Here is a 143,057-nt window from a genome sequence, read left to right as displayed (position 1 = left end):
GCATCACAACTAGCATTTAGAAGGGAGCCATCAGAGTCCATTGGAGTTGGGTGGCTAATAAATAGATAGATGATAGATAGATGATGATGATGATGATGATGATGATGATGATGATGATGATAGATAGATAGATAGATAGATAGATAGATAGATAGATAGATAGATAGATAGATAGATGATAGAGATAAAGATAGAGATGATAGAGGTGATGGTGACGGTGACGATGACGATGACGAAGATGAAGATGAAGATGAAGATGAAGATGATGATGATGATGATGATGATGAGAGATGAGAGATGAGAGATGAGAGATGAGAGATGAGAGATGAGAGATGAGAGATGAGAGAGCACAATCTGGGGCAGCAGAAACAGTGTTTCCTCCACCCCACCCCACCCCACCCCACCTGAGGTCCTCTCCTCATTCACAGCTTGAGCCAATATTCCAAGCAAAGTCTGAGCCACCTCTCCTGCCTTCCCTCCCAGCCCATCTCTTGAATGCGGCAGACCTAAGACAGGCAGGACAAAGGGTTCTCTAGGAAAGGGCCCCGTTTTGCAGCCATGCTCCTTTCCAGAAGCTGAAATTGCACGCAAGAAGTGCCAAAAGTAAGCCGGGTCACCACTTTGGGTCCGCTGCTCCACCCAGTCCTTCGCTCTCCTCTCCCATCGCAGCCTCTAGCAAATGCTTTCCATTTGGGGTGTGTGTGTGTGTGTGTGTGTGTGTGTGTGTGTGTTTTAAAGGCAGTCCATCTAGAGATGGAGGAGAGGCGTAATCTACTTATCTCCCTTCCCCATCACCCATAAAAGTGACAGCCTACCTAATTAGGCCTAATAAAGCTGCAACCACAGGAGCAGCGCAGGAGCGATCTAAGGAGGAGATGGCATTGACCCACAGAAGAAAACAGGTGCCGCCTTCGGGCAGCTCCAGCTCTGCTTTGCCCCCCCACCCACATGAGAGCAAGTGGGCTCATACCGTATTCAAATGCAAGTAACATGTTTTTCTCTCCAGTTCTTAGATCAAGAACAAGAAAGAAGAAAGGGAAACACCCTCCCTCACCTAATCAAGAAAAAAAAGGGGGCACTGGCAATTTTTTTCCCAGCTCCACATTCAAAGCCAAGAGTCCTCTCAGCATCACACTCCGTATTCTATTTTATAATATCACTTAAAGCTATTTCTTTGAATCTCAAGCCGCTCTTTGTTAAGATGGAAAATCAAAAATTCTTCAGAAGGAAACACTCGGGTTCCCACACGCCCTCACGCGCAGCGAGCCCCGCGCACACACGCTCCCCCTCGTTTTCCTCAAGCTGCCCGCTCCGTGGCTCCGCTGCCCCAAAGAAAGCGCCCCAGCGTGGGAGGCGGCCTGCGCGGGCCGACATCTGTAGACGTTAGAAGCCGCTTAAGTAATTATTAGTGCTGAGTGCGTGACACCCTCTGTTGTCAACAACCAACATTAAACTAAGCCGAAAAGGGGCTGTGGAAATCCACAGGACGGTGAGCAGAATTCACGTACGGTACTGCACATTGAAACCATCCCATCCTTTATTATTATTATTATTATTATTATTATTATTATTATTAATATTAATATTAATATTATTATTGCATTAAGTAAGGAATATACGTTATATCAAACATCCCTACTGCACAAAGCCAGGATGGATTTTAGAACTGCAGAGTTGACAAAGATTTCCTATCATGTGGACGCCTATTTGTACTGACCACCCGTGCAGTTCCGGATGCCACAAGGAACAGGTGGCCGATGTTTTAAGGAAGATCTTCCTGCTCCTTGTTCCTTGGCATGCCCCTCAAATTGTAAAAGGACTTCTATCTTTTTGCTCGTAATGCCCTTTGCATCCTCTCAGAAGGAATCCCTGCAGACAGGCCCTTCACGTATTTTCATTTTATCAGGAGGAAGGTAGACAAGGGTGCTTCCAGAAGACATCTAAGGAAGATTGCCTTTGGTTACAACTGGACTGATGTTTTCATGGAACTGCATTTCCAGTAGATCAGAGTTGCAGATTCTAACCAAAACACAAGCATTATTGTGACCAGAGGAGCCATTACTTAAGGTGACTCCCTTCATAGTTACTCCTTTTTAGAAGAGAAAACTGCAGTGCTGTGTGTGTCTGTGTGCATTGTGATCTGGCCACACACTGGCCATCTGCAGAAGGGGTTCCCTTTGGGGCACAGCCTCCGAAGTAACCCTTGCGTCTGCTCTTACTTGGGTTTCGCTTCTGAGGCTCGGCTTGCCATTATGGAAGAAGACAAGGCCAGCGGAACTGGGATTACAACCGCCACCATTCCTTTGGCCATGCTGGCTTGGAATGCTGGGAGTTGTAGTTCCAAGACATCTGGAAGATGCTAAGCTGGGGAGGACTGATGCAGGAAGCCATGAGACGAACAAATGTGATCTAGTCCACCTGCCCAGACATAGGAAACCCACATCTCCTGAGGGAGCTCTTGGGTTGATCAAGAACATTGTTGCCACCTCTGACTTGCAGCAGAAGCCCAGTGTTTCAGAGATATGTCCTTCCCACCCCTCCCTCGAGATGCTTCCTCACCCAGCACGGGTGTCCTTCAACAATGGCATCACCTTCACTCAATAACTAAAGAATTAGGTCTGGGAGTATGCGTTTTGCCCATAGATGGGGGGCATATTCCTCCATGGTTCTCTTTAAGGTGAGCCCAAGATACTTCAAGGGTCTTGCAGAGTGAAGGGGCTGGATTGGGAGTGGGGACAGCCGGCTTGGAGTCCCCTCTTAACCACGGAAGCCTAGAGAGCAATTGTAGGCAATCCAATTCTCTCAACCTAACCTCACAGGGTTGTTGTTGTGGGGAAAAGTCAAATAAGAAGATAATAATAGCTTTACCACCCAGATTTAGACAATGTGAGGTGTCTTGCAGCCAGAGGAAACCAAAGATTTACTTTACTGCATGTTACTCTTCAAGCATGCAAAGATGTGTTACCCTTTTTGGAAAAGGACCACGAATGGGATGAATAATATGCTGGAGGATGCCTGCCAAAGAACAGGTAGAAGACAAATTAAAAAAGGCCAAGCCAGACAAAAACTTTGGTTAACTTAAATTCAACTTAACTTAAGTTCCAGAAACACGGTCAAGAAGAATACCCCCCCCCCCATTTTTAACAATCTTCTTTCCACATTCAAGATCAGGAGACCAGTTTTGGAAAGCGATTCTCAGTGGGGCCTCCAGACCCACATCCCTGTTGCATTCGGTCAGGGTTAGGGTTAACCCTCACTCTAACCCATAACTTTCAAAATTCATAACACATTTCCCCAGCAGGCAGGTTGGCACGGAGGCGCTGGGACCGCCCCCCTTGGCAAGCTAGATGAAAGGAGGAGGGGGAACTAAATATTGATAAAATCCATCTATGGATGACCTTGGAAATCCATCCATCATTCCTGTCCTGCTGCAGGCGTTGGGGAGAGAGGCCGCGTGCGCCAGAGAGGAGCCCCTGGGCTGGTTCCCTGTGAGTAAACAGAATTTGCTAGCCTTAGCAATTTCTGAGGAGCGTTTGCAGTCATTAAGTTATCTCTTGGTTATTTATTTCTTCGGCTTGTTATTAGCTGCGCGGAGAATATTATTCTAATTATGTCAGTCCAATCAGCAGTATTGCCTGGCTGGCTTCATTTGCATTAGCTTTGTCTTTCACACTGTGATACTAATCCAGTGAGACATCAAACATTTAAATCGACCCGCGATGCCGAGGTCAAGCTGATTTGCCCTTCCACTCTATTAGCACTTGAGTGTAATTGTGTTTGTCACTCGCCCTGTGACTAATAGTATTGGGGTGGCTATCAGAGCACAAGTGAGCAATGCCTTCATATATTATTTTGTTCCATAATACCAATATGTGTTTATTGAGGGGTTGGGCCAGCCAAGCGGGATGTCTGCTTCCTTTAATGCCGGGGCCACCAAAGAGAGGGGCTTGCTCCCCGGAGCCCCCTCCCTCCTGCCAAGGGATCCTGGAGAAAATGGGAAAAATGGAAACGTCGTTTCCGGTCCTGCAGAACGGAGCAAGAGCCTGGCTCGACTTTGCAGAAGCGGGCAAGGATCTCCCCTGGCAAGATGGCATAACGAAGGGGGGGGGAGGGCACGACTTACGTGTTTGCGAGTTTTAAGGGGCACTGGCGGATTGGGAGGTATGCAGGGAATTCAGACAGACTGAGCCTGCCAACCATGGATGGTGCCCACCAGGGCAGCTGCAGTTTTGCTTGCCAACCTGGGGGTGCAGAACTGGGCCTAGGCTAGAGGAGGAAAGGTCAAGCAGGCCAGAATGCCCGCTGGGCATTGCCAGACACTTGAGGGAGAAGACCGAGAGCAGGCCAGACTGGATTGCAGCAGAAGGCGAGATGGAATAGCAAGGAGGCTTCGTCAGCTAAGCTGGTGCTAAAGTCTCTTTTGATTCTACTCCTCCATCCGAAGCCACTTGGAAGAAGCAGGATACCCAAAGGACCCCATGGAGAACATCATGACATCTCACCATGCAGTCAGGAAGTCTGCAAAGAAGGACCACAGAGTTTCACCGGACATTTCCAGCCCTGAACGAGCTCTCCCCACATTCTGTGCTTGTGAGTTTTCCCCACTTCTCCATCGCAAGTGTCGAAAGCAGGGTTCCTCAACCTTGGCAACTTTAAGATTCGTGGACTTCAAGCAGTCTCTGCATGAAATGCCTGCTGTGACTCTTCTCTTCCAGCACAAAGACATAAGCCAGCAATGGTGGCCTCGCCTCTGCCACGGGGCTTTGCCCAAACCCCGTGAACCTTGGGCCTCCTTCGCCAGCCTGCTGACAAACACAAAGGAGACTCTTTCGCGGCAGCTGATGGTGGCTAATTTATCACGGGGAGCTGCGGCTGACCTCCTGAAGTCCCTTGACACCTTCACACCTGCTCCAGCGAATTGTCAAGGCCAAGTGTAAGTGACCATCCACCGGGCCAGACTATGGCTTGTGCTGGTCGATCAGGGCTTCTCCAGACAGATTGTGCCTTGAGATCAGCCCCCCTCATTTTGGAAGGACCTGTTCAAAACCTGCAGTGGCGTCCAAGAGGAGAAAAGCTTTGTATCTCCATCTTTGGTGTTCTCCTCTTCGTGTTCAGGCAAGGACATCTTCTCCACTAGAGCAGGAAGGAGAGGGAACCAGCGCCCTTGGACCGCTCTGGGTGGTGGGTGGTCCTGGTCAGTGCAGAATGCAGCCTCTGTCCTTGGTAAGCTGATGGAAGAGCTACACCAGTGTTCCTCAACCTTGGCAGCTTTATGACGGGTGGACTTCAACTCCCAGAATTCCCTAGCCAGCCTTGCTGGCTGGGGAATTCTGGGAGTTGAAGTCCACCCGTCTTAAAGTTGCCAAGATTGAGGAACCCTGAGCTACACAATTAGCCTGATTACATGATTAACCTCATTAACCTCATTATATGTTTGTGGATTTGGTTATTGGAGTATTTTAGTCCAGACTGCCTGTTGATTTGATATCTTTGCTGTTTTTAATGTCTTTTTTAGTTTTGGGCGCTGCCCAGAATCCACCAGAGTTGGGTGGCCGATACATCTAAATAAACGAATGCATAATAACCACCTGGAAAGCAATCTTCCTTGTTTTCCCAAACTCTAACTTTACATTCCAACAGGTCAAATTTTGGCTTGGTCCAGGTCTCAGCCCCGTGGCACCTCAGCATCCTACAGGAAGCAACGAGGGACATTCAACCAGATCCTTTACACACCTCCCTTGATGGATTAAGCTTCTAGTCCTTAATGCCTGGTACAAACTGAGTCAGCGGAGAGAAAAGTGGGCCAAGCCACGTGTCAGATTCAGCCTATCCAGGCCCTCTGCACATGCCGCCGTAAGGGGGCATTTGAGCTGTTCCCTTGGTGGGCATAAATCCGCTCTTAGGATGGGCACGATAAACAGAGCTGCCCATAGAAGTAAAGCTGGGGTGCCAATTCAGGAGGAAAAGGGGGGGACGTTCCTAGCCCCTCCTTAAAAACCGAGAAGAGAGACAGACGTGTCTCTGACACCTGTCAGTCTCCCCATCATCTCCAGAGCAGCAGCGACTCAGAAGCCAGTATCAAAGGGGGGTGTTTTCTTCTGCAGAAGCTCACGGTGGTTACAGCTCCTTTAACAATATTTATAATGAAGGAAGAACGTGGGAGATGTCAGGGAAGATTATGCAGTGAGCTTCCTCTTGCTCGCGCTCCCCTTAGGCAGGCAGACGAGGTACCTGATTCCCAATTCCCAAACAGAAAGGCTTTAAAGCTAGCGCTGGCTAATACCGTTTGCATATCCCTAAGAACAGCACACAGTCAAGAAGAAAAGGCACGGAAAGATTAAACAAAAGCCGTTCGGCTTGGATGGGGAACGATAAAATTTTCAGGGGCTGAGAACTTCGTGGGTTTTTGCTTGGCTCCTCATGCTCTCTTCTGACACCTGCGCATTTACATTTCAGGGCACCCAGAAGAAGCGTCTGTCCACTTTGATCTCTTGACTTCTGCATCAAAGGATGTTAAACATCCAGGTGCGTTCACTAGATTTGGGGAGGGGGAGAGAGAGGCTTGGCAGGTCAGGAATAAAAGCCTTCGTTCCCAACTTGGCACGTGTCCGGGGACAAAAGAGAGGAGGAAAAGCAGCAGAAGAGGAAGTTGATTTTCCAAGGTACCAGCTGGGCAGCCCCCCACCCACAGATGGCCAGACTCGAACAAGAGGGTGCTGGTTTCAATACAGATGCCAACAGTCAGGCTGGACTCTCAGTCCTGAACTCACAGACTACAGGACTCTGAGAAAAACGTCTTCCCCAGATCAGGCCTGGATTTAGAATATCGTTGGCACTTTTCTTTGATATGTGCAGGATAAGACTTAGTTTTCCCCAAAACATCAAAGATGGTGGGGGAGGTAGGACTGGGAGACACGCAGAGAAAGGCACCAGGTCACCCAGGGAGGTTCTGGGGCTGAGGGGGGTCCGGGGTCATATTCAGACATGGGGGGGAAGCTGCAGAGGCTCTCTTTGGAGGTGTTAGCAAGAAGGAGGCTGTGTAGCAACTGAACATGGTAAGAAATCTGCCAACACGGAGAACAAACTCGTGACGGGCTGGGAATGCATCAGAAACAAGGCACATTTTGATTAATGAGATTTTCAGCAGCGGTGGGTGCATGGTTGGCGGACTGGAAGAACATGTTGGAGACCGATCATCCTGGACAAGCTCTAGGTGTGTGGTCACTAAGAGCTGACACCAGCTTGATGGCGCACAGTCAAAATATCACATTAAATGAAATGCAGAAGCCGCAAAATCTGAGTTTTTCGCCAGTCGCTGAATGCCCCGTGGCTCACGTGCTGCACGAAGTGCTGAACAGAGGAGGAGTGTTTTAATCTTCTCCATGAGGCCTTTAATTTAAATGGGAATAAAGCATTGATGCCATTTGTCCTCCTTAAAATAAACATCTTTTGCCATCTTATTACAGATGTGCGCCTGTCCATTTGAGAACATCTGCAGGAAATACATCTGTTCCATAGCTATTAAATCTCAATAAACACACTTAAAGTAATCAATGGGAGTGGAATAGGCAATTACTGTCTTATTAATTCTAAACAGACTGCCTCATACCTTAATAGCTCCACGCTGGCATTTGCCTCCCAAATTACAGACTTGGATTAAAGGAAAAGCAGCTAAACTGACCTGAACCTAGATAAGAAGCAAAACCTGAGGCCTCTCCATGACTTTTTAAATTCACTATGTTTCTGCAATACTTTGCTTCCCTCTTGCAACTCAGGGTGACCCACGTCAGAGAAATGGACTCAGGACAACTGGTCTTTCTCCAGGAGCTGTCCAGGGTCCTGCACTTGTTACCCTGCTCTAGAGACTCTTCTGAGGGTTTTTCTTTTTTAAAAGCTTTTTTATCCTACCTTTATAAATAACTCAAGGTGGCGGACCTACCTAATACTCCTTCCTCCTCCTATTTTCCCCACAACAACAACCCTGTGAGGTGAGTTGGGCTCCTTATAGTCCTGTGTTTGGGGATTCTGAGAATTGAAGTCCACACATCTTAAAGTTGCCAAGGTTGAAAAACACTGTTCTAGACCGCAATCTTGATGTATAACCAACTCCACTTCATACTGTCTTCTCCTCTTTCTGTTTTCTTTTGCTTTCCATATTTAAATCGTACCACTTTTATAATGTACTTAATTAGAACCTTTATCACAGACTGTAAGAGTGATTGGTATACTAAAAAGTAAGCAAGAAGTGATATTAGAAACGAGTGAGTTCTCAAATATCTGGAAGCTATACTTTAATCTGCGTTCTAGGGTATATGGCCATGAGTGCCAGAGAATTCCCACTACTTTTAACCTAATATCCCAAAGTTTGGGGGGTTTTTTTTCTCTCCTAATCAGATTTGCCTTAGTTTAGGAAATTTCCTAACTCATCAGATTTCTTTTCCATGGAGTATTCATAGCACAATGGTGTCCTTCTATGGTATCTTCAAAATATTTGGGGTTAGAACTTCTATTACCCCCAGATATTGCCCTAATTTTCTCAACATAGCAAATGGAGGCCCCAGAACAACTCACTAAGGCAGCCACCGTTCTTAGCCAAGCCGCAACATCCTTTTTTAATCTTACAACCCTTTCACGTGACTCTGCCTATTTTCAAACATCCATTTTACATAAATGCTTTTGGTTTTCTTCACATCAGCAGAGGCACATCTCCTGTTCCTTCTCCGACTCCTGGTCCTCGTCCAACCTTTTTCTGAACTTCGAAAACACAGCAAGCAAGACCCACAAGGACTAGGACCTTTGAAGAAGTGGAATTCTTTCAAATTAAGGGCTGGGTCCGGCTCCTGCACTCTGACCTTCGGCATCCTCACAGCAGACCCCTTCGAGACTGATGCGATCTGATACGCCAATCCATCCAGACCCCCATCCTTAGGCGTTCAGTGGGGCTTACTCTCACGTTGTGTTGACTCAAAACCTGGCCATTAATCTGAAGCAAGCGTGCAGATTTGCCCTGCCTGTCATGTGGATGCAAACAGCTATTGTTCTGCCGAGACATTTTCCAAAATAATTGCATGGGGTATTTATTTGAACTGTTTTGCCTTCTCCATCCCTCCCCGCCCCGCCTCCCCATCGCTCCCCTCCTACAGGTCCCCCATTTCTTGCTTGATACCTTGGTCCTTTTGTACTCTGCATTCCTTCGCCAAGAGCACAGCCAACTTTCCCCCTCTTTGCATTTCACCCCTTTATATTGTCAAGCAGGCACAAACAGAAGAGGGAAGATGACAAATCCCCCCCTCCATCCCACCCCCCTTTTGAGAGAGCTTCAGGCCACAGTTTCAGCTCCTCCACCTTCTCATCTCCATTTGCATATCAAGGCAGACGGAGCAGCTCTTACACCAGAAAGAGAGGAGCAAAGAACACAGCAAGCAGCGTGTGTGTGTGTGTGTGTGTGTGTGTCTCACACTCAGGAATCCTTCTTTCTAAGGTGTGTGGCGGGTAGGGGGGCACCGCCGGCAGGGCTTGGGAAAGATTGCGCTTCCATCGGTGGCTTCCAAGCCCCCTTCCTGGACAAAATAAAAATCAACAGCAAAGACAACTTGCAGAGTCTTAGGAATACGAGGGCAATCAAGAAATAATGGGACCTGGGTTCTCCAGGTCCTCACCAGTTCTCCAGTGCTGGGGAGGGCATGGAAGTGGACTGGGCCTCACCTTAATAAGTAGGCTTTGAAGCCCCCCAGACACCCTTGCAGACATCCCACCTGCCTCTCTGTTATCTTCTCCTTTCATTTCAGGCAAGCCGACGGGCACCAGAGAACCCCAGTGGCAGAGTCAGCCCAAGCACTGTCCTTGAAGGCAGAGAACTACGTTTTAGGACAAATATGTTCTATTTATTCACTTTGGTCTCCTGCATTTCTCTGGGGGGAGTTCCTGTACTGGCCATGGCTGGTGTCGACCGTATGTGCATTCCTCTGGCGGTGCGCAGAAGGCCGTTCCCTCCACAGTGAGCCAGCTCTTCCCAGGGGCTTTGAGCAGGCTCAGCTCCCTTTGAGGACATCTGCTTTGAGGAGCCCAAGAATCACAGAGAATGGCCTTATTTTGGAGAGAATTCTGCAAGCTGGGCAACTCTCGGCTATGGGCACACACACACCTGTCCCGGCCCACCGAGACCCAACGTCTGCCTCTTCTCCATCTGCAGAACGTCTCCACGGCGTCATACGAAATACTTGCACCAATTTTATAGCACGCCTTTCTCCCTCCAAAATACCCTGGACATAATTATTTGGTCCAGAAAGGCCAGAGGAGTATCTTTCAGAGACCCTTGCCTAGACCTGCCAGGTTCTCTGGGGGACAAAATGGGAGATGTCTGTGGGGTAGCAGGAGATCCAGATACTTCAGGTCCAACGTCTCTTCGGTTTTGCTCTTAAACAAGGGGGGCCGGTTTTATTACAGCTCAAAGCCGGTGCAGATCCGTTTGAACCAAAGCAAAGTTAGATCCATCTCTGAAGCCACCAACTTCCTCTATTTGTTGATAGCAGGATTGAGGCGAATGCCAGATGGTAGCGCTCGACAAATGCCACTCTCACCCGTGTGCCTCGAAGGGACAGTCACAGAAGAGATCGCGCTTGGGGGCAATTTGGCACCACAACAAGTAACCACAATAAATAAATAATTTTTTTCCTGCTCAAGGGGGGGGGGAGAACCCTGAAATTTTGCAATGAGCAGCAAGAGCCGTATCTCCCACTTCCGTTTTCAAAAAAGAACAGTTCCTCCCCGCTCTTTCTGCTTTGTACCGCGATATTCGGAGAGACAGCCACAAATAGGAGGCATCCCAGACTCCAGAACTGGGGAAGGTGCGCCCAACAGGCAGGTGACCAGAGTCCCTGCAGGCCTTCCAGCCCATCTGCAAAGCAGCATCTGTCTCGCTTCCTGCCCCCTCCTCACTGTGGCCACCAGCAAGAAGCAGCAAGGGGTGTAATTAGCCTCCCCGAAACACAGTCAAACCCCCCGAACGATTTTGCAGAGCAGAAGCCTGCTCTTCAAAGAGCAGCTTGGCAGGCACGCCACCCCGATGTACGTATCTGGATGCGCAAGCCCGGATAAAGGGACGTTGTCACGAACCCCCTGGCCCTGGTTAAAAGCCCACTCCTGCCATCCGAACTAACTCGGGTGGGTGCCAGTGGGACGAAAGAGGCCGAGAGTCCGTGCCAGGTGCCCAGGGGAATGCCCCACCTGCGCGGTCTTGCCTGCAGAATGATCCTTGAAGAAGAAATAGAAGGAGTGGGCGGAAAGAAGAGGAACCCACCTCGGGGGGCCCTGAGCATCTCTTTGAAGGGGATAGGCCAACGCAGGGGAGCCTACAGGAGGGGGACCCTGGAAGACGGTCCCAGAGGAAGAATGGGTTGTCCCCCCAACATTGGAACGCGGGGCCATTCAGCCAAAGGGGCGGGAGACAACTTCACAGAGCCACCATGCCAAAGGGAGAGTTGCAGGAGGCCACATTTTGCACGCGAGGACGTGGCGTTGCGCAAGGGAGAAGAGAAAGGCACGTCGCCTGGGCTCTGACGCTCTCCGAAAAGAAAAAACTCTGGGATATTGCTGAATGGTCCTTTTCTCTCTCTCTCTCTCTCTCTCTCTATATATATATATATATATATGAACAGCTAAGATACTGCACAGAACCCTCAAACTCCCAGGCCTCTGGTAGAGGACCCGAGATTGAGGAAGACACAGGCCATCCATAGGGGCGAGAGGGGAATTTTTAAATTAATTAATTAATTAATTATTTTTCCCTTTTTTCCTACTTTCTGGTATTTTAATTCTTGTTCAATTTGCTCCATTCATCTACTTTTCTCCTTTCATTAACCTGTGTGTGTGTGTAGTATATGTACTAACAAGACAATGGAGATTTTAATATTAAGTAGTTAGCTTAAGACTGAAGCCTTTATTATGTAGCAAATACTTCGATGAGAGTCGCAGCTGTTTTTCTTTTTTCAAGGTTATGCCCAACTTTGAAAGCCAAATAATTTTAATGCTTGTAATACTGATATCCAAAATCGTAATTCATATTGGTAGAGTCTCTTTTCTATTTCTCCTCTTTATTTTCAATAAGTTACCTAAATAATAGAATGTCAATCATCTTTAATTATATGACATAAATATCACTGCATTGGAATAAAACAGTGTAACAAGATTTCTAACAACACAATAAAAAGGGGGGAAATTGTTGAATGGTCCTGAATTCTGGGGGAGTTCATTCCTTCGTCCAGGATTTATTTATCTGCTTGTTTGTTTGTCAAATGTATTGCACCCCTAAAGAGACTGCCCACATCCTGGTGTACAACAGGAAACAATAGAGGAAAAGAATCACGTGTGTCCCAAAGAGAAAAGCACACAGGCAAACCTCACACCAGAGCCCCACCACCCACCCTAACCCGCAGCTTGGAGAGAAAGTCAAGGGTTTAAAAATGCAGGGGATCCAAGCTTTGCAACCCTGCAGGCTGTGTTTAAATTATGTTGTAGAAAGTAATTCTCCCGCAGCAAATATTTGGAGTGGAGGCAGAAATCTCTGGTATGGCAAAATTAGAGGAGCAACTGGCCAAAACTGAGCTCCTGGACGGATCTTCTGGAAAGCTGCTTTCCCACCCGGTGCATAAAAACTGGAATCCAGATGCAGAAAAAGGCCCGCGCTGCAATGGATCTGCTCCTCTAAGCGCTCCCTCCACGAAGGTTTTGGGTTCTCTGGATCGCCCAAGATTACTTCAGCCAAGCCTATTCCTTGTAAACAAAAATGGAAAATACCTGCAAATCTTTCAACGTCCCAGTTAATGAGTTCTTGGTTGGGTCTCCCCTCCCGCCCAGGATTCACCCCACGGAGGGTCTGCATTCTGGACCGAGGATGCCCGAAATGCAGCTCACGAGCAGCATGAAATCACCCTTAACCACTTGTCAGCTTCTTTCAGATATTGAAATGTTTAAACATAATAAACAGAGGCAGAAAATTGACTTGTTTTATCCGTGCCTGACTTAAGAACAACTGGATTACCAGCAGATTTGAGGTAATTAATTATAATCTTCTAGGGGAAAATATGGCCTAACAGGCTCATTAAAAGAAATGTGGCGTTTGGCTCCCCACCCCATGGCTTAAGTCCTGATGGTGATAAACTCCAAAAAAGAATGTTTGATGAGGGATTGTAAAAACTTTATCATGAATAGTTTCCACTTCAGTTTAGGGAAGATATCAGAGGAGCTTCCATGTCTCTTGTTCAACCTGGCGCCCCAGATGTGCCGCACTGCAACCCCCGTCATTCCCCCCCCAATCAATCCACACTGGGGATAATCCAACACACTCAGAAAATATTGGGTTGGGCAAAGTTGCTCTATAGATTGCAGGGGTGTTCAGTGGGGGGGGGGTGTCAAAAACACCAAGATGACGTCTGTGGCCACATGATCAAAGCCACATCAACATGTATGTGCAATGCCTGTAAAATAGGGGTGGAGCTTCAACACACGTAACAGGTCACGGCTTCAATCGCTTTGACTTTCTTAGCCCCCTCCCGCAGATCCCCCTGATAAACAGGCTACTTTGTCATTCTGCACCAAGATGCTGGTCCTCTTGGTTTCCTAGGCAAGCTACAATTCTCCCAGTGGCAAAGAGGGTTGGGACAGCTGGTTTGGTTCCTGCACACCACCCCCACATCCATCAGTTAGGGGGTCACGAGAGGCCCCTCACCGCAGATACGCAAATGTCCCGGAGCCGGACCATCAAGGGCCCTGCCTCCCACAGCAAGAGGATGAGCAACAAACTCAAGAAAGCCCCCTTGACCCCAAGCTCGTAGTAGAACAAGCTATGACCAAAGTTCAGTTCCTGGAGATGTGAACATCTCTTTCCGTTCCATCCTAAAGTTGAGCTGAACACCTGTCCTTCGCGGTGCTCAGCTGTGGGGTCCAGTCCTGACCTCAAGAGCCACAGAAAAACCAAGCTTGCTTCTTGGGTCTTTCTCCCTCCAGTGTCTCTCCTGGCAGTGGACCAGGGTCTTTGGTACTCCTTTCCAAGGACCTTCACCCACAACCATCCACAGCACCAACCTTTTAGGGCTGAGTGCTTCTGCAGCTGGGTGTTGCCTTTTTAATTGCTATAAACAGTTTAAGGAAGGTGGGTTATGAATATTTTGAACAGAAAAATGTTGCAGATCCAGTAGAAGGCTTAGACAGGTAAAATATTGACCACTGTCCTCTTGAAACTTGCTTGAAACCAGGAGCTGCCCGAGAGATTCCCACCCATCAGCTGCAGGACGACCCATTTCTAGCTCCCAATTCTGTTTCTAATTCAGTGTCCCAGCACCAGGCCCCCCGATCCGATTCGCTTCCCACCGCATCGCAGACACGTCGGTGGCTGAACTTCACGGGAGCCTCGTCCAAACCTCGCCTGGAGTCTCATTAATACCGTTCGCCTGCAAAGCGACTCATGAACAAGCTCCAAAATACCCCGATCCTCTAACCTAAATAGCTTCAAGAACCATGCAAAGTTTCTTATTTGGCGTAGAAACGGGAGGGTCGCCACCCCTTCAGGAAAGAAACGGAGCTCCGGGCTCTGAACGGAAGCGCGATTTAAGGTGGATCCGTCTTCCCTAGAGAAGCTGGCAGAGAAGAGCTTGATTAAATTAACTGTCGTGGAGTAATGAATCTCATCTGGTTAGCTAATGAAAAGATTCGCTCAGAATTTCATCCTCGTGCTTAAAAAAAAGAAAAAGATAATACCGAATAACAGTGTTAAATACACAGGGAGGAACTGTACATGATTTAGCAATGGGGGGGGGGGGAGTGGCGGAGAATAAAGTGATTTACTTTGCAGGATAATTGCCCCTACCTCAAACAAGGTGAAATATTTTTAATTCTTGACCTTCACATCCAGTTGTTATCCATTTCCTTCCTCTGTGCAAAAGGTTCCTCTGCCTTGGCAAGGGGGTGCCATGAGCGGGCACTCATTTTGCTAGGCACCACTAGACTCCTCTGCTGGGCTCCCTTCCAGGGTGTCCACAAGGTGAGTGGGGGGTCAAAAAAGTCAAGATGGAGCCAGAATGGAACTCCCACCCTTTTTACCTGCTTATAGAGGAGGGACAGGGGTTCAACCCCTATCCTAATTCCTTTACGCCACCCTCATCCTGCACCCCCTGCCCCCTTCCTTGCTGTTTGGGTGTCGTCTGCTTTTCTCTGCAGGAAAACCAGATGTTTTCTGGGTGTGCGTGGAGCCTTCTGAACAGCAGCGTCCCTGGCCAACATCTGGCTCCTTTCAAGGTGGAAAGGGTGTGTATAATTCTAATTTGAAAACGCCAGACATTAATATGCTGATTTTTCCTGGTGTTTGCCTTCCCCGTTTGGAGAAATTACGACTACAAATATCTTGTACGTAGCACCTCTAAACTACCAGCTTGAGCAAACAACACTGGAGTTGAGACAACCTCACACTGCTGATTAAAGCCACTTCAGAGGCAGCCGTGATTAGCGGGTTTGGCTGGCAGCCATCCTTCGCCTCCTTCTTTTGGGAAACACATCAACAAAGCATTTGGCGAAGAGCTCTCCCCCCAAGCCGGAGGCCCACCCACATGATGAGAACTGAGGAGGACAGATGGCCCCCTGCGGAACAGCCTGGCCCTTTGCTGAGCGAGGTTCGCGAGAAGCAGCTACGCGTTGGCTCCCGGACGCGTTTCCCCGGGCTTTCAGAGGCCCTGCTCAAACTGGCTCCAGAAAAGAAGCATGCAGGTTTGGAGAGGTGGGGGCCGCCTCCATGATGGATAGTTGGCAATGCCAAGCCTTGGTGCTATGAGATGAGCGCTCCCACCCACCCCCTCCTCAGCTGGTGGAGGTACATGGAGAGAAGACGGAAGTCAGTGGAGATACGAGGGGTTAGCCCACCTTTAGCTGCCTGAAAGATGTCTGCCCCATGCCACAGATCTGGGCTCCATCACCAGTTGAGCACCTGCATCAGAAAACAGCCTGGTTTGTCCATCCCATGATAGAGACCTACTTTTGAATCTGAGTCACCCCTGCAAAGGGTTCCTAATTCCGGTTCCTCCCGCACTGGGGTGGAGACCAGAAGACATGCAGTCCTCACCATCATAGATGCTACAGGTCCACACCTCTGGACCATCTCTTTGGGAATGGCTTCTTCCACTGCTCACTTGTATGTACCCACTTGTATAGGGTACATGCAAGAAAGAGGGTAAGGTGGCCAAAAGAGTTTTGGAAACCTGCAAACTTCAACCCTTTTGTCTCAGAGGCCCCCTCCATCAGAGCTGGCATTGCCCATCCTCAGCTAAAGCTCTGCCAGATTATTTCTCAACCCTCTTGCTTGAGTCACACACCAGGCAGAAGCCCTTTCTCCCCTGACCTTTTCAGCAGAAAGGGCGCTCCGTCGTAAGGCTCGCTCGTCCGTTTCCAACAGCAGGTCCATCTGATTTGCAAACCATCCTGTTCATAAACCTGACGGAGGCCTCTGCTTGAAAGGCGTGAGAGAGAGAAAGAGGGTGGCTGGAGAAGCAGACCGACGCCCCATTTCTCTGGCAATCGCCCCCATCACGGGCAAGATGCAGGAATGTCTAGCGATCCTTGTTCAGTCTGCTCTTTACAAACCAGTCAGCTTAAGAAACCCCAAGTCTTCTTTTCCCCCCTTTCGGGACCCACAGTACTGTATATAAGTGGCCACGTTAGGCAGAGGAGATCTGGAAGAAATGCAGAGAAAGAGAGAGGAAGCCTTCGCACGTAACACCAGTCAAACGGCTGGACGGGAACGATGGGTGCCTCAGAAGCTGCTGTTTTGTGGACAACCCGAGGGACGTCTCCGCCTGCACCCAGCATCATCGGCACACCACTTCCGCGTTATTAAGCGTGGCAAGAAATGAAGAGCGCCAGCAAAGAAGCAGGAATTCTAGCACTTATGAATTCTTCTAGTGAGTCATTGTTTCCCCCTTGGGAGGCGTTCTTAGAAATCTCTGGGAATGCTGAAACAGCCCCAGGGCCCTTCCATTCGCCCATTCCCTTGGACGAAAGGGGGTGCAGAGGTCCCCCCCCCCCAGCTTTCCATGGTGAGTTCCTTAGTGGCCGTCAGATTAGCTGGTGGTGTTCACTGGAAGCATTTAATCGGGCATCTTCATATGCTCGAGACGGCCTCCCAAACAAATTATAGTCATTGTTAAACCAGCCAACCAGGGGCTGCCACAGGGCATGGTCCAAAAGGTCAAGATGCCAATTGCCATCTCACACCCATTGTGGGAGCCATCTCGACTTCCTGGAGCGCATCCAGTGGACAGCCCTGGACCAACCAGCCAGCAGTGAGAATCCACTGCTAATTTTGTCTGCTCCAAAATTCTAGTTCTGCCTCTAAAATTCCTGCATTCCTGCCCTAAATCTTTCACACCTGGTTTTCTGAGAACATCTAAAAGTCATATGCATTTTTACCGCAGGTAATCTAACAGCATTCTTAGTTAACAGGTGAACTATAATGGTTCTAGTTTAATGAGACTTGATCCCACACGGTAGTTTCTAGTGAATTGGGATCACCAACATTTTGAAGCACGATATGAATACACAAATGTAAGGTTGCAGGTACCCTTTAATAGCTTCTGGATTAACTCCAATGAGACGCGGCGCTTCAGCTCAGCAGAGCATCTCTACATCTGATTACTTTACGGTTTAAGGTCTCCTTCCTTTCTCGGCATCAACAGAAATTCAGATTTCCCCCGTGATAAATTAGGAACCATAAGTTGCATCAGAATGAGCTGCCTTCCCCCAGATATCCTCAGCGGCAAAAAATGAAAAGAGAAGAAAAACATGTTACTGTATTCATCAAAAAAGTAACTTATAGGGCAATGTATGCTTGTCAAGGACTAGTCAACTCATCATTGCAAGCGGCTGCTATTATTCACCATAATGGACTCAACGTGAGTTCTATTTTGCATTGGCGTGTTGTAAAATTATATCAATTTATATGGCTTTGATAGGTTGTCCTGTGCAAATCCTCCCTCTCTTTGTTTAAACAGAGCTCCTAAACAACTTTCCTGTGAAATGTAGCCCGGATAATGTTAGCTGTAGAGTTTCACCCTGACGCAGGTATCGCCCACAAGCTTCCCGTGAGTTGCACCTCCCGTATTAACTGTTCTTCCTTCTTTGACCGAAGACATCATTTTTCTGCTGTGCCGCTGAGTCCCACAGGCAACAGAAGGAAATAAAGCTCTTAGCGTTTTAATAGTTAGGGTTTTAGCGTGCCCTATCCTTTCAGTGCAATTCTAAACACGCCTCCCTTCTAATAAATGCCGTTCCGATAAGGCTTAACCCTCAGTAAAGTTGAAAATATATCCCACTGAGAATGGCACTTGCAGAGAGATGCATTTTGAACACCACAATTCATCTTTTTCTTTGCACAGCTTTTTCATGCACACACATCTTTTTTTATCTAGCATCTAAACGTGTGCATATATGCACTTTAAATCATGCATGGCTGGCAATTCTGAAATTCCTTTAAGTGTTAAGATGACAAAAGCTTTTTTTTTTCTTTTTCTTTTTTGGGGAAAGGATCTCTCCTAGTTGGAATAGTCAGTACTAATTTGTGTAGTGATAAAATCCTATGTTTATACATTTGGAGTGGGGAGGAAAGTAAGCTATATCCACAATTCTTTTGAGCATATATAATATAAAGATTAATCAGTGAAAAGAAAGGGGAGAAAGGCCTTATGACACCACGACGGGAGACAGAAATCCAGCAAAAAGTTAGTTTCAAATCCCATTTAATTCAGAGGGCTTAAGCATAATTATAGCTGCAAATCTGCACACACAGACACAACTGGGGACAGACCCCCTTACTTGAAAGATGTTTCACTCCCAAAATAACGGTTAGGACTTTTAGGCCATATCACATCTATTAGGAATTGGTACAACTGAGCTTAATGGGCCTTACTCCTGAGTAAACATGGATAGAATTGCTTTGCGTGCCTAGAACCTGATGCACATGTCTTTGGGAGCAACTCAGCTCGACCCGTTGCCCACGGGGGACCGAAGGGCCCAGTGGCCCCATTAAACAGGTGGGGTTCAGTCCCCTCTCCTTGCTTCACGAGGCTTTGCGGGTGATTTTTGCTGGGCCCGATATTTCAAACTCAACACGTCTCAACTCCGGAGAATACAAGAGCTCTCTTGGGGATCTTGAACTGTTCAGACTGGGGGCATTTTGCCAAAGACTGCACAGAGTTTTTGCAGAGGTCAGGACCGATCCCCACGAAGTTGTGCTGGTGAGGGTGACAAAGTTTAAACTTGAAAAATATGCAGGGCTAACCTAACTCTTTGCCTGGGGGGGGGGGGGGGGGTTGGTGGAAGCTCAACCCCCCTGCCCCCGCTTTTGATCTTTTACCTGCCTGCTTCTTGCTTCCCTCCAGGGCGGTCGAGCATGAGATGCCATGAAAGAAAAGACGCCACAGCAGGAAAAAAGGCAGTTTGGGGCAGGTTTTCCCGTCCCCCCATGTCGCGACACTAAAAACGTCCAAGCCGGACATAAATAAGTTGCCGGGCCTAATTAAAGGCGTTCGCTCTCCCTATTAAAAATTTAGAAGTGCTCCCAAGTATAAACAAGCCATTTCGAAAGGGAGGACGAGGAACTCACGCGCCCACCCATAATTGGAAAATTGTTGCTTTAGCCTGGCTCCTGAATAACACGCCGGCACCATAAATTACTCTAATTTTGCTCCTTTCGGTAAAGGGCATCTTTAACCGCTGGTGATTAAGTCCCTGCAAGATTCACCTGAACACCCGAGGCAACAGAACTTCATCCTCTTCGCTTTCTGGTACCCGCGTTGCAATAATTTAGGTAAACACTTGCTTTCCTGCCAGGAATGCTGCCATCTTACCCATAGCCTTCTACACCCAGAGAAAGAGGGGGGCGCGTTCAGCGCTTCCACAAGGAAACCGAGGGCTAAAAAGATGGGATAAAGGCTGCAGCCCACCCACGGAACGCACCCTTTGCATGGGCAAGGTCTCAACTGGGAACGTCTCCCGCTTGAAACTCGGGCAAACGAGCCCCCCCAGGTGAGGCGGACTAGGCTTCCCCATCTCCAGATGTGTCCAGCTGTGGCATCCGAAACCCAGACCTAGCAGGACCCATACAGTTGGTCTAACTCAGTGTTTCTCAACCTTGGCCACTTTAAGAGGGGTGGACTTCAACTCCCAGAATTCTCCAGCCAGCATGAACATGTAATCAGGTTAATCAGGTTAATCATATAAACAGGCTAATTGTGTAGCTCAGGGTTCCTCAACCTTGGCCACTTTAAGAGGGGCGGACTTCAACTCCCAGAATTCCCCAGCCAGCATGGCTGGCTGGGGAATTCTGGGAGTTGAAGTCCGCCCCTCTTAAAGTGGCCAAGGTTGAAAAACACTGGTTTAACTCATCATTAGTTAAACTCTCTGGCAAGTGTGCAGGTCCTTGGGATTAGGGCCAGGGTCTCCCCGCAGACAGGGGCTTAAAACAGGCACCAAATACTTGCAAGAGCTGTTTGGATGTTGGTGGTGAAGGAGATGGCCCATTAATAACTCAGTCGTAAAGCAGGATGCTCCCCCTCTTGCTTGTGATGGGGGGAGCATTCCAAGGAATTTAAAGGGGGGAAACGTTAACCTGATGAGCCTTGCTCAGAGGGGGGGGGGGCCTTAAAACAAACTCTGGGCTGCCATTCTTGCTTTGCTCCTGGAAGCGTCGGGGTGCAACTGAGCTCCCTGCCAAGTTTGAGAACTCCTGCACGATCTGGAGTTCAATCAGGAAAAAAAAGTGGTATGCTACGTCCTACTCCCCCCTAGACCCAGAAAGTTTGTTTTATTCGTGGGGGGGGGGTGTCCCCCAAAGTCATTTATCATTTTAGAGGGTCAGGATAGCACAAGGGTGGCAAAGCTTGGTCACCACCAGTAAGGACACTTCGTTTTCTTTCTATTCACCAGCCTTTTCCTAGCTGCTGACAAGCGGGCTGCAAACCCCGTTTCTGCAGGCCTTGCTCCCCCGACCTGGGTGGAGGCGGAAACAAAGGTTTGTCGTTTTCTGGATGATTTTTTTTTAATTTTTCAGCGCAGGTTCATTCAAGAAAATCACGTCCCACCGAAGACGTTCGGAGCAGCGCAGCGCCCTCCGCCTTGCCTCGAGCGCCCCCTCGTGGGCAGCGGCTGGACCTGCAGGCCTTGCTGGAAACTCGCTCCGGAAAACGGCGACGTTTCTTCCTAAAATGTGTGTTTTGTGTGCGGAGGGAGGCTCGTGCCCGGGCACTAGCAGATGCGGACAGCCAGCTGTCTCCATTTACTTATCGATCAGTCGGGCGATATAGCGGCTCCTCTCAGTTTTTGATGGCTCCCTTTGCCTAAAAGTCTGGGCTCCCTAGCAGCTCCTGTGGGGTTGAAGCTGGTTCCACCCGGAGCCAGGCCAGCTGGTGGATTCAAAGATGGTTTGCTTAACCATAGTTCAGTGAGTAAGCAGCAGTGGCTGGGTATGAACCCAACACACATTATGGTTGGTGCAATATGAGAATTAGGGCTGGTGAATCCCTCAATCCCTACTTTTTTCTTTTCTTTTCTTTCTGTAGGTAGGGAATGCATTCTCTAGTCTGAATGCAGGTTTTGAGGTGGTGGGTGTTGTTATGTTGGTGGTCTTCATCGCTGGGCAGTTTGGGGCACATCAAGGTTCACCCGCCTGCTTTCACTGCTTCACGAGCTGCATCGGCCTCTGGGAGGCAGTTCAAGGTGAGGCTCTCCCCAGTGAAGCCCTCCGTGGCACATTGGCAGGACTGCCTGCCTCCCCTTGTTCTGCCTGCCCCACCAGATCCGACCGCTGGGGCCCATGTGATAGTGCCACCTGATGGAACCCAGGAAGTGGGCTTTCTCTGGGGGGGCACCTGCCCTGTGGAGCCCCATCCCGCCCAGGAGCCAGAAGGCCTCGACCCCGCTGGCCTTCCGTGCGGCCCTAAAGACCTGCCTGCTCCCCAAGCCTCGGGCCAGGGTGTTTGGCGAGCCTGATTCGTATGACTGGCACGTTGGGGAGGGGACGGGTGGCAGAGTTGAACCAGACCTCAACGCCTTTGCATTCATCATTATTATTTTATTAATGTTGGCGTGTTTCCTGGTTAGCCATCCAGAGTCAAATGCAAGAGGGACGGCCACATAATAAGCACTTTCAAGGCATGGATTAAATGATTCTGTGCCCTGAGGCTCCTCTAAGAAGGGTAACATGCATAACATTGGCTGAGCATCGATACATGAACAGTGCACGTCAAAAATTAAAGCCTGCCGCTCGGGCTCCGATCGAAGGACCCCACCCTCACCCCACCTTTAGGAACAGCTATTCCGCGCCAGGTCAAAGCACACAGCGCATACATCTGTTTACTGCACCCACCCTGCTGGAAAAACGCCCCTTCCTCCCCGCCTCTCTTGGCACACACAGACCCACAAGATTGCACCCGGGAGCTTGTGTCAGCGACTGGGCGCTGCTCTGAGGCAGAATTAAGAAAGAAGGAAGATCGTAGTCACGCTATAAACCTAGCAAGATGATCCCCTGTTGCTGCCAGAGGCAGACCCTCCCCGAAGAACTGCACAAGCACAAAAGGCGTTTCCTTTAAAGTAAAAATCTCGGGTTTCTTTATTTGTCCTTTCGAAGGACCCCATCAGAGGCAGGATCTTCCACAACGCATCGCAGCGGCTTCGCTCTCCTTGGAATGTTAGCTGCTCCAGCCTTGTGGCTTCCACGGGATCAGCTGCTTGGGCAGAAGCGAGGCAGGAAGGCGGCTGCGGAAAAGCGACCCACGCGATTGGCCTTGCGCACAGAGAAAGCAGAAGCGGCGTTAGCCGGGCGGCCGTGTCAGTGCATCTAGTTCTGCAACGAGAGAGGAAAGAGAGGCGGGGGGGCGGGGGGGGCAAGCACATCTCCAGCCAGGAAGGGTTGGTTGGGCTTTTTCCTTTAATTCTCATCGCAGGGTTCAATCTTCTCCCCCGCAGAGATTCAGGAGCGCCCTCTGATAGTCTCCCTTTGTGTCTTGCTGTAAAGGAGCCCAAAACAGAAAGGACCAGATTAAACCTCTCGACAATGCAAAGTACGATCGCGCACGAGATTTGGTTCAATCCCCCCTGCCCCCGCGGATCCCTGGATCACAGCCCAGGACACGTCTTGGGGCTTCCAAACCCCATTTGGGGGGCGGGGGGAGGAAATGCCACCATACTTGACGCGATGCAAGAGATGCCATGAACCAAATCAACTCCAGCAGCTCGTCCACCCACCTGGATAAAGTAATAGAGGGATTTTCCGTATTTCCTCTTGAATTCACTCTTAATTTTCAACATGTCAACCTCAGCTCGAGAAACCATGATTCGGATTAAGACCTTGTCACGGGTTCCTTTGCCCTGAAAATTAAAATACCTCACACTGAAACTTAATGCCTAGAAATGTCTGGGCAATCTTTAAAAGCATTTTTTTTTCCAACCAGCAAAGGAAAATCTTGAATTACTTGACATAAAGATGGGGAAAGCGCTTTGGGATCATTTGCATAAGGCAGAAGAATTAATGCAACTGCCTGAACGTCTTTCCCCTTTCTGCATCTTGATGAAAAAGGCCGGCGTGGTTTCTGGAAATTATTTTATGATAGAGCAATTCAATATCGGGGGAATAATGTTCAATTCTAACATCAGCATGGCTTAAAAGCTATGACTTCTGTCCTCACCCACTTTTAAGTGGTAAATCAATCAATTAAATTCAACAACCTCAGCAGCTACCCAAAACGTTGACATTTACACTGTACGACTGCAATTGCATCTCCAGCTGCTTTCAACCACAATGTCCCTCTACAGGGGTGTGGGCATCTATGGTCAAAAAGACACGCACTCCACACACACATCAAAATCAGGCTAGGCTTCAATTGCACCCTCTTGACTTTTTTGACCATGCCCGGTCCCCCTGCTCATGACCCAGACTGGGTCTCCAGCGCCTTACCTTCATGGAATCATACAGTCGATCAGCAAAGTACAGCTGCTTGTTCTGAATACACTGGACTGTGGAAGGAACAAGATCAAAGATGGAGGTGAAATGTGTGCAGGGGAATTAGGGAAATCGCAAGAACCTTTTGGAAACGTGCAGCCATCAGAGATAAGGTTACCCAGATTGAAGACATGGCTGAACCTCAAAACCCACATTCCAAAATTGAATCACTCAAAATTAGGGGTGCCTTAATTCTGTCTTGGCTACTGATCCCTTGGGTTCTCCTCTGTTTAAAAAAGTCCTACTGGAATTTTGTGATGCCAGTAACAAATGAGGCATGGGCCTAATCAATGCAATATATTTTAAAAAGTAAATAATCTTTCACCATCTATATTCCATTGGAAACTCATAACATACATTGATTTTGAACTTTTTTTTTTTTTTTTTGCTCAGATGCAACCATCTAGTGTTAATTAGAAATGCAACAACTTAGAGAACTTGCGTAATGCAAGAAATCCATCAAAGAACACCCCCAAATTTAACTGGAGATTATTTTCCTTCCTCTCTGACTTCATGTAGCCTAAAAAGGGTCACCAGTCTATATCTTGAAGTCAACCAAACTTGAAAGCCTGATCATCACTGTACTAATTTCTCAAAGCAAGGAAGATCCATCAAGCGCCCTGGTGTTCTGGCATCACCATTCCTGCTTTGAAAAACATCTGGGAGTTGTCTTCACAATGGTCACCTCCAGCAAACGAGTTCTCTGCTTGGAGACAGCCAGCCTGAGCTGTCCATGACCCCATTAAGAGGGCCAGTTTTTCCACCTTTCTCTGTTTCCTTACCGAGATTAATGAAGGCGTTTTCAAGATCTCCTTTCACCTCCTTCTTGATGCTCTCCAACATATCGTAAGGGCTGTAGCTCTTGTACCTTTCAAACACTACCAAGAGACAAGGGGAGAAAAGTCAAAACAATCATTTGGGTGAAGACAAAGTTCAGGAAGAACATCAGGATCTAATGGTGGGCTAGATCTATCATAACACTGCCAGGCTCAGGAAGAAGACAGTAAGTTGGACTAAGACTTCTGGTCTTCCTGCCAAGTCTCCTTCATGTTGGGGGATAATGGTAGGAAACAGCTCAACGAGTCACAGAGAATTATTCTTTCATCTTGGCTCGGTAGTGCTGCTTAGCAAACAAGTTGTTTGCTCTTAAGGACCTTCTCTGAGGTCCACTCTCAATGCGCCAGAAAGCTCTGGAAAGTGAAGCAACTCCCCAGAGCATAGGCTTCTTTCACAGTGTGACGTGCTGGCGGGCAGAGGAGTCTCCCATCATCTGTCTCCTGGTCCTTTTTAGCTGAAGATCCCAGGACCTTCTTTCCGAAGGCCGATGCTCTAGGCTGAGTTCCAGATCCCATCCCTGACCTGCTGCTCAGGGGCAGAACTGCATGTTTTGCACATGGAAAACATCGGAGAAGCAACAGCAGGATCAGCAAGCTAGGAGTGCAAGATATCCCCTGGCAATCAGAGCCAGAGCCAGTCCCTCCTATGCCCAGGGCAACCCTCCCTCTCCTACATGCCTTCCAGATGGACGGACTTCAATTCCCAGAGTTCCCCAGTCACGGGGCGTTGCTCATAAACCTGGGAGTTGATGCCCATGCATCTGGAGGGTGCCCGAGTTAGGGAAACGCTCTGCACCCATGTCCACACCGCCTGCCTTTCTCCAAAACGGCTTGCTTCGTGCCACTTTGCTTCAGTATTGGCCTGTAAACCTATCTGTGGGGCTGCTATCAGCATGGGGAACTGATATGGCTGGTCCAACCCCCTGACTCTTTCTCTCCCCCCCCACCCATTTTCTGCTCAGGCAAGAGAGGGAGAAAGCCCCGTGTGCTTAGTCCTGGGGATCAACTTGCTTTGCCCACACACCCAGCTATCCTTGGGGGGTTCCTTGTACCTTTCTGGAGATGGGGGATGCTCCGCTCGGTCATAATGTTGATCCACTTAGGAACATCCGTGCCCTTCCGCTTGACGCCGGCATCGTAAAGGTCCTGGGGAGGGCATGGAAACGTCTCGGGTCAGCTTCTGTCCGCAGCTGGAATGCTGCTTCCCAAGCTGGCACCCTCTGGGTACAGTTCCTAAAAGCTCAGCCCGCAACTTTGCTGGCAGCAGGTTGGGGAAAGTCTCCCAGCTCTTGCCCAGACAGCTGCCCGCCTGCCCCCACCCCACCCCATCCCCCCCACCCACGGCCCACCATCCAAGTCACCCTCAAAGCCTTGGGGGCATTTAAAGCAGCGGCAGGGGAGACGTTCAATGGAAGTGAGATGCCCGCTTCGCCGTGCTGTTATCACAACAAGCAGCTTTACAGTGGGGAAGGGGAAACAGTGCCGCCCACCCACCCCTGCAAATGCAGAACAAACAGCAAATGCCGGTGGGGTCGTAGAAGGGCATTATTGGGAGGAATTTCTAGCCAAAGTGACACCCTGGACCATACTCTCCTGGGAGAAACCCGCAGAAAGATATGGAGGTATTTCCAGATAGACTTTCTTTTAAAATAAATATGTATGTATGTATGTATGTATGTATGTATGTATAATCAGGTGGAAGAACTGGGATGAAATTACCCTGGGAAAGCAGAAAAGCAAGCGCAGCGATAAAGGAAAACGTGCATGGCCAGATGAAGGGATAGAAACCATGGATGCAGAAGGAAAATGGGACAATGTTATGTTTGGGGGGGTTGTTTTAATCTTGGAAGATGCCCGGAGTGTGTGAAACGGGTGGCTATAAAGAAGAGATACAGGAAGACATCGTTTCCAGCGGTGCTTCCGGTCCCAGACGGTCAGAAGTGCTTACCCGGGCATCTTGGTCAATCAGCTCGTAATCCACCACGGAGCAGTCTTCGTTTCTCCTCCCCTTTAAACAGAGAACAGAAACCCCCAAAATAAACCCCTGGCATCACAGAGAGATTATCAGTCGTGGAGTCCTAGATAGCGAAGGGCCATCGAGGGCAGCAAGTCCAACCCCTGCAGGAATCACAGTCGGATTCCGAGATCCAAATCAGACCAACGTGGAGATGGGAAGCAGAGCAATCGGGTGACCCAGACGGAACGGCTCCTGTAAATCGGAACGGCCGGCTCCTGATACCCCATTGTGGGTTGCGTGCATGGGGGTTCTCTGAGGTTGAGCCCTTTATAACGTACGGTATTCTTCTTTCTCTAGCTATGAAGTGAATGCCGGTCAAATGCAGTTACTGATTTCCTCAACCGGAGACAGCAATTCCTAAAAGTCCTGGCGCGGGACGTGACGCGCCTCCTTAATGCCAGCCTGTGAGAGAGCGGGCCTGGCATAACGTCGGAAGCGCTTGCAATCCTATTCAAATGCGCCCAGCGGCCACCATCCGCACCGGAACCAAGAATAAAGCAACAGAAAGGCCAGCTGGGAGATTCCTACCTTGGCCAGAGCGACCATCAGCTTGCGGAAATCCCCGGACGTGTCAGAGATGATGTCTTTTTCCAGTTCCGTCTTATACACTGAAAATGAAGCAGAGTGAAGCAGAAAGATGGAAAATCTACCTCTGGGTTCAGACTGACAGTCAAGCACTGAATTTTGACCACATCTGATTGCAGTCCTGAAATTCAGTGCAGATGGAAGGATAAGTTGGGGCAGTCACAGTAACAGGAGCCACTCAGGTTCCTGGCTACAGGTTGTTCTCATTTAGCGACCATGATTGGGATTGGCCACTCAGTCATTGAGCGAAATGGTCACTATGCGAAACCACGATGGTGTCTACAATCTGACTTCAGCTTTCCTTGGCTTTGCAGACCTGCCAAGGTCATAAATGCAAGGATTGGTCGCAAAGTGACTTTTTCTTCACCGTCGTAACTGCGAATGGTCGCTAAATGAGGACAACCTGTAGCTAAAGTTCTGCCTGGAGGTCCCTGAAAACTTGGTGAGGCTGAGGAAGGTTTGCGAAGGCTTTTTTCTGTGAACTCCAAAATGTGTATATAACACAACATATTCTTTCTTGCTTTCAAGCCTGCTCCAGATTTTTTGGCCAAGGACTTGATTTGAAAACCATGTTTTGTATTCCTGTAATCCTGGCGGCCTTGGTTGAGTTTTAAGACCAGCGAAGCTTGCTAAGTTCTCCACCCACGGGATGCCAGCTGCTTATTCAAGGCCTGGACATGGCACATGCAGAAGAACTGAAGCGCCACCTCGGCAATTCTTTGCAATTGCCTCTTTTTCTTTCCATATAAAATAATCGTCGCAGACCAGCTCTAACTCTCAAGCATTTTAGAACAAAACCCTCCTTATCCAAAGGAGAAAATTAGCCAACTCCCCCTCTTTTCTCACATCCATCCTGGCCAACTTACTTTCCCTGTAGACTTTGTTGATGATGGCCAGTTCCTGGTTTGTCCGCGAGCAGATGATCTCTATGAGCGTATCTTCATCGGTCCCCAGGCCCTGAAATGCAAGCGAAAAGTCAGTGTAGTCCTCTGTGGCCATCGCCGTTAGGTGGATCCCGGTCTGACTCACATAACTGGCAGAACATTTGGGAAAATCTCAGCCAGCGCCAAACAGGGCCGTCGCTTGAACTAAGCTCCGGTTCAACCCATCCGCCTCCAGGAAAAACCCCAGCCTAAGACTCAGAAAGCTGCTGCCACCATTCCTGACTCACACGATGCTAGTTTTGGGGTTTGCCACGGCACGGCTTCAATGATGTTCTGAAATCCTAGAGAGACCTAACTTACTTTAATACGCCACCCCACCATAATGTTACAACGCTTCTTGATTCCTTTTAACTCAGTTTCTTTTCTCTCTCTTTCTCTCTCTCTTTTTTATCGTGTTCTTAAATGAGAAAGAGAAGCCCGTCCCCGTCCACCAAGCCGGAGGCAAAGCGGCGATCCCCGACCCAACCTTCCTTGCAGTGCAGGCGATGGACACTAGAGGGGGGTGTTCGATAGAGAAAATGCCAGGACTAGACCCCCGCACTGCACCCACGGCTGGCGAGGGGGTCAAGTCCCCTCAGAACTGCAGATTCCCACTTGGGGGGCCTCAGCAGAAGGAAAGGAGCGGCCCCCGCTGCCTTGCTGACCTGGCTTTGGGCAGGCAGAGACCGATGCCGGTTGAGGAGGGCACTGGATGCCATTCCGATGGGGGCTCCAAGGGAGATCCCAGGGGCCCAAACTCTGTTGGCCCCTTTCTGAGCAACCAAACCCGCTTTCCTGAACCTGCCCGTGCCTGGTACTCCAGTTCCCATAACTCCCACCTACAGACCAGCATCCTTGCAGGCAGGGCAGGGAGAGTGATGTTTAGGAGGGGAGAACAGAGCTTGGTCTCGCTGTGAGAGCGAAGAGGAGGGCAAGGGTCTTGACCAGGGCTCGCCATGACGCGCGAAGGGGCCAGGGGAGAGGGGCCTCCCCCCCCAGCACCAGGTTTTCACTGACCTTCATGGCCCCCTTCAGCTCAGAAGAATCGTACTGCGCCGGCGTCTTCAGGAGGCCCAAGATGACCGCCTCCAAGTGGCCGGAGAGGGCGGATTTCAGAGCAGCGGCCAGTTCCTAACAGCAGGGAAGAAATCAACCATTCAGGACACCTTCCGGACAGCCAGACTTTTGCTCCCTCCGAGCAACTCAGTTCACACAAGCCATCAATTGTAGTTTATAAATCAGAGGGGCTAGGTTCTCACAACCAACTACGTCAAGACCCAGACTGCTTTATGATTTAGGCGTGAATGCAGCCTACGCCCACAAGACAGAATGCTCACATATCGCACTAAGCCAGGGTTAGTCATCGTTTGAATAAGCCACCATTGGCCAATTGTGGTTTATATCATGCTAGGTAACGTATAACACGCCAAGCTGGTTTATACTGACTTAGCATCAAGCAGCTGTTTTGCTAGCATCATTTCTCTACCGAAGCATGATTTTATAGATTTCTATTTGACGTATCATCTTTAATGTAGGAAGAGGATCCCAGATATAATTTACAGACGCCAAAAGAGAGCAAAAATTCACTGGCCGGCATGCCTATATTCTCAGCTAATCTGGAGTGACGCTTCCTTTTGAAAGCGAAAGTGTTTGGGAGAAAAACCTCCCGGATAAATATACGAAGGATGAAGGTTAGATTCTCTCCAAGAGTTTTTCCTCCCCCAAAACTTAGTTTTCAAATAAAAGTAGGTTTAGATTAGTTGAGCGCAGGTTTTTCCACGTCACACCTCGCGTTGTGTTGGTTTCTCACAAATGGAGCGCGCCTATAGAGTCCGTGCATTTGTCTGTTCTTTCTAAAGCCATCCAGCCAGGTGCTTTCCATTTCAAGTTATGATCGGGGATCTCAATTCCCAGAATTCCCCACCGCACCCGAGGGAATTCTGGGAACTGCAGTCCCGGCCTTCGTACCTTCTTTGTTCTCCTCTGGTAGGCGAAAGCGATATCCTGTCGCTGGTCATTGCTGCGGTTTGTCAAAAGGTTGACAATGGTCACCTCGTCCACACCTGCAGAAGGAGAAGACCGCCGGTCAGCTCACACGTCCGCCTCCCCGTCACGGCTGGATTTTCACACTAGCCCCGACTTTAGCACTCGAACGCCTCTTCCGCAGCGCCCGCCTAGGAGGATCTGATGCCCCACATGGACAACATAACCCATCCATCCTTGTGGCGCTTCGGCAGCCTCAAAATGATTCTGCCCAGCATTCCTGCTTCTCATGCACGAGCAAATGGGTCTCAACCGGTACGTATCACCTCGATGCAACATCTGCCTTGCCAAGGACGTTCTCTATTTTCTTTATATTATTTAATTGCAAAACTCTCTGAAAAGGTGCATAAGCTGATGGGTGCATGTGTGTGTGAGGAAGAGATTGGGTGTAGAGCATTGGTTTTCAACCTTGGCCACTTTAAGATGGGTGGACTTCAACTTCAACTTGAAGTCCACCCATCTTAAAGTGGCCAAGGTTGAAAAACACTGGTGCAGAGGGAGCCCACGGGGGAAAAAATCTCAATTATATAAACCACACTGAGTAGGAAAGCAATTAAAAGCAGCTACTCCAGAGCAAAATTTAGTTTCTTGCATCAGCTTTTCCTTTAGTGGCGGCTCATTTAACGTCTAACCGCAGCTGGCTTTAAAAAAACCCACTCCCTGGGATTCTTGTCAAGCTGGGAAAATAAAGGTGTGTCTCTGCACGCCTCTGGTTCCACCGGTCACGGTGAGAATGAACACAATGCTTTCAGAACTGGAAAGTCCTCAGCAAAACGCAACAGCCCCAAGGCCACCGCCGGTCTGTGCCATGGGGTGGGTCTTGGGGCAAAACCTGAAGGTAAGCCAGAGGTCAGGGGTCAGAAGTGCCACCTTAATGCCCTCCAGAGGCATCAGGTTGGATGGGACGGGAGTTGCAGGGCAGGACTCTGGAAGAAGGCACGATGGTGTCGTGCCTGTGGCCACCCCAGAGTCATCAGACCCAACCATTTTTCTTTTCTTCTGCCTATCTCTTTGCACTTCTTTTTCCTTTCCTTTTTAAATTTTCTTTAGTTTGCATCGCTCTTTTATCTTTCTGTTTGCAAACTCTAATAAAATCATTGTTTTTTAAAAAAAAGACATAACCATCAGCCTGCAGGGGAAAGGGAAAAAAAACGTTTTCCCCGTATGAACTGAAGCCTTCTTTCCCCTTCCAGTCGAGTTTCCTCAAATCAAAGGTCACCGATGCAGGGTGGGAAAAAGCCGCCGGCTCCTCTCTAGAAATAATTAAGGATCGGCTTCCAGAGGGCTGTTGAGGCTTGCTAAGAATCGCACTCCCCACGGGGCAGCCTTGCAGAGATCTCCCCATTCCCACGAGGAGAAAGGGACTCCGTTGGCATTTCCGAGTGAGACGACACGGCGGGCAGGGTGCTGACTCACAGCTGCCGAGACCTTCTGGGCAGGGCCGCGGAGAGTCCCCCACGTGGCCCTCGTCCTTCCCTCTAGGCTCCCCCCTTGCAAAGAGGGACCTTCGGATGATGCCCTGCTGGGGGGATCTGCCTCGCTTTCTCCTCTGCTCAGCGCCCCCGCTGCCCCACTAACCGCAGTGGAAGTCCTGGCACGACCGGGCCACGCCGTGCCAAGGACGAGCCACTGCTTTTGCAATCGACGGGAAGGCTCTACCCTGGGGGGAGGCGGGGATTGTGACAGCTCCGGGTCACCCTGATCTGGTGGAGCCCCTGGAATCAGGCGCTGAGACGTCCACCCTCCAGAGGAGATCTGAAAAGGGTGCGCCTTCCACACACATTTTTGACACACACGCAACCCCCCTGGGCAGGCCTTCGCCTTTGGGGGCTAAGAGCAGAAATCTGGTGGGCTTGGGGCATAAAAATTAGGTGCATTTCAAGGAGTTGGCCTCAGAGGGCCCCCCCAAGAGTCGGGCTCCTCCAGGTGCCTCTTCCCAGGTAAATGAACACCTCTAACAAGAACAGGCAAGTAACTAGTCCTCACTGCTGCTCATCTCGCTGCTTTCGTGGCCCGCTTGGAAGCAGAGGCCGTCTTCCTGGAGGCAGCTCCAGTTCCTCTCCACCGGAGCGAATTGGTCTCATTCCAGTTTCTTTCCAAGACCTCCTGCCTGCTTCTGTAGCATTAACATGAAATCAGGGAGGGCTATTTTGGGGAAGGGTGCTTTATCCTTGCCCAAAGGGTTTTGGAAACGCCGTTTTCCACTTTGTGGCGGCTGGCGTTTGGTTGCCCCACAAAATGCAAGCCGGCACGCAATCGCAATAGGCCCGGTCTCTGCCCCACACCATGCCCAAAACGCTGCCTCCCAGCGTGACGTGTAGAAACAGAAATGAGAAAGGAGGACGACTCCTTTCGGAAGCGGAAAGAGAAGCAGGGATGCAAAAACAGAGACGGGAGCGCTTTCCAAAAACATCCCCACCCAGCTCTGGAACAGGCGCTGAACGCCCTGCTCATCCGCAGAGCCGACCGGGCGATCGGGGTCCGCCAACGGCTCCCTCCCCTCCCCTCCCCTGCGGCTGCTCTGAGCAGGCCCACCTCACCCGCTTGTGGGGAAGAACTCGTGGGGGGCGCCTCCTCAGCGGGGAAGGCGGGGACGGTCCTGGAACGGTTCAAAGACCCACCGCTCGGGAGCCGGGCCCAGACTTCATCTCCCTCCAAGGAGAGCCCCGGAGAGGCGAGGCGTCTGGATTCTGCCCCACCCGTTGGTTCTGCCACGGGGCGCCCCCGTCAGTGTGTGAGGGAGCCCAAGAACCGTGGCCCCAGCTGCCACCCCCGGGCATCTGCAAGGCACCAGGCTGGAGCGCCAAAGAGAGGCCTCCGATAGCGACACGACGGATGCAGCCGCTGCTTTGCCGCAAAGGGGGAAAGAAGAATGTGGGTCCTGAGGTTCTGGGGACAGAGGAGCAAGCTTGGGTTCCAGTCTCTAGCCAGCCAGTTTATTTCCCCCTCTGAATTCCTTTTCACAAAGGTCGGAAGAGCTGCCCCACTGCAAAGCAGCAGCGAAACCCTCTCCAGGCCTAACCGATCAATCAGAGCCCCCCAACACGGTGCACCCCCTAGAAGAGACACCAGTGAGTCCACTGCCTTGGACCTTCCTTCCCTTATCTGCTCCCCAACCCGCAACCTCCTGTCAGGCTACCTGAAAACCTGTCCTAACACCTGAGGCCTCATTTGCTTTTTTCCCTCCTCCCTCCCCATCACCTTTCCTTGTGTGTCACACCCTTTCAGATGATCAGGCAGGGGCAGGGATAGTCCCATTCGTGGCATCCTGCAAGCCACCTCTGGAAAAACTTCTCGGCCACAGGGCTGTAACAGCCCACCCCCACCCCCCCGCAAGTCTCCTGCACCCAGATTCGGGGTTCTCCTCAAAACACACGACCTGCTTCCTTTTGTCTCCAAGAGCTCCGGCCAGGCTCCCCAGGAGTGGAAGGGAGCCACAAGGTGCCTCTCCCGCCATCCTGTCTCCACGTCCGGCCAGGAGAAAAAGCAGCCGTTGCGGACGTGGGAGGCCACGGCTTCTCCTCCACGCAGCCTCCTTCACACCTACCTTTGGTCTTGATGGCAGTTTCGAGGGTTAAAGCATCACGATCAGCATCAAAGTTTCCGTAGGCTTTGACGGTGGCGTAGGCGCTGGCGGGGAGGGCGTGCTGGGGGGAGAGGAAGGGCAACACTGTGAAAGGGCCTGCCAAGCAGCTCATCCCACGCGGGGGGTGGAGGGAGGGAGGGAGAGGCAGACAGAGGCCATTCACGCAGGCGCTGCCCCTCCGGGGCCACCAGGGGAAAGAAATCCTCTCGCCCGGAGTGAGTCAGCCTCCCCCAAGCTGGTGCCCTCCAGAGGGGCTGGCATCCACGCATCTGGGGGTCCCCAGCTTGGGGGAGGCTGATGCCCGGCAAGCTTTGCCCTGGAGTTCATGCCACCTTCCGCTTACGTTCTCAAAGGGCACGCAAAGCATTCCTCCCCGCAGGCCTTGGCAAAAAGCGGAGGAGTGAAGCCCAACGGAAGAGGGGGGCCAAAGATGGCTGGGAGCAAAGCAGGATGCTGGGGGCCAGGAAACAGGGGGCAGGGCCCCCCCACGAGGGCCCTCTGTAAGAGGCTGCCCTGAGGCTCCAAAAGGAAGGGGAGCAGCCCTGAACCCCACAATCAGCAGGGGGGAGATGCCGGTGGGGGCTTATCCTGTCAACAGCGGGAAAAGGAGCCTCCAGGAGCCTCCACCTCAATGAACCCCCTAATCCTGCAGGGGGCTGCAGGGTCTCCCCCTCCTTCCCAGATGCTGCATTCTAGTTCTCGACATTCCAGCCCATTAACAGAACTCGGGGCTCGTCCTGCTTCCTCGATGGGGTCTGCAATGAAAAAGGTTCTCCCCCTCGCCCAGCCCGGCTCACGCTTGCACCCCTCCAGGTGGGCTGAATTACAGCCCCCTCTTGCTCCCAGCCAGCGTGGACTGCGCTGGCTAGCCTGATGGGATCTGCAGTCCAGCTCCCCCAGACATTGCCCGGTTGGGGAAGATGTCTGTTAACGCTGCAGGCCTGGTCTTGCTTCTCTGGAAGTGCCCAAACGGGGAAGGGACTTTGTAAATTTTTCACTCTGCCAAAGGGCACCTCCCATCAGGGGAGACCTGCAAAAGGGATCTTTGATTCGTCCCACGCTCTGTCAAGCCTGCAAAGCCGGTTACACAAGGAAAGTTTTCTTTTCTTTGGAAACATACCCCGCACGGGGAAGGGGGTAAAGGCATGTTTTTAAAAACCCACCCTGCAAACGGTTCCCCTCCCACCTTCCCCCTCCCTAGGCAGGAGCTGGCTGGCTGCCACGCCAGGCTTGGCACCAGCGATTTCCCAGAAGAAGCAACTTGCTCGTGATGCCAAAACCAACAATGAGTGGAAAAGTTAAATGCACCGAAATCAAGCTGTCCGCTCTCCAAACAAAGGACATTCTTGGGCTCTTGAACACCAGGCAGTGGAAAGAGCTTGGAACGGGGGGCGGAAATAGCTCGCCAGCCCCAGGAGAGCCACCTTCGCCAGAGAAATGCAGGGCTCCTACCGGTCAGAGGACACCATTCTGGGCCGTCACAAGGCAGGGAAAGGGGGACACGCACACATACACACACCCCCGGGACAGCATGGCAGACCCTCAAGGGGCAAAGGCTGTTAATTTGCTCAAATGGGCCCTCAGTGCCCCCCTTGCTCTCTGTGGCACGCTCAGCCAAGAGGAAAGACGTTGAGAAGGTGCTCGTCTGCGAAAGAAGATTCGGGAGACTGCAAGACCACAGTCCCGCTTAAGCAAGCGAAAAAGCAGATGCCGGTGCCACTACATCTCATCCTTTGACGAAAGGTTACTTTGGAAAGGGGCTGCGCTGGGCCTGGCACACCCCTCTGCAGCCCGTGGGTGGGTGGGTCTCAGCGCCCCATACATTTTCGAGATTGGCTGTGCAAAGGCTACTTCACCAAGACCACTTGCCATCCCTTACCATCACTGTTTGTGAGATCTAACGCGGGCAGATCCTGCGATGGCCATTCCTTGTTTTTGTGCTGGAGGCGTTAATGCCGTGGTCCCAATTCCCCTAGAATCAGCCGTGTCCCCCCACCCCCAAATGATGGGATTTAAGACTGTCATCCTGAACGGTCAATAATGATCACAATCTGATTTTCACATGTTCATCTCTCCCAGAGAGTTCCAAAGAGAGTCTGGCCAAGCGTCTCGAAAAATCAAGATGGTGTTCATAATCACATCCACCATCTTGATTTTTTTGACCTCCTGCGTGTTTGGCCCCCATTGTGAACTATCATTTGCTGCCCTTTCTTCACACAAGGAGGGTTGGCTACACACCCTTCCACCCTGAACAGGATTGCCCAAACCCAGACAACTGGAACGTTGTCTCTGGGATTGAACCACGCGGAGACGCCACTCTTGGGCCCAGGAAGGTGGGCACTGAGAGGCTGCAAGAGTAAGACCTCGGCGTCTTGGGGACAACCTGCCAGTATGGCTTCCCAAATCCCACTAAGCCATAATGTGACCCAGTGTGTGAGCTCTGCCAACTGTGCTTTATAAACTATGGCTTATGGCTTGGTTAAACCAAGCAGCTATGACTTGCTTGATCGACCTTGGCTGAACCAAGGATGGTGCAGCCTTGTTTTGAGCGATCCTGTGTTTCTGAAAATGTGGAATGGTCTTACAGGGGCCCAACCTGTTCTTGGTTGTTCAAGATCCCAGCAGAAGATTATGTTACTCCCCAGCATCTAACTCCTGATCCCATCCCACGGGAGATGCCAAGGTTGACTCTGTGGTCTTCGGTGAGCAAAGGAGGTTCTGAGTAAAGAGAAGGATAGCCTTACATTGAACCAGGAGATGCAAAAGAAGACTCTCCCAGAAAGACACAGAGATAGCCAGAGCCGGCGGGGGTTGGGGGGAGACCTGGATTCTTAGAAAAAAGTGGCTGATCCAGGACAGTCAATGGCTCAAATGACATCGGGAACCCCAGAAATGCAGTACATTTGCGCATTAATCCAGTGTATAACTGGAGGGGGGGAATGTCATTACAAAGAGATATTTGCTCATCATTATAACATGCAGATAAATATTTGATTTTTTTAGAGGGGGTGGGTGAGATAGGGGAAACTAAAAGGACAATACTTACATCTCCCTCAAGGGTGAGCTTGCTTAAGATTTCGTGGACAGTCGACATCTTGCCAAGAAGCTGGAAGGAAGAACAGAAAAAGGTGGTGTCATGGAAATCCACCTCAACATCTAGAGGCATATAAAGTCTCTAAGGCAGTGTTTCTCAGCCTTGGCCACTTTAAGAGGGGTGGACTTCAACTCCCAGAATTCCCCAGCCAGCCATGCTGGCTGGGGAATTCTGGGAGTTGAAGTCCACCCCTCTTAAAGTGGCCAAGGCTGAGAAACACCGCTCTAGGGACCTCAGATTCTGTAGCACCACGATCTTCACAACATGGCCCATTTTGGTCAGTGAACATTAGTCCTCATGTCACAAGCATTTCGCTTCTCCTGGGTTTTCCAAGCCTCCCAAATAAATGCTTGGATTCCAGCTAACCCAACAGAACCAGCCCCGGATCCTAACAGGCACAGCAAGGGACATCAGCCTTTGAGAACTAGCTGTCACTGGCCCAACCGTAACCTAAAGAGCAGGTTTTAAAAAGTACCTAAACATAATGAGCATTGTTTTTTGCTTTCAAACACACACTTCAGACGCATGCTTAGGGCAAACTTTATTGCAATTCTGCAAAGGAGTTCAGCATTAGTAATTCTGTAATGAGGAGGGGGAAAGAAGGTGAGGAGGAAATGGGTGCCCTGCACAGGAGGCTCCTAGCAGAAGGGGGCTTCTTAGCTTAGGTGCAAGCAGCCCCCGAGACGTTCTGTAGGAAATGAAGCTCCAAGTACTTTGGAATTTGGAAAACTTTGGAATTTGCCACCACCAGATGTTTTGCCAGGATTTGGGATTTGCTACCCAAACGGGATTTGCTAGCATTAAAAAGACTTGGGACGAGAGGTTTGAGTTCAACTGTCAAGGCAGTAATACAATTAAGCACTGTAAAGATGGCCACAATCTAATTAAGGAAGCGATCTTTTAAAAGAAGGTTAGCCTCTTCCAAGCTGCAAAAAAAAAAAAGCCTTCAGAAAGATTGAGGAAGCGAGAGCCAGAGCACAATTAACGAGCCAGCTATTAAGGGTGAGCAAAGAACAAGATGGGGAAGCCAATGCTCGCCAACAATTTTTCAGCCCCGCCAACCCTCCTTGTTCCTCAATTCCAAAGGCTTCAAACATCCCTTAAGAGAGAGAGGGGGGGGGGAAGGAAGGAAGGAAGGAAGGAAGGAAGGAAGGAAGGAAGGAAGGAAGGAAGGAAGGAAGGAAGGAAGGAAGGAAGGAAGGAGCGAGCACTAGGACATTTTGTTTGAACATAGCAAAAGAATGCACATTCTTGAGAAATGATGTGGAAGAATCTTGAGATTAAAAAGAGAAAAAGAAAGAAATAAATCGGGGGGGGGGGAGAAAAGTAGAACTGAAATTTGCAGCACAGAACAGGGACCCCGTCCAGCAAAGCCAAGGAGGGTTTTCATTCTTCAACGCCCAGATTCAAGGCCAGGTGGATCCCAGTTCCATGGTGGGGCAGGATGCGAGCGGCCAGCACTCCCCCACCCCTGGCCAAGCTTCAGAGAAGTTTCTTCCCCTCCGCCCCCACCGTCCTATCAGAGTGTTTGCACAGAGCTGGCCTCTTTTGGGCTGGGCTGGGCTGAGTCCTCTGGAACGAGGGGCGGTTGTGCTTAGGAGGGGGGCACCAACAAGGAGGGGACCGCCAGATTCTGCAGGTCCAAGCAGAGTTCCAGCTGCCGCCACCAGATGCGGCCAAGAAACAGGATCCTTTGCAGACGTTCCCCCTCGAATCAACCCCAGGCAAGGCAAGGCCAGCTGGCGAGCTGGCCAAATCCAGCAGGGCCCGGCGGCCCCCGAAAGGGGCACACAACCGCGGCCCTGATCAAAACACACAGCCATGGAAAGGGAGGGGATCTGAAGAACCCCGGGAGGGTGCTTAGAGGTCACCCAGTCCAACCCCAGCCACCTGCAATCTGTTCAAAGCTGTGAAACAATCTTAGGGAAACCGAGACCCAGGAGTTTAGCCAAGGGACTGGCAAGCAGGTTGCTCACTTCCCCTCTGTGCACGGATAAAAGGGAAGTGTATTGAGGGCAGAAGTGGGTAAGATGTGAACTCTGGGCAGGAAGAAAGGAATGTGGGAAAGAGAGAGGTCTGATTACACGGGGCTGGAAAGTGGACATCCGCAAGTCACTTCCTAAGTGCTGTAGCTTCAAAGAATTACGTTTCTAGTCCCTAGGACGGCCAGGATAGTTTGCGAACAGCATGGTCAGGAAACAGCAGTGTGCCCATCGATTTGGGTTCCCCGCCAACGGCTCGCACATCCTTTGGTCCAGCCAAAGCAGGCAACTGAGGCAAAATGAGTGTGCACAGAACCACAGCAGGTCTTCACACAACATTCACACTTCTTACTCCAGGACTTCAGCCCCAATCCTAAGCAGGTACTGATGGTGGGCAATCCACTGGGGTCTACCGAGCCTCCTTCTGACCCCATGAGGAGCCAAGGGCCTTCTGGCGCCATCAGAGAACTGACCAGCGGGGTGTGGATACAGTGCCCTTCCTCTTGCTGTTTCTCAGCAGGCGGCTATATCCACAGGTACACTGCCTCCTACCCCGGAGGCTCCATGCCTCCTTCCTGGGTTCCTCCCCTCTCTTCTCAAATGGATCTAAACTCTGCAGCGACCCCCCACCCCCTCCTAGGACCTCACAGAAGACCGAGGGTTGCTCCTCCATCCCCGCCCATAAAACCGTGGCTGTGACTCTCCACGAGCATCGGGGCGCTCTTAATCTTAATCGACAGGACCAGCATCTGGGAAAGCAGCTGCCCGGGGCCGCGTTAGCACCCAACGCCGCCGCCCAGCGGCGCTCCAGCCGCGAGCTGACGTTGGCGAGCAGGGGCGGCATCGCAGGAGCGCCTGGCGCAGAAACGCGCCCGCCCGCACGAGCCGAGCCGAGCCGAGCGCGGCTGCCGGCCCGCCCTTGGAACGCCCAGCGGGGCGCGGAGCTGCCCCCAGACCCAGAAGGCCAATCGGGGGGAAGGCAGGCCGGGGAGGGGGCGGCGGGGATGCGTCATAGCTCGGGAATTCTGCAAGGAGGGCGAGCGATCTCTGATCGCGGGGGAAAGATCGCCGCCGCTCAGCGACGTGGCAGCCGCGCAGGTGAGCACCGCCGTGACACGGCGCCGCAGCAGCTGCTGCAGAATCTGGGCGTTTCCCGTCAGGAGAGGAGGATTCTAGACCTCATGGTGGGGGAGAGGCGCATTCGAGGCGGCTTGAAAGGGGCAGACACTCGGGCGCCCTTCTCGCGAAGGGCCCCCAAGCGTCCTTCTGAGACCCCGCTTCCCTCGGGAACGGTTTCGTTCACCTCAACAAGGGGAAAAAAAACCTCCTGCACGCCTAAAGCCACCGCCTAACATCGCGCCGGTGCAGATCTGGAATAAAGGCGCCCTTCAAATCCACGTGTCTCCTGCATTTCTGTCGCTTGGCAGCCGTTCCGGCAAATCCTACCTAACGACAGCTTAGAAATTCAAGGGGACCCGTAAGGACTTGTTCTTGCTTAGATCTTGCACTGCTGTGCCCTGGCGTTAGGACAGCAACGGGGATCAAGTCCAAGCGACTCCAGCGAGCAGGAATGAAAGACTGAGTTGTCTGGCTCAGCACAATTAGGAGCAAGATGCTGACACGGCAGATAAAGCCTGGGTCTGATCCAACCCCGAACGGATTGTGCTTTATTTCGCCCATCCAATTGCTGCAAGACTTAACTCTACAGCAGTGTTTCTCAACCTGGGCTGCTTTAAGAGAGGTGGACTTCAACTCCCAGAATTCCCCAGCCAGCATGGCTGGCTGGGGAATTCTAGGAATTGAAGTCCATGCATCTTAAAGTTCCTGAGGTTGAGAAACACCTGCTCTACAGCTTACCCACGGCCTTGATAAAGGGGCTGCACAAAACATTTGCAGGAAATACTTTGTAAAGTGTGTTCCAGGAGCAAAATACTCCTTCAAGCATCTGTAAGAAGGTGTGGGGAATTCTGGGAGTTGAAGCCCACCCCTCTTAAAGCAGCCCAGGTTGAGAAACAGCACCACAGCTTTCAAGACTAAAGGCCATCAACATCAACGCACCAAGGAGCCTTTGCAGCTGAATAAAAGATTTCCTTTTAATCCACCCCTTTGGCGGATTCACCGCCCCTGCGAAGGGCCGGGAGGCTGTTTCACACCAGAGCCTCTCCAGGGCTAAGCCAGCTTTGCCCAGACATGCAGGCTCCTGGGCTGGGAATGCCACCCCGGAGGTGTGGCTGCTCCCTGGCAGGTGAGGAAAGGGGAGGGGCCGCCAGCCCTGCACCCTCGTGAGCGCCGCCGCAGGTTCCCTGGCTAGCAAGGAAATCTAGGTGTGGCTGCAGAGGAATGAATGCGGGCAGGGCGCAGCCGAAGAGAAGCCTCTTGGCAACCAGGGAGGAAAACATCTGCAGGAAAAGGCCGCCGCCATCCACAGCTGCAATAAAAAGGACAGATCCTTCCTTTGCCTGGAAGGTGGGAGGAAGCTGAGGAAAACCTACTTTCTCTCCCCCTCCCCAAACAGAATCAGACAACATTCAAGGCCAAACGTTGTGCGGTGCTGCTGTCGATTCAGCAGAGCGCCCAACCCACCCCGGGCCTTCCTGAGCACTGAACACCCGGACGCCTCCGCATTTGCAAAAGGGATCCGTTCCTCGCAAGGGGGGTCCATCTCGGGGAGCCCTCGGCCGAATTTGGCTCCAGCCAGCCCTTCTGTGGCCCCAACTTTTCAGGGTGGGTGGAGATTCGAACCCAGATCTCCATGGCCATAATCGGATGCGCTACCCACTGTGCTCCGCTACCGCGTTTGCTTCACAGCCTGGTTGAGGCGGCATTTGCGCTCCAGGACTTCTCTTCCCTGTTCAGAGAGGCCCTCAGAGATGGAGCTGCCAACCTGTTTGCAACAAGGCTGGAGGACCTCCTGGCTGGACCGCTCGTGGCTGCAGCCCAGCCGGGCTCTTTGAAAACAATCCCATTTATTCTTAATAGCAAACAGATTTCCTGCAGCTGAGCTGAATGCGCTGTGGCAGCCAACACGGTCGATGACGGGGATGCTGGGAACTGAAGTTCTAGGAGAGCCCGAGGTCCTCCTGCCTGTCCTTAGCCGGGACAACGGAGAGGCAACCAGGACCTCTCTGAGGGAAAATGTGAGAAGATACGTTCCAACTTCTGTTCCTGGGTTTGCCTCTCTGCTGCCAGAAACCTTTTGAGGGCTTTGAACAGCAACTGGTGCCATTAGTCTGGCACGGGTTCAACCAGATTTGCAAGTCGGACTGCTAAGGCGCTAGTCCACAGTATTTTTTAGGGGCTAGGCAGCTTACGAATATTGCTGGGGGGGGTTCGACGGCGCACAACCCCCTCCTCCAGTCTTCCAAAGCTCCTTTGGAGTAAATCAAGCCAAGAGTTTGGCTAACAGGTTTCCAGCGAATGTTGACCAGGAGCTGGTAAGCCCCACCACCCGCTCACTACACTGCCTCTCTGTTCAAATAACAAGAAGAGCTTTCTCCAGCACTGCAGACTCCTAGCCGAAAAGGACAATAACCCAGTGTTTGCGTTAAAGTGGCCCGAAGACGAGGCCACCCGATTTCGGAGCCCTCTCGCAAGAGGCAGAACGACGTGGGTAAAACAGGGCAAAAGTCAAGGATGGGGCTTGCTCTCCGCCCCGCCTCCCCTGCAAGAGCCCCCTCCCCCCCATCCTCCAGACATTTGGCAAAACCCAGGGCAAGGGCAGGGTGTGGCGCCTGCTTTTCTCAACAGCTCTTACCGCATTGCTTGCTGTAACATGCGAGCTGGCAAGGCGGGCGAGAGGCAGACTCTCGCTGAGTGACGTAACAGAAACGATGTGCAGCCCAAGAGGGCCACGCCCGAGGGCTGCGCGGAGAGGAGAGGCAGGCAGGCAGGCAGGCAGGCGTCTCTGCAGCGGGCAAACACAAGCACCAGGCTGGGCAGACGGTGGCGGGGGGGGGGGATAAACAGGCCCTTAAGAAGGGGCCCCACTACCACAGCTCTGCAGCCATCCTGGCTTCTTTTTGTAAAGCTGGAGAAAAGCTTTTGTATCCTCCTTAATCCAATCCATGCACACACACACACACACACACACACAGAGATTTCCTACGCAGCCCTGTGACCTTTCTTGGCAAGTGTGCATCAGAAGCTCCAGGCCAAAGGCAAGGGAGTTCTCCTGCACAAGCCCTTCCAGAGGAGAGTGGCCGAGACTCGCACCCCGGCTCCTCCGCCCCACGAATGCCGCGCTCCAGGGCGCCAAAGGGACTTCCACAAGCCTGCTTCTTGCACAAGCCTTTTTGGCCGTTTTCACGCTCGCAGCCCTGCGCAGGCCACGGGGTTACACGGGGCTTCAGCGACCCCATCTTGCCTGGCTGAAGCGATAGGTGTAGCTGCTAAAGCTTGCCCGGGCTGGACATGGACAAAAGGAGGAGGGGGCGTCTCCCTCCTGCGGGAAGGATTCCAAGGGGGGCCCTGATCAACTCCAGCCTCCTGGCCGCCTGTTTGCAAACAAACAAGCAAAAAAAAACGGAGCCGCCCCATCCCGCTTTCTCCAAAAGGAGCTCCGGTGTTCTGCCGATCGACGGGGGACCGTTCCGAAGACAGCGCGGCCGAGGGTCTCCCAAGCACCGCCCCCCGCCCCCCGCCGGCTCCCCGGGACCCCTTCGTGGGCTGGCGAGCCTCGCGGCCCCGGCAGCCAGGGGGCGACTCGCCCGGCGCTGCCCGGGGGGCCCGCTGCGCCCGACAGCCGCTCCCCGCGGGTCCTCCGCGCGGCAGCCGGGCCGGACGGCCCTCGGAGGCGGCGCCGCGCCCGGCCCGGGACAGGCGCGACGCAGCGCCGGAGGGCCGGGGCAGCCCCCTCCCCAGGCGGCGCCCTGCCCACCTGCCAGCGCCGACGCCGGGCAGCAGCCGCGCCCGACGCCGGCCGGGGAGGGGGAGAGGGAGGGGGAGAGGGAAGGGGCTGCGGGGCGAGCCCGGGGCTCCCGGCGGGGGAGCAGGGCGCCGGCCAGCCCCGCTGCAGACCGGGGAGCGGCCCTGCCGCGCGGGACGGCACTTACCGGGCGGGGCTGCAGACTCCGAGCGCCGGCCGGCCGAGCAAGAGCGGGCGGCGCCCGGGCGGCCCTTTTGTAGCCGGGCTGCCTCCCCCAGTCCCCGCCCGCCTGACGAGGCCAAGCCCGTCCCGGCCGCCGCCTCTGACTCAGCCTCGCCGGGGCGGGAGGGGCCTGCGCGGCTGGCGCGGACCCACGGGGCGGCTGGAGCCGGCTGGGAGCCCGCTGGGCCGGGGGCCCGGAGGGGCTTGGCGGCCCGGGGGCCTCCCCGAGCCGTCGCCGGGCCGCTCTAGCGCCCGTCCGTCCTCGGGACCGACGGCCCGGCGGAGGCGCGGCCGGGAGGCGGCTGCAGGGCCGGTCCAGCTCCGCTGGCCGAGCCGGGTCACAGCTGGGCCGGCTCCATTCCTGGCCCGGGGAGGGTGGGCCCCGCCGCCGCCGATGGCGCGGGAGGGGGAGCAGTAGCGCCTTGGGGGCAGTCGCTCTGAGCCCCCGAGATCGTGTGAGAAGCGGCCGTGGGGCAGCGCAACCGGCAGGGAAGCCTCAGTCGCCCCAAACGTAAAAGGCCGTGGTGCCAAGGCCCTCTTTGCAGGCCAAGGGACCCTCGCAGGGCAAAGGGCCAGACCGCAGGAGGGGACACGAACACGCCTTTGAAGGCCCCAGCCAGCTGTTGCTGGAACAGGCCACTCAACAGGGGCCAACTCCTGGAGAAGGCCAGAAGCCCACCGCGCTCTCACATCCCTCTCCAGTCAACACCACCAGCAAACCTTGGCCATAAGTTAGGTGAGAGTAAACCTGGTTGCTGCCAATGAGAGTTGCTTGAAGGTACCTGAGGGAGACCTCATGAAAACCCAACTGGGGTTGAGTTTTCCTTCTGGTTGAGATGACTCCATCCGGGGAGTTTTCTTAACTGTAAGGTGGAAGTCATGGGCCATCCTCTGGGGATCTCCCATCCAAGGTCCAACCAGGCCCAACTCAGCTCAGCTTTTGAATCCAGACCAGGTCGGCACCCAACTGAGGTGGCAGACGGAATCGCGGCCAACCTTGCGTGGCCGGAACAAAGGCGGCCATCTCCTGCAGAACCACAGGGGCTCCACGGGCTCAAGCTGATTTGGGCTGGAAGCTGCTAGAGGAAAGCACAACATTTTTTTCATGGCCATTTCAAGAAAACGTTGCCAAGCCAATAGAGCAGTGTTTCTCAACCTCAGCAACGTTAAGATGGGTAGACTTCAACCCCCAGAACTCCCAGAGATGAGATCATAGCCAAAAAACAACAAATTGGGAAGAAAAGGATTCAGTTAGGACAGTGTTGTCCAAACTTGGCGCTGGCTGGGGAATTCTGGGAGTTGAAGTCCACTCATCTTAAAGTGGCCAAGTTTGGACAACACCGAGTTAGGATGAGCGCACCCCGGAAGCTGTCCTGCAGGTCCCGATCCGATCAGCCCTTCCAGACCAAAGTCGATGCTTTAAATTTGCAGCCTTCCAGCAGCCTCCTTTCCATTTCCCAGACCCCCAATCTCCTCAAGAGGTCCAAAGCACGACCCGCTTGATGCTTTATGGTTAAAAACATAAAGGACTTCCAATTTTCTAAGTGCTGTTCGGCTGTTAAAAGATTAGACCTTTTCAAAGAGGCCTGATACAACAAGAAAAGGGGAGGGAATGCAAACAGTGGCAATAAAATGCCTATTGTTTCTTTCCTCGTTTTGCTGTTTGTTTTTTTTTAAACCAAATTGCAAAGAGCAGGCGTGCTGGTCAGAGAGTTTTCTTTGGAATAGTGATGGAAACAAAAGGAAGCGTTTAATGTCTCTTTCCCCCAATGAAAATCCTCCTTGGAGCTGCTGATGACTTAAACCTATTTTTCCAGTAGGAGGGGTGGGGGAACTTCAACGGTTGGAGGGCTGTTTAACTGTCTTGTCTGGCGGAAGGTTCAAAGGACACCCGGTGGAAAAAGGAGGCAGGATTTAATCTTTTCAGAGATGAGGAACTCTCTTCTGGGTAGCTGGTGCTCAAGAATGTTGTTTGCGTGCGATATTCCAGCCACATGAAATGTTGGGGAGGCTCCGAGTCAAACCTAGGCAACTTCTTAATACCATTGTCTGTTTTTAAATTACAGGTAGTCCCCTGGTTAAGAACACCCGGTTTAAGGACAACCCATAGTTCAGAACAGAGCCTATTGTAGCAAAATCAAGTTAAATACACAATGATTTGAGTTAAATACACAATGGTTCGAGTTAGATACACAATACTACGTATACAGTATTATACGATAATACTGTTCTGGCTTACATACAAATTTGGCTTAAGGACAGATCTTGGGAACGGAACTTGGTCTTAAATGGGGGGCTACCTGTATCTGATATAATTTTTAAAGGGACCAGGTCTGAGCTGAGAAAGGTCCAGCTGGGCCTTCATCGCCTGCCAGACGTAACTCTGCTGAGTTGGAGAAGCCAGTTTGTTGCCAAGCGGAGGGAGCAGGACGGGAGATCTCATCCGGGGCTCTGCCTAACAAGCCCACCCTTCACATCTTTCCAGTTAAGACTCTCACATCTAGACTTGCATTCCTGCCCTGGTGCGCATCACTGGAGAATTTTGTTTGCTCTATTTAATCCTGTCCAAAGGAGCATCTAGTATCTCTGGGAGGGGGAGAAGAGGGGGGGGGAACCTCTCCTGGAATGGAAACATAGACAGTGTTACGCATCCAATGTGGTCTTAAGCATATTGACGTATTTTCATTTTCAGCATCTCCCCTCCTGCACCTCAAGAGCAGAAATTAGGAGAGATGCGTATCATCCCAGGATCCAGATGGCCCCCGGCCTGCTGCTTTTAAGAGCCTTTGGCAAGGGGGAGAGAGACCCCTCACTTCATCACACTGACCATCTTTTATCTTTATCTTTTATTGATTGGACTGTAATTTCTTTGATTGTTGCGAGCCGCCCACAGTCACTGAGAGTCGGGTAGCATGTAAGTTTAATAAATTATTATTCTTATGGTCGGTTGCACAGTCAGCCAGATGTTTAGACTGGATTTGGCATTTTTGTCCACCTATCGAGTCCTTCCCAAGGACCTGGGATAGGCAGATGTTGTCTGATGGCATTAAAGGGATCGTCGCAGGAGGGAAGCTGTTCCAGGTAAAGCTGCCTTTTGCAACTGACTGGGGGTGATTTTGTCAATACCGATGGTCTTCAAGTGGTGCTCCAGATGTTTGGGGATGTATTATTATTATTAAGCACTTTCCACTGGAGATTTTCTGCCATTCTTTATTGCACTGACCCCTGCCTAATACATTCAACAAGGAAATCTCCCCCCCCCCTGCAATGCAGGGAAGTGACATCATTTTGGCATCATTATCCGGAGTCTCACCAAAAACCAAATGGAAGCTACTTGCCCCTATGGCTTGGGAGGGGTACCCCTAAGGGAAACCCTGAAATCCGCAGGGCTTCTTAGCATCTTCTTTGTAACTTACTCCAAGTCAGTCTGTTACAAAGTAAGTGTAAAGCTCTACTGGAGGAGAAGATGTATCTCAGGCCATTTCCACGCTAGCGTCTTCCCGCCATTACCAAGGCTTTGCAAATAGGTCACAATTGATAATATTGCCATGGCAATGGCTGGATGTTATAAGGCAGTAGAAATCACCAGGGTGCAAGCGAGCTTCATGTGTCGCCTCCGCCATTAAAAGCACCGTCTGCGTGCAAAACGGCAGGCTGTGGAGCCTCCGTGCGCTTCGGCACACTCAGGCCTGTTCACCGAGACAAGCAGCCTGCTCCCCCTTTGATTCCTGAGGACCCCGAACGAGGGGCAAACAGCATCAGTGCACAAGCAACTCGCACGAAGAAACTCTTGCGAAGAATGGCTGACCACCAGAGGCGTCCCCCAGATTGGGGAAAGTATTCCAGTGAGCCCCAGGGCAGTTCAGGACAGAGGTGAACAACTGTAACGCAGCACCACGTTTCGGTTAGAACTCGAAAAAGGCTTTGCGGCGTCTGTATGTTGCATAACCCTGTTGGAAAGTTGCTGCGTATCTGGACATCTGCTGTGGTTACACAATTACTCCACTTTTGCCCTCAAAACGTGGCCCCTGGGGAGAAGGGCTACCAGAAAGGAGTTTTCCTTTCCACTCCGCTGGCGCTGCGCTAGGCCTCCGAGGTGAGGGGCACCAAACTTAAGGACCGCCGGGCCGTTTTGGTGCTCTCCGAGCTAGGCACACGCTCTGCTGTTTCTCCTGGTTTGCTCCTATTGTTATCATCATCATGTTTGGTTGTTATTTTGATTGAGGGCTTGGTACTGTTGGAAAAGTAGTAGTAAGGGGGATAGATCTGCGTTAAGAAGTTTGTCTTCCAAGAACAGATGCAACTGCCCTTGAAATAGGACAAATCAATGCTATAGCAACATTATTATCTATTTACACGCTGGCTTTGAAGAGTTTTACACATAAAATGACCCAGGCAAGCCTTATTCCTACAAAGCGCATATTATCAGAAATACTTTCAGGTCAACCAAGGAAATCATTTTAAGTCCTCATTAGACATATGGGGGCTTGTGGTAGGGCCGGCGATACGTCTTGAGAAGACCCCAGCATTCACAGGTAAAGCTGAGTTAAACCTCGCTTAAGGCACCAGGGAACTGCGGCCTTGCCCACCCAGGCAATTGAAAGGAAGTCTCCGAATCAGACCTCCGGGCTTTTGTCAACATCGGACTCCTGCCGCGCCACCTGCATTTAGAAGTTGCCTTGGTGCGCCCACAAAGGCGAAATAAATAACACTCTGCCACTGCTTGCTGCGAGTGGATGAATGAAGCATGTGTCAACAGCGAAGATGGAACAGGCGCGGCTAGAATTTTACCCAACTTCCGGAATGCTGGCCATATTCATTTCCTGACTCACTTAAAAAGGAAACTACTAAATGAAAAAAATAACACTGGGGATGGGGGGGGCGGGGGGAGACAAGGCCCGGTATTTTCTGGAAAAAAAAAGTAGGCTCCCTTAACTGATTTTTTTTTTAATTCCAGGACTTCTGGCAACTTAAACCCGTTGACCTTTTGACCACGAGACACAATGACCCGCTGAAATCAAACCATGAATGACAAACGTAAGGAAACCACGGAGTCTCCAGCCACCGAGCAAGCACACACCTGTTTATAAACGAAGTGCATCCCAGCCACCCACCCACCACCCACCCAGATCTGGGGGATTCTGCAGAACCTTAAGGATCCCCGCTTTGGCGATGGATGGACTCGATTTATATCGCCACCCATCTCACCTGAGTGACTCTGGGCAGCTTACATAATTAAAAAAAACAGCAGCAACAATTAAAAATGAAAACAAAGTAAAAGCCATTAGAACCAATTAAAACTTAATTAGAACAATAAAGCTAATTTGCTAATTTGTATTGATTGTATGATAAATTACTAACAACGCAACCAACCGGCAGGCTTGATGCCGCCAAGGGACACCCAGGCATGGCACCAAACCGCGTCTTCAGAGCCCACCGGGAAGGCCAGCAGGGTTGGGCACAATCTAACCTCGGGGCTGAGGGGCCAGAGGGTGGGTGCCACGGCAGAAAAGGCTCTCTTCCTGGGCCCTGCCAGGTGCTATTCCTTCACGGACAGGACCCTTGACATGCCTCTCCTGCCAGACCTGACCGGACGGGTGGCTGAACTGGGGAGAGGTGGTCCGTCCCTCAAATAATCTGGCCCCGTGCCGTATACGGGCTATGCTCTGGGGCTGGGGGGAGCAAGGGGAGGCAGGATCTATATAGCAAGCGTTTTCTTATCGAGGAGGTCCCATCTACGCCAAGGGCGCTGCACTGCACTGCACTGCACCTCTCAACATTTCCTCCCCAAACCCAGAAGTGGTCAAGGCATACGCTAGCAAGCAACGCTGAGACCAACTTCGGAAGCCCTTGGCAGTCAGCCGCCTTTGGTACAAGGACTGGGTGGGCAACTCCAGTCCCAGTAAAGAGAGGAAGCCGTGGCCTGGAGAAAAGCAAATGGGAGACCAAGACAGGCCTCCTCCCTAAACCCCTGCAGAGGAGATCTTTTGTTGAAGCGTAAAGAACGGCTGAGCTCTGTTTTAAACAAGGGTGGAATCTCCTTTATCCAAAGATGGTTTTCATCCTGGATCCGCTGCGCACGTGGCTAGACTTTAAGTGGCTGAACAGCCCTTCGTGGAAAACATGGCTCTAGGAATGGGGTCAGAGATACCGGAATTATGAGCGCACTCACCACATCAGGGCCTGTGATTCCTCCAGGGAGACCAGGGAGAGTCACAAGCTGTTATCAACTGACGTTGTTTGCAGCTAGGCTGGGAAGCAACCTTTCTGTGTCAAAAGGCTGAGAGAGCCACCTGGCTGGGTCCCTGCAGAAACCACGAGTGCCAGCTAATTCATGGGCACCGACCTTTTCAAGCTAAGCGCCTGCACAGCCGCCACACAGAGTTACCCAGTGGCGTGACCTGACCTAGCCGGCCAGGAACCATGTCCTCTTTCTAGACTCAGGGGAGGCCCCAAGACCCAGCCTGCAGGGGAGATCCTGATGGACAAGGAGCTTGTTTTCCTACTCGACCACCTCAGGAAGGCTGTTTTTGGGAGCAGAGAATGGCTTCGGAGGGCGTCTTTGTTTTTGCAGGCCTGCCCGTTCCAGCTTTCCCGTCCCGCTTGCCAAGGGAACAGGAGCTGGAGGTGAGAGGAACATCTGTGCCGCCCACTTCAGCTCCCAAGCTGCTCAGATGGGGTCGGATGGGAGCCACGCAGGGCCAGACCCTTCTCTTATCTGACCAGCAGCAGTCCTGCCATCCGGGATCTCGCCCTTCCCACCGGCCGGCCTGGGGAGCTTCCGCCTTCTGAGCAGGGGTCTGACCCTCTGCGACCAACACCTTCCCAGCAGGAACGCTTCCAGGCGCTACTTGCACTCGAGTCACGGCTTCACCCAATAAAAAGCAAGCATGGGAGACACCCAGATAGCTGGACAGGCAGTTTTTGGAAGGTGAAGTCCTCCACGTGCATTCTTTTCCATGCTTCGGTGGAACAGAGCCCGTGGAGCCCGTGTGGTTTCTCAGGAACCAAATATTCCCACTCCAGGGGCTGGCCGTGAAAAGAGAAAGCAGGTGATAAAGGTCTCCAGTTCCACTTCATGACACTCAACGCCCCCCACCCCCAAACTGAGTCTCCCAGACAGCAATAAATCAGATATGGAATTTTGGGAGGGTGGGTTTTTTCAACGTGATTGGAAGTGTCCTTCCTAGCTCGAAGATGAGGTCAATCCAAGGTGGCCTGGTGATGAATGCTCCCCCCACCCACTTTGCCCCACAAAGGACCAGTGGTTGGGTATCAAACTCCTTCCTGTCACAGCTAAGACCTTGCAAGCCCCAGCATGTTAGCTGGAAAGACAGCATGCCCACAATTCAGCTGAAAGGGAGGGAGCAAATTAAACGTTCCCAGAGAGCTGGATTCATGCGCAGACATGAACTGAGCCGTCTGCTGGCACCAGATTCAGCCAGCCAGGTTGCTCCTCAAGGGGCTGGTTTTGGAAGAGCATCAGAGAAAACCCATTAGCGATATTGATCCGAGCCGAAGAGTCAATAGCTTGGGCACTTCCACGATAATTTTTGATGCACTCAGCAGACTGCACCCCATCCTCCGGGGGGCAGAAGACCAGCCGGACCAGAAATTAAGCAAGAGGAGACAAGACCAGATTTTTTCTCCTTGTGGGCCATCATACTTTAAATAGCTATGTCCTTCTCATACATTTACCCCAGTAACCTTGTTGGCTGGAACGTGATGGAAATGCTACTCAAACCCATGTTCGAGGCATGCATTTAGCAAAGACTAACCCTAACACAGTAAGCAGCCTGCCTTCGTGGTGGAAAACGGGCTCTACCGAGCAAAAGATGGCAAGGACAACAGAACCAAAGGTCATTCCCCCTTAAACTGATGCAAAAAAAAAAAAAATTCTCCATTGCATGCTGCGTTTCCAACGGCCTGGCCTGGACATGGGGAGACTTCAGGCCCCCCGCTAGGCAAAGGAGCACCAGCGTCTCAGAGTCTCAAAACCAGGCCAGCCTGCAGCAGAACAAGAACCTTTGTTCCCTACCGCAGCAAAAGAGTTTGATTCAGTTCGCTCCAAGAACCCGTGATAATTAATTGAGGGAGAATCAAGCCAGGCCTTTCTGGGGCCAGCCTCCCGCCCGCCCCCCGGCCAGCTAAGCCAAAGCAGCGAGCTGGACGAAGCCTCCAGTTCTCTGAGAGACAGGAGGACAATCAGAACATGGCATTTGCGACGTCCTGGTCTTGTCTGATAAAAGAGCCGTGTCTGCGGGCTTCAGGAAGCACGGAAGCGCTCTGTGAGCGCACTGATTGACCGATCGTTCCAGCCTCACACTCGGAGAAGGAAATGAACACCCTGGAAGATTTGCAGGCCGCTCTGGGATGCAAAAGCCCAAGGCTTCCTGTTGTGGGACGAAGCCCAGCAGATGCCCTCGCGCACAGCAATGACTCGTCTCCCGTAGGAACGCTTCAGTGCCTGCACCACTGGCTGGTGCTGCAAGGCGGGGCAGGGAAGCCTCAGAAGCAGCAATGACATCACATCAGCTGCACTGCTGCAGGGCGGAATCCCACGAGGCAGAGTTCACACACTTCCCGTGCAAATGCAACACCACGAAACGGGGGAAGCAAGAGGAAGGGGAGAGGGGGCCGCTTGGCATGGAATTAGCCGATGTGCAAGATGGACTTATTTTTATTTTATTAAATGTACAGTCAGGGGAAATCACGAATGAAAGAGACGTGTTTGGGAACATCTACCGGGCCTGCAAATTGCACATTATTTTTCTGTTGAAGAAGAACAAAGTTACAGGCGTTTGTGGATTTCCTGTGATAGTTAAAAGGGAAGTCTGAAACGGGAATTTCTGAACCTTGCTTTAGATGTGGGACAGGATAGAAGTCAGCAAATCTCCCACCCAGATTCAGATCCAAACTGAAGCAAGCTGATTTCCAAATGAGAACATAGACTTAACCTTATGGTGGGTGCACACCCCAAAAGTAAAGCAGAGTTAAGTTTACCCCCCCCCACTTCCATTCTGACACAGGTCCACTGAAGTTGCTTGACAACACAGGCTAAAATCTTGCAAATCAGAAGTTAAATTCTTCTAAACCCTCAAAACTTCACAGAATCCTTTTTTTTTTTTAATACAGTATAAAAACTGCCTGATCTGCATACAAGCAACTCGCGTGACCGACTGTTATACAGACTGAAAGAGCTCTTTCAGCTACTCAGAAGATCCAACCAGCTGGACGCGTCTCACCCCTGACGAAGCAGGGGTTGGAAAAGGGAGTTGTGGCTGCGACCGTGAACACGCACCAAATTTCCCTCTGAAGCAGCTGACCGCGCTGCATCAGCAAGGGGTGAAGAAGCTGCAGCTACTTTTAAGAGGCCCGCTGCCGCACGCTTGCTCCACAGGCCCTCGGGCACTGACTGTGGAGGCAGAGGTTGAGAGGAAAAACCTTACAGACAGACCAGAGAATCCACTGTTGTCCTGAGTATCCTCTTCCCCTCTTCCCAGCGTGCAAAAGCCCGGCTTCAGAACCCCACCCGACTATTGTGCTTATGACTCATCACAGAAATATTTCCCCCGTGGGAGGTCAGATTGGATTTTGAAAGAGAACCCGACATTAAGCAATCCTGCAACCCGAACGCTCTACCTTGTCATTAAAACCAACCAACCCCAGCAGATTGCAGAAACAAAGGAGGAGACGGTGTCTGTTGTAGCAACCAGATAAAAACTGAAAGGCTCTCCAGGAACCAAGAGGGCATTACTTAGGTTCTCTGGCACACAAAATGTGGCAAGGTGAAAACCAAACTGAAAACACGCTCGCTCTTTTATAAAGAACTGCATTTAGGCAGAGGTAAGCAGAAATAAACGGTTCCTAGTAAAAAAAAAAGCTGTTCAGAATCTCACGCAGCAAAAAGGCCTGGATCTTTGAGTGCCTGAAATGCGAGAGGGAAGGTCTGATGCGTCAGCCTCCGTGTGTAACTGGGCAAAAACGCTGCCCTGCTTGGGCAGAAGCTTTTCTGTTCAGCGACATCAAGGCTGCCCTGCACCTCCCCGCCTCCCCTTGGACCAACCTCAACGTCCCCCCGTTGGTCTTGCCCGGGGCACGAGCGCTACACAATGGCGACCACGCAACCACAGACTCCAACGCTGATTTGTTTGGGCTGCAAAGCAAGCTGGAGGACAACGTGCGTATGAGCAAAGCCCAAGCGAAATTCAAATCCACATTCCACAAAAACAAATTCAGAAATGAGCCACGGGGGTATTTTAAATGCATTTTAAAAAGACAAAGACACCCACGGCCAACGTGAGTAATCTGCTTTGACCTGTGAAAAAGGCAAAAAAGAAAAAAAATTAGTGCGATTTATGCTTCTGGTGATGGCACGTGCCCGAGGAACGATGGCTGTGCCTTGGGAGACCCTTAACGAATTGGAGAACTTTAAAAACAACATTTAAGTTTAAAAGCAGCTTGTGGTTGTGGTCAAGGCTCTTTTCCTGACATGAGTGCAATCTGCAGAAAGGGGCCATTTCAAAGGGAAGGTCGAACAGAGATCTGTCCCCCCACACTGCTCCCCCCTGCCGAAAAGAGTAGAACTGCTTAAATGCAACTGTCCATTTCAAAGGAAGGCTACAGAGGGCTCGGCTTTCACCCAGGAATGTTACTGGGGACAACAGCAATGCAAAATCAGTTCGGATTCGCCGCTCTCACTCCCAAGTTGCTTCAGGGCACTTTTGACATCGGAGAAACCCGTCCAATGCACCTCTTAGGGACAGTTACAGCAAGAGCGCACTGCCCAGCCGCCTGGTCTGCTGGAGCTGCCCACCGCATTCTTCGTTTGCTGGTGAAGAAGCTTTTTTGCTGAGGCAAGACCTGCCGTTCCTCTGCAGGATTAAGTCATGTGGGCTTTGCTTGTGCGCGTCTTTTTCCAGAATTTCCAGTTTCGGCCCCGATTTGCTGCCCCGGAGCTCTTTCTCTTTGCCTTGTTCTGCGCAGCCCCACGCCTCTTTCTGAAAGGCTCAGCTGGCGGGCAGCCGCCCGTGGCTTCCATGGAAACTGGCCCTCGGTGGCTGGGTGTGCCGGGGGAAGCTCTGGCCCCACTCATCTAGGAGTCAGAAGGGGGTGGGGGGAGGAAGAGGAAGAGGAAGCAGCTTCAACATGAGCAACGGGAGGCCTCGGCCAGAACCAGCTGCAATTTAGCCACCCTGAAACCCAGGGAAAACGCTTCCTTCTTGCTGTTGAACTCCCAAACGAAAACCATCAACCCTGGAGTAAGTTAAGATTCTATGCACAGTGACCATACACCCTTTATTATAAAGAACAGCCCTTTATTTCAGAAAGCTGCCCTTTAGATTTACTTAATTGAATTAATTTCTTGGTTTTGTTCCCGAATTTTCCTTTGTAAAGCAAAGTTATAGACATCTCTTTCTCTCTCTCTCTCTCTCCCCTTCCCTCCTTGCGAACCTCTTTCAGAATTGCCCCCCCTGCCGGCTTTCAGGTTTGTCCTTTATTTTTTCCAAGAAAACAGGGTCACTGAAATTATAGGGCAGGTTGCTTGGAAGGAGCTAGGCAGGGCCGCGAGGGTTTCGGCATGGCTAGGGCTCCCTGATCTCCATTCTGCACCTCTAGAAGTGCTCCCTCTGCTCTGTTGGCAGAACTTCTGACCAACGTCCTCCAGATGGCATCTAGGATTACTCTGAAGGGAGATAAATCTAGTCTAATGCTTTGATGCAGCTGCAGAACAATAACGCTGCTAGCTTGTACACACTGACCCATTACTAAGTTCTTATCATCGCTTTAGACCGTTGCTGCTCGTGCCTGACGACTACAAAACGAGAAAAAGACTCTTCCCAAACTATCCTAAGTTTGTAAAACCCGCCAGCTGGCCTTCCACCTTAGAACCCCTCTCACCTTCGCGTCCTTGGGGTTCTCGGCCGGCTTCGGGGGGAAAGTGCAGGGGACGCGGCCTTGAGCAAAGTGATGCGGCAGAGGGATCTCGGGATCGAGCGGGACCCACGGGACAGAGAGGACCACCGGGGCAGGAGGCAGGTCGGCGTGAGCAGCGTGCAGGCTGTACGTCGCCCGAGTGGCGTTTCCACCGGAGCTCTTGTAGATGGTCACGGACGAGTCTCCCGCCGGGTGAGCCAAGAGGTAAGAGCCCTCCTGCAAGCTGACCACACGATTAGAGCCGTTACAAGCTGATGCCAAATCAGGCTGCTCCCTCTGACTCTGAAGCTGTTGGGCGCGAGCTGCGCCCTTCGCCCCTTGCAACCGACATCCGGCTTGGACGGTTTCTGCTGGGATTTCTGATCGCGGCTGCTGAACTTGCCTGGTTCAGCCCAATAAGGAGCGAATCAAACTAAGCAGAGACAGGAAGCTGGGAAGACACTGTATTCTTTCCGTGCATTTCTTGGAGGCCACAAAAGTTACTAAATCTGATTCAAGGGACATGCACGCAAGACTATCACCGGCTAAACTAGAGGCTTTAAAAGACACTCACGGTGGCTCCTAGGCAGAGCGCATGGCCCTCCTCTCCAGGCCCCACGAAGCAAGCCCATTTTGGCCAGGAGGGCAGCCAGGGTCAAAATGGGTTGCCAGGGTCTGCTGTGGCTGTGATTCTCCATTCAGACGTTTATTGGATGACTTTCGGCGCATGGCACGTATCATGGAAGGCTGCACACTGCACCAGGTGTGTCTGCTTTCACTTTAAGCCAAAGTTGGCAGAAAAGTTAATGGAGTGGAGCAGCATATGAACGTGCCCAACGATGATCCAGAATAGATTGAGATCCCCCCCCCTTACCCCAGATCCTCCTTTGGGAGTGTTCACTATGAGCTTCCCAGATTCTTGAGTTCTGGGTGCCCTTTGCTCTCCTTATTTCAAATCATGTGTTAAGCACGCAACACAAAGGAAGAGAAGGGAAACAAAGCCGCGTACATACCCAGTCACTTTCTTCAAGATGTTCTCGAGAATATTTAATGAATTGGCTGGCCTGTACGGGGAGGTGAACATTCAGAAGCAACAAAATAAATACGGGGAAGTTAATGCATTGTGAAAATTAAAGCCCTGTAATCACTGTTCAAGAAACAGACAGACACACAGGAACTTGAAGAATTTCTGAATTCCGACGGAGCTGTCTTTCTTGAGTCACCCAGAGCCAGGCTGGTGAGACATCAGGCCTGATCAGCCGTTCATCTTACATTATTTTACATCCTTTCCAGGCAGCTGCTAGTGTGCGGACAACTGTGAGACCTGGCATTCGACAGGAAGTTCGACGTCCTGAGAGTCTCAACTGTCAGTCCTATCTAGGGGCAAGGGTTTCTAAACCTCATGATTCAAAAGAGAGTTTGAGAAACGCCTGGACTGTGTCAGCTGTCATTCCAGAAAACGATCAAGGAACAACGGCTTTGGGGAGGCTTCTATGATCTGAGTATCTCTTCTGTAAAGGAAAAGGTCAGATGGTAAAAGGCCTTCCTCAAACTAATATTAGCTCAGGATGCTGGGCAGAGAATCCAAATAATAGTAGCTCATTTATGGATCAAATTTCTCTCTAAACAATCAGCCAACCAAAAACTAACAGAGAGTTGAGTACTTGTGGACTAAACAGAACCCACACATACTCAACAAACAAGGTCCACAAAGAACACAACTATATTGATTTAATTTAATTGTACTATATTGAGCCCACAATTTATACTGCATTTGCTGAAAGAAATTATTGAAATGTGGAAAGAGGAACCAGCTGTTAGGGAACCCCCGTTAGAGGAAGTGACTTACTTAAATGTGCCAAATCGTTTTCTCAAAGCCTCCCCGGTCAGGCGCTCCAGCAGAAAGAGTTGTGAAGTCAGGGCGTCGATGTGACCTAAAGGAGGGGACACCACCAGGTAGGTTCAAAATGGAAAGGAAGAAACGCCGAAGCAGGAGACACCACAGTCTGGACTAAAATGAGATGACGACACCATCAGAACTTGAAACAAAGGGGAAGTCAGATTTAATTCTGAGGCTCAGCACACCTATCATCCTAACACAGCGTTTCTCAACCTTGGCAACTTGAAGATGTGTGGACTTCAACTCCCAGAATTCCCCAGCCAGCCTTCCTGGCTGGGGAATTCTGGGAGTTGAAGTCCATACATCTTCAAGCTGCCAAGGTTGAGAAACACTGGCCTAACCTATCAGTTTGCTCTATCGCAGAAACCCAGCCATTGCGGTTTCTCCAATAAACCATGGTTTAAGATAATGCATACACCAGACCAGAAAGTTCCTCTGAACTTCAGCCGGTGCAACCAACCAAATGCCAATTTCTCAACAACAGCATGGAATTAGTCACACTGCTTGGACAGTTTATTACTGTCGCTTTTGAACTTCAGTCCCTCGGAGTGAGATTTCCATAGGAGCCACCAGGTCAGAGTGACAGAGATAGCATCGGCTACCTTGAGACAAAATGTCTATAATGGTGTGAATTACATTCATATCATCTGTCTTCTGTTTGATTCTACAGATCTGCCAAGTTCTGTAGATACAGAATCACCGTATTTTCCAGGAATCCTTCCAGAACCTTTAGTTTCCAAGATGGACCAACGTAATGAATCTTCCCACTGAATTTCCATCCTGTCACTGAACAATCTTGTGAGCTCTTCTGCCCGCGGCTTGCCTTGCTCCCCTCTGCCCCAGGGTGCTATGGCCATAGCTAAACAGTAAAGGAGCCAGAGCAGCCATGATATAGTTTAAGCTGCAGCCAATGAGTGTGACTTGAAGTGAATGTACTTTCTATTGCACTGTGCAGTCAGTTGCATAAAACAATTTGCAGAAAGGAAATCGTATTGCACTTTGCGTAGAGGTAAAAAAACAAAAACTTGAAATTCACTGACCCACTGTGAATGAACTGTTGGAATGTAACAAACTTTCTGTCCACAGTCGACATACTTCATCTTCAGTTAACGTTTCTACTCCGTAGAAGGCCTGGTATTCTAACTTTGGCAACACGTAAACTGGAAAGTGCTAGAAAACAAACGCATGAAGTTAAACAAAAGCTCTTTCTCTTCAACGTGTTTTCAGTCTGCGTATTTACTGGAAAATCAAAACATAAACTTGATCTGTTGCTAGGGCTGGCCTTCTCTGAGATTAGCTATGTAGACCGACAAGAAAGCAGTGATCTTTACAAGAATTATTGTTTATTGAGAATAGAAAATTCACGCGTCTGAGTTATACTATTAGTGACCACCGAGAAACGTTCTTCCTGAGCCAATTTCTGTTATTTTCTATTCTCCAGAAAGCAGATGACGCTGCCACGTACAGTTCATTTATGAAGCTGAAACTGGGCTGAACAGTGTGATTCTGCTGTTTCAAAAAGCGCAGCCACCAGGGGCAAAGTGCAGCGTGCCAGCGTGTGTCCCCATCACAAATCGCTTCCCAGTCATGGCTTCCTGGTTTGGCACACCTACAGTTCTGGGGTGGGGGTGAGGGGGCACAGTTACGGGTGTAGCTCTTCCAGTGAACAGGTGACTCACCAGGACTGTCTGCAGGCCTCTGCCGTGGCCAATCTCTTTTCTCCCTGCTCAAAAAGCAATGGCTCTTTTCTAGGTCTGCTTGAAGAAATGTTGGGCATGACTCTGGATGCCAAGGCGCCCTCAGACCATCAAAATACGAGCCCAACATTTCACACACGTAAAACAACTAACCAGGAGGGTCCGCAGGGTCTGGTCCCAACAGCCAGGATGGCGGCTGCCACGGTGCAGTTGCTGTCACACATAAAAGACAGACGGAACTTCAACCGCGCTGTCGCAGGTGCCATCTTGGCTGTGTGGACTGTACCCCGCAGACTCCCTGCATTTAACCTATTCTAAGCTACTCGACAAATCTTAAAGCGTTAAAAGGAGAGTCAATCCCTGCAGACAGGGCTGCAATCTGAGAGAAAGGAGAAAAAGGAAATCGGGAGAGAAGCGAACCCTTTGCTAGCTGGTTTCTCTCTCACCTCCAAATTCTTCCTGAGTAACAAAGGGGTTAACATCTCTAGAGCGGCAGACAGACATCTACGATTTCATATATTTCACCTGACCGGACAGGAGTTCTGAGGCTCAAGCTGCCCGAAACATCAAACGACACGAGGCACGAACCTCCTACATGAGCCTCCGAAAACTGCTAAAGGTTTCACGGATGAGCACGTGCAAGGTCAAAGATATAATTCTAGCAGATACTACTCACCCTGGGAACAGATTGATAAGACTACAGTGGCAAATAGTGACCAAGAACCAAAGCCATTCACCCCTATTTCTTGCAGACTCAGGAGAGACTTAAGAATTTAGCTCTGCAATGCTGCCATCTTTAGGAATCCAGAGAAAAAGGAGATGATGAATCCTAGAATACAGCCCTGCAAACTCAGTTTAAAAGAGAATCAATATTGCAAATCTGCTGCAAAGAATTCTATCTCTCCTAAATGTATGGCTTATGAACTCTCACCCTCACATTTAGTCCACTGGAAGAAACGGGGCGCGTACGGATGACCGTAAGCCTAATGACCACAGCAGGAATCAACTGTTGGATTTTAACTCGAGAACTGCCGGGTTCTCCCTGCATCTTCCATATACGTAAAATATTACTAACTGGTCTGGAAAAGCAAGGCTGTGTTTGCCAGTACTTGAGTAACTTCCCAGTGTGAATTAGAGAGAGAGGATCTAGGGCAGAACCGGATTGATTCGCAGTATCTTTATGGAAATGTTGACCACGTGTCCTAGACTCCACTTTGTAGTCATCTGAGCACTGAGCTCTTTTCAAAGCTGCCCTGTGGTGAACAGGCTGCCCTCATTTAATCTGATGAGTTTAGGGCCCTGACCCAGTTAGCCCTTCACAAGGGCTGAAGACCTGCCTGCTTCCCCAGAGTTTGGGCCAGGAAGTTAGGTGAGCTCGGTTGCTGTTGATGTGTTTCTCTATGAATGGGGAGGTTATTCTATCCCTGAGCACCAGGGATTATACGCTGTGGTTTCTGCATTTTAATCCTTGTACGCTGCCCAGAGTATGCTCTATAAATGATATAAATAAACGAAATTAATTTGTTAATTAAATCTGGAAATTAAGTAGGTGCGAATAAACTTTCTGTTCTGGGCCCATCTAGACTAAGTCCTGAGTTTAAGATCACTCTAAAGAGAAAAGTCTGAATCAGCTAGCTGCTGAACGAGCAGGCAACATGGGAACTGGCTGAAATATAAATTCAAAAAAGCATCATACACCCCCAGGGAGCCATACTCCACCCCGCAAGAGAACTTACCCTCCTGAATTTCGCCTTCTTCTGATGCGGTCTTAACTCGACTTTCTGTATGGTGGTGCGCACCAACAGCAGCATGTCCTCCAAGCTGAACAATTTGTAGACCAGGTTGCCATGCTGAGGAGGTTCATAGTCTGCCCCATCTTCAACTGCATCCCACAGCACCCCTTTCAGGAAAGACAGGGGGAGCACGGTCATACTGCCTTTTCTCCCACTTCACAGCTGCTTCACCCATTAAAGATATTTTTTCTCCCCAACGTGAAATTTCTACAGATTCCGAACAAAGAATGTTCTAAGGAACTGCGCGCACACACACCTGAAATGTTTACAGCTTTCCTCAGGGTGGTAGCCTGGCTCCCATCCAAAAACCTACCTTTCTGAGGCCCCTGGTAACAGGAGGCCCAGGTGAACTTGGAGGAGTTCCCTGTATTCATTAAAGTATTTTGTCCAGGCTCCACAGCTGAAGAAGATGCCAAGGGGGTGGAATGGGAATCCCCCTGGCTTTGGGTAGGATTCAAACTCCTTTCACTGGTTATCTGCAGCTGCCCCTGACAATTTGGAGAAGGGGGCTTTAGGAGTTCAGTTTGCATTTTCAAAATCTGCCCCACGGGATCAATTTTTTGGGACAATCGTCGACGAAGTTTGCAGGGAGCATTTGTTTCCTGGATGTCTGAAGAATCGGCTGGCTTTCCTGACAGGGCCTGGCCGGGGCTGGGCGAAGGAGGGGCAAATCCTTCTGGGCTGTGGTCAGAAGTGACCACACAAGATTCAGGCACAATGCCAGTTTCACATTCTGCGTCGATGATCAAAGGTTCTTCATCAGCGTCACTGCAGCAGGACGGGGCAGGCGATCTGTCGTCTTCAGCTGCGCCAGTTCCTCCACTGATATTATTTTTATCTGAAGAAGTGATCAAGGTATCATGTCCCAGGTTTTTTTCTTTGGCCAAAGCAACACTTCCACCATCTGAGTCAGTTTCCATCGGCTTAAAACCTTTACCTGATGAGTTTTCCTCCCTATCCCAATCTGGGAGATCACTCCCCAAGGGTGAGGTCTTCCCGCTACTAAAAGCTGTTCTCTGTTCCTTTGCTCTGCTCTTTCCTTCACCAGCACTACTGTTCACGGCCCACTCGGACTCCTTTTCCATTTTCAGATACTCCGACAAGACTGCAGACAATCCGGCTGGCTTTGCTGGAGCAATCTCAGCTTGAGAGGCAAAGCTTTCAAGTTCTGTGACGTCCGTGTCAAAGTCCAGATCTGCAGAAACGGATTCTTGCATTGGTCTGCCTTGGCACGCTTTAAGCTCTGCTCCTGGCTGGAAGAGAAAAACGAAAGTGGTGAAACAGTCTGGATTCACACATTGCATCGTTTTCACCACGACATTGAGCAAGCTACTGTGATTCACTATAATATTTATCCCTGGAATTCCATGGTGTATTCTCTGCAAAAGGCCACCAAACTGAATAGGTTAACCCTGCTTAACCGTTTTCGACACCAGCAGGCAAGCTGGAGCGGCTAAGTTGAGACGAATGGCTAACTTAGGAGAAAGGGACGTGAGGGGAGGAAGACACAGTATAAAATTCTGCACTATGGTTCATCCTGTTACATTACTAGAACCCGACGGGATCATCTAACGAAGCTGACTGATGGGTGGTTTCACCGAGACAAAGGCAGTCTGTGAAATACACTACTCCGAGGGACGGTGGCGGCTACCAACTTCAGAAGGTTTAAAATGAGTAAATCCAGGGAGAATAAAGCTGTCAGTGGTTATGCTCTTCTTTGTGGGCCTAGGAAGACCGGTTGTTTCAAGAGGAGGATTTCGCCCGGCCTGCCGAGTTCACAGAGTTGTGTGAATAGTTAGTCCAGATCCAAACTCCTGGACAAGAGAGTGTTGCTCTGACCCAACACAGCTCCTGGAAGGCTCCAACTGCCCAAGCTTCTTATCCCATGATATTTATGGGATAAGACAATTCCCTCTTTCGGTTCCTTTTAGCCCCTAAAACAAACAAACCAAGAGAACGAAAACTCACCAGCTCTTCTGATGGCTTGTCTAGTATTACAGCCCGGGCTACGACACTAGATTGCTTTGTCATGTGAACATCTGCCAGGAATTCGTGAAAAACCTGGTTCTTTTCTCTCACGGTCATCTCCTTCTTAGGGAGAGGAGGGTCAATGTAGGCCACTTTGACTGGTTTGAGACCTTTGAAGGAAAAAGCGGATTTTCATTTTTCAAGAGCAACAGATAATTATAAGCTAAACATGGAAGTACAAGAAATAAAATTTCCCACACAATAAGAACCGGATTCACTTTCCCAAACCTTTTTTACCATTATTAGTTGGGAGGGAATAAATAGACCATAAACAATAAGCAATAAATAGAGGTTGTTTTAATCACCAGGGAGAGCATTTCAATGTAAAATACATGGCAGAATAATAAGCTAGAATGAACTAACGATACTCTCCAGACACAGTTAATGTTCAAAATCAAAAAGAAATTGCGAAGCCATCTATTGTTTATTTTTCCTGCTCAGTTTCCTGTTCTTTGCTATCCCATTATCAACAAACATTTTGTACTAAAAAGAAACTACATTTGTTTGTTTTTCCAGAAAAGTACAACACTTTTCAGTTCAGCAGGACTCACTTTCCGTAAATTGGACTGATTCGCCCATAAGCCCAAGCTATTTGGCTCATCATAAAGTTCTGGTGATGTGGTTCATCCTCAGTTAGGAATGACTTGCCTAACCCAGCATTAGAATAGTGTTAAGACCAACTCTACCCTAAAATGAGAAAAAGGAAACCTACCCGCAAGAGAAACTATTTTTACCGAAACAGGAAGTTCCCACTGCTGCTTATAATCCAGACCGTGATTGTTCAAGAGAGTATAGAGGGATTCACCGGTCAGCACCACCTGAGGACAGTATTTTGCAGCCAGTTTTTCAGCATTTGGGTCAGTGCTAACATCCTTAAAAAAAATGGAAACAGTGAGATAATAAATTGTACATTACACTGAACAAAATGACATTATTACACCATTAAGGTTGAACTTTTAAAAGGTGATTCAAAGAATTAGCTAATGTCCCAGAAGTATTTTTAGCACACATGCTTAGAAGCAAAGATTATTATTTACATATCTGTGCCCTGCAGTATCTAAAGTTCCTCTGTGCCGGGCATAATCTATTGTAAGTAGTAAAACGCCAAGTTCCAAGGTCCCATATTCCTGATGAAAATCTGCCCTCCTGCTACATACAAATATTTAAGTCTTACATATACATGGGTGTGTGTGTTTGTGTGTACATAATTATAGATAAGATAATTTATATCTTAAATTATGGTGGTTATATTTGACCCTGGAACAATGCTTACATCTGTTATTTGATGCCCAAGTATCTCTTGGAATTGCCCTTAAATCAAGATCTGCAGCAACTTTTTTTTAGAGCTGAGAACATAATGAATTTTTGCATTTTTCTTCTGAACTAAAACCATGGCAAGCTCTGATATTTCTAAAGATAGGACATTTCTGAGTTTGCTGAGCTCAGTTTAAAATAAAATGTAACCAATTCTTAAATGAACCAACAGCAAATGCTGGTTTAGTCCACAGCTACAATTTCTGCCTCGTCCATAGCAGAATGTGAAGATGCTGAAATCCACTAAGTCCTTCTCCCGACCAGTTCAGAGGAAGAGAAAGAAGAGACTGACAACTCAAGCTCACGCCTGCTTACGGCTCATTCACACGGAGCCGACGCGTGTTCCTACGTGAAGCGTTTCTTTCTGCCCACTTTTTTACAGAATTGCTTCAAAAACTCACTGCATACACCCCAGTGAGAATTCTGAATGACAAGGGGAGCTATTACGGTTGAGAAGAAAATACGACAGCCATTGAGATAATCTACAGAGAACGGTTAACGCCCAAGTGGGATTAAAATGGAGCGACGCGCATGGCCTCCGATCTTCTTGCCGCGCCTGATTGCATCCTTGCCGTGTGCAGCCTGGCAGCTCGGTCCCTTGGAGTGCCACAGTCTAATTCACGCTTAGGTTGATCAGCAGGTAAAAGAATTGACGCAGGTAGTTTTGGAAAGTACCGCTTCACAAGGTGCGCTGTTCCCTTGGAAGAAAGAAAATAATTTCAAAAATGCCACGCCTTCGCTGAAACAGCTGCCAAAGGAAGAAGCCACTTAAGCCTGCTTCTTGGCCGAGCCCGGAGAGTTAGAGGGACAATTCCCAGTATCTCCAAGCAGGGCTGGAAATCCTTCTTCCTTGATAAAAGGGAGGACCAGGTCTGGGTTGCAGTCAACCACTACAGCAGGGTTCCTCAACCTTGGCAACTTTAAGACGGGTGGACTTCAACTCCCAGAATTTCCCAGCCAGCCTTGCTGGCTGGGGAATTCTGGGAGTTGAAGTCCACCCGTCTTAAAGTTGCCAAGGTTGAGGAACCCTGCACTAGAAGACAGCAAGGGGCTTGTTTCTGCTCCCATCTGGATTTCTACAGCCTGGATCAGTATTCCCCCAGAAGATAGGACATCGAGGTAGGAGCATATCCTGAGGAGCTTACCAAGGCAAGAAGACTTTTTTCAAACTTCAGGGTCAGCTCTCTGCTAAACCGTCCTCCCAGGATGCTGGTAACTTCATGCAGAGAATACCATTCAGGACACCTCTTCACGTAACCAATGCGAGCTCTCAAAAAATCCTCAGAGGGAAGAGAAAGGAAGGACCTCATATTCTTCAAACGTGCCTTGGAATACTTAATTCTCTCGAACATGAAAGAGCTTCGGCACAACATATTTCTGTTTTTTTTTAAAATTAACCTAACAATTTACCATTATTTTGAAAATAAAAGTTCGTCACACCTTTGGGAATAAAAAAAAAAAAGGACTAAGAGAGAACAGCTTTGAGGAAATCTCAGCAGGTGGCAACTCCCCAACCTTGTTGATCATGGAAAACCTGATTTAGGCCTGGGAGCTTACGTGGATGGAAGGCCACCAGGGGATCCTAGGACGGGGGACTATACTGGGAAGCTACTTTGACATTACTGCCAAGAAAGCAACAGGGACGTGTCCATGAAGTCACCGGGAGTCAAGCTTGACTTGAAGGCAACTTTGCAACTATTCACCCAAATAAATATTTGGAATATGCACCTCTTGAGAACTGAAAGAGCAGCTCGTTTCTTCTCAAGTGGCTATCAGTTTTAGAAGCAGAGGGGCTCTCTATTCCTGGATAAGGTAGCAGAGCCATCTTTTAATATTACCTTGGTATAAACTAATGCGTCTTCAGAGATGTCACTGTAATCTTTAGAACAACTTCTAGCAGCATTCTGGGCAAATTTCAAGAATTCTGCTACTTCTTTGCTCACAAATTCCTTCATTTGCTGAAACAAATGTAACAACAGTAATTTTAAAACCATCATTCTTTTAGAAGTCACTATTATCAGTTTTCTGGATCCAATAAGTTTTAAAACCATGAACAGAGCCGGATCAAAAGCAAAGTTCGTCTGAAGCCACAGACTGGTAGCCTCTTTTTCAACATCCTTTAGTGGCATGGGTGAAAATTGCCAGATCTAAGCAGCAATTGACTTTTCACCACTGAAACCACAGCTTGTCCAAAGACCCCAGACTTCAGGGGTGGAAGACACAGGCTCGAATCCCACAAGGAAAAACACGAGGAAGTTTTTTAGGTTGAGAGAAGGGTAGGAAAGGAAGGGGGAACGAGGAAGGCAGAAGGTGAATCTTCTGGGTGGCACAGCTCTCTATGACACAGCTCCCTACATTCGTAGGACTATAGTAAAGCTGGTTCCAAGCGCCAGAATTTCTACCAACCACCTCTTGCCCGCGCCTAGTCCGCGTAAACAATCTGTTCATCTCCGCAGTACACTAGAAAAATAAAGAAGCAGAGCACTTACCAGATATTGTGCGTAATTTCTTTGCCGCGACCAGGGCAAGAGGCTGGGATCAGCATTTAAATATTCAGACAAAAGAAATAAGTATCTCCTTTGCTCTTTCTCAGACAAGCTAGAAACATAAGGGTAGGGGACCCTTGGCTCCTGACAAGGCGCCACGGAAGGCTCCGCTTTAACTGTGGTCTGTTGCCCAGGCTGCTGCTTTTCTTGCCTGGAGGTTGACGCACCAGCCTTGGTCTCTGCATGCCTGAAACCAACAGAGCCATCTTCAGCTGTAGGGAAACTGTCCCAATTCCCATTCAACCAGGAGCATGCTGCACACACAGTTCTGACGCTTACTTTTTTTTTATTCTGGCCAAAACGGATAAGGAGCCTTCGGGTTTACTCCCCCAACCCCCAACATGAAAGAGAACATTTAAAACTTTACTTTGAAAGAAAAATACATGGGGTGGTGTTTTGGTTATAGATGTTAACCGTTGATTGTGATAATCCTTTTCACTCCCTTTTTTTGCCTTTGAAACCTCTCCTACGTGGTAAGAGTGAATTTGTATTCCTGTTCTCAGACAAGAACGCTGCGTTCAGTACAAATTACTTGAATGAAACAGTGCTGACCCTGTGCTCCTTTAGGAGCAGGCACAAATCATATATAAAGTCATTTTCTTTCAGCAGCCCAAACCATTTCCCATCATTCTTAAAACCCTTTTCAGCTTTGTACATAGCACATCTTAATGCATGATGGGGTGCTGCTGGGGAAAAAAAACCTTCTAAAGCCCCTGTGATTGCACAGAATTTGCTTTATGGTTCTTTGGATCCTGCACACATCCCCAGGAACCTTGAATGGTTGCACGAACCACAACCCCGTGTCCTCAAAGCACAATGGCTTGCGCTGCACTTAAGTGTGTCGGACAAGCGTGGTTAAGTCATGAGCATATTTTGGATTAACTAAACCAAGTGTTAACTGCTGATCTAGTAGAAAAGACAGACTTGAATTACCTCCCAGGAAAAGGTCTCAGCAGTATCATCTCTACCGCTCTTAATAACACGACACAGCTGTCTCTCAGAATGAGAGAACGTGTCCATCCTTGTGGCACAAACTGGCAAATTTAATTAAGCTGCTCTCCCAACAAGATGCTGACTCAGGCAGGCCCGATGCAGGAATGTCAAGTGATTTGAGCAGCTGAAATTAGCTCCGTTGGATGGAGAAGGGGAGAGGAGCCCATCAGGAGATGTTGGCAGCATGCGGCTGGCAAAGCCCGCAGCAGAAAGAAAGGCAAAGTCGCCTTCCCTGCCTCCTTTCCTCTGCATCCCCAGCTGGGTACTATTTAAAACACCCCTTTCTTCAAAGGAGAAAAGATCCTACGCGAAGGAGTCTGGTAGCACCTTTTCCGACAAATGCGTTTTGTTAAAAGGCGCGAGCTGACTTCATGAAATTTTACAGCTTTGAATCAAAGTGGTTAGTCAGAAAAGATGCTACCAGACCCCTCCTGATGTTGGGCTACCAGAGACCAACCTGACTCCTACCGCTAGAGAAGAGGAGGAACTCAATGTTTCGGGTGCCAATTCAGATCTTCTTGGCATTTCATCTGCCCTTTGATGCAGCAGCCTTTGCTCTCTGCCCTCCAAGCTTCTGCACCGAAGATGTTACCTGGCCGGGTAATGAAACGTCTGCAAGCAAACAACCAAGCTCAGAGAACCCCAAGGGCTCACAGTTCAACCCTCAGCTACACATCTTCACGTCTACTGGTTCCAAGCTTCGTCACTGCAAAGCATCAAGGAACCAATTCATGGGAAGAGCTACCTGGAACCACCTGCTCTTCAACCCCCACTCCAGGAAGAGCATATCCTTCATTTCATTCCTTGCCAGATGTCTTCCTACTCTAATTTTAATTATTGTCATTCATTTCGCACGGTTCATATTTTATTTTAGATGGTGATCCACCCTGGGATAAACTGAAAAAAGATGAAGAACAACAATGAACCAACTCTCTACTGAAGCTCAGACTGTTAGGAAAATGTGTCCGCTTTCCAAACTAGCATCAGATTGCTGGAGAAGAAGCAAACGGTTCCCACTTTTCATTTCCAAGGTAGATCTCAGCTGTAGATGCTATGATTGTTCTTCTCATGAGTTGCTCAGAAACACATCCTGCAGTAAAGGTTTGTCCCTGGCAATCTATTGGGTGCCCATCAATTTATTTAGAGGATAAAGACCTTCTGCCCTCCCTCGCTTCTAATGATTGGATTGGGGCCTCCGTCTGAAAAAGGGGAGCCTCCATCTCTCTGAGGAATTGCCGCATCTATTCAAATACACCTGCAATTAGGAAGGTTTTTCTCTACCATTCAGTCAGAACCTGCCTTCTTAAAGAGAAAGAATACAAGGAGATTCAGGTAGTCCTCGACTTATGATCACAATAGGGACCGGAAAATTCGTCGTTAAGCAGTGCGGTCGTTAAGCCAGGCGTCACATGACCGCACCCGATTTTTAGGGCACAAAGAAAGTAGCCATAGTACCACTCAATTCTCTTCCTGCTATGCTATTTTTTGAGCACTACAGTCCTATAATTTGTTTTATTATAGGTTTTTAATTGTATTTTAATGGTTGTTTTTAATAGTTTGGATTGTTTGGGTTTTTATTATTTGTGTGTGCCCCCCACCGTCACAAGTGTGAGATGGGCAGCTATATTAATTTAATAAGTAAATAACAAAATAATAAATAAATAAAATATATAGGTGGGCCCATCTTACTGTCTACCATAGCGTATTATGGTAAATGTGTTCAGAGCAAAATTTTTACTCCCCTCCCCCTCCCCAATGCACAACCCTGTTATGCTGGGAGACAGATGAAAGGCCTGGAATATTTGCCTGGAATAATCCTCACTCAACACAGATGAGAACACACATTGCTTTAAACTGTACCATGGTTTGTTTCTTTGTGGCTTAGTTTATGAGCGGTGAATTCAGCTTTTGTGGCACCTAAGCCATGATTTTTAGCTTCGTGTTATGCAACTGGGGCTCGAGACCACTGAACTATACTGCATAGTGAACAAACCACGGCTTAGCAGAAAGTGTGTCAACAAGACCTGCTTGGGAATAACTATGAATCAACTCCCACCATAATGATGGTAGAATTTAACTGTAATAATACTCTAGAGCAGTGTTTCTCAACCTTGGCGGCTTTAAGATGTGTGGACTTCAACTCCCAGAATTCCCCAGCCTTCCATGTTGAAGTCCACACATCTTAAAGCCGCCAAGGTTGAGAAACACTGCTCTAGACATATAGGACAGTATTGAAAGTACAGTGATACCTCGGGATACGAACGCCTCTGCTTGCGAATTTTTCGGGTTACGACCAGCTCTGGCCCCAAAAATTTACCTCGGTTTGCGAACTCCGCCTCGGGGTACGAGCCATTTTCCGCCCGTGCCACGTGGTCCGCGGCCATTTTCTGCCCGTGCCACGTGGTCCGCGGCCATTTTTCCGCCCGTGCCACGTGGTCAGCGGCTGTTTTTCTGGCCCTGCCGCGTGGTCCGCGGCCGTTTTCGCGCCGCGCCGGGCTGTTTTCGCGCCGCGCCGGGCCGGGCCGGGCCGTTTTCGCGCCGCGCCGGGCCGTTTTCACGCCGCGCCGCGCTGCACCCGGCCATTTTCACGCCGCACCACGCCGCGCCCGGCCGCTTTCCGTGTGGTCCGTGGACGCCAGAACGGATTAACGGTAATTACATTGAACCTTATGGGAAATTGCCTCGGGTTGCGACCAAATTCGGGCGGAGGGCGGAACGGATTAACCGGATTTACATTGAACCCTATGGGGAAATTTCCTTCGGGTTACGACCAACTCGGGATACGCCCAGAGTCACGGAACGGATTAAGTTCGTATCCCGAGGTACCACTGTAAAACATTGACAATACTCCAAGTAAAAATATATAAAATCAACCTATACTATCCTATCCTTTGCCAGGATGCAATTTCTAGTCACATTTGTTATAGGAAAGCATATACTAATACCTTTTCGATAATGACATTAGCTCGGAGAGGGTTGGAGCCAGAGAGTACTTCTCATAAAGTTCCCGTGAGAAATACACATCGTGACCATTTTGGGGTGGAATGTCCCTATGGTGTAAGAAAAAATCAACAGTCAAATCTATAACAGTATTAAAAGCAATCATCAAGGGCATGCTAAATTGAGATAGGTGAAGTTTGAACTTGAATACCGCCCCCCCCAGCTTATAAGCATATTACCTCTATCCATCAATAATTCAGAGTTTGCATTTTCAGGGGTTCCTTCCAAGGCAGTGGTTCTTCAACTGTGAGACCCCACTGCCCCTTTTCCCAGTCTTGAATAATGGCACTAACCTCCCCCGCCCCCAAAAAACCCAGACTCTGTTGTTTTACACAAGTGCCTTGGCAGCATCCGTGCCAAACTGGATCCTCGACTCAAAAACAAACGATTACAAATGGCTCTGTCACCCCCATGATGTGCCCAAATTACCCCCTTGGGTAACTACCCAGTTAATTAATTAATTACCCTTAGGGTAATCAGCCACAGTTTAAGAACCACAGTCTGAATGCACGCCAGGAGTTTAATAGAGTTTGCTAAATATTGTTATTTTAGGGCTGAGGATCATGGGCAAATAACGCACTTAAAGGTTGCCATCTTAAAATGCTTTATTTAAGAGGGGGAGTTTCCCACAGAGGACAAGAGGCGACAAATCCAGGGAAGACCCCAGGGAGGGAAGAGCACAACGCTTTGCTATTCGCCCTCCTGTCAGCCCCCAACTTTCCTTTCCCCCTTCGCTTCTTCGTGACTGATCAGACCTCCGGCTTTGTCCTCAGTTCTGGGGTACCAGAGAGTTTATTTTACGGCAAGGAACCGGCGCAGCAAGTGTGGCGTCTCTGCCTCCGTGCCGGACCCTCGCGGGGCTGCAGAAAGAGGAACGGACGAAGCGATTCTGGGCTCTAAACCTGGGGGCTGCCAGGGCAGCCTGGGCTGTTCGACTCACGGGGGTCACTGGCCAATGATCCTTGATTGATTGATTGATTGATTGATTGATATCCCATTTTTAGACTGCCCTACTCCAAAACAGACATTATATTAATATATATACACACACACACAACATATATGTGTGTGTGTGTATATATATATCATACACATATACAAAACACACTCATGTATAAATAAAACACATATGCAAATAAAAGATATATATATATATATATATATATATATATATATATACTTTTTATATATATACATTTTATATATATGTATGTATGTATGTTACTGTGTATTTAAAGAAATACACCCTCCCACATCACCCCAAAAAAGAGGGAAGAGCCAAGTCTTCAGAGCAGGACAATTAAATTATTTTAATTATAACGATAATTATAAACCACCTTACAGTATAATATAACCGACTGTTATAACTGGTCATTATAAACTAACCAGAAAGGGCTCGTGGTCTGTTTCCACCCCATCGGCGATGGGGCTGCGTGGGGGGCTGGGGAGGATGGGAACTATAGTCTCAGGCTACAGGGGAAGGCGGGGTGGGGATAATGGGAGCTGCAGTCCAGGACAGCCGGAAGCAGACTATGTCGAACTTGAATTATGCCCATTAAAAGAAAAAAAAAGTTTACTTGGGGGGTCCGCGTCCCCCTCCCCAAAAAAACGCATTAATGGGGCCGATGCAACAATTGTTTATTTTAAAAAGGCGCCCCTCCCTTCTGGCACGATCTGTTCCAGCCTCTGAGGCTCTCCAGAGCTGGGGATGGAGGAGCATTCTGTACATGCCCAGAGGCTCGCTTTCCTCCCCACCCTCTCGCACGTTCAGGGGTCCAGAGGGCACGTCCGGGCACAACCCTGTTCTGCTCCACCCCCCAGCGACCCCCGAGAACCCCCACCGGAGCCTCACTGACACGCTCACCAGCTCAGCGTCTTCCAACCGGTCGCCGCCATCGTGGCCGCCACCGCCATCTTAAGCCTGACCCGCCGCTTGCCTTGAACAGCCACGGCCGTCACCAAGCACCGCCCCGAACTCCCGGATCATCCAATCCCCGTGGCGAACCTCACCGCGAGGCACGGCCCGGGAAGCGAAGCGACCAATCAGAGGGTGGAAAGGGAGGACGCGTGAGGGGAACCCGGCGCCATCTTGCGTGAGGGCGAGAGCCCCGTCCCTTTCGCCCTTTCCGGAAGTGCAGGGCGTTTCCGTTGGAAAGCAGGGAGGCCTGGCTTTTCTTGCACTCAGAGTAATAAGTAGGGGGTTGCAGACTTAGAAGTAAATCTGAATATTTAGCACTAGCACCTTGGAAACAGCAAAAGAAATAAGGTTGCAATAACAATTCATAGCATCTTGATAGAAGTAACCTGGAGTTTCTCAACCTTGCCCCCTGGAAGATGGGTGGACTTCAACTCCCAGAATTCCCCAGCCAGCCATGCTGGCTGGGGAATTCTGGGAGTTGAAGTCCACCCATCTTCAAGTGGCCAAGGCTGAGAAACACTGACCAAGAGTCGATGCCAATAACAAAACTCACCTGACCCTGCTCCAGTCCTACACAAAAGTGGTCTCTGCCTTCATTTTGGGCTCTGCATGGTGAAGTTGTTCACATTGGGAAACTGAGTAAATAGAAGTGTGTTGCTTCATGAGATGTACCCTCTGCTGCCTCTCCAGTTCTCCCCAGGACAACCCTGTGGCTTAGATTGGGCTGAGAGCGAGGGACCAGCCCAAAGTTACCCCATGGGCCACACGGGTGAAAGTGGACCAGAACAGGGGTTCTCCAACGTTTTCAAGTCGGGGAACCCCTGATCAAGAGGCAAAGTGTTAGTGATTGACAGTGGGCTCAGTTTGAGTAGACTTTCCTCCTGCCCTTCGTTTCTTGTGAAGCCCCATCAAGTTCTCATGGTGGAAAACGGTTGGAAAAACCCTGGATTAGAACCTCACTTCGGTCTCTCCTACCATCGTCCAACCCCAGAGCCACTATGCTGTTCTGCCTGTGCATGGCATCGCTTCGACTTGGAGGAGGAACCGATGGGCTTAATTGTTCTTCTCTAGGTGCCGGTCCATCATTCAAATTGCACTAGGGATGAGCTGCTAAGCAAGGGTGTTTCAGAGAAGACCATCTCCTCATGCAGAATTGGAGAATATGCTATTACTCCATTAAGCAGGAAACAGCACCAGGACTAAACAATCCAGGAAGAAAGAATACCCCAATCAACAAACTATCAAGGAAGAAACCCCACCCCAACCAAGACTGACAAGGCTAGCGACCCGCAGACGTCACTCTTCCGTGCACTGATGATGTTACCTAGCCTGGTAAAGAAATGTCTGCAGGAAAACCACCAAGCTCAGAGAACATCAAGAACCCATCTAGATGTCTCCTAGTCATCTATGGAAGGATGGTGGTGGTGCGTACATTTGAAACCTATTGTATTTACGCAGGATGTGGTTCATATAGATTGGTCTTTCGGACACATTACGCGAAGACCCAGCTATCTGGAAAAGGCTCCAATGCGGGGAAAAGTGGAGGGAAAGAGGACGACCTGCAGCAAGCTAGAGGGACTCAGTTACAGTGGCGATGAGTGCACTGTTGGAAGACCTGAAGGACAGATCGTCATGGAGAAAAATTATCTATGTGGTTGCTAGGAGTCAAAAACGACTTGATAGGACTTAATCGATCAATCAATCAGAAGGGACTAGGAACTACAATAACTTCAGCCATGTGGCTTCCATTCCCTACGCCTGCAAGCATTCTCTTGCGCGCAGACGTGGTACGTGGGTTATTCCTGTAGGTGATGTATCTACTAGTAGCAGACAAGTTTAGAGCAGGGATAGGAAGAGATAAAACACGAATTTTGAGCAGCATCTTCTGCTCAGCGTGTGCACCCAAATGCCTGGAAGATGAGATGCGGAGATACGTAACAGTATTTCTTTCTCTACTTTACTGTGAACCTGATGGGAAGAAGGCAGGATCAGGTCAGTGATGGTCAATGATGCCGAGATGGAGGTGCTTCTCCTGAGGACATAGGCATTTGTTTTCTGGAAACTCTCCAAAGGCACTTAGCCCCAAAACTCCCAGATTTAGATGTCTGGGTTTTAAATCAGGGGCTTTGCTTGATCACCTGGGGCAATCCACGAAGGCACCCAGAACTCTTGAAGGGAAAAACGAAGACGACAACGGTTTCCATTAGAAGCTGAAGTTTTATTACAGGAGAACAGTACATAAAGCACATCTAAAATTGATGTGTTCAATGCACTTAATAAAGGTAATGTAATATTAAAGGTACAGTTCTAAGTACAATATAACAACATTCATATTAGAATGAAAATCAGAGTATTTAAAAGACAACATTAAATCTCTTATTTTTACAATTGTATTTACAAAATGAGTCAAAATACTTTATTCAGGATCAGGATAAAATTGCTGCGTCTAAGCTGTCAGGTGTAGGAGTGAATTCTAAAGAAAATCTGATTGCAGTGAAAAAATTAGGTCATAACAGGGCAAAGACCATTAGTATTGTTTTATTACAATATTATTTTTAATATTCATCTCAATGGCTTATACTTTGTTTATAACTAGAAAAATGGACTTATATATACTGTACACAGAAGACAACACATTTTTGCATGTCCAGTACAGATTTATGTCAATTTGTAGTTATTTACAGAAGACTGAGTAGGTCACTCAGTGAGGTTCGTGATGTTTATGTGCTTAATTCTCAGACCAATACATATTTATAATCAGCATTTATTATTTTTCAGACATTTAATAATATGAGAAACATTACTTGCACAAACTTGCATAATTTATAAAACAATGAAGCCCAAACAGTTAGGGATTGGTATAAAGTATGTGAAACATATATTACACAAATAAGAGATTCTCTGTTTAAAAAGTGACTTGAATCAATAAGGGAATGAGCAGTAATAATGGACTTGCATTTTTTAAGAAGATTGTATTTTTAAAAAACTTACTATCCCCAAAGCAATTGTATGTAAGCCTATTAAAATGTAGCCAGGGTGCAGATAAATTTTGATTTTTTCCCCAGAATAATGATTCATGTATTAAATCAAATACAGAAGCAGTGCAAGGAGCTGGGACTTTAATATTCACTATCCTCTATTATCAAAAAGAGTGGTAAACAAACAGCTTCTTAAATTCCTCAAAAATGTTTGCTAAAGATTTTATAATAGTACATAAAAGAGTCATAATAAATATTTCAAAGTTTAATTATTCCTCATTTTAGATATTTGATATCCATTAAGAATTTGTAAAATGAGACTGGCCCTAATTTTTTTTTTTTTTTTAAGTTGTAAATACTGTGTGGTGGCGGTCATTTTAAATGCCAAATTCTGTTCAGAATTAGATTGTGCCATTTGGGTGCATTTTTTAGTTTACACATCCCTACAGTTATCTAGACTTATAGCAAACGCAGGTTCCTAATCATGAGTGCGTACCCATGAGAGGAAGAAAAAGGAATTGATCAGCACCTTTATAACACTGGTTCATTTTTCTCTGTAGGCGTTGATTTATCAGGCAGTCATATTTACAGTGCACTCTTATGCATATCTACTCACAACTTACTCCCGGTAAGTTGAGTGGAACTTTTTCCTGAATAAATGAGGTTGCCAGTCTGCACTCGGTGCCCTATGAGAAAGCGCCAACTGATTCAGGAGGCAATAGCACCCGATCAAACTTACCTGGCCTTCGAAGCTATCAAGAGTAGGGCCTGGGTGGTATTTGGATGAGACCCCACCAGGGAGTTTCAGAGTGGTTGCCAGACTGAGAAGGTTTTTTTTAAAAAAAAAGAAACTAAAGAAGGCAGTGACAAAACATTTCCATGTGGTCAGCAAGAAATTGCCTGCACACATCCACAAGTTCTTGCCAGAAGTTGAATTTGGCTCAAGGGTCTTGAAGTCCTACTGAACTCAATAGGATTCCTACAGAGGATGTAGAAGACTTTCACGTGGTTCAAGTTTCCACAAGCCTGAGGTTCTAGTAAATGCCTGGAGCAGCTCTATTTTCTAATATTAGTGCAATATCCACATGACATCTTTTACTGCATTTACAGAGAATTCTCTAGCTCATAGAAAGGCGCAGGGCAGTTCTTCAACGTTTGGCTTAGAACCTCTGGATTTCAGTACCAGTTTGTGACGATCGTGGGCACGTTTGGACTGGCAGACCATGCTCCGCCAATGATGGTAGTATTTGGGGCTTGAGGTCACTCACTGAGAAAGCATGCCCAACCACTCAAAGTGTGTCCATGCCAATTGTCACATTGGCAGTCTCTAGGCCAATACACAAGAAGTCTTAGACATCTAGATTTTATTGGAGGACTAAGTTCATTCTGGTTAAACATGGGCTTTTTTGATATTACTGAGGGCATAACTCTTTGCTGCAACTCTTTTTCCTCATGTTCCTTGGGAACATTGATGGTAAGGATGAAACTTGATATTTGACTTGGGCAATGGACTTCTCCAAGAATCCTAGGAGTCTTCAGGAGCACCGGTGAGGGTCACACAGAGGCATTTTGTGTATAAGTCCCTTCAAATGGGGCTATATATTTCAGGGGCAGTTGAAATTCATGTGATTGCAGTGGTCATTGGGGATGTTAAAAGAAGCCACCCTGAATCCTCCTCAAAGCAAACTGGTGGACTTTTCTAGAGCAGAGGCTGCTGCAACAGAGACGGGCAGCAAAAAGAGGAGCCAGTTAAAAAATGTGGGTTGAGGAATGGCGTGCAAAAGAAAGTGCATAGCAGGAATGGTTAAAAAACATACATTAAGAAACATTCTCAGTCCAACGCCACAAAAAAGGCAGATTTTCCAGTGACTTAAAACCAAATTATCAAAGCTTGATGGAACAGGAAAATACACAAAACCCTCTAATCGTGATAAGGAACAGATTACGGGATCCCTACATCCCTCGTAGCAATTAAGCAGGGTGACCTACTAGACCAATGTTTCTCAACCTTAACAACTTCAAGATGGCTGGATTTCAACCCCCAGAATTCCCCAGCCAGCATTGAGAAACACCGTACTAGACAATGACTGTATCTGATTCCTTCTGGCAACCTTAGGAGTGATATTGGTTCACCAAGAGCTTGAATCATGACCCAGGGATTTCCTGAGACCCTGCCCCACACCTAACCAGGCTTTGGATTTCAATGGTGTAACTGGAAGTCCTACTTTGGCCCACCAGATTCTTGAATCGCACGTTCACGTGGATTTTTCTGGAGACTATTTCCAAAAGAAGATGCCTAAGGTTGCCATATAGTTCCCCTACTGATTCCAGGACTACTGAGCTTGGTGAACCTCCAGTCGAACAAACGAGTGTCGGAGTACCGTGGGCGTCCCGGAGCAGGGCAGTTACAATTAAACCCAGCTCCAAGGTCTTCTGGAGCAGCTGTTTTCAGAAGGTCAGCAAGACCACCCCAGCCCAAATGGGGGTGAATCCCTGGCATTGCAGGAACTCAGTTAGGAGGGTAAAAGGAAGAGAGAAAAAGCGTGCTGGATATCAAATATCATACCGAGGAGTTAATTTCCTCCTGATTAAATATACTAGAGACAACTTTATAGAATTATATTATATATTTGAAGAGAAAACCATGACCCCAATCTAGTACTCTGATGCAGGTACCTTGTTGGGCAGGTGTGTAAGTGTGTATCAGGTGTACACACACACACACACACATACACACACATAAATATTCCATGAAATATCCGTACAAGATCAAGTGTGGTATTGCCTAGGAATAAAATGGGGGAAGGGAGTGTTGTTCATCAAATTAATTTCTCTAGCACCACACATCCAAAGAACACAAAAGAACAGACTCTAGTTCTAAACATCTATTTCTAAAATAGAGTATATAGTAAAACAGATATTATACAGCATAATGTGGTATTTGATAAACAGATAAATATTTGCACCGCATAGGCTTTTTAAATAGTATATCTTTATCTATAGAGAATGAAAGCAAAATAGTTATAACCATACAGAAGGTGAGCAGAACAACACTGAACAGTAAGTATGACTCAGAAGCTTGAGACACAGATAATGACATAAGAAATAGAGCGAGAGAAAATGTGTACAGGCCATTACAAGTCCTTAAATTAGTAGTAAAATAAGGAGTTGGTTGATCAAGTTTAAGAAAGCAGTAAACAAGAGATTTGCATTTACATGCAGATGTCTACAATTTGTATGTCTTTAAATCTATGCACAAAAGTCATTGTTTTTATTGCTTGACATTCAGTTATGGCTAGAGTATTTTTAACCTTTATTTTGTACTTTGGAAATAAGAATATTGTTAAAGGTGCCATAAAATGGACAGCACTGAAAACAATTTGCAAATAAACCACCCTACCACTGCAATTCTTCTTACGTTTTTTTTTAAAAGCCTTGTCTGGGGTTTGTTAAATATGTTAAATATATTCCAATTGGGAAAATACATCATCGCTTGAAGCCTCCCGTTGGCTCAAACATCCATACAAAAACGCATCTCCACGAAAATGGAGCAAGCAGACAATACAAATACACGGAGAGAAGCAGCCAGCTAATGTCCTATTCATCAAAAGAGTGACCACTGGAGGTTTTCTTTTTACAAATTTTTGTTGCGTCAAAATAGAAAATTTTGGAATTAGGAAAATATATATATACAGTACCTCTGTGGTTTGTGAAATAAAATTCACGGTATTGCTTATGAATTTTCTGCATTTCAATAGGATAACAAATGATTGTAGGGTCCTGTACATTTATGCATCTTCAGTAAATGAGGCGTAAAGCATGCCGAGAGCTGCGGGGGGCGGGGGGAACGTGGATATTGTGAATTTCAAAGACAATGGGATGAACGTAAAAGGGTCACTAAATCTGTACCACAGCAATAAAATCTAAAACCAGAATATAAATAATGACTCTTCACTTGGAGATTCAAAATGCACAGGAGCTGAGGATTTCATTTTTGGATTCAGTTGACTTATTGCTCTGAAGAGTTAATATTACGCCCTGCTACCAATAAAAATCTGGTTGGTGTCTTTATTTATTTACACAAAGTAATGATAGGTTACATCTTATTTTATTTCTAGAGCTTCTCATATCTAATTTTTTTTTTTTTAATGTAGGACTAAGCTAATGCCCACGTACAACATGATATGCCTATATTCCTCTAAAAGTTTGCATTAGAGTGAATTATCACAATACAAATAAGAGTAAGATACTGCACGATGCTACCGGGACATCATTAATTAATAATCCATGAACTGGCTGATGGTATAGGACTTTGGTTGGGTTCCTAAACATGTACTTAAAAAAACAACCACCCTCAATTGAAGCAATGCAAAAGTAATGGATTTTAATGGGTCACACTGTTATTCACAAACTATGATGGTTTAAAATGTATTTGAATCAAAGGATGCTCTAACCCAACTGGGAAATTACTGGCTTTGGATGCCCAATAGCTTAATGTGGCTGCCTTGTCTTTCTGAAAATGCTATTTTTTTTTTTATCTGAAAAAGTACCAACAACGTCTAAGTGGGTAACACAGATAGCTCAACTCAGTATTTTATGCTAACTCGGCAAAGTCATAGATGTATCTAAGGCAGTGTTTCCCAACCTTGGCTGCTTTAATCGGTGTGGACTTCAACTCCCAGAATTCCCCAGCCAAATTCTGGGAGCTGAAGTCCACCCATCTGAAGGTTGCCGAGGTTGAGAAACCCTGGTCTAAGGCAATCATTTGGGAACTGGAGACGAAGTACGTGAGATGCTCTGCGTCCCGCAGCTTCATCCTCACTGAACGAGTAACCCATCACATTGCCCAGGTTTCCATGTAATTCCTCTGGCAGATTTTAGGATTCCCTCTTGAACTGACCTCTCTCCATCTCCACGGTCCCTTTGCCCTCTCTTTGATCTTCATCGATCACAAAAACCCCTTCTCATCCTTGGACCACTCTGGGTGCAACCTGTGTTCCTGGCCCTCCCAAGATCTGTGCATATATGTGAGTAAGCAAACCATTAGGAAAGCGTGCAATCTAACCCTGGAATAAGGACATGGAAGACATGGAATAATCCTCATGGTGGTTCACATGCCCATGAGGAACCCGAGCTGTGGGAAAGCTCTACCAACCCAACTTTAGGTACATTTTCCAGAATTCCTCATTTAGCTTTCTTGCATTGCCATCTCTGGAATGTCAGCCCGCTCGATTGAAAACTGGAGTATCTCTGGCCCTGAAATCTCGGGGCTTGCTAAGGAATCAATCAGAAAAGAAAAAGGTGTTTCCAGAAGGATTCTTCCAGCCCTTGCTGGCCTCAGAGGAGAACCTGAACCCAGACACAACCATAAAAATAAATGAGTGCTTCAGAGCTGCTTAATTGCTTGAGCAATTAAATTAGGTGGGGGAAAAACACAATACTAATTGATCGGATGCATGCGGTCAGATGCAGAGGAATTCAGTTATGTATCTGAGATGCGATTCCCTTTTCTTTGGCCTGTTAAATAAATTCCTAATTCATTTCCTTCAGAAGTCCTCCTGTTAAGAAACATGGAAAAAGGCAAATGATCCATGTCTTAAGAGAACTTCTCATTTCTATTTCAGCCTCCCTCCTTCAAATGTTTTGGCACACAATTGGCACTGGACTAGTGGCTACATATTTATATTAATGTTGGAATTACTCAGAGGGTTGTTACTACGTGATGCTTAAAATAATTTTGGGTTTTTTTTAATCAAATGAAAAACTTGTATCTAGCTAATGAACAGCATATTCCTCTAACTATAGTGTTTCTCAACTTCCGCAACTTTAATATGTGTGGATTTCAACTCCCAGAACTCCCCCACCAGCGTGCTGACGGGGGAATTCTGGGATTTGAAGTCCACACATTTTAAAGTTGCTGGGGTTGAAAAATACTGCTCTTATATTACTGTGGGCTTTTTTCCATAGTGTTTTTTTTTTAAAAAAAGGTTGCGATAAATCTATTTAAATAAATAATAAACACCTGTTTTTCCTTTATGTCTTATGCTGCGGAACACTGCCAGACTCAGCCGGTTGCAGCGAGTCGCAAACCTAGTAAAATAAATAAATAACAACAAAAATTAAACCAAGCCGCACCAGAGGTTGATTTTTGCATAAGGTTACACAATGAGAATAAATTTGGCACCCAAGGAAAACGTTCAGGACTGGTTCTCTCCCTGACCTGCCATTCATCCATTACAATGGATTTTCTACATTACATTTAGAAAATACAGGGTAAGTGGGCTTGGAAAATCTTGCCAGGTTCCCCCAGAGTCTCTTTCTTTGGGAAGACCACAAGATAGTACATAGAAATATTCAGGATTCTATGATTTGAAAAAAAAGACGAACAGTGGTTCTTCGAAATAAGACGTGCATTATGGGTCAGCGATAACGTAGTTCTCCAACCAATACTGTAAACCCTCTATGGTTGGCTTAGTGCGAATCTTTCACAGGGTTAAGTAGCCTAAAGTTGGGAACCTGGGCAACTGAGACCCCGCGGGGGCCAACCGGGTCTGCCCGGTTCAGTTGCGCGATGGGAGAACGCCGTCCTGACCCAGAACTCCCGGTCACCCTGGTGAAGCGTCTGAAAAGGTCCCTGAGCTTTAACCCAAACTTCTTGATTCTTGGGCGTCTGTTACCGATCGCAAGATGGATTGTCATTCACAGTTAAGTCCATCGTAAGGTGCTTACATGCCCTTCCTTCTTTCCCAATTCGCACAAAGGACGGTCGGAGCGTTTGCCGTGGACGGCAGGGCGTGGACGAGACGGGATTCGGCTTTTGGCAGTGGCGTTAGGAAGATTATCTGGCTGCCCCCTGACAACGAGACCCCCCAGCCCCCCGAAACCACGAAGAACAACAACGCAAAACCCCGTACAACAAATGTGTAATTTTCCCTGAGTAAAACCCGCAAGTGCTCTACGTTCATATTGCACTAGAGAGGAATGGAGAACATGTGCAAAAAAAGCAACACAGACCGAAGCTTACTAATACATCTTTTAAAAGAACTATTTTGCGATGTCCTCGCGCTTTATGGAATGTCGGCAACACAAGTAACTTCCTTTCAGCTACAACGGAACGCAAAACCCACCACCCGCGCCTCTGCTATGGCACATGCAGTGAAATCAAATGTTTTTTCCAAAGACAAGTAGACAAATCCCATCAACAAAAATAATACAAAGTTGGTTTGTTTTTTGTTTTTCTTTTTTAGAAAAATTACATTGCTTTCTTTCATTTTTTTTTTCACATTACAAAATCTTTTTGTTTGTTTACCTTTACACAAATCACATTTTATTGCAGGAATATTTCAAGTGCCACCAAATATTTATAGAAGGGTTAAAAAAATAGAAGTCTCTCTAAGTGGTCCAGACAAGGCTTTATATAGAATATTTTTTCCACCTTCTATTTTTGACTTACACATCTTCAACACATTTTCTTTATTCCATGGACACTTAATGGCCTAACGACAGCCACGCACACACACACCCCACGCATACAAGGGTACACACATTCAGACCTTGATATCCATAGGACAATGAAAAGCGCCATAAAAGGACAACCAAATTTAAAAGAATGTCACACATTGTGTCAGTTCATAATTTTAAACAATATAAACATGATTGAGACAGAACTGTGCCATCAAGGTTCAAGACTACACATCTTCTTTTAAGTCAGTGCAATAGGTCCACCAAAATGGGATGGGAGCCGAAAACCCAAACTAATTTTAACTGCCAGCTTTCTGGAGTTATCCTGGCACCTGCAGGTATAACATAAGCTTTGATATGTTACACCACAGAGCATGCTACACTTTATATATTTGAATTCCACCTGGAGTTTGTTATTCAACAAATAGACAAGGCTAGCCATCTTTAGATTTTAACGCTTATTCTCAGATTTTATGTTTTTTCTGATAGGGTTCCTCTCTGTTCTGACATTAAAAGTACATACTGCTGATTACATGCTGAATTTCTCAGCATCTTTCATAAGAGGATTATCAGCACTATTTTATCATTATCAGAACATAATTGGCTAATTGAAAGGAAATGATCAGAATAGTGCAAGCAATAGTATTCCCTGTGACCCTCTATGGAAGTGAAAGTTGGACTTGGAAGAAGCAGGATAAGAAGACTGACACTTTTGAACTTTGGTGTTGGAGAAGACTCCTGAGAAGACCATGGACAGCCAAGAAAACAAACCGATGGATCACTGAACAAATCAACCCAGAATTCTCACTCAAGGCTCAAATTATCCTACTTTGGACACTTTATTTGAAGACCTAACTCTGTGGAAAAGGCTCTAATGCTGGGAAAGGTGGAAGGAAAGAGAAGAAGAGGATGACCAGCAGCAAGGTAGATAGACTCAGTTACAGTGGCGATGGGAGTACTGTTGGAAGACCTGAAGGACTAGATTGAAGACAGACCACCCTGGAGAAAATCTATCTAATTGGTTGCTAAGAGTTAATAACAACTTGGTGGCACATAATCAATCAATCAATGAATCAATCAATCAATGTAAAGACCCAAATCCCTATAATGCTGGGAAAAGGGGAAGGAAGGAGAAGAAGAGGATGACCAGCAGCAAGGTGAGGCATTCAGTTACAGTGGCGATGGGGGCAGCGTTGGAAGACCTGAAGGACCAGGTTGAGGACAGATGGAGAAAATCTATCTAGGTAGTTGCTAAGAGTTGACACAGACTTGATGGCACATAATCAATCAATCAATCAACTGAAACGAAGACAATGCACCAGGACAGCACCATGGAAAATTACAAGCAACCAGAAGTTTCTATTATTATCCCTTAAACAAAAATGAGGCATAAAGAAGGTTGATTTCCAAACCAAAACTCAACTTCTTTATAGACGTGACTGGAAACGATGCAGATTCCTTGCAAATAATAGTGAACTCAATATTTAGTATGGTCTGTGTACATACATGGTCCTACAGAAGGCATGATAAAGTCAGTACGTTCTGCCTACTACCTTAAGCAATCCTTGCTCTTCTTTTGACTCAGCTTTTCCACTTTGTGCCTCTATTAAATGTCTGAGTTTACATGGCTCTTGGCCCATCAGCCAAAGAATTGAATTTTAACTAGATTAGCCTTTGAGACTGAACTTCGTCCAGATTTAAGGGAGGACTGTAACCCTTAGAAAGAATGGAACTGGCTGTTAGCACCACCTCCTCTGATAAAAACAGCAAATACTAGGGGTTGGGAAACCGCGTCCGATTTTTTTAGAATAATTTTTCTTCTCTTAATTAGCTTTACATCTGATTCTATTTGCATGTCTGGGTTGGGAGAAAGAATGACACTTGGGATCCTTCCAGAATTCCATTCGTGGGATCCTTTCCAAGCTCGGCATAGTCATAATGTTCTTTGCTCAGCCTTTCTTTAAATTAAGAAGTATATTTATTAGTTTACGAGAGGTTCCTTACTATACTCGAGAACTTGCTTGTAGAAAGGCATGGTTAAGCCCTGTGCTCTAGACACACCTATGAACCACTCAACTGTATCTTCCATACTTGGGGTATGGTGCAGTAGGCAGATCCTCGAAGATCTGGGGGGTAGCAAAAAGGGACATAGATTCAATTTTGCATTCCCTCAGTCCCTGATTGATTTGAACCCATCTCTGGACCCACGTAAGCACTTCAGTGCGCTCAAAGGTGACCATAACTGCCAAATTTCTGGCTCTTATTTGTAGATCCTTACATTGGGTTGCATCTAAAACATCTAGAACAGTGTTTCTCAATCTTGGCAGCTTTAAGATGTGTGGACTTCAGCTCCCAGAATTCCCCAGCCAGCCATGCTGGCTGGGGAATTCTGGGAGCTGGAGTCCACACATCTTAAAGTTGTCAAGGTTGAGAAACACGGATCCAGAAGAAACTCTCCGTCAGCTGGGCCCCTATTGCTTTAAAATGTTTGGATGGGTTCCTTTATGTTCACAGGCTAAGATTACATTAACCAATTAGACATACAGACAACTCATTATAGTCCATTATCAGCTCTGCTTTATGCCTGCTTGTTGACACACCGGATTCTCTCGTAACTATTTAAGCCTATATAAGCTGCAGCAAACTTTGACTTTAAAAAATAGGAGGGGGAGAGGGAGAGAGAGGGAAAAGTTTTATCCAAACATTTTTTGGGATGTGACCAAACTGGTTTCATAATTCTGAAGCGCGTTAAAAAAAAAGAGAGAGAGAAACAGGCAAAGTTGTATTTTCTGTGCCAAATAATTAGCAGGGCATTTCTCAATATTTAGGAAAATTCCAGCTGTTTACTCAGCACTAAACGAAAACTATGGAAAATAACAAGACTTGACCCCTCATGCAACTTTTATGAAGTACCATTTAAAAAGTTTAAATACCATTTAAATGGTAGTTAATACGGTTTAAAGACCATTTAAAAAGGTAAAATAGTAGCACATGGGAGAACGCATTAACCAATGAAAAAAGAAATGTTACTACCTGCTAGATATTATATATTCTTAAAAAAACCCAAAAAGCAAAATATAGCTTAGTAAGGTCTCAGTTTAACAGACCATTTGGGGGGAAGTAGTATCTTCTAGTACTTGCATATGAATTCAAGTTATCTGCATCAATGTACATCATTTGTGTAATTATACAACTGACTTGTATAATTGTACTAATTGTGTAATTATACAACTGACTTTGAACATGGATTCCTGTTATCTGCATCAATTTACATCATTTGTGTAATTATACAACTGACTTAATTCTAATATTTAATAAAGGATGAAAGTATTTTTCTCAATGGTGTTTTATCAGCCTAATAAAGTGATGTCTAGATAAAGGGACTTGCTAAAAACTTTGAGACAAGAAGAAACATCCATACGTATGCTTGATATTCAAATCATTGGGATGTTGAAGGTTGCTATATAAAATCTACTTCTAAGAAAGAATCACTTGAAGGGTTTGCTGACATTACTATTCTCCTGGAATAAACGTCTTAATCGCTTCCATTCTTGATGGCATGTTTACCATCGAAGAGGTAACTGGAATCAGAACTGAAAATGACCCTCAGAATGATTAGGGCTGCTTAGTAGTCAACGAATTAAAAATATCTAAGGTACATCGGTAAACATGATTCAAGATTCACCGCTAACGTACACTGCTTCAAGATGCAGGAAAGAGAAATAATTAGAATTAAATACTATGTAATTTGCTCCTTTAAATATGGGTGATTAAACCACTCTACCATAGAGCATTATGCAGGTCTATTTGGAAGGAAGCCCCGTTGAATTCAACGGGGCTTTCCAACGGATCAAAGTGCATAGGACTGCAGTCGTGGTCACTGGCTATAAGAACAATCCAGAAGACCAGGAATCTAACTGGAACCACACTTCCGACCGAGATAAGCTGGTATGGCCACATTTTGAGGGGAGGCCCCCCCGTGATTTTGAAGTGGTCCAAGGAGAGAATGGAATGTCAAAAGGGGAACCGGAGCCCAACTTGCAACTGCTCCCAACCCGTTTTTAGGATCAGGTGTTGCATCTGAATAGGATTGCTTGACTGGATTTCATTGGCCATTATGTAAATAATTCCTAACATTCAGCTTCTTATTCATGACTCTAGGTACGTGTGGCTAAAGTGCAGCATTTGGTAGGCATAGCATGAATTCAGACTGCTTGGATTTCAACATGGGGAGGCTCAAAACAGTCAAGAGGGTGGTTGCAACGGCGTGATCAAAGCCACCGGCTTTTTTGACCGCCTCCTATGGACGCCTCTGTTTGAAGCAGGTTGGGAAGTAAGTGTTTAACTAGCACTTCTCGGTTTACAAAGGAAGTAGCCATGGGTAAGAGCAGCTTTGCACAAGCAAACAGCAGTGTCACAATTCAGCGAAGCGTCGGGCTTCCATGCACTGAATACAGATTTAAATCCATGGAGACTACCCGTGAGAAAACATCTGTATGTACCCTACCTGTCTTGATATGTTGAATCTGTCTCTCTCCACCCCCCCCACACTCTCACACTCTCACACGCACACACTAAATGTAAACAAAAGTATTAGGACCAATATTTCCAAAACACAAGTGTCTAAATTTGGTTGTCGGAATCCATATTTACTCACCCCAGTAAATGGGCTGACTTTAAAAGATGTTACTAAAAACCAACACATTTTGTTAAGTGATTAAACGTAGCTCTTTTTTTTTTCTTTTTCCACAATCCCCACTGTCAGCAATCTGGTCTAAGCCTAGGGATTTCTTTTCCTCTTTTTTTTGCTCATCCAATGAAATCATCGTTTTCAGAACCAGAGAACAGTTTAGAAACTTGATGTCCCTCCTCCCTCCCTGCCCGTTCCACAAAACCCGCCGAAGGGGTTTCGGGACCTGGGCCAGCCTCTCCTCCTCCGAAGGAGACGTGGGAAATAGCAGCACAAACCCCCTTGCAGTGTCCTCTCCCTCCCAACTCGAATTTCTGGTGTACATGCAGCACAACACTGAACACGCCAGCATATAATTTAAAAGAAAAAGGTGCAAAATGAAAGTGCCTTATCAATTCAACAATAAAAGCTATACCAGTAACTACATTTTATATTAATTAAAACAATATATAAACAATATCGTCTCTTTTGCTATATATTGACTTCATGCCCATTTACCCTGTAATAGATTATAATGCTATTGCTATGGACTCTCATCGTGCCGTTTCGCCCCGCGGCAACCGTGGCACGGTGAAAAGACATCGTCCTTCATGAAACAATGAGCAAGTTGTGCAAAACCGATGATGCGAAGCCTCTGCAGGGCACACCAGTCGCTGGTTTCTAGCTGGAGATCCCGTTCTCGCGAACAGAACCTCGTTCGGTGAGAGTCTCGGTGGGCAGTGAGTTACAAGGACAGAGAAAGACCCTCCTCCTGCGTTAAGAGAGGCTGACGGCTGAGAAGTCCAGGCAGGAAAGAGGGTCCCCCTCGGCGGGCATCGCAACGACTGCACCAATGAGAAAAACAAGTTCAGCTCGCGCTTCGTTTTTCCCACCCTTCTGCCTGACTCCGGTTTCTGGAAGATGTGCAGTGTGCTGGCTCCCTACGTCTAAGCGGGGCCACGAAAGTGTCTCGGTTTCGTTTAATCTCTCTCTCTTTTCCTTTCGGTTTTTAACGTTCGTACCTCAGGCATTCTAGGAGTATTTAGAAGATACCTTTACCCTTCCATCTGCACCGTTGGCTCAAATTCTGAAGTGAACAACTCCTTGTACAAGGGAGGAAAGTGAAGTCGCACAATGTCTGGATATATTGCTCTAAACGCCATAAGCTTTTCTGTATGTCGTCCACACAGTGCTCTTAAGGTAGACACTTTGCATATTAGCTGTGGGGGGAGACGCGAAACAAATGCAATCGGTTAGAGTTCGTCCGTGATTTTTCAAGGGGGGCTTCGAGGTAGTAGCCATAAAAGCTTCTCAGTCTCCTTGCAAAGTGGTGGGGTGGGGTGGGGTGGGGTGAGGGCGGGAGGAGAACCTGGTGGGTTGCATCAGGGAAGGGGGGTGGTCGCACCAGGTCCCTCTGGTTTTGGTTTTATTGTTTGCTGCTGTTCTTGTTGTGAGCTGCCCAGGGTTTGGTTTTAAGACGGGCAGCTATCCAAATGTTCTAAATAACTGGCATACAAATAAAGCTGGAAGTGCTGGAAGACACAGCGTCTGCAACCTGTTCCTCTTGCATTCTCAGGGCCTGCAAGGCCACCAGGACTTAGAAAAGCCAAGGAACAAATAGAAGTGGTCCTTTCCCCATAATCAAATGTTGTCTTCCAGAAGCGTTATGGGTTATAGGTGAGTGTGGGACCCCTATGCTCATCTAGCAATAGCTACCTTATCCATGGCTATGTCTTCCATTGATAACCATGTCAAAGAAGACATCGTTTAAAGGAAGTTGGATTCCTCCCAAGAGGAGGAATTATACTTCATGCAATTTTAAGAAATATGAAGATTGCCCTCCCTAACGTTAAAATTGCTGCATAGCTGATGCTGAATTTCTAAAGAGATCAGTTCACACTCAATCAAATGCCATCCCTCAGATTGAGAAGCCTTGTACTCTAGTTCAGCATCTACAGCAACTCTAGAAGGAAGAAATACCTCATCTGTGTTTTCTAAATCATGATCTTCTTTTTCCCTTCTGCATCCCATACAAGGAGGTTTTATCAGGAGGGCCACCAGCCTCAGACCCTGCTAAAGTCTAAACCTCAACAGGAACGTTCTGACCACGACAAGTAGAAATATATTAAATCCTATTTTTTTAGATCCCAGAAAAATGTATCTTGCCACACTGTGGAATTTTATTTTATTTTATTTTTCTAAAGAATTGTGGCTAGCAATTTCTCATTCCTTGTTCATCTCTATTATTCGAGCTTATTAGAGTATTGTTGGGATTTCCTGCATCAAATTTTAAACAAGCATCATAAAATATACCATAAGAGATGGTGTTAAATCTGTTAAATGTTACACTGCTGGCCTAGCTGGTTAAATAGGCTTTAATGTGCAAAAGACCGGGGTAGATTAATTACCTTTGTTAATATCCCATCTTCTCGATGGTTTTTCTGCAGCACGTGCTGAAGCGCGAACTGAATTTTTTGCTGGAGCTTTTCTATTTTTACCTTTTCCTGAAGCCACGATCGATCTAAAAGAAAAGAAACGGGCATTTGGATGGTTCTTTTCAAACAGCAATCACAGTTTGCGGTGATTTTATTTCTTGTGTTGAAGCCTCGCGTAAACCCCACCACCACAAAGAGAGTGATCCAACTTCCGCGGTAGCGCACCCATCTCAGATGTCCCACCACCTTCGATTCCTTGGCAGAATGCAAGAGAGGTGGAGGAAGACTTGATGCTTCTCCATCCTCTTTCTTCCCAGAAATGGTCCAAATTTTCCCTGAGTTTGGGGATCAGGCAAAAGGCTTTAAGGTCCAACAGGTGTGGGAAGAGAGCTGCTGGGTTTACAAGCTTCAGGAGATCATGAACGAGCACATCAATGACATGGGCTTCCTCTACTGAAACGTCCATTTTACTTTCAGGATTACCAAGCTAAGCGATGAAGTCAGGTTTTCAATAACAGAACCTGCTGACTTTACGAACTAAACTAAATATATTGCTCTGAAGCAAAAGCACGCTATTTTGGTTCAGGAGCTGACAACATTCAAGTGGGATTTCATACTCCGGGAATATCACAAAGAGGTTATTTTGAAAAAACAAAATTACTTTTTAAGGATCATATCTTACCTGCAGATAGTAAAACAAATGCTGAGAATAATGCAATCTCGTCTTCAGTAAGGTGCAGAGAACATAAACTCTTTCCAAATTCAAAAACAAAACTAATGAAATCTTCACAGCCTGCCAAAATAAAACAATCACACAGGGTCTCTTCCAAATAATGCAACATACTTTTTGTAGGATAAAACACACTTTTCAGTTACTGCTTTTGCACTTAGAATACGAAAGTTTGCTTGGTATATTTTTCTAGACTATATACCCTGAATTTTCCAATTTAAATGTCAGGATACTGACGTATAATAATTAAGTCTCATATAAGACTAAAGAACTGGAATCAAATTGTGCACCTGTGTGTTTATGAATCATCCTTTGAGTTATTCGTACACTATTTATTTATGATCAGAAATTAGTTTTAAGAAAAGAGCCCTTTTTAGAAATAAGCTTCTAATGAAACATTTTCTTGCCTTACCTAATGATTTGAATACATCAGGGCCAGCATATTTGCCATCAAAGTATACTGTGTTGTTCTGAGAGTCAAAGGCACGGCACATTCTGATAAATACAACCTCTAAAGACCCTAAATGAAATGAGAAAAGATTTTTCAATGGCAGCATTAGATCTATCTTAAACAAACAACAGGTTTCAGGTTGCTTTTAAGAGTCTTTCTTGTTCACTAAGGACTTCTTGTTATGGGGTGTAACTTCATTTTCGATCTTATATATTACGTATATAAAATTAATTCCATCCATTTAGTATATATAAAACTGATGGATTTACTTATTTATTTCAATAAGCAAAATACTCTGGGCAGATTATAGTGCTACGTAAAACAATAAGAATTTTAAGAATAAAGAAAACAGTGTACAATTTCTTGAACTGCCTAGAATACTATACACAGCTGCCTTTGGTACTAAAGTGTTTCATGGACTTTTTTTTAATTATTCCAGTGGCATCGAGACCATTCTGTCCTTATATAGCCCCAAGATTAAATTAGCGGTTTGACTGTGAGGGCAGCACAGACCAGTTGTTATGTGATTTGATTTGTTAAGTAAAATGTGCCTCCAAGTATTCTGAACACAAGCAAATTAATAGCTCCAAAACGGCCAATTCCGACAAAGAAGCCAACTCCCGCAAGCGTCAAAGACACAGCCACCCTTGAACCTTACGCTAAAGAACCTGTTTTTTAAAACGAAAACAGAAAGAGGGAGTAATAGTAACAGCACCAGTCAGACTGAAAGAGAAGCGGGAAGAATTCAAGGTCCTAAAATGACGCTGGAAGGAAGAAAGTGGATTAGAAGATACTGATGACCCAACCCATGTTCTGTCACTGCCTTCAAGACCAAAAATAGAAGGATTTTCTTCACTTATCATGGTCATTCCCATAAAGGGTCCTTCTAGGCAAAGCATTCATTGTGGAGGCAACCAGCCACATTACAATCCCAATTATGCGTCCCACTACTTTTTAGACTTCTTCCTCGAGTCCCAAAAACCTGTTACGGAGGGAAAGGCGAAACCACAGCACAACCCTTTTGGTTGGGTTGGCAAGATCTGCCCAGCAGGAGCCACCTCATGTTTCCTCCATCATTGAAGGTCTTTGCTCAGTCCCCCCTCCCCAAATATTCTTGACAACTCAGCCAATCATTCAATTGCACTTCTTTAGACGGTCAGTCTTTTGGGTTTCCCTAAGAACTTTTCAGCATCACGCCACAAATAATTATTCTACTTCTACGGGAGAGATTCTAGAATTAACTTCATGGGTGAAACGAATGTGGATTTCAGCACTTGACTTACAGTCGCATAATTTCCTTCTCTGGATTCTTCTATATCGCCAGGAAGCAACACATGATTTCCCCAAAGGCTAATGTTACATCCTTTGTGCAGTAAATTATATGATGAACAAGGATTTCAGTAGATTTAAGGCAGCCTTAGTTAAGTTTAGCAAAAACACTCTCTTGGATAACGAACTGAGTTTCTACTTTTCATGTTTTATTCATTTTAAAGGGCTTGTTCCTGACATTTTTTAAATTTAACTCTGGTTTTTTTTAGCAGCAATTACTAGTCCTCGCAAATACAGCAATGTAGCAGCCCATGATTGACAATAGTTGAGTGGAAAGCTTTTAGTTTTAGCTTTTAGGAAGATTCAATTTCCATCGTAACCGGCGTTGCACAACCCCTCACACAAGCAAAACTGTTTAACAAAAGGCACATACCTGCTTTTAGAAGCACAATTTGATCGTTTTGGCATAGTTCCATAAAGCCATCGATGCGTTTGGCAAACTCCACCACATACTGTATTGCTTCTGTTATCTTCACTGCACATAACTGCCACATTATCTCTCTCTGCTGTGGGAGAGAAAGAAGACCAGCTACTTCACAATGTTTGCTAAACTTCTCCCAGGAAAGACTCTGAAGGATTAAATCACAGTAATACATTAGATTTATAAGGCTACCAACCCAGAAAGACTCAAGGGGGCGTTCGAAGTTAAAAACATCAGGAAAAAATACACCACCCAGTACAGGAATAACAGGGGATTGGGGGAATATACAAACAAAATTCCAACCCACCTTCAAACAGCTGCTGCCCTGTTGAAAAAGCAAGTTTTTAGAGGCCACGGAGTCCTCATATGGACAGTGGATGAGCAAATGACAGGACAAAGTATTTTATTTATCTATCTAAGTAAGATTTTTTGGCCACCCATCTCATTACTTGTAATGGTATGAGGGAATGACCTTGGGAGATGGGAGGAAGAGCCGTGGACCGGACAACCGGTGTGCAAAAAGTATCTCAGTCCACAGAAGGAGAGGAGGCGTGGGAAGCACCTCAGAAGGGACCCTCTCTAATTTTCTGGAGAGTAAAGGGAAAGGAGGGCAGAAATACTTCCAGACTTGCAAGATTCTGTTAATGTAACCTTGCAATAAATATAGAGCTAGGATTCATGGTTGTGGTTCTTCTCTGGACTACCTAAAAGAGTTAACAGTACTGCTATTTTAGTCAATATATTTCAAATTTCAGAAACAGCACATATGGTTTCCATCCTGCGTGTGATTCCCTTATTTCATTTCAATTCGTAGTATAGCGGTGTTCATAAATATTTCAAGAATAGAGATAAACCATTAGGGTCTATCATTTCTATCTCTTTCTTTTTCTTTTTTTAACTATAGAAAATCATAAATAGGTACCAACTAATGTTGCAGAGACATAAAATAATGGGAAGCCATGTTCTGAATAAAACTTGCAAACAAGGGCCAGGAAATGGAGCTTTAAGAGTGCAAATATTATATACATCATATAAACATTTTTACATTTTTAAAAGCATCTCTGAGCTGAAGATGCTGGGGAAGCCCTGACCCATCCAATGGCTGAAGGCTGTGTGGGGCTGATCCCCAGCAAGAAGAGTCCCTGTTTGTTCAGTGAGGGCCTTGTGATAGCTCTGGATGGGGCCCCCTCCCAAAGACAGGGGTCCGAGACTTGGGGCTCATCCTGCACTCACAGCTCCTGCTGAACAAGCAGGTGGGAGCCAAGGCTGGCGAGGGAGGGTGCCTTTGCCCAGTTTAGGCTCATAGGCCAACTAGGGCCCCATCTGGAGCCCTGGTACCACTGACTCACACACTCAACACCACGGGTCTAGTCTCCTGAAACATGCTCTCTGTGGGGCTGCCTTCCAAAATGCCCCAGAGACTTAATCTGGCATACAACATGGCAGCCAAGATGCCAGGTTATATTGCAGAAACATAACACAGAGTCTCTGATTGCTGCTCTCGTTGCCAATCGGTTTCCAAGTCCAGTTCAAAGTACTGGTTTTGACTTGAACGGCACTACGGCTTGTTTGAGATGTTTGTTTATTTATTTACCAGGTCACCCCCCCTTTTTTTTTTGGTTTGGGGGTTTATTTACATCGCATTGGTATTATTTTTGATTTTAATCCTGTACTGCAAAGCCTAGGGAGCTGGGGGGTTTACCTCTACGCCACCAGTCATTAAAATAAACCAACCCATCGGCCAAGAAATACCTTGCTCTGGTAGTTCTCGATTTCTTCCTGTAGAAAAGTTTGCCACGTTATCTGCTGTAACTCCTCCCTCAAGTACTGGCAGGTTTCCATATGTGACTTAGAGATATTCTGCGCAAGATGTTCTAAAAACCAGAAGTTTCATGCATTAACCAAGATGCTTCAGAGATTTCTTGGTGTGCCTTCTGCCTGGCTCACCAGTAAGCTGCAGTTGTCATTAACAGCAAATCTGTACAGGGCTGAAATGAGCTTCTTAACGTCCGTTTATATTTTTTTCACTGTGGCTTCTAGTTCTGACAGTCGCTGTGAGTGATGAATGACTGGATTTAAGCAATTCTGGCTAAGCTGGTGTTTCTCGGCTTTAACCCATGAACGTGCAGCACTGCTGATTGCCAGTTGACTGGTTCAGCTAGCCCAGGATTTGTCTGAATGACACCATTTCTCATCCTTTGAAGAGGAAAGAGGGGCAAGGGAGGGGTGGGGGGGACCCATAACACCTGTACGTTTCTGCATGCTATTTCAATGCTGTTCAAAGCATCCAGATCTTTCTGAAGAAATGGCATAAGGAGCTAGCCAAGTATGGATAACATATCCACTGTTTATACTGTGCTGATTTCCCCCCCACCCGGTGAAATAGTACCCCATATTACCTGGGAGAGAGAGGCTGTTATTGCTATGTTCATCCAAGAAGGAACAATGGCTTAGGCTTAAGGTAAGCCCATTCTTAAAAAGTAACTGTCACGCATGGAGGCTTGTTCTCCAAACAGATGTCACAGGTGGCAAATGATAAATAATTTTCACCACCAAAAAACACTTCTGTTGGCTGTGATTTGGCAGACAGATTCACATCTCACTTCTGTGTGTAAAGGGGCTTTCTACACGCTAGCAAATTTGCAGCCTCCAAATGAAACCAGATGAAGAAGCTAAATTTCATAAGCCCTTCAATATGGGAATCACAGAGATCTGCTCTCCTGGGTTCTAACTATTCCTCTGTGGAAATGAACGAGAGTCACGCAAGAACACAGTAAGGTTGTATCCTATTGGGATAACAGAAGTATTTGGATGTTCTGCATTGTTCATCGTGTCTCGGATGAGCTTGGGATGTGGTGAGGGTAATTTCTGGCTGTAGAGTACTGGAAATTCCCTGTCTGTTGACCACCTTGACAAAAATGTTGCATGTTAGGCCATCATTACTGCTTGGGAAGAGCTGGCTCCGTGTTTCTCGACCGTGGCAACTTTAAGATGGGTGGACTTCAACTCCCAGAGTTCCCCAGCCAGCTGGGGAACTCTGGGAGTTGAAGTCCACCCATCTTAAAGTTGCCAAGGTCGAGAAACACGGAGCTAGATGTTCAGCTCCCTTCCAGAAAGCAACAAATGCTGCTATAACCCTTTGACACAGCCTTGCAGACCAACAAAAGATAGAACAGCCAATCCATTAACCCACAAAAACTTGTTTGCAGCCCTGCTGGGATGGGGGAACCACCCAACTGCTCTTCCCAAGCCAGAATTGTCTCAAGAGTCAAGGACTGAATTCTAGCACTGGAGACCCTCTTGAGAGAGGCGTGTTGCTTTTCCATCCAAACGTAACTACGACAGCAGCTACGGGAGAGGTTCCCCCCCTGTATTATTACCTAATTCTGCCATGGACACAGTCGGAGAAGTCTCTCCATTGGTAAAGGAGCAGTATGGAAAGAAGCCTGTTGCGGGTGTGTAGTCACAGATCGGTTCTGGTTTGATGCCATTAATATCAAGCCCCGACTGGTCTGGAGAAGGTTGTATGTCTAAGTAGAAGCTGCTGACCGCAGAGTCGGCTTTGCTACCTTCTGGGGGGTGCCCATCAATGTAATTACTGAGGTCATCGTGCAGGTCCGTCAGCCCATTAGCCGTGATGCTGTAGGTCGGGGTCAGTGGCTCCGCTTCTCCAGGGGGCTGCTGGTGGTCTCGCTGCTGCTGCTGCATCCGATGCTTCTGCACCTCTGCGTACAAGCTGTCCCTCTGCTTTTTGGACATGCGACCAAACTTTACAGCTGGAATATATTCAAAAGCAATAGACCTGGTCACCCCCCATCACCACCAGATCAGCCGAGTAGATGAGTCGTGGGGCTTTCGAGGAGCAGCAGGAGGCGGCTGCGTTAAAAGCCTTTGGGCGCATCTGCATAGTTATGCCGTTTACAGCACGTGGGTCTGATCCTACACGTAAGGAACTTGTATCCTGGAAATTCAGAAGCTGGCTGTCATTCGGGTGTACTGGCTGTAGTCAATTTCTGAATAGCATAACGTGGGTGTGTGCTACCTATCAAGGCCGTGGGAAATATTTCAAAGCAGCGCTGCCCAAAAAAATATTCCAGAAGCTGCATCTCTTTAGCGTTTCGACTGAAGCTTCTCCCCAGCTTCTGCCCCAACAAGGAACGTTTCTGCTCAGCCTCTCTGTAAAATCAAGTGTCTGTCCGGGCTGAGAGCGAGGACAAGCTCTACCAACACTTCTGAATGACATGGCTGCTTTAATGCTGTGAGAGGGTGTGGGGAGGCTGGGGAGGGGAGGGGAGGGGAGGGGAGGGGAGGGGAAGGGAAGGGAAGGGAAGGGAAGGGAAGGGAAGGGAAGGGAAGGGAAGGGAAGGGAAGGGAAGGGAAGGGAAGGGAAGGGAAGGGAAGGGAAGGGAAGGGAAGGGAAGGGAAGGGAAGGGAGAGTGGGCAGTAACTTAGACAAGACTTGGAAATTCCTCTTGCAGTTTCCAAGATTGCTGACAAGCCCACATAGGCAGGCAACATTGGGAAGCTAGAACTACACAGACTTCAAAGAGGCATCTTTAATACTCATCTGGGGTCAATACAGATCTTGGGAACCGCAAGAGGAATTTCCCAGCCTCCCTTATTAGCACGTTCATTAAGGCAGAGTCTCTTTGAAGGATCTGAAAGGCTTCTCCCCAGCTTTCTTCCCACCTGGGCTGAGCTGCCCTTTACGAGAGAAGCTGCCAATTAACTCCCCTCCCCTCTCTCCTCTGCCTTCCATTCCTTTCTCAACCTCCCCACACCTTCTTACAGATGCTTGAAGGAGTATTTTGCTCCGGGAACACACTTTACAAAGTATTTCCTGCAAATGTTTTGTGCAGTCCCTTTATCAAGGCCGTGGGTAAGCTGTAGAGCAGGTGTTTCTCAACCTCAGGAACTTTAAGATGCGTGGACTTCAATTCCCAGAATTCCCCAGCCAGCCATGCTGGCTGGGGAATTCTGGGAGTTGAAGTCCACGCATCTTAAAGCTGACAAGTTTGAAAAACAAAGCTGTAGAGGAATCTGAGGTGACGATTCATATGGGGACAAAAACCAAAAGGGCAATTTTACTATGAAAAAACACGGATCAAATCTAAATTTCAGCCAGATAAAAAAGTACAAATGTATTTAACGTGCATAAGAGTTCTACATTTGGGATTCCCTGAGCAAAAGGTAAGATTTTTTTGGATCACAGGAACCTGTAACTCTGGTGCCATTTAAAGGCGAAAATTTTCAACGCTGTTGGGACTATGACACGTCTGAACACCCAGATTTCCGTATACATCTGCCAGGTAGGTAGGTAGGTAGGTAGGTAGGTAGGTAGGTAGGAAGGAAGGAAGGAAGGAAGGAAGGAAGGAAGGAAGGAAGGAAGGAAGGAAGGAAGGAAGGAAGGAAGGAAGGACATTTGAAGTTGGTGGCCAACATGACAAGGGATGTCTCTGACATCCTATGAAGCTGCACTTCGTGGAATAAAGAAAGCTTCTTTCAGAGGAATATACATCAGTGGCTCCATATGTTAAATGCAGTTGTTGCGGTATCGGATGACACAATAACATTGGGATAGCTATATGCACACGGGCACACACGGGCATGCAGGGAATTAACAACCCTGAGGGCTACTAAGCGTAGGGCATTTCAAGATGGATTATTCAGGAATGGGACAAGCAAGCAGAGGCTAAGGAGTGTCACGCATACAAGACAGCTGACCTGAACTAGTAAACCTCACCATCTCGAGACATCCCCACAGCCAGGCATTTTTGCAACCGACAGTGTTGGCAGCGGTTTCTACTCGTTCGATCGATTAAACAGTTTTTCTGACGAGGACAGGAATAGGTGGCGTTACTTTGCTGACTCCTCCTGAAGAAACCCTGTCAAGCAGGACCAAAAGCGAACGGTGAGAGCCGGAAGAGTACCGTAGCCCATTTTGAGGGCAGCTCCCGCTTTGAACAACATCGTGATCTTTGAGGGAAAGGCCCACCAAGGGTTTTCCAAAGGTGGGCTGTAAAATACATGACCGAGGTAGGATCCTATCGTAACAGGGCTGTGCGGTTCCTATTTTCCATAACAAAATGCATTGTTTGAGGTAAATGCCCAGGTCCATGCCCTACAGCTGAACAGTATCTGAAAGTATCGTGGGCAGCGACAGAATCAGCTTTTATGAATGAAAAAAACAATCCCACCCTTCAAATCAGAGGCATCACTTCTGGGCATTCCTTCCTCCATCTTTTCTCGCAAGACTCCTGTGAGATAGGCTGGGCTCTTTTAGCTACCGCACAATACTCTTTTGTCCAACAGCGCTAGACCAAAACTGAACTGGACATGCCACCAGAAGTCAGCTAGTCAACTTCTGTGGCTTCCAGGATCAATCCCATTTGCACAAAAGTCTCTTCGTAGAAGCGCATCTACCACAAGTCCACGCAAAGCCAAGACAGCAGCCATTTGGGCTGGCCAAACGGAGGAGATACACTGACCTTTTTTTTCTTTTTGGGGGTCTAAATCATTTTCTCAAGACAAGGCCAATGAATTGGTCTAAAGGAGGAAATTGTTTAACTTCCTCTTCAAAGAAAATAAATGCCCATCTTTGACTTGTGGGCGGCGAAGGGATGCTTCTGTTTTCTTTCTTCCCTCCACTGCTTGTGGAACCTGGCAGAGATGTGAACCACCAAGCTTGTGTTTGGTCTTTTGACAATTTTCATTTAATGAATTGATTCCTACAGTTCATTAACATGCCCACTTCCACTTCTGTATACACATATGTCTTAATTAGCTGCTCATTGGCTGTTTAATTACAAGAAAACAGCTGACAGCTGCCTTATTGCATTCTAGTGGCAGACATTCTGAAAGGGATACACACCAGCCTGTGACAACAAAGACTTATTCATAATCTCATGATTTATAGCTAACACTTACAGATTTCCATGTATCATTACCTTTCACAATATTCCAATAATTGCCAATTAGGAACCAGAGAGTTGTTTTTTCCTTATCCTATGAATTTTCTAACCCAAATTCTGAATTTTTAAAACAAACCTACTTAAAAAAAAAAAAACTCTATTCCACTCACAGTATAGAGATTTGGGATCACTGAGCAAAGAATTCATCTTCTATCCTAGAAATTCACCTTCGGCCCTGAAAATAACATCCCAGAGAATGACTGGTTTATGCTCAGAGGTCCTGTACGCCTAGCCCTGTTTCATGGAGGACCATTCTGGATCTGAAAGATGACAATTTAACTAAGGCATCCTCTGTTTGAAGGTCTGGCCAATCCAACTCCAATTTAAAGATTCCCCCAAAGCAAGAGCAGGGTGTTATGCCATGAAGATGAGGTCGCCTGCTGAAGATCCTCAGACAACACTGTACTTGCTTGCCATCCCCGCCATCCTATCAAAATCAAAATGTCTCTGGCAAACTGGCAGATGCCCTCAAAGGCCAACCTCTGCCCACCCTACCCAACAGACCTCTTAAAGGACAGAACGTTGTTGCTCCTGAAACGGGCTTTGTCTTGAACAGAAAAGTGAGAGCATACGGACAGTGAAGGCTTGTATTAGGGGCATTAAGAAAGATTTTCCAGGGAGCATTTCCCCCTAGCAAAACAATACAGCCGTGATCGTTGCACTTTCTAGAAAGAAATTTCAGGAAACAGAGAAAGCACTCTTGGAGGCTCAGGACAGACGTTGATCCTGCTTAGAAAGTTAGAAATTGAAGAAGAATCAAAGGGAACCTTTAGTGGCATGTCAGCCAATGTCAGGACACAATAAAGCATCATCTGCTTTGCTGCTACAAACTGTTGTTTCCCTACAGAATTCAGAAGAAGTAGGACAAAGAGTAACAGTACAACGGGTAGCACCTCAATGCTACAATTGCTGAAATTGTGTACCCAATTAACTCACTGAAATTTAGCCAAAAGTCATTCAAATATACGCGGGAGACCCTTTTTTAATTCAAGGTTGGGATGGACAGTAAATGCATCCTACAGATACTGCAGGAAAGGTTCAGTCAATTACATTCTCAAAAAAAAAAAGCAAATCATGATTTCCAACGCTGCTTTTCTCTACAGCAGATCTAGCTACAATGGAATAGCGTCCCGGGGTCACAAGGAGGAAGATGCTATTTGCTGGAAGGTGCTTGTGAAAAAAGTTAATGCTTTGGGTTGGAAAAGCAAACACTTGAATCGCTGTAGGAATCCAAGTGGTTTCAATAAAACTTTGCAGGCACATGGCAACTTGAGATGTTTCACAGTTATCAAGACAGGGGCTATTCAGCTTTGGGGATGCAACCTATAACCTTCCCTTTTTCCAAACAAATCCTTCTCCCACTCCCTCCCATTTTAAATCAACCAAAGTTTGCGACTAGAGTTATGCAGTTGAGATGGATGGCTATATAAACCAAACTAATAAATAAATCAACCCTTTGTGTTGTAGTAGGCAAAAATACAGATGTATTTCTTTGTTAAATTCATAGTCAAAGACCAAAAGGAGCAAAAGTGAGGGAGATTCAAACAGCTCTCATCCTAATGATATGCAGAGATTCCTAAAAAAACATGGTGGTTCTCTCAGGCCTTAAGACAGGCTAGTTACAGAGTCCCCATGGTTTTGTTTTTTTAATTGGCAGTATATTGTCTTCTGGCTGGTTGTATTTTTTTTCCTATACTGATACAAATACACGCACACCAACACACACACACACACACACACACACACACTGTTTTAATGATAAGCCACCCAGAGATGTTAAGGAGTTGGATGGCCTCAAAATTGAATAAAATAAATAAAATCCAAAAAGCCCCCCCAAAATAGTGAAAAGCTGAAAAAGCAAGTGAATAAAACATCTGCCACTAACCACTGATAAAAAGTAGGGAAATGACCAATGTGGTTCCATCACGTGGGACGCTGCCAGCCAAACTAGCTTGGACAGGGCATTCCACATCAGGTGTCACCACCACATGGGGCTAAACCTCTTGGAAAAAGAGCCTCAGACCTGGGACTTAAATTCTAGGCAGGCTGGAAGAGTTGGCATTCCATGCTGTGCTGGGAACCATGAAAAATAATCCTTGTTAATCTATCATGGCTTCAACTGATGGTTTTGTTGGCATCTATCGGAGTACAGGGCAAGAAGGGAGAACGCAGCCATGCTCACTTGCTTTGACACACACACACCCATCCTCCAACTCATCTGGAGAAGCAACACAAGTACAACAGATATCAACTCTCCAATCTCATAGGGCTGTATTAGTGATACAGGTAGTCCTCGGGTTACGTCCATTCGTTCAGTGACCGTTCAAAGTTATGACAGTGCTAAACAAGGGGGACTTATGACTGGTCCTTGGAGTTCCAGCTCTTGCAGCATCCCTGTGGTCATGTGATCATGATTTTCAACATTCCCCACTGGCTTCCACAAGCAAAGTCAATGGGGAAGCCAGCAGGAAGTCAGAAGTCACAGTCACGTGAGGTTCTCACTTAATGACCCATGTGATCCTCACTTAACCGGCAACCAGGACTGCCAGAACTGCTGTCGCTCAATGACGGGTCATGCAACATCGCACTTTACGACCACGTTGCTTAGTGACTGCAATTCCGGTCCCAAGTGCTGTTGTAAGCCGAGGACTACTTGTACAACAGGTAGAGAAGTTACCAAGTCCTGGCTGTTCTCTCCTTGCAATTGTACTCCAAGAAGAATAATGCCTTTGCAGGGACACCCTGAGAGTTGAATTTGTGAACCCTCCTCAAATTTAATTAATTAACTAAATTTCTCTTTAAATTCAGCTTCGCTTTTATAGAGAAGCTGTAGAAGAATTTGCAGCCATTCCAACATCCCTGCAGATATTATTTGGGGCTTTTAGGATCTGAGAACAAGTGTGAGTTGACAAAAATGTGCTTCAGGAGAGAAAACGCAACAGAAAGTTTTAAAATCCATCCATGGCAATTTATTGATTGTATGCAACATTGTTAACTGGGTTCGATATTTCATCTTGCACAGAGACAAATAAGCCTCGGTGGATAAACAGATACTTTCCTCAGGCACACACACACCCACACATATATACATACGTATAATATAAAGCTTACCTTGCAGCCCTCACAGGTAATCACACCATAATGGATTCCTGAAGATTTGTCTCCACAGATCTTGCATGGAATAATTTCAATTTGAGCTGCAACAGAAGCACGCAACCAGTTAATTATATTTTCTTTTAAATACCTTATAAAAAGCATTCCCTGATCAGCATTTGTGCATTGAAAACTAATAACCTGCTCAACATTCGACCACATTAACTATTCATTGCTGAGCTGTGCGGGTTCCCCCAGGGTCTTGTACTAATTTATGGCGGCTTGTTATATAATAGCTTTCAGGTTATTAAAATGGGTCATTTGAGAGGGTGCTTAAAAATGCACAATGTTGTTAGATTTAGTGTCTCAAAACCTAGAAGGATTGGACTCCAGAGTTCTCACTTTGGCCAAAACCGTGCTTAGAACAGAAACCACAACAGATCTAAAGAGCGCAACATACAATTACGCTGATCTCATAAAAGCTAAATCACTACCAAAGAAGATACAGTTCAGATAAAATTCCAATAAAGCTCGATGACTCACATCTTGGCCCACTGACCAAGAAACAACACAGATTAAAAATACAGTTTTGCAGCCTTGTTTCCCTGTTGCTGGAACAGGTTCATAATGTGCCAAGCGCACCCATTTCTTGCCCTCCCAAGAACGAACAGTGGGAACAGAGTCTCCCCCAGTTTCTGCTCTCCTTCAGATGTCTTGGATTATCGGCGCCACCCCCACCTGGCCAGCAGGACCATCACATCTGGAGGGCTATAAGCGGGGGAAGATTTTCTTAGGCCAACAGATAAGCTTCCAAGTTATACAAATTGCAATTCATTCGAGGCAAATACAATTAGCTTTAGATTAGAATCATCTGGTTTATGTTTAAGGTAATGTATGGGAGGATTTTGATTCATCTACTGAGCTATTCCCACACGGATAGCCTTACAGTTCTTCTTAATGGCGTTTGGTGGTGAGGCTCAGATCTTCAAGAAGCACCTTGTAATAAATACAGCTATTCTTCGGAAGGAGAAAACCGCCACCCGCCACTCATCAATTCTTCATCAGACCTTCAAACCACCACACCTCTTTAGACTGATAGACTGTGGAAGGTTAATTCTCTTGTTTATTTCAGTATTGTTGCCAAGATCCTCTTGGTGTATCACATTCAAGCTGCTGGAAAACAAGTTCCCAGATAGCAGAGAACTGCCAGGCCTTGAGCTCGGTGGCCAACGGTTTCAGTTACAAAAGATCATGCTTTCACAGAATCATTCCTGGATTTGTGCGTCAGGACAATGACTTCATCCACCATCGTGGAACAGATGGCAAATTCATTTACGGTGAGAAGTTTGCTGATGGGAGCTTTCTCCTCAAGCACACAGCCCTTGGCATCTTATCTATGGCAAATGGGTCTCTTTTTCGTCTGCGCCACCAAAACGAACTGGTTGGACGGGGAACAGGTACAGTAGTCTTGGACCACGCCAAAGACAGAATGAATGTGGTGGAAGGAGTAGAGTCTTTTGGATCAAGGAATGGCAAGATGAGCAAGAAGATCACCATCACTGATGGTGCGCAGCTGGGCTAAAATGTTTTCATCTTAACCAACTAACCATTCCTTCCATAACTGGGTGAATTCCCTAAAAATCCTTGTGGCCCTGAGTTACGGCTGCTTTTCTACTGGCTTTCCATTTCTGACCCCTCACAAGCTGGACTGAAGACGACTTCGCAAAGTGAAATAAAACAAGCTAAAGCACGAAAATAAATAAACCAAATCTGTACCCAGGCTGGAAATGCAAAGGACGTGGCATTGGATGCAAAATCTTAGTGTGGTGAAATAGCATGGAAGCAGAAGGGCAAGATTTCGACATACAGAGCATGAATGAGCTGCATAATCCCTTCGTTTCTACATATGCTGGCAAAAGTAAACATATAAGCAAAACCTAGGAACTTATAATTGATATAGGTTGCCGAATTTAGTTTTCTTAGGGCAGAATTAGGTTTACATTTTCATACCAAGAATGTTCCTGTTCAACCCTGTATACAGTGCAGTAAAACAGTGTTTCTCAAACTTGGCAACTTTAAGCTGTGTGGACTTCAACTCCCAGAATTCCCCAGCCAGCAAGGCTGGCTGGGGAATTCTGGGAGTTGAAGTCCACACAGCTTAAAGTTGCCAAGTTTGAGAAACACTGCAGTAAAAGAACTCAAATGTCCATTAGCAAGTGATTTATGCCTTTAGTTAGTCAGGAATACAAATATCTAAATGATGCTAGATTCCAATCCTGGAAAGTACTTAGTCACTCATTTCAAGCATGTACCTGATTCTGTTTACCATTTGAGCTCATTGTACGGGTAAACAGAGAGTTAGACGGGTTGTTATGTAACCTCACCAGCCATCTTTCTCAATGGAGGCCAAGTTAATTGCCAAACATGGCAGGCCTTCAACTCTGGTCCAAACTAATTTTAATCTTGGATCTCCCATCTCCCTCATGCTACCAGGTAGTTATCCATCTTTCTGGAAGAAAGGAACTGAACCAGACCTTAGAAGGTACAGGCTATCAATTCAATATCTGCTTTCACTGTGGACTAGGGGAGCCAATTTGGCTGAAAGAACATACCCTGGATTCTCACCTTCAAAGTTTGATCCCCCCCACTTTATGACTGAGGGCAGAGCTTCTCTCCAGCTAACTAGCCAACATCTCGTGCTTGTTTTGGTGAGATTCAATTACTTGCATCTCACACACACCCCTCTTGTGCCATGGAAAAGCTGATCCATTGAGCATTTACTTGCAAATTCTTACGTCCTCCATACTGTTCTCATATTTCACGATTACTGGAAGGGGGATACAAGAACATCTCAGTTCAGGATCCAACATGCCCCCAACAGCTGAGTAACACTGAGATGGTCACACGTGCGGGGCTCAGACCTAATAGGGACCTTCCTGCTAAATCAATCCAGCAGGTCCGATGAGGAGAAAGAGTAAGTCCTTTCGGTGAACAAGCATATGGAAATCTAGAAAGGTAAGTGAATTCTGGGCTGTTGCTATCATTATCACTTGAGGTTCCTCAACCTCACACACACCCCTCTTGTGCCATGGAAAAGCTGATCCATTGAGCATTTACTTGCAAATTCTTACGTCCTCCATACTGTTCTCATATTTTATACTGTATATGTGCAGTATATATTAACTTTGGAGATGCTTATTCATTTCATGATGCTGATCTACGACTACCATAAACTTTAACTAACTAAAACACATGGGGTCTACATAAAAAAAGGCTGAACCATTCTGTGTATGTGTGGATTCCAAGGGGCAAGGCAGGATCCATCAATGAGTCAGAAATATGCTATGAAGACCAGCATAAAATTCAACCTATGCATCTCATCACTTTGCCACCAGATTCTTCTATAATTATTCTACTTCACTGTTGCTTTAACTGAAACTAGGAGCCCAGCCCAGCAACTGTGCCAGCTGGCAGATGTTCCAGATGTATGATATGGGAGCCAGACTGCAACGTAGATGTGCAGCAAACCTCAAAAATGTGGAGAATTGCCTTGGAAAGAGAAACAGCATTTGCTATCTGTGACTGTTTCCTGAAATGTAGCCACTAGTCACAAAAAAATGGGACGGGTGACGTAAGTAGAGAAAGCAGGAACAGGAGAAATATGAAAAAAAAACTGAGAAGGGTTGTATCCACAACCCTTAAATTCAAAACAATGCTTAAGCGACAATATGAACAGTTCCTATTGTAAACACATTCCCTCTGTAAAGCAAAAACCTGCATTTATCAAAAGAGACAGCAATTTCTCTTAGAAACACTGTTTTTGCTCCGAAGTCGACTGATTAAATATGCAGCTATACGGCCACTGACACTCATGCATATTTAGTAGCACAAATAAGAATTCCCCTTGTAACGCAGAGGAAGGCAACCAACTGAATTAAACATGGGCTGTTTGACTACCTAACGTCCTAATACCGGTGTGTTTTCAGCTCCATTACCTAAATAATTTTCTAGGCGCCCTAAAGTAATTCATGATTATGAGATACTCTTTCACCTAAATCATCCAGAGCTTACAACAATATTCTGGTTTTGACAAGTTCTCAGAGTGAACGTAGGGAGAGGGTGGGGGGGAATATTTCTTAAAAAGTCCGGGCACTATCTTGATTAAACATATGCTCTAAAGGAGGATCTCTGGCACCCTGAGTTTTCACTTTCTATGCTGGCTAAACCAGACTTCCTCAACATGAAGCCCTTCAAATATGTGTTGGTATACAAGCAATTTGTCTCCACATCACGCCCTTCAGCTTCTCCAGCGAACAGATCTGGGAATTAGGATTTTTCTGCAAGATGGCTTTCATTGGGTGACAGTTCCATATTAGAAAGTTCGACATCTCATCATCCTGCAGAAGTCGTTTCGTTGTCAGTGACAGTGGCCGTATTATGTAGCTTGAACCAAAAAGTAAGTATTACAATGGGGCAGAATGGGGACTCCAAGATACTGGGAACTCATAAGATGAAATATCCAAATAATAATCTCTCTCTTCCTGTAACAAAAATATTTTATGAAGTACTTTAGCTAGATTGCACCACTACGTTGCATTTATTTCAAAATATGTAACATGAGTTTCAATTAACTAATTTCCAAGATGCCTTATCAATAACAAAAAAGAGCAATAAAATAATTATTTGGATAGGATTCAGAAGCAGCGCTTTAGAATGCACTCAGAAGTTATGAACTCGGTGCCTATCTATAACTCGTTAAAACAGCTGCATCTGTTTTCAGGACGATGCAGCTGCAGCAGAAGCCTCCTCATAGCAATTGGGGGATCCTAGGAAAAAGACGCGGCTGCTTTAATGAGACCAAGACAAGGGCTGCGTTCGCATTCTCACATATCCCGTAACAGGCCTTCTCAGTTGAATCGGAAGCACTGGCAGCTTGAACACCAACATATGACCCAAGAAAACGGGATAAGCAATAAAATCAGCGGCAATGAAACCAAAGTTACTGTCGGCGAAAAGGAAAAAGGAAAAAGCTAGGCAAATCCGTTTAATCATGCACATAGGCACGAAAAGTGCCCAGTGAGCAACCCTTAAGTGTTACAAACCGGTGTGCGATGGCAACTTCCTCCCTCCACACAGGAGTGACCCAGAGACCAGCAATTGCCACAAGAGGACATGATTAACTATACGCATTACAGTTCTGCCCATCCAGATGTATTCAGGTCAAAGCAAACTAGCCTGTCATCATTAGGCTAATGAAAAAGCTGCATAAAAACTTCCTTATACCCAAAACGTGCATTTGTTTGTTTGTTCGGAAAGTTTACATGGCCACCCATCTTAAATAACTTTGGGCAGCTGACAAGCAAAACACAGGGAAAGAAACACAATAAAAACGTTGTCAACGAATCGAAAAATACCATTAAAAAATAATCAGGATACAGGAAACAATTACAGTGGCAACTTTATTAGAGCAACAAGAATTTTGCTCTATGATAGACATCATTCATATTATTACTTTATAAATGAAATTAAATATAAAACCTCTCGCCGTGCAGCACATTAGAAACTAATGCTCTGTTTTTTCTGACACACAGCTTGTTCTGTGGAAGATGCGAGCTTTGTTCCCCGTGCCAGTATCTGCTCTTCTGTGAGTAATTCTGACTCCTAAAACCTCTGTAATGAGCAGTCTTCATCCAGAAGAGTTTAGAGTAGAAACTATATACGGAATTTTTTAAAATGCAGCTTGAATAATGGGGAACTTGTATCATTTCAGAGATTTCTGAAACTGAAGCTCTTTTATTTATCTCACGCTTGGTCCTTTGAACAACACGGTTAGACAAATGGCCATCTGCCAGCCTGTGCCTATTACGTTCTATTTTGATAGGATGATATTGTAATATAAACCAAGACCAGGAGATTGTATAATAGGAAGAGGAGGATTCGCATTTCAATAAATAATAATTGATGGCTGGAAAGCATTTTTAAAATATTGGTGAGCATACTGGGAAAGTTCAAGTTTTCATTTTACAAAGCAGCCTTATCATCAATTCTACATCAAGGTAACTAGCAGATGGACCCCGTTACAGCGGCGATGGGGGCACCGTTGGAAGACCTGAAGGACCAGGCTGGGGACAGATCATCATGGAGAAGTTCTGTCTATGTGGCTGCTAGGAGTCAACCATGACTTGATGGCACGTAATCAGTCAATAACTAGTTAATGTCAGAGTGGATATAATATCACCAGCACTCCATTATCTTTTTTCTTACTGCCTTTCGACTGTGTGTCAGCACCCATTTCACAAGGAAAGAGAACTTTGCTGTCCAGGGGAGATGCTCCCAGGCCATGGACCAAAGTCACGCAAGATATATTTGGTATCTTAAGAAATCCATGGTTGGGCAAAAGGCAACCACAGGGTGCCAGGCACAATATTAGCTGGGCTGTGCCACGGCTGGTAGTGAAGGAAGTGTAGCTGCGCACAGGGGTGTCTGCAGGGTGTCAAGATGGCAACTGCAACGATGCAATCCAAACTTCGCTTGTTTTTTATGGGTGTCCACATAGAGTATGCTCATGCTGAGGCTGGAGGAGGAGGAGTACCTCCGAAGACAAAGGATCAGCAGATGGGAGAGGTCAATGCTGGCTTATCAAAGAGATGAACTCTTATCCATCATGCAAACATTCCAGGAAGAGGAGATTCAACACTTTCAGAAAGACCCCACCTTAATGAACTCCCTAATAAAGAGGGCTGGAGGGTTCCTCTCTCAGTTGTCAAGCTACTGTACTTTAACTCCCAATTCTTGGCATTAGGACTTATTCATGAAAGCCTGCACGAATATCGCTTCCTGGATAAGTGCTCTGCAGCCAAAGCGCATGGCGGAATGTCTAGGTTTAATCCAGAAGTGAAGGAACTCTGAATCCCAGACAGAGGTTTATGAATGTGCTTATTGCCATTCTTCTGATGTGCCCAGAGAACGTCACGGGCTCTTCCTACCATTTTGTTGAAATAAGATGCATGCTGAACACTTGGTGATATAAGAAATTCAGCACATTTTATCTTGGATATGACTAATAGCTAGACTGAATTTTTATAAAATAATGCAATACAAGACAGGTCATTCAAGAGATGAGGTAGGTAGGTACTACCTCAGCAACAGCAACCTTATATTGTAAGGATATCACAAGCAAAGGCGATATAGATTCCTGTTAAATGAGAAAAAAAAGGGGGGGAGAAATACTGTCCGTGACCATTAGATGTCACTAGAGTCAATGAAGTTGGTTAAGGAAAAAAAACACTTAAATGCATGTCCTTAAAGTACTTGGTCCTTATGGATCATCCCTGCAATAAATAAAAAGCAATTCTGGGTTTCTACCTCTTCGTGTTCTCTCCTTTTGCAAGAACCTTGCGGTGGGCACGCTTCCAAATCACTTGAAGGTCTTTCACATACTCAAAAGGAGAAGCAATCCAGAGGCTAATTGGAGATATTTTACAACAGATTAATCATGTTGTTGTACCTCAATATCCTCTGTGACCTTGCCAGGGATTCTGGAGCACCCTTTCGAGAAGGGGCGAGTACCAACAGAACCAGGACTGCCACAAGATGCTTTGCTGGACGATCCTGGATCACAAAGGTGTATTGGAAGGGGATACATGAGGTCAGGGCAGCCGTAGACCAGGAGTGAAGCCAAGAAGCTCGACCAAAACGGGGTGGAAACGCGAAGGGAAGAAAGCAGGAATGCCACAAGAAGGTGGGCGGGTCAGGAGGCTATCGGACTGGCCTTGTGGCAAACAGGCAGGCCGACACGTGTAAAAATGAGAGATGCGCCAGGTGGAGTCAAGACCGGGTGTTTCCCAGGCAGAAGCCCAACCCTATCCTGAAAGGAATCTTACCTGGGTCGAGACAGGAAAGAACCACGGCTTAGGAAGGAATTAAAGCTCCACCATCAAGCCCATGCTTGTGTGCAAAGGCCCGCCCTTTCCTTCCTCAACGCTCCAGCTGTGGCAAGAAAACTCCTCCCTGCAGTCCGAGAGAGCTGCACCCAATCAGAGCCCTTCTGAACACAGAAGGGCAAGCCCACCTTAGTTGCCCCCATTAATGCCCACGGTTATCAGGCTCGAGAAACAAGCAGTCCAAGTGTCTTCTAAGAGCTGCGTCCTGCTAAGGGCTGTGTGTGTGAGGCAGACAGACAGACAGACGGAACTGGCTCTTCTTTCTCGAGCAGCCCCTGAGCGTCCTTGAATACAGAAGAGGCTCCATGTCTGAATCCAAAACTGGTTCTGGACTTGTGCAAGTCACTCCGACAGCCTGGCCTGCTGCCCTCCCGCTGCGTGGGCTTCCACGCCTGTTTCTCAACCATCGTGGCCAAATCCGTTGAGACAGGGCCAGGCTGCGGGCCCAACCCTGATTGCAGAACTGCGAGAAGACTCTGCAGCTTTTGCTCCCCAAGAATTAGGGCTGCTGCCCGTCGGCCACACTTCTCCTCATCCTCCCTTCGCAAAAGCTGGCTCTGACCGCTTGGCACCAGGAGTCCCGTCCAGCAAGTACTATGCGCTGTTCTAAAGCACACCCGTGACTCATCCCACTCCGGCTTAAAGTCCTGACTGTGAAAACTCTTCCAGCAAGAATTTCATTCTCCACTTAAAAAAGAAGGAAAAAATGTCTCCAGGCGTTGAAGAATTCCTGAAAATATGAATGCGGTTAAAACAGAAATAGAAATAATTATTCTTAGTTGATCTGCCATATGTTTCAAGGCCTGGGGCTAGCAGTGTCATAAAGACTCGGCTACGTGCAAAAGCCCATCAACGCTTTGCAGCCTCGGCGGCTTCCAAATTTAAAAGCCTTCCTCTCTGCCCTCCGCCTTGTGCAATGCTGGGCTTTGCCGAGCACGAAACAACGGAAGGGTTTTTTTCGCCGATGCACACTTGCTGCCGTTTGTATGGTTCAGCTTGTATCGTTATCACTGGTGGGGATGCCCAACGAGAACGGGTTGAAATGACATCTTTAATTAGAGCAATGCGGCACGCAAGTGCAAAAGATTTAAAAAGTCTCAAAGGGCACATAAGAAACCATCTTTTCTACCGGACGCAAAAGGTCAAGTGTTCGCTCCCCCAAATGAGAAAGTTTTAGACCAGCCTTTCTCAACCTTGGCCACTTGAAGAGGTGTGGACTTCAACTCCCAGAATTCCCCAGCCAGCTGTGCTGGCTGGGGAATTCTGGGAGTTGAAGTCCACACCTCTTCAAGTGGCCAAGGTTGAGAAGCACTGTTTTAGACAGTTATTGATGGTAAAAAGTAGGTATTCTCATGCAAAACATTTCAACAGCACGCAATCTGATGTCCTCCAGAAGTCTGGGCTGAATCCTGCTAGGATGGTAATGTGCAATTGAGTGTAGGTTTCAGTAACTACATGGGGATGTACTTGGTTAATTAAATTGATGCTACAGTTGAATTTGTTCCCGGATCTAACCAAAAAACAAAATTCTTCAGGAAAACAGGCTGACCCCTTGCTATTCCTCACTGCCATGAGCATTTTAGCTCTTCGGTAAACTGATGCCGCGTTACTTTCCAAGCAAGATAAAGTTAATTTTAATATATTGAACACCACCTAAATCTGTTTAACGCCAGTCTCCAAAATGACAGCGGCCCTGTAATCTGCCTTAGATAAAGAAAGTGCTGAGATTAGTGATTGCATAAGTCCATCACCAAACACAGGAACAATAATCAGATCAAGTTTATTTGTGCACAACGACTATTAGAATCAGCTGACTCTTTAAAATCCAGTTTAATGTTGGCAAAGGAGCCTTTTACACAGAACCCATCTGAGACTGGACAAACAGGATGTTTACCAGGAGAATTTCTTTTTTCTTGGGGGTTTTGCCATCGACCCAAAAGTTACTAAAATGTAGAAGAGGCTTAATTGTACATAAAACAATGCATCACTGCTAAAGGAACAAGAAATGAAATCCTCCCATTTCAAGGCTGTAACAAAAAAAAACTAATAATAATGTAGCAAGTCAGTTTGCCATTAAAAATAATTATTTATCGAGAGAAGAATCTGAAAGAAAGCAAACTAGTTTTACATTGGCCCAAAGGAAGAAAGACATCATTGTAACAGGCATGGGAAGAGGGGAGGCAGTGAATCTTCTGTTCAAAATCATTTCTGATTCTGTAATATTTAGGATGCTTTAACTGATACAAAATTGTTGCATTGTGGCTTGCTAAGTTACAGCACAGAAACAATGAGGGATCCCAGGGTTTTGTCTCAGAGTAATTAACTGCATGGTGGAAAATCTCTGCGTATGATTATCAGAAAGGGGTGAGTCTGAGACGCCCATATTCAGAAGTTCTTTGCCTTCGGGGCTACCGAAAAATGATTATCTTCGAAAAGAAAGCCGGTTTTTAGCTGTTCATATGCATTATTTGCTCAGTCTGCCGTTCAACGAAAGAGAAAAATGCATTCATATTTTTGGCAATACTGGTGCAAAGAGCGTGGCGGATGTTTATGGCAATAGTGTCATAAAGGCCGTCTATCGAGACCCTGGCATTGCAGAGGCGTGGCTGGCAATCTGATGCGTTGCTCTGCATCCAACGACCTGGGCTGCGCTTCATTGTTCCAAGGATCAAGGGGGTCGCAAAAGGGGTGTTGGGGGACGAGCTCTTCCCTCGAACAACATACAGATCTTTCGTGGCCCGAGCCTCAGCGAAGGACAACGGGTATTCCGGTTCTCTTTCCAGCTACATTATAAATCCCGCTGGAGAAGCCCTTGAGCCAAGGCACTGTTTTTTTCGCATGACAATCCCGATGTGATGTTGAAAGGGAGGTGTTACCGCGTAATTCAGGACAGAGGAGGACAGAGCCCTAACGGTGGGGTAACAAGCGACACTTCCGACGTCTAAAGGCCCCCTTGAATCTTCTTGACGCTTTTTCCTCATTATCGGACCCCTGCCCCTCTCGCTTCTGCCACCCTCCGAAATATGCAATATAAATAACCACAGCACAGAAAAACTGTTTCCCATCCCTGCACCTGAAGCCAAATCAAGCTAGTGGGAGAAAAGGGATTCATAACCGATCTTATTTCGCACGCTGTAGATTTTTGCAACAACTGAAAACAGCAGCTACGACAGCAACAGCGACAGGAAGCCGTTCATGAGATGAAAACCGCCGTTCAGGCCCACGACAAGAGACGCAGCGTGTTCGGAGCGCCAGCGCCAAATGGAGCCCATCGTCTTCCCTCAAAACGGCTACTGCAGTTTGCCCCAACTTGAGTTTCAACGGTCCTTTGGGGACATGAAGTCATTTTGTTCCCGAGTCTTAAAGCAGGCCTTGCCATCTCCTGGAAGTCACCCAGACATCTACCAGAGGCCCAGACTGGTCTCCTAACCCTGCTGCTGCCTCGCTACGCCAACCTGGCGCCCCTCACATCTGCTGCGGCTACGTCTCTCACCTCAACTAAGCCGGAAGGCCTCCGGTTGCCACCATATCGTATGCAAAGGAGATCATTACGGTGGTCCAAATGAGAGTCAAACCCACTTCCCTTCAGATGTTTTCTAGATTGCCCTACATCTGATACTAAGCAGCGTTTTACAAACTAACCAACTATAGGAGGTAAAACTTAGTAACAACACTTAACAGCCGTCTGTGTCCTTTTCTTCTGAAGAATGTTTTCCTATCTGTCGGGTCTCAGCAATGTAACACCACAATGTGGTGTTTTCACACCTTAAGAGCCCTTTTTCTGGCCTGCACCAGATCACTCAATCTGTATTTTCTCCATCACTGAATTCCAACCCAACACTAACGCAATTTTATTTTGCTTCTTCCGTTCAGCCCAGAGTTCCTTTTGGCAGATGGCTGGCCATATACGTTTATTTAAGCAATGAATAAATAAATTCTTCCACCTCACACACAATTCCAAAGGTTTCCACAAAGAATGGTAACTTGTTGGACACCAGAATAACTCCCCTCCCACAACACAGACACATGTCATGACTGACTCCCTCCACTCTCCAACCATTTCCTCTAATGTAAGGTTGGATCAGTCAACTGAAATAATGCTAGCCATTCAATGCCCAGATAATATCCAGTTCTTTTCTAATTTGACTTAAAGGCACAGAAGAAGCCTACAATGGTATTTAATGAAAATTCCTTTTGTTAACTATTAAATATGACACAGCTACTTGCTGAATATAATTCCAATTTCAAGAGAAGTCTTTCCCTTTGACCCAGGGTTGCAAATAAATGATCCAAGTCACTAATGCACCCAAAAGAAATTACTATTATGTCACATCATACCTATAATATGTCACTTTTCAACGAGATGGGTGTTGACGAATTTGATATATAATTAAATAAATAATAGTAATTTGGGCAGTATCAATGGTTTGAAGGATGGCATGCCGCTGTGATCACAAATCCCAATTCTATATTGATTTTTTTTAAAAAGTTTCCCGGGTGGCTGCTTAACTAATCAATGGCAACTTAGTGAAGGACCATTTCCAAGACTGGTCTGAGAAAACAGGGTAACAATTCCAGAAGTTGGAAGGGCCTTTAGAGGTCATCCAGTCCAATCTTCTGCTCAGTACAAAGTCCGTATGACATCTCTGGCACTCTACCTGATCCTTCACTCCACAAAGAGTTGGAGCCATCAAGGAATCTTTTTCAGGTGTGGTCATTCAAGATCCCTGTTCAAGTGTTCACAAAGTCAAGACTTGAATAGTCATCTCTTTGAGGACCTTGCCCAGTACAGACATCAAGCTGACAGGTTTGTAGTCTCCTAGACCCATCTTCTTCCCTGCTTGAAGATGGAGACCACATCTGATCCTCTCTGCTCTTCTGGGACCTTGCCAGTTCTCCAAGAGTTCTCAAGGATTACCAAGAGTGGTTCCTTCAGTATCATAGGATGCAATCCACTTGGCCCTGGAGAGTTGAATTTGTTTAAATTAGTGGCATATCTTCCCCTCGACTCTCTTAAACTGTAGAGAGTTGAAGACTCAAGTGGTGAAACCATGAGTGGCTAGAGCACCAAGTTCCTTTTGAGAGAATACAGATACAAAATAGGAGTTATAAAGTTCTGTCCTCTTATCATCAAACCATCAAGTCTCACCATGTCATTGATTTCAAAACACAGACCAAAGCACTAGTGATTTAATTAGACCTCCCAATTCTTCAATGAAAAAAACAATCACGGCCCCTCTCCTTTGAGGAACCTGAACTCAGCACATAGCCAACTCAGAATTCAACTGGGCTTGGATTTATAATGACCTTAAACAGGCCAGGAGCAGCACTAAGATTCCTAGTCAACTGAAAGTAGTTCAGTGGGTCTTCTACATGAAAACTTCCTGTTAGATCAGGGCCTATATCTACCAGTGCTTTCAAGAACCATTTCCAAGCCTCACAAATCCTTTGAAAGGATTTGTGCTTTACAGCTTCAAAAGAGCAAGATAAAATTTTGGTATATGTTGCAGCTCACAATAACACTTTTAAACCTGTAATTATTTATACTCTGCAGATTTAGGAAGCCTGTAATTACTGCTTAAGCTTTTGCCAATGTCTAGCATATTTCATATTTGCCAACACTGGCTCAGTTGAAAAGAATTAGCCACGCTGTTAAAAATCTGTTCCGTATTAGCTCCTGTACAAACAAAAAGTATGCATCACTGAGAGATCTCCATCACATTCAATTTTTAAGAAAGTCACATTCTCGGAAATTGTCAGTTCTGCTCAACAATCTGCAGGCATTTTTCTTCCAGACAGAGAAGATAAAGGATGATTTCAGCGCTGTCCAGTTCAGATTGGACCAGGCTGCTATACGGAACCCTAACTACTCTGGATAGTAAAACCATGAACAATAGAAGTCAAAATATCGTAGAGATTAGGTTACGCTGACAGTAGACTTCTCCTCCCAGATTCCAGTTCCCCAAATTTCCACCCAACGTAAGAGTACAGAAATTAGAAACCCAATTAGCAGTAGCTTCAGAATTACAACACTTAATCAACAAGCCCAGAATTAATATGCGGAATACACTGTAGAAACATGAGCTTTGTCTTGAAAGTTAAAAATGAAATGACATTGTTATGACCTGTGGTTACAACAATAAACCTATTTACTTATTAACTGAATATGAAATGACTTCTCCACGGCCCTACAACATGAATGCATCTGAATACTAAAGAAAGGGGGAAAATATTGCCTTAATTGTATGCTTGTGAATTTCCAAACGTGTCTAGTTGGACTATGAATAAGCAGCTGAACTAGTTCGATTCTGGAGGGACTCAGCAGGGCAGTCCTTCTATTCTCTAAATCCAGGGCAGAACGTTACTGAATCAAAACCTGACTGAAATTTCCCATTTCTTCCTGAGCTTATAAAAGCCCTCACAAAATAGCAGTGTCTTCCAACAGGCATGGCCAACTTTTTTTCTCTGGCAAGGAACACATTTCTGGGGATATATAATCAAGAAGGACACACACCAAGCAGTGGATGGTGGACCAGAATGGTCTTCAGGACACTCTTCCTTCCCTTCTCCTAACACTCTTTTCAATTCCAGAGCAGATCAACAGAAGAAGCCAGAAATATCTTTCCAGAAGTCTAAACTGATTGTTTGCAGAGAATGTTTGAAATTAATTGGGGTCCTGAAGGGCCATCAAGGCTTGTATTTTTAATTTTTATTTTAACCCTTGTGGTGGGGCTCTATAAGCTACTGAGACTATGGGAATTTGGTGGCAGAGAAGCCTCAGCCAATAAACAAACATAACCGTATCTTACATATAGTTCAGTTTTATTAAGTTTTCTACTTATTCTATTGTTTTAATATGTTGTAAGGTTCCCTGGGGTGGCTTGGATTGAGGTGGCTTATACACCGAAGGAAGAAAAATAATCTATTAAATGTAGAAGGCCACAACTCTTTGAACTCTTGGAGCAAAAGCCACAGGATACCAGGCTGATGACCACATGGGCCACTGTTTACACAACCCTACCTTTCTCTGTTACATTTTGAGCACGTGGACAGGGCCTCTCTTACCATTAAATGCATTTGCACAACTCCTAGATGTTTTAAAATATATATATATATATTATTATATGTTTTACAGAGTAACGAAACAACACTACCCTCAGCAGCGTATGAGATTATATTACCATTGCTTGGTGTCAATCCTAGTCAGAACCTTTCATGGAACAATACCTTAATCTGCTTGATCCACACTCCTGCCTCCTCTTGGTCTTTGGCATGGGTACTTGAGGGGATGGGAGAATGACCCCAATGACCCCCATGGGGCAAGGCCTACTAGTCCCCATGGTCCAGAACAGACCCCTTAATCTGGCACCCTCTTAATTGACTTCAATTCCCAGAATTTCCTGGGAGGCCATTTCTATGCCGATCCTCTGTCTGCTCCAGGGCCAAAACCGGCTTTTCATCTTCTAAAGCAGATCTTCAACGTTTGTCTGCATTCTATCAAAACAGAGAGTTTAGTTGCCTAGTTGGGCTCTGCGTGTGTGTGCTTTAAACAAAGTGGTGGAAATGTTATGCAAGAAAAGTAATAAGGTACACGCTGCATTGTTTCGCCTTGTTACGTAAGAGGCCAACGTAAGTTACCTGCGTCTAAGCAACTACAGGTTGCCAGTGTTTTAATATGAGGGTGGACAGCCACCAACACTTGAACATCTGTTGCCCAACTGTAATTCAACCACTGAGGTATAACAAGCTTATCCTTCAAATTATGCAAGGATAATTACAACCCAGATACACCAACCACAACTGTATTCAGGAGGCATGGCAGATGGGACAGGAGAGCTCTTGGAAGAATGCAGCTTTCATATATTGTATACAAGAGAGGCAATACTAGCATTCCAACAGAGATTCTGATCATAGGCAATTAAACCGGGATTATTACAGGCTCAGTAATTCTCAGCCCTGATGAAACCATGAAAAAAACTGACATAGGATATTCCTGGTTCCAAGGATGTAAAGAAGACTTTAATCCCAAGCAGTTGTTAGGAGAACCTAATCTCCAAGTTTCATCCCAACACCTACCTGGATCCCTAATTCTGATAGGTTTTCTTACAGGGCTTCACTGAGCTTCATTGACAGAACAGCCCTCTGCGTTTCAGCAGCAGCCCCGTAGCACAAAATGGGGGTGAAGGCAGATTTTTTTCCTCCCAAGATAAAACATATTTGTTAGCCTGATGAACCAAGCAAGAGCTTTAGTCTAGCACAGTACATACATCTGGGGGTCAAATGCCCCTCCTAAGCTGACAAGCAAAACGAATCGATACATTCGTTTTCCAGCCAACTGCTTGAATTTTAGCTCTTTCTTTAAGGTGCCAACATCTGAAAGCAACATGGCTGGGCAACGCTTTGCCTGCCCATTAAGCTGCTACGAAAAGCAGCGAGTTGTTTCTCTTGGTCCACCACCAAACCCAGGTAGACACCTTCCTGCAACTCCCTCCGCACCTCTGGCAAATCAAGGATCGCCTCAGCAAATTCGGGAAGGATCTTGCTCTCCGACACACTGGAGGGACCAATGGCTTTTTGTCCTCGCCAAGCAAGAGTTGCGGCCCTGTGGCTTTCCAGGTGTTGTGGACTTCAGTTCCAGTTACCCCACACTACTGGGATGGCTGGGGACTGTGTTCCAGCAACCACCCTGCCTTAAAGGGAAGCTTAAGGCATGCAGAATTCTCTCCAGCCGGGTGATTCTATCCTGCTGTAATGCATAGCGAAGACTTACAGGGTGTCCCTGGGTTAAGAATGCCCAGTTTATGGATGACCCAGAGTTCAGAGGAGAGCCTATTGTAGCCAAATTCGAGTGAAATACACAAGGGTTCGAGTTCAATACACAACAGTACTTATGCAGTACTATGCAATCATACTGTTCCGGCTTTCATACAAACTCAACTTACGGACAGACCTCGGGAACGGAACTCGGTCTTAAACTGGGGACTACTTCTATTTCATTTTTTCTTTGCTTCACTTGACATAAAAATCTCAAGGGCATCACCAAATTGCACCTAAGGGCAGGGTGGGGTAGTGCTGAAGGTGCTGAACTGGGAGCAGAGAGACCCAGGTTCTGGTCCCCCCTCAGCCACGGAAGCCCCAGGGGGGCGGCTTTAGGCCAGTCCTTCTCAGCCCAGCCACCCCACAGCGTTGTTACGGTGGGGAAAAACTAGCCATGCTGCCCCGAGCTCCTGAATGAAAGGCAGGATATAAACCTGAGAGAGAGAGATGGCTAGATGGCTAACCCTCCAGCATCAAGTTGGTATTCCAATGTCGGGCGAGATAGGGAAAAAAAAATAAAGGGGGGGGAAGCAAATACAAAAATGGACAGATCTTGACAAGTTATTTAGAAGCTGTTGCTTGGCTGCAGCTTTCTCCCACCTTCAATTTCATTCAGCTGACAACATTTCAATACGAACACAGCTTTCTCCGGCAAATATAGTAGCTGAATACAGAAGGACAAGGCAGCTTTGGCAAAGCACCGCGGTGAGAGAATGAACTCGCCTGCCCCGTATCAAGTATCCGAGAAGGAACATAATCCTTTCTCTGTTCTGCAAATATCTGCGCACGGAGGGCAGCCGAGGACATGTCTTACAAGAGGCCAGCCGCGATCGTGGGGCTGGAAAAGTAGATCTACGGCTCTCCCACCGCCTGGGAACGGCTCTGCCTCCCGTCTCTGCCTCGAGGAAAGGAAACGTCGGTGGGGCCGGGCAAACTCGCCGCCTGGCATAGCGGCGCGTTCTGGCCTTCTGCTTTTCGTAGGGGGTTGCTCCCCTCGTCCGGGGGCACGAGAGAGGCTCCGCGTCAATAAACCCCACCTGATTTTTTTAGCGGGGGGAAAGGGCGCCTGGGGAGTGGGACTCTGACTGTCCTTAGGCGTCTGCAGCAGGGGCTCAAGGTTGGAATTAGGTGGGGAATCAGCTCTGAGTTACAATCATCTGTGCAAGAATCCATCGACACTGATTTCCATCCTTTGCAGCAAGACAGTGTTTCTCCACCTTGGCCACTTGAAGATGTCTGGCCTTCAACTCCCAGAATTCCCCAGCCAGCACAGCTGGCTGGGGAATTCTGGGAGTTGGAGTCCAGACATCTTCAAGTGGCCAAGGTGGAGAAACACTGGAATAAGGCAGGTATTGCACTCACTTATTCTTCCTCCCGGTTGTCCAAACCCATGCCAAAATCAACTCCTGCAGCTTGCTGTGTTTCTTCTGCTAATCAGGACCATTCCTGGGATTTCCTCTCCAGCTTTCTGACCTCCACCTTCTCCTTCCCTTCCAAAAAGCCGAGGTTCCAGCTGGCTGGGGATGAGGAACAGCTCGGTGCAAAAGATCCAAATGCTTTCTCTTACACAAGAAGAGAGGGAGACTCTTTGTAAAGCTCCATTACATAACAGGCACTTAACTGGAAGGAAGTGGGGGGGAAACTTGGCAAGGTGTGAAGGAATTTTACCTGCTTCCTCCCAGGAATCATTCTGCTTGTCAGATATGGCTGGTTTTGTATCTGGAGGCCAAGGAGCTGTGGAATAGTTTTGCAAGGAACCTCAGCTCCGTTTAACTTCCTGCAGAGAGCATTCATGCTTCCTGGCCCTGGATGGTGGGCAAAGTTACTCCTAGGATAGGGTTTAAAAAAATATCCCATGGTTGTCTGAGAAGGATCAGAACGACAGAAATTCTATACGCTCCAGGAAAACTTTTCTGAGTTAAACCCAAGCGCAAAGAAAACGAATGGTCAGTCCAGCCCTTTCTGGTCAAGTTAAGGCTTCGAGTCAGCAAGGTAGCTTACCACGGGGGCGAACCGAGGAAACCGGCTGGAGGTTCAGCTGCATCCAGGTTTGGCCCCCAGATGAACTCTGCAGGCAGTTTCCTTACTGGGCATAATTCATCATTCGCCCTGCGTTTATCAGTCATAGGGAAAGGCAAAAGGTGATGCAGGAAAGCTTCACCGCAGATGGAAACGTAAACTCAGCTGTTTCTCTCTGTGACTGTGCTAAGAATTGCCCACACATCCACAATGCCTCTACACCAGGGTTTCTCAGCCGTGGCAACTTGAAGACGTGTGGACTTCAACTCCCAGAATTCCCCAGCCAGCTGGGGAATTCTGGGAATTGAAGTCCACACGTCTTCAAGTTGCCAAGGCTGAGAAACCCTGCTCTACACCTTCATAAGAGCCCATCCAAATACTGCTTTGGAAGAAAAGAGAAAAGGAACCACGTGGAAACTGCCTTGTCATCGTCTGCACAGATACTCACTTAATTAGGGGAAGGGAGAGTACCCAATGTCTGAGGAATAAGAAAGGAGTAGTTCATGCCTGCTTTTAATACTATTTTTTCCACGGAGTAAAGTTACGAGAATCAGCTCCAAAACAACTTATTTGCCCGGTTCGCACAACACACTGTGTCATAGTATGATTAGTTTGGCTTTGGCTTAGCATGTTGTATGAACACAGCCACTGTATTTTATTCAGCAAATCATCATTAAGCACAAGGAGTGGACGTTCAGCCCAATGATTGACTTCCAGCACCGTCGGAATAAACTCCTACCCCAACCTCAACCCAGCGCTCCCCGGCTCTCAGACAAGGACAATATCTGCAATCCTACTTCCTCTGTGGGCCCAGCGTCTCCGAAATATGACAAGACAAATCTAAGCAATTTTGTTCGCAGAGAGATGGGTGGAGACCCCGCTTTAAAACATTTACACTCTTTGGCACTTCATTTGCTGCATCTAAAATGAGAAGAGCTAAAGATCTACCTCACAACAGACCTCTGAGCAAGAACGGGGGCTTAACCCAAACCTTTTGCAACTGGAAATACTGCAATCGTGAGTGTTTTCCTGCTTCTGCGCCTCTACGAGCAGAGGACCCGAAGAGCAGATGCTTTGCGCCCTGGAAAACGCCACGTGAAGAGAAGAAGAGAAACATCGCCTCTTTCATCTCTGCAGGTTGGGCTGCTAAAAAAGGCTACTAGACTAGGCCTAAAACAAGTGTGTTTTAGAAAGCTCTAGGCTCGATGCGCATCAGCTATAATAATTATCACATTACGTAGTGATCTGTGAACAAAGCAGAATTTGACCGACCTTCTGCCAGAATCATTTTCCTTCTTTTTCCTAAACAACAATGGGCGGCTTCATACAACAAATTCAATACTCGGGCCAGAAAATTGTGTAGTCGTTTTAAGGAGTTTATCCGTGATGGAAGGAATTTTTTTCTTAAGAAGAGGCCACTCCTCTGCCAATATGCTCGTGCATGCTTTTCTTACTCTCAGATCATTTGTAAACCACATTTCCCCTGAAACGAAGAGTACCCATCTAGGAAAAACATGGTCCAGTGCCAAAGAAAGGTTTTGATTTTCTTTCCAGAATGTTGGTTAAGAGACAATCAGAAATGCAGCCTGCAGCCAATGGGCCAAACTTGAATATTGTCTCAAAATCAAGCCACACTCTTCCCAGGAAGAAAAAACTTGGGCTCCAACAGTGTCAGGAGCCTTGGGTATCTCCACTTGGTTCCCACTAAGAAAATAAACCAGAACATAGACAGATTTTGTCCGCTGTGAAAGAAAGGATCATCTCTGAGCCAAAGGTAAAAATAAAACTGCTTTTTGATGCTCTAGTAAACCTAGTTCACGTCCATACATCCACAAAGAGACATACACATGCGCCTTCCTTCATGAATTTAATCTTCTGGCATGAAAGGACCTCCATAGAATCATAAAGTTGGGTGCACCTCAGGGGTCATCAAGTCCAACCTCTCATACACTGGATTCCCCACACCGTCCCCAACAGACAACTATCCCCAATATGACCATCTTAACAAAAGCAAGGTTCTCTGTAGACCTCTCTTCCCCTTCTGGAGGCATCAAACTTCCCTTAGCGTTTTAGAGGCTCAAGCAGGCAGCATATCTACAGAGGCTGACCAAACCCCTTGTTCTGCACCATTTAGTTAGCAAGCTCGGTTCTTGTCATTTCTTAGCTGTTTTATGCTTTTTATGTTTCACTTTTTTTTAATTAGTGATTTGTTGTGTCTTGCATTGATTTCTTTTGCAGGGATAACGGACCCAAAGTACAGTAGAAATCCTGCCAATTAAATTTTTTTGGCAAACTAGGTAAGAATATTTTGTTCAGAAGGCAATGGCCTGATGTCAAAATTTCCTAGTAAGTTTGCTACCAAAGTGAAACTGGAACTTGGGACTTCTTGACCCAGAAGCTACAGAGCCATTTGATGATTCCAGCTTCCATCTGGGGAGAAATTTGACTAGTGCTTGCCCCTTAAAAAAAAAAAAAAAAGCAAGCTTACATTAGAAGCAAGGTTAGCCCAGAAGCAAGGCTGTACAACTTCCATTCATGTTAACTGAGCCTGTAATGAAACACTTGGCTGAGAAAAAGGACTGGTTATGTCAGTCTTCAGATTAAAACAAAATTTTCTGCTTGGCAATGACGTCTCCAGTAAAAACAGGTATCCCAGAAAAATGCCTGTAGTCTTGGCCTGGACGGAATGTGATTGAGAAAGGATGCTTTAAAAATGTAGAGGGCCAGTCCAGTGCTTTCAATTTCTGCATGCTACATAGAAGAGACTTTGGAAAAAGGATCTAAAGAATGCAGTGGTATTCGTTCCAAGAGTTTGTCTTTCCAAGATTTAAATAGAGTTGCCTGAGCCTTGCCAGAGACGGAGTAAACAAATTTGCTGAAACTTTTATTTCCTCCAAGGATCTTAAAAAGGAAAGACTTGACCCACATTTTCAAGCATCCTAGCTAGCTGTACACAAATGAGATCTTCAAAATGGCAACGCTGTTCTGTTTTGGGTCTTGGTTTTTGAAATCAGCACATCTGCCATAATTAATTGTTTGGGAAAACACCACTATACCAGACACTGACTTTTGGTCCCTGTCGTCAGCACCCTCTTTGCTCTCCTCCACGTTCTGGGTCTTTGTGGCCCTGGAATCTGGGTGCCGATGATGACCTGTGCGGTTGTGTTTATGGGGACCCATGGCATCTTCACCTTCAACGCAATGGGCCTTCCCTCAGTCAAATACAGCACTTGAATTATAATAGTCAGATGACACAAGGCTGAGAAGCAAAAGGAGAGAAAAAGAAAAGAGCGCCGAGCACTGAAGCATCACAACTCTGCAAGAACTATTTTAACAAACAAAGGAAGAATAACGGCTGGAAATTCGTCTGTCCTTGTTTTAGAAAACAGGGTGAGGGGGGACCATATTTATAAAGCAAGAAGTAGAAGAATTCAGGCCAGTCAAGGTGGATCCTGATCATAGCTCTTCCTCTGTAATCAGTGCCGCACGGTGAAGAGCAGGTGGATCTGCAAAATGACATTTCTGCCCTCCCAGGGTGAGCACGCGAGCGCCATGTGGAACAGCTGCTATGGTTCAGAAAGTAAGAGGGAAACCTTCTGAGTCAGCCACCTATTGACTAAATCAGATTTTTCAGAGGGACCAGAAACATCTCAAAGCCCCCTTCCTTGTGAGCCAGGTTCCTCCCAGTGTTGCCATTCCTCATAATCGCTCAGGCCCCAGAGTGGAAATCGGCACCTTGGAGCCCACACAGCTCAGTGGTCCACCACAGAACGGTCTTATCCAACCATCGCCACGTGCAGACATATAATCAGCGCCCACACAACTCTAGAATGTCTCAACGATCTTGAGGTTTGCTGGGGATGTGAAGGCTTAACAGCCCCACCCCTCTCTCTCGTGTGTGTGTTCACCTGGGTTCACACTGCCCGGTGACTGCATAATCTTGCGTCGACAGCATCCTAGATGCTCTTGTAACACGGCGCTCTTAAAAGGCTGCCGTCCAAAAAAGTTGCGTTAGCTATCAACCTCCCCACGGCATTCAGGCCGCCCTTCTTTCTCAGCTAGCACTTCAGTCTGGACTCAGATATTAGTTGTTATTTTGTACATTTAAGGAAGGAAAGAAAGAAAAACACGTTGCAGCCAGGGGTGGGGGCGGGCGCGATATTAGGATCCCAGGGGCGAGGAGGGAGAGCTTGATCCTTTTGGCTCCGTCATTGTCCTGGTGGAAACTACTCCTTTGAAATGACTGCATTAGGAGGAAAGAGGTTGTTTTTAACCTTCGCACCTGCCCATGGATTCAGGTATATAAGAAAGGGTGTGACTGATGGATACAGACAGAATCGAGGAGGCCTGGGCAACTTGTTATGAATCGAGCAGGACGAACCAGCTCTCACCAGCTCCTTCCTGAACGCCTTACAAGTTGCACAGGTTGGTTTTATGTGGCACCAGCCACTGACTTAATAATTTAATTAACAGCACAGGAAATCTGTATTTCTTGTTTTGTAAAAAAATACCACGTATCCGAAAACTGAGTCAGCAAACAGGACATGCCTCACTTTCCATACAGAAAAAAGAAGAGAAAAGAAAACCAGTCTGCCTGTGTGGGCTTTTGTAGCATAAGAACCAGCTAAATTTGCAGCAGAGTCTTTAGGAGGATTCGAAGGAGCAGGAATGAATCCATGCAAAATACACACACACACACACACACACTCCTCTGGAAAAAGATGGTTTCCAATTTACTGGCTTAGTTGTATGTTTTTTTAAAATGTCACCTGGTCACCTGGCAGACCCTTCAGATTATTCCTCCTGACCTGCAGGATGATGTACCCTACAAAGGGGACATGTTCTGGTTTGGCCTACTGACCAGCAGCACTGAGGCACTGACCACAGCTGGACAATGCTGAGGGTATCCTGGGTGAAGCATGACTTTGTCAATTTGGAATTATGGACCTTACAACAGAAGGGCAGAGGTCAGGCTCAGATTCTCTCTCTACCATACCTCTGGGTTAGGGAAGTCAGGTTCAAGCTAGGATACAATCATCCAAAGCTGAAAATCCTCCCCTCCTGGAAAACATGATCCCCAGTGACCAATCCCAGGCAGCTGCTAGTTATATGGCTTCGAACCCTACTGCTGGACAGAAAGGTGGACGGCTCCTCTGTGCCTCCTGCCTGGGGCTCCCGATCTCCAGCCAAAGATCACCGACTCTTCACTCATGGTGGCAAGAACTCAGTTCTTGATATATCTGCATCGCAGCATTCCCCTCTCTATCGACCAACCCATACATCCATCCCTATAATTTATACATGGCTCCATTTTCAGAGATTCTGAACAGCTTACAGCATGAACGTGACCAGATTAAATACAAAACATCAGTTTATACAATTATAAGCAGCCAATAGGATGCACCACGGTACAAGAGTGGCATGATCTGACACGCCTTTCTGAAGTTTTTATGACTTTCTGAACACATAGTGAGGAAGAAGTTGTCCGGATGTCCATTAGTTCAGGGTTCCTCAACCTCAGCAACTTTAAGATGGGTGGACTTCAACATGCTGGCTGGGGAATTCTGGGAGTTGAAGTCCGCCCATCTTAAAGTTGCTGAGGTTGAGGAACCCTGCGTTAGTTGATGGCCTTGACATTTTTTGATATTAATATCCCATCATTCATGATTAGGAATCGGGCTCCTTCTGCGTACATTCTCTTCCATTTGAACAGGGAGTGCTTAAAGCTCCGATTCAAGAAAATGACACGATTAAAACAGAACCAGGCACAGGGTGCATGCCAGAACTTAAAATACGTAAGAAATGTGCAAAAGAAGTTGGAACTCAAACCCTCTTACTTTACAGATAGTAAAAGATTAGTAGTAAGCAGCCCTGAAGAATCAGTACTGTGCTCACATATTTTTTGCTTAAAATTTAGAAGCTTGCTGCAGAGGATAGGACAAGAGTGGCCAAAAATCTGGGACACTGCAGAGACAGGCCACGCCTCAAGCTGGTGTTTCCAGATGTGCTGAACTTCCCTTCTAAGCATCGCCAGCCCTCGTAGTGAAGGCCCTCTGATTCAAAGGCCCAGGTGTGGCTGAACGACAAAGGATCTAAACATTTTGCCGACAGAATAATGATACTCTCTCTCTTTCGCTTGGACATCATCCATCCCCTGGGTTTTCTATTCTTCCTCCTTCTTCTTTATCCCTTTCTGCATGCCATCCAAGGGAACAGTGCCTTATTTATCAAAAATGCTTCAAAGGGCTAAGCATCGGCCTTCGACTGACCCAAATTTCCTGTAGCTAAGCTTTCATTGCTGACCTTCCTGAGTCACACACGGTTTCCAGGATCCTTTCAGATCCCTCTTCTGTCCCATCTTTCCCTTTGTCGCAAATGGAAAAAGGCTGCGCCCACTCTGCACAACAATGCCGAAAACCCAGGCAGATCTTGCTTTTCTTTACAGCGGCATCTCTTTCTGCCCCTCTTTATCCCACAGTGACCTTGTGAGGCCTTTCTCCACCCAAAGGAGCGCTTTGGGTGCCAACCTTTTTCTGGATTCCCTGCAACTAGCCTAACAAGACAGGTCACTCTTATTGTGCCTCTCCGACCGACGGCAAATTCTCTGGGCCTTCGCTGCTTTACTCACCCCCCCTCCTGCTTTTTGGAAACAAACAAAGAGAAGCCTCTTCCAGAAAATCCTATTTCACATTCTGGCGATGGATCTGAACTTCAGGCAGAAGCCCAAGAACGGGGGGAAAACTTGCTTCCAGGACCAGCCGGGTAAAGCTAGTTAAGGCCCCATCTTTGGAAGCTTTGGAGGGGGACAGTCGTATGTTTGAATGCTTCTCTAAGGAGGGAATCTCCCTGCCCACGGAAAGCAATTCTGTTGTGCCTTTGCCACTAGCAGGCTGATGTGATCTATGGGGAGGACCAACCCACCCACCCCACCTCCCATGGGAACGACATGTACAATCAGCCAGAACAGGCAGTGAAATCCAGGAAAAGTCGCAGGACTGATTCCAGCTATTCCAAGGGCCTATGAGAGACAACGTGTGCATTACATATTGGGGTGTGTTTGGAGCCCCCGGGGCACGCTGAGCCCCACCAGCCTGCCACACCCATGGCCAAAGGACACGGCAGCCGCGCAATGCCCGAAAAGCCACGACGGCTTGCAGCGGCTGCAGAACCCGCCCCAAAAGACGCTCTTCCCTTTGAACTGGAATCACGCTGCACGGCTGGCATCCACCTATCCACGTATCTTCAAGAAAGATGAAACAACATTAGAGTAACACCAGTCACCATCCAGAGGAAGCACTAACGATCAACAGCAGCAGCAAAGTAAGCAGGGGAGGAGCACATGCCAGGAGAAAGGACACGATGCACCGAAGGACACTTCTAGAAGATCAGCCAGAACATTTTGGAAACTTCTTATGGAAATGAAAATGTAAAAACGGGGCCTCCTCAGCTGTTTGTAAAGTACAGAGAAGCTCCCCTGATCTGTGCTGAACGTATACGTCAGCCCGGAATAAAATCTGTGATGTTCAAAACAGCAGAAAAACGTGCAGGGAGAAAACTTCACCTGGTATTGGTCCAATTAGTATTTCTGCTGGCTAGGGTTAGTGGAAAAAGTTGATGTGGGGTTGGAGAAAAGTAAAATAAAAATGGCCAGCTGCATGTCCGTGACAAAGACAACGGAGTGGACACGGCTGAGCCCCCGTTCCTAACTTTCTTGCTTGGCTACAGTGAAACCCAGAGCTGGCTCACCCGGTTCTTAAAATGCTTCACCCAGAAACGTTTGCTTTTGCTCAGAATACGGTATCCCCCTTCTCATTCTGAAATACTGGCTGTTGCATTATTTTAGACGAAAGCCTGGAAAATACCTGGAAAAATTCACACCAAAGGGTTTTTTCCCCCCTGGAAAGCAAAAAAAACAAGCTTTGGGAAAAACAATGAATTAAAAATAAACAAGAACAAGAATGTAAAGAAAAAGAAAACGTCTGTCTGTAAGAGAAAGAGAGAGATTAAAAAGAGAAAGAAAGAGATTAAAAAAAGAAAAAGAGATAAACCTGTGATTTAAAGACTGGATACAAACATTTTAAACATTTATTCAATTATTTCTGTCCAGAATGACACTTGCGCATATGAGAGTAATGTTTTAAGTACATATTTTTACTGTACTGTAGCCAATAACTATGATTAGATTTATCTTCACTGTCGAGGTTTCCAAAGCTCTTTTTTGTTACGTCAATATTTCAGCCCAAGCAATCTTCCACTCTTTTTAAGCACTACTGATCCAGTGAAAGATTATTTATTTATCAAATTTCTATACTGCACTGCTTCAGTCACAACGTTTAGGGTAGGTAGGTGGGTGGACTTTCCAAACTAAACCGGAGCACCAAATTACACAGAACCGCCCTTCCTACAGAAAATGAGTTAAGTGATTTGCAAAGCAACCAAAAACAATTGCAACATGAAAATACCTATTTTGGACAATAAATATCCATGGAAACCTAAGGAGCATAATGGAGAAAAAAAGATAAGGTTGTTATTTCTTATTTTTCACGTACAATAAAATTTAGTGGAAATTGGGTAAAGGAAGAAAAGTTGATCTATTAAGACAGGACAATATTCATTTGGTCTAGTTACTTAAGAAAACTAATAGGAATCTTGCAGTTCAAATAATCTCTCCACAGTCAACAGGGAAGAATTCTATCTATTATCTATCTATCAAATTTATATGCCACCCATCTCCCCCAAAATATAACTTGGAAGCTGGACCAAGACTTCCACAGCGTTTCTGGACACCATTCCTTAGCTACAGATCTTCAAGCAGAAAAGCCTAGTCAGAAAAGGACTTCTCGCCTCAACTGTCTGAGCCGTCACATTTGATGGCTGGTGGTAGTTTGGAGATGAATCCCCTAAAGGTGGTTTGAAAAGTTACCTTCTTGTGATCAAATGAAGGAGAGGAAAAGAGAAGAAAAACGGCCAGACTGGCAGATTTGACCATCATTCCACTAACCAATGTTCAGGAGTGTTTTGGAGACGTGCACCAACAAAATGCTGTGAGCTCCTGACTGTCTGAAGAAGACCCCTGAGATGTTCCAGGTCAACGACAAGAGCTGCTCTAAGCAGCAATTCAGCAACACATACAGGCATCAGGATTCTGCAGGACTGTAGATTAACCAAATCCTAAAAGGAGACCGGAAGGGAGCTTTTGGGCTATGATACAGCAGAGATGGGTCCTAAATGAGCAATAGGCCTGCATGCCTACTTTTGAGTTTTAGGTCACCCAGATCATGCAACCCCATCACCAGGAGCATGTCCCCTTTCTGCATTCTGAATTTCGTGGACTATTCCTCCATGGACTTCTGACTAGCAATCCGTCCCTGGTCCCAGGAGGAAGTCAGAGCTGGCTCTCTTAATAACTGGCCCTGGCAAGATTTGTTTTCCCAAAATGACCGTGCTGTTCTGAATGACAGCCAAGTACACCGTCCTGGAAAGTATAGACAGAAAGTGCGCAAGGTGTCCACGCTGGTACTGAGGAGAATTATAATCCAACATAATTGGAGGCACCAGACACAGGAAAGCCGTCTTACATCTTCCCTTTCATGAGGCACTTCAGTTCCCAATCCCCAAACTTAAGAACCACCTAGGAACTGCCATTACCTCTGAACAGCAGGTATTTCCAGACCAGTGTGTGCATTAATGCGCAACTGAAAAACAACAACTCAACACACCTCTCAGCCAAAGGCTTGATCCTGCTTCCCTGCATACATGGCAGACTCCCATTGACGTCAGCCAAGCATCTGTGGGTGGAGTGCCTACACCAATGGATTGGGGAAATATTTTTCTTGCTTCTCTCAGAGTTGCACCACCGCAAGTCAAAACAGGCCAAAAATCAACTCATCAGCTGCCGAGCACAACGTCCGTTCACCCCAAACACTCTGTGCCTAATAAATACGCTTGGTAGAGAATGTCCACCGCCGAGAAAGGAGGTGGCCTGAGGGTCATCAAAGGTAGCAGCAAGGTCACAGGCAGACAGATGGATCTCAAACTTTAATGCACATTCTCCCTGTGAAGAGGACATAAGGGGAGACGCTCTCGGAGATCCCACATTTCCATGAGAGAAAAGGGCTCAGCTAGGAGGGGACCATGTGTCTCCTTTGGTTCCAACAATATAAAACAGCCCCCTTGGGACGTCAGGCTCACTCCCCATGTGGAACACGAATAACTGAATTGTTCTGGAGGGCCTCTGATGACTGTATGTTGTCTTGCTGGTAATTATTGATGGCAAATGCACTGGGATCACAGGATGTCATGAATGTGAGAATCAAATCAAATCAAATCTTTATTATGGTCAAAAACCAGCATAAAATGTGAGACTGGTACAGCGATGACAATTGGCTAATTAACTGTGTCACTGATGTTGCTGACTAGTTCTCTTAGTTGTTATGTGGCTATTTTAAAGTTATCATTGTAGGTTTTTGGGTGTGTGTGTTTGACCTTACCATGGACAATTTATGGTTTACATATTTATGTTGTATCATGGTTGTTTCAATGTTTGGTTCTCACCTGGTATGAATCTGTACAGAGTCAGTGACGGACGGACCTCAAGATGCTTAATGGAGAGTGCCAGCAATTGGGCAGAGGGTATTACCATCATACCCTGCTTTGAGGCTTCTCAAGACCCTCTGGTTGATTACTATGGGGAAACAGGATGCTCCTTAAGCCCAGCTTAAGTTCAAACCCAGCATGTCTTTTCTTAGGTCCTAACCTCACCCTCTTATGGAAGTGCATCCTTAACAAGAGGCCCCATTCTTTGTATGCAGAAGGCTCCTGGCTCAATGGTGGGACTGATATCTGCCCTACTGCTTGGACTCAATGTCAAAGGATCCCTTCTGTTGGGTCAAGAGCTTCACTTCCAAAGCAAGTGGGGCACAACTCAAAGTGGACCTGATTTGGGGGGGAGGGGTGAAGTTCGTGCCAGAAGCCTCTGCAAGGCATGGAACCCATTCTGACTCTTAACCTCCCCCAACCCACCAGCTCAGGGCCTTGTACTCAGGGGGCTGCAATGGGAGATCCGGTAGGGTGAATGCCAGCCAGTGGGGTGCCCTTGCAGTATTCCTGGGCTAAAGGCACCCACTGATCTTTGCAAGGCAGCATCAGTCAGTCACCAACATTCACAAAAATGGTGCCACAAAAGAAACAGAGGGTTGGGGCATCTTAAAATCTTAAAAAATGCTTCATTTACAGAGCTGATTCAGACAGTTTAGAATGAGAGAAACAAAGTTTTTCCTCATTATTTACTGAAGAAATGAATACCCTTCGAAAAGGAGTAGCCCAAACCAGATGACACGATATAAGGAGCATGAAAACAGGAACAACCTTTAATAAAAACATACAAGCTAAAATATACAGGATGTCAAATATGGATAAAACAACAAGCTGCAATTAATCAAACATGAAAGGAAAAACTTCCACACTCCTTCTCAGAGCGAATTCATCTGTGGTGGCTAGCTGAATTCATACTTCATGCTAAGCCAGGGTTTTACCCACAGTTAGTTGATCAAGACGCAGGGGTTGCATTCACACATAACACAAACCTGTAATGGGTGTGTTCATATATTGCACTGAAACAAATGACATTAAGGTTTAGTGAAAAGTCTTGTGGACGTCTGCCACTGTCTTTATTTCAGCCTTAATGTCTCCCATCTCTGACATGGAGATAACAAATGCCAGTCACAACTTTAGAGGCTCAAACAACAAACCCCAGAAATACTTTAAAATATCAAGAAGAAATACAAGACATAGTTTAATAAATTATGAATTCTGTACATGTATTGAACATCACAGCTGTCTGTTGAATATGCAAGGCCCATAAAGTCCCTTTTCAATCATAGCTCTATTATTTATTGCTAACAGATACTCATTGTATGACATAGAGCTCTCTACTTATTTGCATCTTACCTTTTTAACAATAAAGGGACTTGTTTTACCACAATATTTTTGCTTTCCTGAGCTAATTATGGTAAGCCTATTTTGGCTAACAAGGCAAAACACGGTAAGAGTCTGTTTCTCAGAAATGAAGGCTTAGTTAGTGTAGATTTAGTGTAGCAAAAGTACGAAACCATTATGAAAGAATTCCAGTAACTGCTGGGTATCAAATGCAAGCTCTATTTATAATAATCAGTGTTCAAATTTCTTACACCTCCTTCTCCCCGCTCTATGTAAAGAACTAGGAGTGACTTTCTTTGGGGAGGAAGATAGTTTCCATCTGTTCCTTGTTTCGGTAACATTCATCTAGTATCAAATTGTTTACTTTTACTGAATGAGAACTAACTTTTACAGATTGTTACTTTGAAAGACTTTACACCACCTAAAATGTATTACTGCAGTGTTTACTCTTGACAACCAAGTCACAGATCATTCCTCTGACCTCTGACTGGTTCATCATAAAAAGTAAGAGAGCTTCATCCTGGTAAGAAAAATTCCAGGTAATTGGCTACCTAAACATTTTATGACGACGGCTAAAGGTCTGAAATTTTCAGACAAATTGTTAACTGTACAATGATCCTCTGGATACCCACAGTGATGCAAGACAGAGAAAGAAGTAACAAAGTAAAACAGATACAATTATAACTACAAAGATAAAACCCAAACCGAATAGACTGATGATTCCTAATTGAACTATTTTCTTTTTCACTCCTCATCTATAATTGAACGATTCATCCTCCTGGTTATGGAGCTCATTTCAAGGAGATAGAGTCTATGCAGTCTGCTGCCCCTCAAACGGGGGGGGGGAGGGAGAGGGTGAGAATATGGAAGTGTATATATTCCATTTTTGTTCTGCATCATTTTCAGAGTAGTTCTAAATAATTGCTTCTACTCAAAAACCTTACAACAGCACCAAAAGGAGATAAAATAGTCTTACAATCAAGATACATTTCTCCATTCCCCCTGTGCATTTTAGCTTAAAAACTGCTTTTCCCAACGCTTCACATCTAGTTTTCTCTGCACATACCAACAAATCTATAACTTCTTAGCAGCCCGAGGTCGGTGTGAGACAAGAGGTGCAGGCATTTAAAGAGGGAGAGAGAGATGGGATATGATTTTCACAAATCTGTTTGTCAGCAATAGATGAACACTGCAGTCCGTAACATTCAAGAGAAATTAATCAGCACTACTGTACTAACGTACATTTGTTCTGCAGCTTCTGAAAGCCGAATCAAAAAAAAAAAGGCCATGAGTCAAAACGAAGACAGCGTAACACCAACATTCACAGTCATTACAGGAGATATCTGTTTCCTCCACCCGCAAGACTATAGATGGGAAGATTAAGACCTAAATGTGATGTGACAAACCCAGCCTAAAGCAACGTGTCAGAGACCATATCGCGCAAAATCATTTTCTGGGACTTGACAATCACGTAACCCTCACCAGCCAGCTTCCATTTAAACCCAATCTCCTTGCTTCAATTTGATGCTCTTCAGGATGTTAAACAATCTAACCAACTTCAGTGGCCCCCACGTCCATTTGTTTAATACAGGAAGGATGCTCTGGGAAGCACTCTGCTTCGCAGGATGAATTGCACAGGCAGGTGCTGCTGTGTTAAATGCGGAGATTTGGAAGAGCACTTCTGTTCCTTTCGGTTAGGCTTCTCCACGGACCTAGACCTCCTCCCTCCTCCTCACGGCCTGCCTCACCTTTGGGCAAAGCCGATGAGTCTTGCATCGCAGGCTGCAGGCTCTCCACCTAAAAATCTGCGCAGCCCGGAGCATCCTTGGTTGTGCTGGAGCCGGGGTCCTAAAGCAACTTTGCAGCAAACAATTCTCAGGCGAACTCGGCCGCGTTTATTTCCCAGTTTCCCTGCAGAAGATGACCCAACATCCAGCACTCGTTTCGAGGAGGAAAGTTAGCCTCAAACCCTTTTAATCCCACAGAAGTGATTTAATAAAACCATTAGCCGAATTGCGAGACGACTCTTAAGGCTGAAGGGCCGTGCAGAGTGGAACTGCGCGGAGACTCGCGAGCAGCGCCAGCGCCGCCGCCGCCGCCGCCGCCGCCAAATCCTGGTGCCAGTAAAGCTTCGGCGAGATGCCATAAGGCAAAACGTACAAGCCCGGTCCCATACCGGAATGTCGGCATAATCTTTTGCAGCACTACAAACAACAACAGAAGCGCCCAACGCGCCACGGCTAAAACAACAGCTCACTCAGTCAGAAAGATCAATGCAAACTCTGCAGCTTAATAAACAAACTTCGCACTTCTGTCGGGGGGCGGGGGGGCGTTTCGGAATTAAGCCCGCAGGCGTTAGTTACGCTTTTCCAGCGTTTCTCTTTTGACGGCGCAAGCGGCGTGCTGAAGTCGCGCGCTCCGGGGCACAGCGGCCCCCCGAAGCCCCGCGCCCCAACGCTCAGCGCCGAACTGAGCGCCTCCGAGTGCCCCGAAACGCCACGGCGGCCCCGACTCGCCAGGCGCGGAACGCCGACCTCGCGCGGAGCAGCCCCGCGGAGCCCCGGGCGCCCGCAGGCGCGGCTGTCCCCCCCGGCCCCGAGCCGGGCGGGCTCCTCTTGCGGAGGGGAGACGCCTCGCGGGGCGCTCGGGCCGCCCCGCCGCCTTCAAGCACGCCCGCGGCGCCGTCTGCGCGGCAGGAGCGCCTACCGGGCACCGACCGCGAGCCCCGCCGCGCCCGCCCTCCCTGCCGCCGGCCGACCGGGCCTACCCACGGGCCGGGACCCCGGGGGCGCCGGAGAGCCCGCAGGCGCCCTCGCCGGCTCCGCGCGCGGAAACGCCCCGCCGCCCCCGCAAGCAGCGTCTCGGGTTTCTCGGCGCCCGGTCTCTCTGGCCCGGCGCGGCTGGGCGCCGCTCGCGGCCACGGGGCGCTCGGGCAGGCGCGGGCCAGGACCGGGGGAGGGCGCCCCGGCCAGCAGGGGCCAGGCCGGGCCGGGCCGGGCCAGCGCTCCTGCCCTGGCGGGACGAGCTCGCCGCGCCCGGCGGAGCCTCCCGCGGGGCTGCGGGGCCAGGCGCGGGCAGCGCTTTGCTCGCGCCAGCCCGGCCGGAGGCGCCCGGCGCCCCGCTGCCCCCAACCCGCGGCCGGAGGGCGGAGGAGCAGGAGGCGGCGGGCGGGCGGCGGAACCCCTCCATCCCCCGCCGCCGGAGGCCGGCCGGGCACCGCGCGCCTCACCTTTCATCGCGGCGCTCACCAAGCACATCATTCGCCGGGAGAAGCGAGAGGCGCCGGCCGCCACGGGCTGCGGGCTGGCAGCTCCGGCTGGTCCGCGGCAGGCGCCCGCCAGGCAGCGCGACCGGCCCTGGCAGCGGCGGCGGCGGCGGCAACGGCAGCCTCCGCCTCCTGCGCGCCGCGGCCCAGCTGAGGCGCCATGTGACCGCCGGGAGCCCCGCCGGGCCGGCCCCTCGCCTCGCCGCCTCCGCACGCCCCGCCTCGCCTCGCCTCGCCTCGCCCGGCCGGAGAGAGGCCTGGCCGAGCCCCGCGCCGCCCTCCCGCGCCCACCGCCCGGCCCCGCCGCGGCGCCCGAGAAGCAGCCGGCGCGCCCAGGCGGAGGGGCGGCGGGAGGGGCCGGGGTCGCCGCCGCTGCCGCTGGGGGGGCGGCGGCGAGGAGGGCCTGCCCCCCGGCCGCCCCCGCCCCCGCCCCCGCCCCCCCCCGAGCCGGGCGTCCGGCTTGCAAGTCGGCAGCGCCGCGCCGGCCTTGGAGTTCGGCGTCGGCGGCGCGCGCCGGCACAGCTGGAGCTCCGCGCAGGAGGGTGGGGGGGTGGGCGAGCGAGCGCGCCGGGCAGGAGGGGTGCCCGGCCGCGGGTCCCCCCTCCCTCGCGCCCCGTCTTCGGCGCGATCCGGAGGGCGAGGCCGCTGGGGGCTTCCGCGGGGCAGCCGGGCTCGTTCCCGGCGGCTGCGCCCCTGGACCGGCCCCGGCTGGGGCTCCCCCGGACAGGCAGCCGTCGCGCTCCAGAGGCTCTGCCCTCGCCGCGGCCGGCAGGCTCTGGAGGGGCGGCCCCCGAGGTGGGGGGGCGAGAGTGCGGCCCCCGGGGGCGGCAGCCAGCCAGCCAGCCGTCGCCGTGCAGCTGGGGCGCCCGCGTCCCGGCCGTGGAGCTCGCGAGCCCAGGCGCCCGGCAGCGCCGCCGGAGCGGGGGAGCGCCGACCCCGAAAGCGGTCCTGGCTGAGACTCTTCTGAGCCTGACGTGAAGCCCCCCCTCGGCCGCAACCCCGTCCCTTGCGGGGCCCCGTTCTCCCCTGCCCCCTTGCTGAACTCTCCGCACAGACCCTTCCTCCAGGGATGGGGCCGGCCAGGCCCGCCCAGGCTTCCTCCAGCCGGGGCAGCTAAGGTGACCCATCAGTGGGCAGGGATGCCGGAGTTCAGGGCAGCAGCAGCAGCAGCACCCCCTCCCCATAATTTTTCCCTGACTGAATCTCAGATTGCAGCACTGCCCAAAGCAGGAGACCCCCTTCTCTACGAAGCGCACCCAACACCCAGGGGCAGCCCAAGCCCAGGGACGTCACCGGTCTCAGGGTGATGTCAACATGCCGAATGACATCACGGCCCCCCTCTCCCTCCCCTACCGCTGCCTAAATATACATTTACAACACAAGAGATGGGGGCTTCTTGGCCCTCTTGTCTCCCCTGAGATTCCAGTTGCCATTCCAAGATTTCATATGGCCCGGAATATGCCAGGCGCCAGGCCAGGCCAGGCCAGGCCATTCAAAGCCTGTAAACCTCGAGCTCATGACTTGAGTGAGGAACTGCCCAGGACAAGCATGGGTCACTCCTCCCAGTTCTGGCTACTTCCTCTTCAGCCACAAATCAGCGGTCTCCTTCCCCAACATTTCGACTCATCTTGAAACAAAACACAGATGCCAAGGAAGTTTCTCCCCCAAACTCTCCCTGTGTGCCCTTCCACACTTAAATGGGCTTAGCAGGCACCCTGATGTTTTTGCGTGTGGCAGGAGCAGGGCAGCAGTAAATCCATCTGGACCAGGGTTTGTCAACCTGGGCAAGGTTAAGATGCGTGGACTTCAACTCCCAGAATTCCCCAGCCAGCATGTTGAAGTCCACGCATCTTAACCTTGCCCAGGTTGACAAACACTGATCTGGACTACCAATTGCCCTTGGGGAATGATCTATGTAAGTAGGATGACTCGCATGGGCCTTACAAAGGAGAAGAGGAGGAGGAGGAGGACCCCCACCACCACCCTTGGAGGGAAAAAGACAGTGAAAAGCATTGTATTCTGCATGTTCCTTATTACATATTACATATTGAGTAGGGGGAGACCTCCAGATGTATTTATCAAGCCGTTCTGGCCTACAAATTCCCTGCGTCTGTCAGCGCAGACCAAAGGTCTGTCATGGATGCTCCTCCCCGCCGCTGATCTGGAACAACCATGCCAGCTTTGGGACCCAGAGAAGGGGAGGCTGAGACCCCCGGCCTTCTGCTGAGGAGCCGAGCCCCCGTGATAGGCCTGCTGACAACACTCGGTTATTGTGTTTGGGTACCTTCTGCTAGGCTCGTGGGAGACAAAAGCGATAATTATTACATTTGGACTGAACGAACTGCAGATATTGTAGCCCTAGAAACTGTATTTTCGTTTGGGCCAGGGTTTACATAATGGAGCAAAAATGAAAAGCGGCAGCAGGAAGGGGAGGCGGGAGAACCCAGCAAATCCAATTGCCTCGCAATTTGTCTGTCTCAGCAAAACATACTTTCTTCTCCCCTCATATGTGGAAAAGGTGGTAGAGCAGAGATTGAACCGTATTGTTGGAAGCAAGAACCGTACACAAATAGTCGGCTGAAATACGCCTTGAAGCGTGCTGGCCTAGTGGGGGTGGGGTGGGGGCTAACGATCTGCAAGAAGGGTCTTGCTGGACTACAACCTCCATAATCAGTCACTGCTGGCTATCCTGCCCAGGCTCCCTAGAACCAGAGCTGGCAGTTCCCCCAATCCGGATGACGCCAACCTGCAGCTCACGGGTGCTGCTTGACAACTGGAAATGGATACCGCATGACTGATGATCGGCCGCACCCAAAGCAGCCCCTTGGGAAAGAGAGAGGGGCGGACAAGAGCATGTCCAAAGTGCTTCCAAGATACTTGGTTACAGCCTGGAGCCAAGCCACGGGCATCGGGTACAAGCCACAATGACTTCGCAATATCCGTAATAATGTGGCTCCCCCAAATTAACAGCCAATGTTCTTTGTGTCTTAATCTACATACAAAACCGCTAGAAATTTTACCTTCTCAGTGTGGAACATTCATGGAGAGGGCCTGGAATGTCCCTGAGGGTAGAAATGCTTTCTCTGTGCTCTCCGTAGCAATAGCCATTTATATTCCACATTTCTAGGCTGATCTCGTCTTAAGGCAGCTTGCAAATGGGTGGGTTAGGTTAAAAAGAACTGGAGCAATTGAAAGCAATTAAGCAGAGGCCTGTAGTAAGAGAATCAGGCTTCATGCTCTGAAATGCATCTCTTTTTCCTTGCATATATAATACCTTCATTTGTTAATCTATTATTTTCCCGTCTTGAAAAAGAAACTGATAAAGATAGCCCCAAGGTTTAGGACAAGCTCCGCTCCCCAGGTCTGTCCTTAAGCCGAATTTGTATATAAACCAGAACAGAATTATTGTAGAATACTGTATAAATAGCATTGTGTAATGAACTCGAACCATTGTGAATTAAACTCGAATCATCGTGTATTTAACTTAAATTTTGCTACCATAGGCTCCGTTCTGAACTATGGGTTGTTTGTAACCCAGGCGTTCTTAACCCGGGGACTACCTGTACATCAAAACAAGAAGGAAAGGCCAAGACAAAGCTTGAAACTAATTGTGAGAAACTCGTAACACCTTTTCATCTGCTTGGCCAATGAAGGATCTCTCTCTCCACTTTTCTTCCTTGTTCGTATATCTAGTGTGTACTTATGCATGGATGAGCGTGTCTGCTTTGTAGAACATGTTCTAATAAAACAGAAAGCCATTGACCGTGCTCCTGGCTCGCTTTGGGTCTGTGCTCTGACGCTGCATATAAGATCCTGTCGCTTGTGCCATACTGAATATTCTGAACAGAGGCCCAGAGTAAAACACGCCATGCAGAACATCTACTAGGGAGGGGACATCAGCCCTTTGAGGTAGGAATTCTGCTTGATGGTTGTAGGATAGAATAACCAAATTGAGCTTCATTCCCACACTTTCCACTTTTCCAGGACCGATTGTGGTTCTCCCTCCCCGCACACCTTCCTCGAGGTGATCTCCATATTCCCCTACAGATACCTCGGAAGAGCTCCACGGATGCGTCCTTCTGTTGGTCCTGCTTTGCCTTCTCTCCTCCTCACCTGATCAGCTCCATCGTTCCTTGCAAAGATGAGATGGAGCTGATCTGGGGGGTCCCACCCTCCGCAGAAGATGGCCTTCACCTGGGGTTAATTCTTCAGAGATGACTCTCAATCAAAACTCATTAATAGCTGTCGGGAAGAGAGGGGGACACATGAGGAGGGGTTTTGTCTTCCGCTTAACCTTGGCCTGGGGAGGGGGAAGGAAGAAGAGACAGAAAAGAAAAACTCTTCCGAGATCGAATGGCAGAGCACCAGTGGTCTTTTACGTAACTCGATGGCGCTCAACGCACAAACCCATAATTAAAACCATGTTTCAAGGCAGACCCAGAAGCAAGGAAAGAACGATCGGCTGGAAACATCCACGCACATTTCGGCATGGCTAAGGGATTATTCTGGCTTCTGCTTCTCAGCACCGTGCCTGGATAAGATGCCACCATTTCAAGACTTCTCCTTCTATTCACCTGCATCTATTCTTTAAATGTCTTTTTCTCCCCATGTCTTTCTCACAATTTATTCTTACCAGGGACAGAGGAGAGTAGCTATGGCGTTTTGGGGTTCGCTTTACATCTGAAAGGAAAACAACTCATCTCAACTCTGGGAAGAAAACTGATTCTCTAATTTAAGAACCTTTGTTCGGTTTCTCAGATGTTCAGGATCCCAGAAAGCTTAACTCAGTTAGACTTGATATGGAAGAGTTTGATTGTCTATGACAGTGTTTCTCAAGCTTGTCAACTTTAAGATGTGTGGACTTCAACTCCCAGAATTCCCCAGCCAGCCTTGCTGGCTGGGGAATTCTGGGAGTTGAAGTCCACACATCTTAAAGCTGACAAGCTTGAGAAATACTGGTCTCTGAGACTGGCAACATTTCCATCTTCATTTACCCCTCGTCATGGAGCAAGTATACAGGTGTCTACAGGGGGTGGGGGAGGAGGAGAATCCAAAAAGTCATTGTGTGTCTTGTGTGCAATGCATGTAAAAAGGGGATGTGGTTTAGATCACACCATGGGGTGCAGCACCATCTTGGCCCCTCCTGTGGACACAATTGGCATGGCATGGAACTGCAGACCAAGCTAACTTAGCTGTGCTGCATTTGCCTAACATGCTAAAACATACAAAAAACAGGGTTAAAAAAAC

At 47.4% G+C, this 143,057-nt stretch overlaps 3 protein-coding genes across 6 annotated transcripts; all 3 read right to left on the bottom strand.

Annotated features, from left to right (window-relative positions):
- Window positions 1–22,615: 22,615 nt before the first annotated feature.
- Window positions 22,616–44,298, bottom strand: ANXA2 (annexin A2). The gene is made up of 13 exons (XM_088148315.1): window positions 44,152–44,298; window positions 37,071–37,130; window positions 33,986–34,085; window positions 30,364–30,458; window positions 29,413–29,526; window positions 28,339–28,429; window positions 27,416–27,495; window positions 26,819–26,878; window positions 25,923–26,016; window positions 24,817–24,912; window positions 23,990–24,048; window positions 23,281–23,403; window positions 22,616–23,042 (listed from the first exon to the last, which is right to left on the bottom strand). The coding sequence occupies exons 2-13, from the start codon at window positions 37,116–37,118 to the stop codon at window positions 22,983–22,985; spliced, it is 1,020 nt and encodes a 339-aa protein (XP_088004441.1). The 5' UTR covers window positions 37,119–37,130; window positions 44,152–44,298; the 3' UTR covers window positions 22,616–22,982.
- Window positions 44,299–54,057: 9,759 nt separating this feature from the next.
- ICE2 (interactor of little elongation complex ELL subunit 2) lies at window positions 54,058–73,322 on the bottom strand. Of its 3 annotated transcripts, none has more exons than XM_088148314.1 (15): window positions 73,238–73,322; window positions 71,319–71,423; window positions 67,324–67,567; window positions 66,673–66,792; window positions 65,980–66,114; window positions 65,362–65,532; window positions 64,233–64,392; window positions 63,461–63,630; window positions 61,806–62,745; window positions 61,436–61,599; window positions 59,043–59,172; window positions 57,952–58,036; window positions 57,116–57,166; window positions 56,088–56,346; window positions 54,058–55,281 (listed from the first exon to the last, which is right to left on the bottom strand). In XM_088148314.1, the coding sequence occupies exons 1-15, from the start codon at window positions 73,285–73,287 to the stop codon at window positions 55,069–55,071; spliced, it is 2,997 nt and encodes a 998-aa protein (XP_088004440.1). In that variant the 5' UTR covers window positions 73,288–73,322; the 3' UTR covers window positions 54,058–55,068. The 3 variants fall into 3 exon arrangements, with proteins under 3 accessions (XP_088004440.1, XP_088004439.1, XP_025024323.1); XM_088148313.1 differs by having other exon boundaries at window positions 65,407–65,532; XM_025168555.2 differs by lacking the exons at window positions 54,058–55,281; window positions 56,088–56,346; window positions 57,116–57,166 and having other exon boundaries at window positions 57,978–58,113; window positions 65,407–65,532.
- Window positions 73,323–86,150: 12,828 nt separating this feature from the next.
- On the bottom strand, window positions 86,151–137,918 carry RORA (RAR related orphan receptor A). Of its 2 annotated transcripts, none has more exons than XM_088148312.1 (10): window positions 137,775–137,918; window positions 103,848–103,933; window positions 99,490–99,650; window positions 97,146–97,541; window positions 95,518–95,639; window positions 93,718–93,850; window positions 91,977–92,084; window positions 91,517–91,627; window positions 90,808–90,920; window positions 86,151–89,619 (listed from the first exon to the last, which is right to left on the bottom strand). In XM_088148312.1, the coding sequence occupies exons 3-10, from the start codon at window positions 99,509–99,511 to the stop codon at window positions 89,455–89,457; spliced, it is 1,170 nt and encodes a 389-aa protein (XP_088004438.1). In that variant the 5' UTR covers window positions 99,512–99,650; window positions 103,848–103,933; window positions 137,775–137,918; the 3' UTR covers window positions 86,151–89,454. The 2 variants fall into 2 exon arrangements, with proteins under 2 accessions (XP_088004438.1, XP_088004437.1); XM_088148311.1 differs by having other exon boundaries at window positions 99,509–99,650.
- Window positions 137,919–143,057: the final 5,139 nt, after the last annotated feature.

The sequence above is a fragment of the Python bivittatus genome, unplaced genomic scaffold (assembly GCF_059951505.1).
Source record: "Python bivittatus isolate LINGU-HERP-01145 unplaced genomic scaffold, Pbiv_v1 ctg000530_np1212, whole genome shotgun sequence".
Lineage (NCBI taxonomy): Eukaryota > Metazoa > Chordata > Lepidosauria > Squamata > Pythonidae > Python > Python bivittatus.
Note: the sequence above shows the minus strand (reverse complement) of the source record. Positions and strands in the feature narration are given on the sequence as shown.

Coding starts and splice junctions, on each gene's coding strand:
- ANXA2 (XM_088148315.1), bottom strand. CDS start 37,118: ATGTCGACTGTCCACGAAATCTTAAGCAAGCTCACCCTTGAGGGAGAT. Junction 27,496..28,338: donor CAACAAAGTCTACAGGGAAA/GTAAGTTGGCCA, acceptor CTTCATTTTCAG/TGTATAAGACGGAACTGGAA. Junction 23,404..23,989: donor GACTGTATGATTCCATGAAG/GTAAGGCGCTGG, acceptor TTTAATTTTCAG/GGCAAAGGAACCCGTGACAA.
- ICE2 (XM_088148314.1), bottom strand. CDS start 73,287: ATGGCGGTGGCGGCCACGATGGCGGCGACCGGTTGGAAGACGCTGAGC. Junction 71,424..73,237: donor GGTTGGAAGACGCTGAGCTG/GTGAGCGTGTCA, acceptor CTTACACCATAG/GGACATTCCACCCCAAAATG. Junction 63,631..64,232: donor AAAAATAGTTTCTCTTGCGG/GTAGGTTTCCTT, acceptor TTTCCTTCAAAG/GTCTCAAACCAGTCAAAGTG.
- RORA (XM_088148311.1), bottom strand. CDS start 137,805: ATGATGTGCTTGGTGAGCGCCGCGATGAAAG. Junction 90,921..91,516: donor ATTTGTTTTACTATCTGCAG/GTAAGATATGAT, acceptor CTTTTCTTTTAG/ATCGATCGTGGCTTCAGGAA. Junction 89,620..90,807: donor AAGATGGGATATTAACAAAG/GTAATTAATCTA, acceptor CTCCCCCCACAG/CTAATATGCAAAGTGTCTAC.